Source organism: Micromys minutus (assembly GCF_963924665.1).
Source record: "Micromys minutus genome assembly, chromosome: 3".
NCBI classification, from domain to species: domain Eukaryota; kingdom Metazoa; phylum Chordata; class Mammalia; order Rodentia; family Muridae; genus Micromys; species Micromys minutus.
The window spans coordinates 53,865,153-54,008,242 of record NC_137972.1 but is presented as its reverse complement, the minus strand read 5'-3'; the positions used below and the strand labels follow the sequence as shown (position 1 = coordinate 54,008,242).

Sequence of the window (143,090 nt, the reverse complement as noted above, 5' to 3'; positions counted from 1 at the left end):
CACATGCTGCCCCAACTCCCAAGTGCTGAGTCTGTGCTGCAGGAAAATTGCAGAATGGATTGAGATTACCCAAAGATCATTATAGGACTTCTCTGAGAGCCAACCTTGGAAAAGATGGGGCAGGGCCACATGCATATCTGAACATAAGGTGGGAGGGAATGTTCTTACTTGCTAAAGAGTGTGCCCATCCTGTGGAGGAGAGGGAAGGGATAAGAGGCTAAGGGAGAAGTGCAAAGTCACATGACCAGCAAAAGCAGAGGCCTGGACTCTTTCCAACATCTGCTTCTTCTATTACATTGAGGAACTCCCTCAATGTAATAGAGTTTAGGTGCAATCTAGACCATCTGTGTATTTATTCGTTTAGCCAGAGAAACCATTCTAAATTATTAGTTCTAATAATAATTTGCTACCCAGGTATACTGGCCCAAGCCTGTAATCTTAGCACTTAGAGGTAGAGACAGGGAGATCCAGAGTTCAAGGCCATCCTTGACTACACAGGAAGTCTGATGCCAGCTGGCTACTTGAACGCTGTCTAAAGACAAAGTAAGCAAGCCGACAACCAAGGTCTTGCTGCTGAGAGTGCAGTTTTTCTGTAGCTTCACACTGTCCTTCACCTCTGGCCTTAGTGTTTTCACAAAAAACACCGCTTACTAAAGATTCTGTATTTCCTAAGAGTTTATAAATGCTGAGGTTAACCCTTTGTGATCTGAAATGCTATGGATCTAGACAAATACATAGTTAGGGGCCCATATCCCAGTCAAGTACATAACAGTCCTTCACCTTGGAAGCCCCCAGATGCATAGCCTTACTTCATTCACACTCCCCTCTTGAATCAGACACCTGATTTCTTTGTTGCCTGACTGCCAACATTCCTTTAAGTACAGTCTTAGGAAATGAAGCAGTAAACACTGCCTTTGAGTGTTTTTACTTTCACTTAATATGATGCATTTACAGTTCCTCTGTGTTGATTTATCTCTAGCCCACTTTCCCCTCTTGCTGCACAGGAATCCATAATATGGAAGTCCGTCTGTCCATCCATGCCTTTGTTGGGACATCCTCGTTCTTCTTGCTTTATGGCAACCGTGAAGAATGCTGCTGGAAACACTGGCATGTTTTCATGTGATTTATGTGGAACCAGACCTGTGATCACTGGTTTGTATGGTATGTGTGTGATGGAGCAGAATTTTCCTCAAGAGTGACTGGGTTTGTCCTCTCCTCTGAGGGTCAGTGACTGATGCTGAGCTGATTGCAGACAAGTATCTCCTGGGGCTCTAATGTGACAAAGCACCTAATGTGCAGTAAGCACCTCACCCAGCTAAATCTCACTTTCTGCTTGGATATCTTATTTTTGAAGGGCCTGCTCATGTCTTCTCTTTCCGAATGGTGGAATAGATTGTATTATGTAGTCAAGGTTGGCCTTGAACTTGTGACCCTTGGACTTCAGCCTCCTAAATGCTAGGACAATAGACATGCACACACAGGTCTCACTCTTCTTGAATTTCCTACACATATAAGATGTAACATTTTCTTCATTTCCTCCCATATTCCTGGCCTCTTAATAGTCCTTTTATGTCAACTGGGAATTTAAATTTTCATTTTGTTAACATTTGGCTCAAAATGTAGAAAGTCTACATAACTTAATAGTTTTCCAAATTGTCTACTTCCACCACCCAGTTTTAATTTTATTTTTATTTGTTTGTTTGTTTTGAGACGAGGTCTCACCATATAGCTCTGGCTGTCCTGGAACTCACTTTATAGACCAGACTGGCCTTGAACTGAAAAAGATCCACCTGCCTCTGCCTCTCAAATGTTGGAATTTATGGCATGTGCCACTATACCCACCTCATCACCCAGGCTGAAAGGAATTTCTTTTAAAATTTTTTGAAATCAAAATTATGAAAGTGAAGAGTGACTGTGGCTGTCACTAGGTCAGAGAGATTAAGTGACAGTTAGTTTGTCACATGCCCTTGAGGTGTTCTTCTGAAATATTGAGTGACACATACATAAGATACACCCATGGCAGCGCTTATGTTTTATTTGGTTCTGTAATTAAACACACGTGACATGTGCACCGCTTCCATGGCATTGATTGCTGCCACTGCTGGGTGACTTTCCTGTCTGGTTTATGCCAAATTTCAGAATTTAGTTTCATAAGAAACTCTTGATCTAGAAAGTCAGAGCCCTGGAGCTAAGAGGAGGCTGAGAGCTTTTGAAAATGAAGTGTTCTTGATTTTGAAACAGATTATCATATAGCCCAGGCTGGCCTAACCTCCATGTAGCCAAGGCTGGCAGGCCTGAAGATCTCTCAAAGGCTATGCACAGGCAGTGTTGGCCCCTGGGTCTCTAGGGACAACTTCTGTGCTTGCTCTGAGAAACCGAGACTAAGACTATTAGGAAAAGACCAAGACTAGTAATATCGGAAAATGCTCGTTGTTTGAGAAAAAAATCTGTTATGTTTTAAAACTTGAAAAATTACATTTGGGCACTTTGAGTCTTTTTCACATTTAAATTTTTTATTTTATTTTAATAATTTTATTTATTTTTATTTTGTATGCATGAATGCACATCTGGTACCTGCAGAAACCAAAAACTGTCAGATCCCCTTGAATTGGAGTTACAAACAGCTGTCAGCCTTCTGTGGGTGCTGGGAATCAAACCTGGGTCCTCTGCAAGGGCAGCCAGTTCTCTTTACCCCTAAGCCATCTCTCCAGCCCCCTTTCTACTTTCTTATTTCATGGAGAATATTCTTCACTGCTGGGTTGCAGTTACGGAACACATTTTTATTACGATAAAACACATGATACAAGCATTTCTCATCTTGAGCTGCTTAGGGGCATTTACATGTTTACCACCCCTTCTTCCTTCTCCTGCACAGCATTGGGCTCCTCCCAGCATGCCACCATGGCCTTCCAGCCTGAGCTGAGCACTGCAGTCTGGTTTGTTTCTTCCCATGCGAGCCTCTAAGCTCTTCATCCCCCGAGTTGTCCACACAGACCTGCTCTACTTTGCTGTCAGTCAGCATGGCAGACTCATGGTCGTCCGTATGGCGCCATGTGCAGAATCCCCTTCTGGCCTTAAAAACAAATAACTGTCCAATGTAGGGGCTGCACTTTGTTCATTTGTCCTTAGGACGGCTTTATCCATAAACTCTATTTCGTCTGTCTGTCTGTGTGTCGGTGTTCTGGTTGTGTGGTGATTATAGCAATAAATGTTTACATACCTAGTTTGGCAAAACAGAGACAGCTGAAGAAATTGAACAATCAAAGCCTGTCGATAGCTGTAAGTATGATGGGTAATGCAGGCCATGAGACACACTTACCATGTCTTCTTTGAAGACAAACAGGAGAGCATAAAACACTTACCTATCTAGTGTGTGGCTTTTCATTTATGTCCCACCCAATATATCACAATAAATAGGCATAACACTAAGAAAAAGGAATAAGGGGGTTTTTTTCATTGAAACTGAATCCTGTATGAGCTACTCCCATATGTGTAGCTCTGATGCCAGTGCACCAGCTCATATTAGGAACTTATCCAACCCTGAGCAATCACATGTTCACTGCCCTCCCATACATAGATTTTGTGATGTCAATTATATGTTTTTTTCAGTACTGCTGGCCAAAAAAAAAAAAAAAAAAAAAAAAAGACTTTGGTGGCATAGCCATGGCCTATGGGAATCAATGTTTAGCAAAGTATAGGGTCATCACTTGGTCTTCTTAAGTAGGAGATGATGCTGTCCAAGATGTATGTCATCACAAAGAAACTTATGGGGAACAGAACGGTCCATGGGGCTCTTTGTTCTGCAGATTGTTTGAAAAAAAAAAAAGTCTGGAGCTATGGAGAAACTAGAGCTGTTTGTTATGTCTGCCTAGGAAAGTTACCATGCACCAACTGCAGAGGGACATGAGACCTACAATAATGACATCCCTGGAGGTCAATAGTATATATAAAATAAAAGTGTGCTGGACAGAGTAATTCATGGATGCCAAAGAACAAGATGTTGTGATATGTGTAACGTAGGTGGGGTCAAATTAGGGTTCTCACTTCTGCATGCTGCAAGAGGACTGCTAATAGACATATAGAAGACACTCAAGAAAGAAGGCAACCAACATGTGGTATGGAGATTTACACTTGAACGTTGCTAGGCAGGAGTTTCTGGGACTGAGGGTGAAGCCTGCAGGATGCCGAGCAAGCTGGTGGCACAAAGAAAGAAGCTCCTAAAAACCCCATACAAGGACATAACAAACTTGCAAGTGGTGTCACCCCATCTCCTCCATGGCATAAACATGTCTGTAGCTACTAAATTCATGACCAGCAGCATCATAAGTGGGTTGGGGACAAGACACCAATGGGCAGGTCAGTGGGTCTGGACCTCTGCCCATAAATAAACTTGAGGATGTGGAAGAGGAGAAGAAAGCTGTTGCCTGAGATCCCAACACCAACTCCAGAATAAATAGTGTTTCTTATCTTGGTGTTATGGGACCGTCTATTGATTTTATTCATTTTAAGGCTGCAAGAAGCAGATGGGAACTGTGCAGGGAGAACAGCAGGAAGAGTCTTTACCCCTAAACCTCGCCCCGATCAACAACAGACAGCGCCAGCTCCACTGCTCATAGGAAGTCACACCGGTGCTTTGCAGCTCAGCCTTACTCCACAATATGGCCTTCACCTCAAGGTGTCCAGAAGCCACGCCCATTCGGCTGTTCCAACAGCTGTGTGGAACATAGTACACAAGCTGTCAGTACACAAGCTTTCTTACATATTACAACTGCCATGTGTCATGGAGCTAGCTCTTCTATTGACTCACATTTGAGGTTTCCTGAGGCAAAAGCAAGGTCTTAGTTGTCTTCCATCTGTATGATTGATTGTCAGACACATGGCAGCTCTACAGCTCTTGGTGAAGCTCAGTAAAGATTTCAAGAAAGTAAAAAATGAGACCCATACCACAGTGTCCCTGGCTTAAAGAGGTCCAGAATCATTTTATTCCAGTCTGTCTTTGTTTTGCTTACTCACTGCAGACCTAGTGCCTTGAGTGTGGCTCTGCAGGGAGCATTGATAAGTGGGAACTCTGAATCCAGACTGCTTCACACCCACCCACAATCTGCCATTTCTTCTGTGTTTGACCCTGAGCAGTCAGGCTGAGCGGCAGCCATTTCCTCTAGAACACAGTCATGGCCTGTGTCAGGGATACTCCGTGCCAAAGAAGGTGAAGTCCACATACCAAGCCAAAGGTGTTTCCTACACAGGGTGAGCTCTGTGGAAGTGTCAGCTGCTGGCTTTATTCTGTGAGGTTCCTGTTGTTTGTGACTTGGGAGAGCTAATGCAGTTTTAACAACTGATCAGCTCTGTCCAGGACTGAAACAGAAGATTAAATAGGAAAGCAGTAGAATCCCAAAGCAATCCCTTTCCAGAGCATTCTGGGGTCATTTCAGGCCTTTTCTGTGAATCCCACCTTGTAACTGCATCTGAGATGTGTGCTGACATACAGTAGAACAAAGGCCTCTGTGAGAAGCAGCCAGTTATCAGGGACTGGTGGGAACAGGTGAAAATAAATAAATAGAAATAGAAATATAATTGCAATCGATTCAGGATTATCCCCATTGTAAGGTTTTGGTGAAAGAAAAATTATCCAACCCTTCCTGAAAAATGGACCGCACAGCCATCTAGGATTCCATACCTCCTTGAGGAAGCATTGATGTTTCTCAGACTCGGGCAGCCTAAGCCTCAGACGTACACCAGAATATTTGGTGAAGCATCTTCTGGAAGATTCTTTCCCATGCAATGAAAGCATTTACTTTAATTCAAGTATCATATTCCTGAATTATGTGATAATATAAAAAATTCTAGTCGTGTAGTCAAAAATAATTATGATCTGAAATTTAAGGTTGTATGTTGTTTAGACCATAGAACTTGTGAGATATGAGGGGAAAGCAGAAACCATGTTCCAGACCCTGCAGCACCAGCTAAATTCAGAGTAGGAGGCCTACAGGTGTGCTCAGTGCACAGGAACTGGCTGCCAGTCCTGATGATGTGAGTTTGATTCCTGGGATATACATTCTGGAAGGGAAGAACCAATTCTGAGGACCCCAGGAAGTGTGCTGTGGTGTGCATACCTCTGCACCCCCAGGCACACAAAATAAATGAAAATAAATGAAAGGAAAGGAATCAGAGCTAAGGTAGATGGTCAGTTTAAATAATGAGAAATAGTGTCCGGAGAGATGGCTCCTGTAAAAGCTCTTGCACTCTGTGGAGGACCCAGGCTCCTTTACAGTGCCCACAGCATCCCCAAACCACCTGTAGCATCAGTTCCAGGGGATCCAAAATCCTCTTCTGCGGTCCACAGGCACGTATGTGGTGAAAATGCATATATGTGTGTAAAACACTCAGACACGTAAAACAAATGTTTTAAAATGGAGATTTTCTAAGTAAATTCTATAGCATTGTTTAAAAAGTTAAACTTTTATAAGATTAATAGCAGTAATAATGTAAAAATAATAGTAATAATAGTTTTAAATAAGTTTTACTGAACAATTTCCCTTTATCATTTTCTTTTTCATTAATTTGTTTATCATTTTCTTTATATAACACATGGGTTTGATTGCCACATCTCACTCTCAGTAAGAAGAGGTCAGAAACAAAATCCACAGGAGAGAGAGGGGGGTTGGGAGGGAGAGACAGACAGACAGAGACAGAGATAGAAACAGGGACAGAAAGAGAGCTTCAAACCAGCCACTTGCTCATTACAAAACTCTGCGAATGGTCCATTTCAGCATCTGTAACCAGGATAAGGAACTCTGTCGCCCTCCTTGTAGTTTACAAGCTACAGTTCCAAACTCTGATTTAGGAACATGGGAACAATCCCATAGACCCATGACTTTAAGGAATGAGGCATTTACAGCACTGGAAATGTTGCTCTTCCTCCTTGATCCAGAACACTGACTGAGAAGGAACATGCCATCTTGCCATCACTAGTAAAGTTAAATTAACTAGTGAAAATGAAATAAAAGATTTAATTTTAATGAAAATATGAAATGAAAAACTTACCAACTTTTATACTATCAATAAGTAAGTTTAAATCAGTAAATTATGCTACATATAAAGAACATTGGGCATAGTGCCTCATTGTGGACCATTTAATTCAGACAAATGTAAATATAAAACATTGATCTTTTCAACTTTAAAAAACAACTAACTTTAGGAGTTTCAGGAAATATCCTAAGCAGACACCCTTGCTGCCATGCTTCCTGGCAGTCTTCCCTGCTGAGGGGCCATCAGAGTTCAGCATCTTCTCTGCAGATGCTGAAAACTCCCTGCAGCCTCCAGATCCTCCTTCCACAGCCTGCCTGGGTCCCAACCACCTTCTGATTTTGTGCTTGGGTAGAGGGGACTTCCCAGATAGACATGGGGGGGAGTGGGAGTGACTATGCCTGAGGAGATCCTACACAGGCTCAGGTGAAGGTGGTCTTTAACACATTCCTGCAGCATGCAACTTTGGTGTCTGTTGAGGATGGCAAGTTCCTTCTGCAGAGCACGAAAGCATGGCACCCCAGCGGAGCATCTTACCTTCCTATTGATCTCACTCACTTTGCCCTGGATGACAGCCATTTGTGGAGGGCTAAGGACAAACTTTGAATTGCTTTGCCAAATTGTGGGAGGGATCAGAAAGTCTATGTCATATAGACAACCCTAAGTTTTCTCACTTTATTACTTAGAAGGTAGCTGTTAGTACTTGTTAATGATCAGAGCTCTGGAATCTGTCAGCATGGATACAAAGTCTCCTCTATTATGTAATGATGGAGCCAGGAACAGACCTGCAGCCTGTCAGAGACCTCATTACTAATCTGTTAAATGGGGGTGGAATGCCTACTTCCCAGGGTGTTGTGGGATTAAGTAAATAGTAGATAGTAGGTGCTTCCTGCCCAGTGAATGCTCCCTAAGTAATCCTGGGAAGGTATGACTTGTGTAGCCTCACCAGAGGACACCATCTGTGTGACTGGCCAATGGTAGACACTGCAAACGTTATCTCTGAGTAGCTGTGACTGTTATCACTGTAGACAAAGCTGTGATGAGAAATATCAACTACTGTGATTAGAGAGCTACTGAGCATAAAAACTACACTTCCCAATACCCTTTGCAGGTCAGAGGTGGCTTGAGTGATCTGGGATGAAGCCACTAGGCCTTTGGTTCTCTTCATTTTCCTGTCCTAGACTCACTCTTGACATTTTATTATTTGTAGTGGTTAAATCCCAATCCATCTGGCTGACATATGACCCTTTGTCAGGCATCATGACTTATTTAAAATGAAGACTGTAGATTTATGTTAAGCAAGTACATGATTGGGCAGGGAGAGGAGGTGGGAAAAAGGAGAGGAAACAGAAGGGGAGGAGTCAGAGAGTAAAACGGAAGAGGAGGAGTCAGAGAAAAGGAAAGAAAAAAAGAACCTAGAGCTGGAGGACTGTTAATGGCAAGTGATAAGGGAACTCCTAGGAGGGGAATAGAGAGTGGTAAATATGCCCAAAATAGACTTCCAGCTGTTCTTCCTAATTACTGAGTTGTGTCTTCGTTGGATGGGTTTATTTGGGTTGAAGAGAATATTGCAACAAATTGGCGATTTGGTTGAAAAGATGCAACAGAAGGCAATACAGTACAAGTACCCTATTCTTTTGCCAGTTTGCCTCCTCCCATCACCCAAAGTCTGAGTTATTTCCTTCTGTAAAAAACCCTAAAAGCTGGTGATATTCAAGTATAAATAGTGACTTTGCCCGGTGGGAAATGTGTATTAAGCATTGACACATCTCAGTGAACTGGTCATTCAAAACATTGACTGACACATGATACTGTCACCTATGTGAGACACACACAACAGGATTTGATATTTCATTTCTAATGTAAAAGTATATTCCAAGCTCATATCTTTATATCATTGGCTAATATCAAAGATTCACACGTCTTAGCTGTTAATTTACATTCAGACTTTTGCATTCACAGGAAACTCATCCAGGAGACACAACACTGGAGCTGCCTTTGCAGCTGAGTGCCAGGAGTGAGCACGGCACTGGCAGGATCTCCAGCAAGAGCTTCACTTTCCCAGGAGAGACTGAGAACAAGATTCAGACCAACAGAGAGCAGTCTAAAATCCATGTTTGGGACACGTGTGTTACAAGCTTTTTACTACTAAAAATTACATTCTGGTGTTTTAGATTTTTGTTCCTTTTTAACTTTAGGGAAATGTTTAATCTCTCTCTCTCTCTCTCTCTCTCTCTCTCTCTCTCTCTCTCTCTCTCTCTCTCTGTGTGTGTGTGTGTGTGTGTGTGTGTGTGTGTGTGTGTGTGAGTGAGGCTGTATGCATACTGAGAAGTACCTGGGGAGAGTAGAGGACAACTTTAGAAGTCAGCCTTCATCTTGCACCTTATTTAGGACAGGATCACTTGTTGCTCCCCATTTTGTGTACCAGGGTAACTGGCCAAGCTGGAGGTTCTCCTGTCTCCACCTTCTGTCTCGCGGTCTGACTGATGACGTGATAGATGTGTGCTGATGTTTGCATGGGTCTTGGGAATCTGCACTCAGATTCTCATGTAAGCACAGCAGATGCTTTACCCACAGAGTCACACACCAGCCCTAGGGTGAATGTTTTGACAGCTGAGTCAAGGTAGCAACATTCTTTTATTATAACAAAGAACACAAACCATGCATGATTGCCATTCTGAACATTCTAACTGCAGTAGGGCAGCAAGACACAGTCCTGTTTTGTGAAACCATAACAACTATCCCTCCTCATCTTATTTGTGAACCAAACCTTTGTCCATCAAGCAAAAGAACATCCAATGCCCTTTCTCTCTCTCAAGCCTCCAGAAGATGTTAGATTTTGCCTCAATGAATCTAACTACAGTATGTTTGGCTTTTTATAAACTGATTCATATACTACTTGTCTGTCACTGACTTATTGTACAGTTTCCAGGTTTGTCCAAGTTTCATAAATTGTACCGTGTGCTGGAAATGCTTTCCTTTCTGTTTATGTTCTCTAAAAGTTCCAGGCAGTAGATTGTTTCCACGCCTGAATTTACTTGGTTGGTTGGCTTGTTGGTTGGTTTTTCAAGACAGGGTTTCTCTGATCTGGTTGTCCTGACACTTGCTCTAGAGATCAGAGGACCTCAAATTCACAGAGATATGCCTTCCTCTGCCTCTCAAGTGCTAGGATTAAAGGCATGGACCACCACCTGTGTGTGTGTGTGTGTGTGTGTGTGTGTGTGTGTGTAACACTGTAGCCCAATAGCCAGATCACAGGAAACAGCATGAAAGAGCGGGTGGAGAGAACTGAGAAGACGAGATGGGAAATGCTGATCTCTGGGCTCGGCGTGGCTGCTGTACTCATTAATGCACAGCATGCATGGTTACCTGTTCCAGATCAAGCTAGCCAAAATCCTATCATGGATCGGGGAGGAACCCCTAAACCATCACTCCTACCAAAGGAGATATCATCAGTAACGTCTGCTAAAGGAGGATCACTCTGTTTTGGGGACCTGGCCACTGGTAGGCTGCTCACGCCTCAATACATGGACACATACATGCCCTGATGGGTAGCACTAACTGGACTTGTCTAGTTTACTTTTCTGTTATAGGAAAGTGTTTTATTACAACCAAAAACAACTTGGAGAGGGAAAGGATTTCATCTTACTGGTCACAATCCATTACTGAAGTAGGTCAGGATGTGAACTCAGCAAGAACAGAAGCAGAAGCTATGGAGCAACACTACTTACTGACTTGGTCTCAGGCTCATGTTTGCCTTGCTTCAGTACACGGCCCAGGTCCATATACCTAGGGATGATGCCACCCATGGTGAGCTGAGTTGGACCACATCAACCATCGGTCAAGAGAATCTCTCAAAGACTTGACCAGTCTGATCAAGAGAGCTCTTAAACTGAGGTCCCCATGCCCAGGAGACTCTAAGGTTGTGTAAAGTTGACAACAAAACTGACCAATACCAATTTTTTAAAAAGAAAGGAGACATGAATTTGGGGGGAAGATGGGAGACACTAGGGGAAGCTAAAGGAGACAGCAGTGGGAGAACATGATCAATATAGATTTTTATAAATGTATACATTTATAAACTTTCAAACATAAAAATATTATTTAAAAAGAAATAAAAGTGTGTAAAGCTGCAAGAAATTTAAAAGTGGTATGGGTTAACATGCTGTGAGTGTGACCTTACATGGCTTCCTTGAAGGCACATTGAGAAATATAACATTTGCAGTATCTCAAAAGGTATGTGGTTTAATTTGCTCTTTCATATCTGTCATGCACATGTATCAAACTAAATAGTTTTAACAGAAGACACACAGCTTCATATTTTCACTTAAACAAAAGAACATATACACTATCCATTATTAATGGCTGTCACATCGGTACATGGATTTATCTTTTAAAGATTTATGTTCACTAATTAGATATCTACTGTCCTCCCACACACAAACCCTGAAAGTTGATTGTATGTATTTCAATACTGAGAAACACTAGAGGACTGAATGCACTATAACTGTGAGCCACAAGAATTTGGATACAGTAAAATATAGGATGATCATTCAGTGTGGTTCTTGCATAGGAAATGATACTGTCCAAGATAGACATAGCCACAAAGAAGCTCATGAGCAGCAGGATGGTCCTGGTGGCCCTTTGCTCTGGGGATGCTTTTGGAGCAAGGCTGGTGCTGTGAAGATGCTGGACCTGCTTCTTATGTCTATATAAAATAACCACCATGTACCCGCTTGAGAGAATCATGAGACTGATAAGAACGGCTTCCCTGAAGGTTAACAGTACAGAAAATATGTGTCGCATCAAGTAATTCATGGGTAAGAGAGAGCAAGTATTTGTGACATACATGAAGTTTTCTGAGGACACATTAGTAGTAGCAGCAATCGTTATCAAGAGGTGACTGCTAATGGACATGTAGAAGATACTCATACAAAGGAAGAAACACAGATTGTGATGTACAAATTTAAGTTTGAATTTTGCTAAATATCTTCTGGGGCTGAGGGTGATGGCCTGAAGAACACTTAGCAGGCAGGTCATACACAGAGAGAGACCCCTAAAAATTCTGTACAGGTACACAAGGAGTTTACATATGATGTCATCCCATCCCCTCCAAGAAATAAAAATGTCTGTGGCTATGAATGCCATCAGCATTAGCATCAGCAGGTGGATTAGGGACAAGAGACCAATGGGCAGGTCAGTGAGTCTGGGCCTGTGTCCACGAATAAACTTGAGAATGTAGAGAAGCAGAAGGAGGCTGTTGGCTGAGATCCCAATGCCAATTTCAGAGAAAAAGGCGTTCCTTATATTGGAATCAGTGTGGAGTCTGTTGTTCTTATTCATCATGTGTGAGAGCAGTGGCTGAGGTTAAAAGCACAGAATCTCACTCATCACTGCTTGGCAACTCTGTTCCCATCATTTTATTCCCCTGAGGTGCTCAGCTCCACTTCACACCTACACTCATGGTCTCGCTTGTCCAAAGCTGAGCCATGGCTGGATCCTGTGTCCCATGGAGGCTGCATCAGTGTGTGAGCTTCTTCATCATTAAATACTGCACACCTTATAGAGCACATCGTTTCTTATTTAGCGTGTTGGGTTTTCCTGGAGCAGGAACAGCATCTCACTTGGTTTTAGTCCACAACATCTTGATTGCCAAGAGTATTACAGACAGAGTTTTACTATTTTGGGTGAGTTTGAATGAGGAGGATTGTGTGAAAGAAACTAGTCCTTCCCAATGAAAAAGTTCTCATTGATTGTATATGCACTTATTCTATTTGGGGTTATCTTTATTTATTGTAAAACCAAATTTCTTAATATATTTATATAGAAAATATGGGGAGTTGTGATCTATGAATCTAGACATTTCTCTTTCCACCCACAACCTGTCATTATCTCCAAGTGTGACACGGAGCACTCTTAGACTGAGCTCCAGCCCCCTTCTGGTGAACACATAGACAGCAGTGGGCCAACGTCAGGGAAACACTAGGTGTGCAAGAGCATGCTGTTTATACAGCAAACATGGCCGTGTTCTAGCATATGGTGGTCTTTGTGGATGTTTCAGCTGCCGGTTCTCTCATGCAGGGTCTTATGTTTGTGCTCTGGGGGCGTTAAGGCAGATCACTGTGACTGGTCCACTCTGTACCTGCCTGAAACAGAAGATAGAGATAAGTAAATTACAAAACAGCAGAACACTGGAGTGGGGCCCTTTCCAGAGAACTCTGATGGACAGTTCAGTCTTTGCGTGATGCTCTGTAACGTGGGTAAATGTCAGCAGGTGTGCACTTCATGTCTTCCTTCAGCATATGAAGTTGGGGAGACTAGAACTACAATTATAATAGACTTGGGGCTATCCAGTATTAGGGAATTAATTAAAGAAAAATGGTCCAACTCAGTATTGAAAGATGAGCTCCATAGGAGTCTAATTTCCTTCTCTGTCATTGAGCTGTGGTCCTTCAGACTCTGATAAACCAGCCCCAAATTTATTAAGAAACGTGGCAGTTTGAATGAGAATGGTTCCCCTAGGCTCATAGATTTGAATTCTTGGTTCTCAGTTGGAAAGATTAGGAGGTGTGGCCTTGTTGGTGAAAATGTGTTACTGGGGGTGGGCTTTGAATTTCAAAAGGCCTACTCCAAGTGCTCTCTTGAGCTGGCTTGGAGCTCTCTCTCTCTCTCTCTCTCTCTCTCTCTCTCTCTCTCTCTCTCTCTCTCTCTCTCTCTCTCTCTCCCTCCCTCCCTCCCTCCCTCCCTCCCCCTCCCTCCCTCTCTCTCTCTCTCCCTCTCCCTCTCCCTCTCCCTCACCATCCCTCCCTCCCTCTCCCTCTCCCTCTCTCCCTCTCCCTCTCCCTACTCCCTTCTCTCTGCCTCCTGTTTCTGGTTCAGTTATAAGCTCTCAAGTACTGCTCCAGCTCCACACCTGCATGTCTCCACTCTTCTTGCCATGGTGGTTATGGGCTCACCCACTGAAACGGCAAGTTGCCAATTAAATCAGTGATTCTGAACCAGTGGGCCATGACCCCTTTGGGGGTGGAACAACTCTTTCACAAGGGTCACATATCAGATATTTATATTTCAATTCCTAACAGTAGCAAAATCTATAGAATGAGTTATGAGTGAGTTATAAAGTAGCAATAGAATAATTTGTGGTTGGGGGTAACCATAACATGAGAAACTGTACTAAAGGGTTACAGCATTAGGAAGGTTGAAAACCACTGAATTAATGCTTTCCTTTATAAGTTGCCTTGGCCACAGTATCTCTTTACATCAATAGGACAGTAACTAGGACAGGAAATGTGCTATATATGTTGTTGAATGTTTATAATTTTTAGTTAGACACCTCATATATGGGGCATGTAAAATTATAAAGAAATTCATTACATAGTAAAAAAATTATCACTAAAAGTCAAGGATGTGGGGTGAAATTGTTTTATACTTCTTTAGACCATATGACATCATAATGAAAGATGTTAAGAAGAGGTAAAGGAGGCAGCTGTGGTACATTCCTTTAATCCCAGCACTTGGGAAGCAGAGGCAGGTGGATCTCTGAGTTTGAGGACAGTCTGGTCTACAGAGTCAATGCCAGAATAGCCGAAGCTACACAGAGAAACCCTGTATCAAAAAAAAAAAAATTAGATCAAGCTCAGAAAGTCTTATGGAGGAGTTGGGGGAAAGAGTGAGGAATGAGGGTGAGTGGGCAGGTAGGGACAAAAAGACCATCAGAATCAGAAAAGAAAAGAAGAAATAAAAGAAACAAAAAAAGAGGGAAAAAGGAGGATAGAAATAAAAAGGAACTTGATCTTTATGAACAAACACCTCACGTTGTCAGCCCACCCAGGCAGCGTGCTGTCAGCTCTGCAGAGCAGGTGCAGCTGTGCCTGAGTTGGGGTCAATTCAGCAACTCAGCCCTGCAAACATGAAGCTCCCAGAAAGTCAGGCAGGCAGAGAGGCTGTGACTCCTAGTGATATTCCAAACATCATGGCTTCGGGAATTCTAGCTTAGAAAGCACTGGGAATGCCCAAGAGATGCTCCAACATATAACAGAGACACATGCCCTACCATGTTCATAGCAGCTGTATTTATAATAGCTAGAAGCTGGAAAGAACCCAGACGTCCATCAACAGAGGAATGGATACAGAAAATGTGGTACATTTACACAATGAAGTTCTACTCAGCTATTAAAAACAATGACTTCATAAACTTCTTAGGCAAATGGATGAAACTAGAAAATATTGTCCTGAGTCACAAAATAACACACATGGTATGCACTCACTGATATGTGAATAGTAGCCCAATAGCTTGGAATACCCAAGAAACAATTCATAGACCATTTGAAGCTCAAGAAAAAGGAAGACCAAAATGTGGATGCATCAGTCCTTCTCAGAAGGGAGAACAAAATACTCAGGGGAGAAAATACAGGGACAAAGAGTGGAACAGGGACTGAAGAAAAGGCCATATAGAGACTGCCTCACCTAGGGATTCTTCCCATATGCAGCTACTAAACCCAGTCACTATTGCTGATGCCAAGAAGTGCTTGCTGACAGGAACCTGATATGTATGTCTCCTGAGAGGCTTTGCCAGAACCTTACTGACACAGACACTTGAAGTTAATCATCATACTGAGCATGGGGACCCCAATGGAGGAGCTAGAGAAAGGACTGATGGATCTGAAGGGGTTTGGAACCCTGTAGGAAGAACAACATTATCAAGCAACCAACCCCATCTCCCTGCCCCAACGCCCAGAGCTTCCAGGGACTAAAACACCAAGCAGTGAGTACACACAGAGGGACCTGTGGTTCCCACTACATATGTAACCCAGGACGGTATTGTCTGGCATCAATGGGAGGAGAAGCCCTTGGTCCAGTGAAGGCTCGTTTCCCCAATGTAGGAGAATGCCAAGGCACTGAGGTGGGAGTTGGTGGGTGGGATTGGGAGCATCTTCATGGAAACAAGGGGAGGGGGGAAGGGAGGAGGGAAAGGGGATAATGCTTGAAATGTAAATACATAAAATATCTAATGACATAAAGAAAAAAGAAAGAAAGAAAAAAGAAAGGAAGAAAACAAGCATTGGGAAACCTTCTCTTTCTGGAGCTGGAATTCTACAGTAGCAAAGGGAAAAGTTACAGTGATGTGATTACTTGCCATCTCAAACACCAGCCTACCAGGAAAGACATAGACAACATTCCTCTAGTCCTCCTGTTACCTCCAAATTTCCCAGACCATACAAATCTACACAATTTTATAACATAAGAATCAGTTCTGGGCAGTAGTGGTACATGCCTTTAATCCCAGCAGTAACAGAGGCAACTGGATCTCTGAGTTCAAGGTCAGCCTGGTCTACGGAGTGAATTCCAGGATAGCCAGTGCTACACAGAAAAGGTCTGTCTTAAAAACCAAAACCCAAAAAGAATCAAAAAGGCATGCAGATTCTAGACACATGTATAATTTCTTATAGAAAGTGTTCTGGTGTGCATGATCCTCTCCTCTGATACAAGCCACAGAAATTCTCTAGCCTGCCCCCTCCCAGCTGAGCCTCAGCAGCTCACACCAGCTGGGCTGGCTGAGCGTGGAGACCAGGAGAGAGGACCCACACTCAGGGATCTTCAGAACTATTTAAGGAACACTTGTCTACGAGGGAGGTCAGGAGAGAGTCAGCTGTGACAGGCCTGGGATAATCTATTTACTATGCACTCTGATTGCACTTTGCACAATGTAACAAAACAGGCTACTTTCAAGAGACATGAAATTTTGTAGGTAATGTACATAGCACCAGGAAAGGTCACTAGTTTCTGAAACAGGTCCCATTAGAAGAGGCTACACTGGCGGAAAGGAAAGAAAGGTTTTAGGGCAAATTAGGAAAAGAATCATGTATGGAACAAGAAATGACGAGGGGCAACCTGTGCAGACCGATTAAGTTGATTGTGATTGCACTCCCTGTGCAGCCTGAATCAAGGAAGCCATAGCTCCCTAGCTTGTGTCATTTCATAGATATCAAATCATGAACAGCCATGACTCATGGGATCATCAGCTAGAGGCACTTGGTAGGTGACACTGGTCAGCAGCTTGAGGATGAGGTTACTCAGTCGGGACTCTAACTTTCGCACAATTCTAACCTTAAACCTAGATACTGGAGAAAAAATGGCTGCTACACTGGGACAGAAAATGTTACCCAGAAGTTGCCAGCGCTGTTTCCAGAGAAGCCAGAAATGAATGAACTGGGTGAACATGATGGCAAACCGTGAGGAGCCCTTGGGCTGAGGAAGCGCAGATGTTTCTGAGAGACTGTGCAAGAAATGCACTTTTAAATCTTAAAGGCTTTGTATCTGTGTCTTCAGGCTCAGACTGGCAGTGAGACTCTTACCTTGTGTTTCTAAATAAGCCTGCAGAAACAGCAGGAATGGATGTACCAGAGGAGCATCATGGCACAGACTGCAGCCACCAACGCGGACCCTGAAAACGCCCCTGCAGTTCCCAACCTCCTTTACCTTCAGCCTGCCTGGGACCTGACCTCCTTCTAATTCTGCAGAGCACTTACCCAGATGAACATGGTAGGGGAGGACTCAGCCTGAGGAGATCCTACACAGGCTTCGGTGAAGGGAGTCTTTAATGCGTCTCTGTAGTTTGTAATTTTTGTGTCTATCAAAGGTGACATGTTCCCACTGTGGAGCATGGAGACCTGGCATCCCAGTGGAGCATCTTCCCCACCTTTGATCTTACTCCCTGTGTCCTGGGTAACAGCCATCTGGGGAGGGCTGACACAAACTTTATCTGCCACACCTGTGAGAGGGATCAGTTGGCCTCATTGTATAAACAACGTGACTTTGCTCATTTTGTACCTTAGATGTAATCAGTCCCAATCCATTTCATACTTTTTGATGTGTCTGCTCTGAGGTGAGAGACTCCTGGGGCTCCCGTGACTTCCTATGGCTCTGAGGTTCTCTCCCTACAGAGTTAACGGGCATGTGGAACACCTGGTTTCTATGTAGTGTTAGTTCTCTGTGCCTCAAGAGCATTTCACTCTCGGCTTCGGATTTTTAGCCGGGAATGAAGTTTACAAGTAAACTTAAATGGAAGGAAAGTGGAGGAGAGGGAGGTAGACCTGGGAGCTGGTGGTGATGCCATCACAAGCAGGTGAAAGTGGCTGAGCTGAGGCCAAAGCCAAACCCAGGCTGGACCCCAGTCCCAGAGGACTCTGAGTGACCAACCTTGTCCTCACTGATGCAGTAGAAAACCACACTCCTGAGGTGACAGAAACTCCCTGCAAGTGCTCTTCAGTGTTCACGACATTATATGGAGTTAGACAAAGCACTAGGTATCTGGTAACAAAATCGAGCCCAGTGGCCTCTACTTACAATCAAGGTGGCAACGCCTACAATTCTGGCATTTGGGAGGTTGAGACAGGAAGATATGTGTTCAAGACTGAAAGGCCAAACCTACTTCCTCTTGGAAATGGCTTCCATCTTAAGAGATAGAAAAAAAAAAAAAAAAAAGCCCGAGAACTTGACCTGCAGATAAACCCAGTATCAGTAAGGACCCCACCGCTTGTCCTTGGGCACAGTTGCTCCCTGGATACTTCTTAGCAACAGTTAAATCAAAGATTAATCTGATTCTTTCAGATGTACTTTCAGACTGTGATTGGTCATGGTCTTGCATCAGAGCACCCATCAGCCTACACTAGATACTCAGTTAGATGCTTTCCAGGATAGACACCTGCCCCCCCATCACTTTCATTTCCTATAAAACTTTGTCCTGATGAGCGTTTGGGACTACTTCACCAAACTGTCCTTGGTGGTCTTTTAGGATTCATGAACACTTCCTGGCATATAACAAGACTGCATAGAAATAAACAGTTGTTTGGTGGACTCAGAAATAGTTCAGGTATTATAATTCAGAAACATACTTTTAAACAACCAGCGCCAGTGTTGAAATTCATATATATAAAGATGAAAAGGTTAGTAACCTGGAATGAACTAAGGAGAAATAGAGGAGCTGTAAGGTATAGATTTCCAGCCTCAAATTCCAGAGACTGTGAAGAGCTACAGTGACCTTCAAAGTAAGTTGACAGATGTCAATCACCATGCACAGTTTACCTCATCCCAGACCAGCCTCTGCCCTCTGCCCATGTCTGGCATGACATGGCCCATTGATCACCTGTTTAAAGCTATGTATAGTGGCTCCTCCCCAGCAGCCCCTGCAAAGCACTGGGGTTGGTATGGCAGAGGTGGGGCTGCATTTTTTAGAAAGCCAAGAATGTTCCTTTGGAGAAACCAGTGAGGTCTGAACACAAATCCCAGTTCTACTGTAGATGTGTGTGGCTTTAGAAAAAAAGAGAGAGAGAGAGAGAGACACCTTGCTGGGTCTTGGTTTCATGATTTTAAATAAAAAGGAACTGAAATTGCATTTTAGTAGTGATGATTAAATAACACAAACACAGTGATGTCTGGACCCTTCCTCCATTGAGTGAAATCTGATATTCAACGTGGGTCTCAGATGGACAATAATAATACCCCCAACCCTCCCCAAAGGAAAAGGAAACAAGAACCAAAAAGAGCAAAACCAGAAAGTCTGCAGGAGGGCTAAGCAAGTTCAAGGACCCAAGTCCTGTCCCTGGAATCCATGTAAAGGTGGAAGGAGAGAAATAAATCCACGATGTTGTCCTCTGACCTCTATATGCCTTGTATGTACACCCTGTTGAATGGCAAATTTTTACTAGAGAGATGTAACACATGCTACATAGGGAGCCCACAACAGACCAAAGTACAAATATTATCAAAGTCCAATTTGGCGAATCAATGCGTTTTATTAGAGTCGCTAACAAGAATATGGATGAGGGGTTATTTGAAAGAGCAGAAATTATTCAGACAGTTGTATTACCCAAAACCACCACAGCATGGGTGATGGCTCACAAATCTGAGAACCTGGAGCACACTACACAGCCTGCAGGCAGCTCAACATGTTAGAGAGTGGCCTTTACAGGTGACTCAGCTAGTCTGAACCTCTCCCAGGTGGCTCAGCTATGCATCTGAAAGTGACTTTCAACAGTCTTAACTGTTTACTCTTGGGGAGGGAGGAGCTTAGTCTGCTTAGCTTCAGGGACTTCCTAAAGCTATTTTAAGTTGTTTTCTTTCTAGCTTAAGGACCTTCCCTATAGGAGGGAATGTTTTAAATCTCCCAGGAAGCTGCTACACAACTCCTTCCACAAACCATATAAATAATTGTCCTGGCTAGTTTTATGTCAAATTGATACAAAATAGAATCATCTAAAAAGGAGAGAATCTCAACTGAGAAAAATTCCTCCATAACAACCATGTGTAAGGCATTTTCTTAATTAGTGATTTATAGGGGAGGGCCCAGGCTATATTGAGTGAAGCCATCCCTGGGCTGGTATTCCTGGGTCTATAAGAATGCAGGCTAAGCAAAGTCATGGAAGCAAGCCAGTATGCAGTACCCCTCCATGGCTTCTGCATCAGCTCCTGCCTCCAGGTTCCTGCCCTGTTTAGGTTCCTGTCCTGAGCGTGTTCAGTGATTAACAGTGATATGGAAGTGTAAGCCAAATAAACCCTTTCCTCCCAAAGTTTATTTGGCCAATATTCTAATAGTAGCCCTAACTAAGACAATAACAATCTCATCCTCCTTCTCCTCCTCCTCCTCCTTTTCAATTATTGCTTTAAAAAAATAACAGCAATAACAACAAACAAAAACAAAAACAAAAAACCCAACAACAAAGATCTCACAACTTGCAAAATGCAGAGGCTTTAACCTGGGAAAACAGAATGTCTTCATTTAAGCACAAACGTGGAACTCCTAGATTGATATCCAATCGCTCAAGAAATAATGGGAGAAAGGAGTTATGGGTGCATGTTAAACTGAAAATCTTCTGCACAGCAAAAGAACAAGAAAGCACAGTGAGGAGAGGTCTTTTAGAATATAAAACAAATCTACCAGCTGTTAATCAAGGGTTAAAATGTAGTTGTTAGCCAGAGAGGGGAGGGGAAGTGAGGACACCATTCCTGTTCTGGTGTCCTCTTTCCTTCCTTCCTGGAGAGGGGAGAGAACAGTGGCCACTATAGTGATGGTGAGCGGGTGTCTGGTTATAGGACTGTGAAGAGGAAACATAGAATGGGATTCTCAGTCTGCTGCACTCTGGCTTTGACTGTGACTGTGTCCATCTTATGCTGCTCTAACCAAATGCCCGAGGCTGATACTTTATAAGTGAGAGATTTATTTATCCCACAGTTTGGAGCTCTAAGAGCATGGTGGTGGCTTCTGTTTGACTTTGGTGGTGCCCACTTAGATGTGTCTCACCATAGAGAATAGCATCATGGGAGTGCATGTGAGTATGAGGGATGGCAAGGGAGCCAGAGGGGTTCAAGACCAGACTTGTTCTTTTACATTAGCCCATCATGGGAGAGCAGCATTTATTCCTTCCAAGAATGGTGGCCCTCTCTCCATAATCACCTTACACTAAGTTGCCACCTTGTTAAGTATGTAACATCTCTTATTACCACTATATGCAGGACAAAGCTTCTAACCCATGGACTTGGGGACCACCGTCAAAACAACACAAACCATGGTGGAGCATGTGTGAGCTCTCATGGTAATTTACTCATGTATATCTTTCTTCCCTTCCTTGTAGAGGTGAGTTTTGGCTACACAGCTTTGTGCTCCTGGCAGGTCGTGTACTTAAACACACACACACACACACACACACACACACACACACACACACACACCACTTAATTTTAAATGCTTTGGCTACCTCAAAGATGGGGCACTCTTAAACCTTTCTCTGCTACCCCAGGTCAATTGGGGAAGTGGCCAGTGGCCACTCACCCAAATTCTCACAGGCTGATTGGCTTTCTCTCCTGCAGCTCCAGCCATCTAGTCTCCTCTGTTCCTCTCTTTGTCCTAGCCCTTGAAACTGTACAGGTCCTGCCTTGTGCTCACCAATGGCCATTGGCATCTTTATTGGTCTATTAAAAAAAGTTGGGGACAAGGACCTCTAGCATTTAGACATGCATATTCCCTATTGAATCAAAGTATTAGATCCAATCTCCAGCACTTTCTCATCTCTATCTATCTATCTATCTATCTATCTATCTATCTATCTGTCTATCTATCTAATCAATGTATGTTCCTGGGATTATACTCAGGGCCTTGAACATGCTAAAGTTCACTTTATCACTGAGCCTCCCCATGATGTGTATTCCACCACTGTGGAATAGAAGTGTTCATGCTGTCTGCCTATCAATGAGGAAGACATTTCAACAACACTATTTATTTGAAGGTACCTTCTATCTCTGATTGAGTGTGTACTTATCCTATTAAAGGACTTGGAAGTCACACAAGGTCAGAACAAGGGAGGACAGTCAGACAAGGGAGTTTCTGCAATTACTGGCACAGTTAAAACCTGGTGGGAAACTGCTGACTGGGACCTTTCTTGGGATTCCTAGAGGACAGACAAAATCTGTGAGACTTGTGTTAGTGACAGATGCAGAAGCCAGGATCTCATGATGTTCAGAAATGATCAGACATGGTGGAGTTCAGCAATCTTAAGCAATTGGCATTTCAGTTAGAGCCTTTTATCAAAGACAAAGTGCAACACTTTATGTCAGTCCCCCCAAGAAGTTACCTGCCTGTGGAAATTCATAGAGTTCCATCTTCTTCCACAAACAAGAGTATTAAAAATGTGAAGTGCAGAGAAAATTAACCAAAAACAAAGAGCCATAGTGGCAATATGCACCAAGTGTTGGGGTTGGAGGAGGCCATATTGGGTTCTAATATTTCTGACCTTCACTTCCCTGCTCATTCTTTCCTGGTGGATGTATCTACATAGAACTCTCAGTCCTTTCAAAGGGTATCAGCAATAGCTTCAGGGCAACATCCCAGGTGACCCAGAGCAACCAGCAACAGTGGGAGTCACTGTGATCATACATGCTTAGCATTTTCTATGTGCTGTGAGCCTTCTGGCAATTTCTTTGGCTAAGGGTGTATTCAGATTTTTTCATCTGCCTGCTGTTTCTCTTGTTTTCTTCTTGTTGAGTGCTAAGGGTTCTTTGTATTTTGGCTAGAAACACATTGTTTGCAAAGAGTCTCTGCTGTCTGCTGTGATTCACAATAGCATTCATGGAATTTCAATTTTTTTAAAAGATTTGTTTATTTTATAAATATGAATACACTATTACTGTCTTCAGACACAGAAGAAGAGGGCACCAGAACCCATTACAGATGGTTGGGAGCTGCCATGTGGTTTCTGGGAATTGAACTCAGGAAGAGCAGTCAGTGCTCTTAACTGCTAAGCCATCTCTCCAGCCAGATTTTTTTAATTTTAATGCAGTGTAGTGTAAGAGGTTTGTTGTTTTGTTTTGCTTTTCCCTTGAAAGATTGGTTTTGTGGCTAGATCTATGGCTCCCTTGTAAAGCCAAGACCACCTAGATTTTCCCTCACATCATTGTTTTAGAAACCCTGTAGTTTTTGGCACTCAGGCCTGAAAATGTTAAAAGTTATAATTAGTTTTTGTGAAAGTTTGCAGTCGGCACGTCTACATTCATTTTCTTAGGTAAGAATGCTAATTCTTCCAGCTCTGAAATCTGAAAAACTTCTCCTTTGCTTGTCTCTGTTCCCTTAGCAAGACCAGCCCCCCGGGTACGGGTCACTTTCTGGGCTCTCTGTTCTGTCCCACTGGTTTGCTCTCTTTCAAAACATGGTGTCACAAGTTACTGTGGACTACAGTGAGACTGGAGCCCAGGATGACAGCCTGGGCCCCTTCCCTGCACTGAGCCTAACCGAAGGGGTTCTTTTGCATTTTCTGGGTGAACTTTGGAGTGACCAAGTCGGAGAAGTGAGGTCAGAGGGACTTGAACTTCGTCCCATTTCTTCCCATTAGCATGTTGCCTGTGTCTTCAGTCTGATTCTGTGTTTGTTTCTCAGAGCGGGACATAAGTGTGTCTTTGTGCTAATAAAGATGTTTTTCAGTTTGCATCTCTAATCCCAGTGTGCTGCTGAAGTGTAAAGAAGCAGCTGGCTTTTCTCCGTCAGCCTCAGTGCAATTCCCCTGTTCCAATTGGCTGTAAATGGGAGATGCATTAATCATCTGGAGTTCTCTTTATGAAAAAGTCACTTGCACATGGGCAGTTCTCTCTCTTACTTTTCCACGAACATTCCTTTCATCTTGTTTTAGTATTTCTCTTATTTAATGTATTATAGGACTAATGAGATGGCCCAGCAGGCAACACCTGATGACCTGGGTTTGAGCCCAAAGAGTAGAAAGAAAGATCTGATTCTTACAACTTGTCCTCTGACTTCCATGTTGCTGTTGTGGCATGTGTTTAGAAAAAAAAATAATGAAAGAAGAAAAGGGGAAAAGAAAGGAGGGAGGGAGGGAAGGAAGACAGACAATAAGGAAGGAAGGAAAAACGAAAGAAAATTAGTTACTGCCCTAGACAAGATTCTAGCTTGGCACTGAATAGGGCCTATAAGGAGGGACAACCTACCACATTCATTACTTTCAGCGAAGGCACTTGGCTTCCAGCTGTTGGCCATGACATTGGCTCTCCATAGTTTCTTAAGTGTTTTTTAGCAGGTTGGGGTAATTTTCCTCTATTGCTTGTTTCATCATAAACGGGTCCTGGATTTTGCCAAATGCTTTTCTATGTCCGGTGATACAATTAGATGTCTTTTTCCTGGAGCTGCTGAGATGGGATTCTATTAAGTTTCACCTTCCAGCCAACTTAAGCAGTGGGAGTGACTCACGCTTGCTCAGATTCAGATAATGCACTGCTAATTCACCTGCTGATATTCACTGAAGCCCGATGGACCCATCCTGTTCCACAGCCTTTGCTTCTTGTAATGTCTTCTCTGGTTTCACTGTCAGGGTGGTTGTCCCCAAAACGAGCAGGGTTTCTCTCTGTCTTTATTTTCTGAAAACGTTGGTAACAAATTGACAGTCCTGCTTCTTTAAATGTTTGGTATAATTCATCAGAGAAACCATTTAGAGACACTTTTTTTTATATTATTCATTCATTTAATTTTTCCAGTGATATGATTCTGCTATGCTCTCTATTTCTCCTCTGGTAGTTTTTGTGTCTGAAGAAATTAATCAGTGTTACCTAAGCCTTTGATTAACAGTTCCCCCCTTTTACTAACAAATTAACATTGAATTAAAAGCTTACAGAGAGCAAAAACACCAGGCAGTCAATTTATAAATGTTTTCTCTAACTATTCTAAAATAAAAATCAATCTAGTCTCATCAAAAGTCTTCCAGAGAATAATATTTCCCACTGTCACTTTTTGTTAAAACATTATGTCAAACACATATATAACTCTTATGTTCCACATTGCCCAACAGAATCCTCTGATATTACTTGATTAAGTATTGTTTAGTAGGTACTAATTAAACATTTATTTGCATTTTCCATTTAATCATTATGTAGAAAACACTTTACAATATAGAAATAAACAGCTAAGACAATTTCTCCCAAAACTTTTTAAAGGAAAGCACTTTTTTTCCAGTTTAAATGTTAAGAGTTTGTACACTCAGTGTTTTAAGGAATTGTCCTAGTCTATTTTTTAAAAGACAATAAATTGAAAGAAATGCTATTTTGAAGGAATACATATATTTTTATTGTTTACATATAAAATACTGTAAGGGCCAGCCAGTGCTGGCACACAACTGCCAGTCCTCGAAGCGTCCCTGTGCCCCTTTCTATATTCTTAGAAAGTCCTGTTATCAACAGTGGCAATTCCTCTTGCAACATTCTGACGTGTTGTCCTCTTAGAAAACTAGAATTCAGTCTCACTTTTCCCCTGCTGATATTCTGTTTCCAGTTTACAAATGATTTTCCTCTGTTTCTTTCTATTATTTCACTGTTTGCTTTCTAATATGCTCAGGAAGGAGGTTAACTTACTGACACCAGATCTTTCTTCTTTCCCAGTGTCACAAATCTACACCTGGACCTGGTTTTTTCTGCAGACCACAAAGTTGGTGACTTGGTTCCTATTCTTTCTCCCTGCTTCCTTCTCTGTCCCTTTTATTTCATTAATAGAATCCAGAGCCTCATTATGCACTAAACAAACACTCCACCCCTGAACTCCATGCCTAGCCCCATTTTTCCAAATTTATTTTTACTTCTTTTAAGCTCACATTTAGATCTAACTTGCAGCTTGAAAGCTGCACAATTCACAACTTGGGAACCATGGGAAACACAACGAATAACACCTATAAACCAAATCTGCACGTAAGAATGGACTAAAATGGGGGGGATGGACACGGGGGTCCTGTCATGCATAGGAAGAGGACCTTTGAGCCTACTGCAAACTCACACGAGTCTCACCAAACAGGAGAGGCATCACTCACTGTGAATCATATTTCAGTTGACCTAAACTAAGAATAAGTCTTAGAGAATAAATGTGGGAGATAGGAAACTAGGATCAGACTGAGAGAATGGTTGGGTGTGTGTCACAGGGAGTTAGGGTCTGAGTGTTTGTGCTGTTTTTCCATTCATCAAATGATGAACACCCACACTGAAACCATGACTAGGCAAGTTTCTGTTCCTTCAGGAGTGGCACAGTCCTGGGCAAGTTATGAAAGGAGACAAATTAAACCTCTAGGTGAGGTTTTCAGGAAAGGCTACCAGCCCTAGCAGCCTCCCTATCCCTCCATGTATTCGCCTCCAAGATGATGGGCTCTGTGCAGTCCAATGAGAAAACTGTCTTCTTAGGGTACTTTTAAAAAAGTTTTAAGACCTATATAATTAGTCCATCCGTGTCATGAGAAATACTAATTTTAGCTGTTTGTTTTTAATAAGATGACTTTCCTTAACTGGCAAGAGCGGTACTCAACTTTACTACTGATCTGAAATAGTACAAGTTCATAGAGAGACATATATATAAAACTTCAACTGGAGCGCAAAGCTAGAAGCACCGGACCTTCCTGCTAGGCTGGAGCATGCGCAGTGGAGAAGGCTACAGGTCTGACTGGGCGGAGCCTCCGGTGCTGTAGCGGCGACGCTCAGTTACATGGCGTCATCAGGAGGCACTAGCCAGTGGCGTCATCAGTTTGCGTCCCTTCCTTGGTCCCTGAGGACTGTCTTCCGACCCTTCCTCTTTCGGCGCAAAGGACTCTAGCAGTTCTTCACACTGCGATGCTTCACTGTCTTCTGCCTGCGATCTGGAGAAGGAAACCGGCCTAATAAATGAATATGTGTGAAAAATAACTTCCAAGGAACTTTGGAATCATGGTAATAAGTATCAAATCGAAAGGGAAAGCACGCAAGCATATTTCTACCATGGCAGAAACAGTCATCATAAGCCTCAGAATTAGGCTCCTCCCTGCCCCTGCCCGCAAGCTCCCCACCCCCATTCATCTTCCTCCTGGTGCAGGAGGCTTGGCTCCAGGTGTTCTTCCGGTTCCTTATTAGTAGCATTTGCAATGCCAGGTCTATTGCTTGCTGCTTGTTACTAATCCCGAGGCTATTCTCAGATCCATCTTCTCTTCCGTTTTCACACAGTGCGCAGGGACTGTGCTAAACAAAACTGCCAGTCACGGTGTGAGTGCAGATAACCGCTCCCTGATCGCCACAACCGCCCCCTGAAGCAGCTGTTTCTCCTGTCACACACATAGGCTCCCTGCCTTGTATGGGAGGGAGCAGACCCGGGGACATCAGACCAATCTACAGAATCTACTTTCTGCTCTCTTTGGTATCCCATGAAGTGTGCTGTGTCTCCTCTGCCCTGTGATCCTGTTCATCTGATGAAGCAGCTGAAAGGGTCAGGGAAGTCCTAGAACATGAAGCTTCTGTTTGGATGATGCTTGTCTACACTCATGGCCTGGATAATGACGTGGCTTCCAGTCTGTCCCACATATTGGTGGTCGTCTGTCAGGAGTCACGTGTGTCCTGAGTCCCCAAGGCCTGATGGGCTCCAGATACCCCTTCAATTCCTGGCATAGAAATGTGCTCATGACCGCTGATCAGCGACAGCTCACAATCTGTCAGATTCAAGAGCCCTCTCTTCTGCTTGACCCCCGCATCACATAGGTGGCATCTCTGTACCACAATCCCTTTTCCCAAAGTCCCCACAATCACACCCGAACTCATGCTTCAGGTTTCTGTTCAGGGGCCCAGCTCCCTTATGACTGGGCCGTGGTGGTGGTGGGTACAGTGAGCAGAGGGCCTCATCTTAAGGTGGCCAGAAAGCAGAGAGAAGGAAGGGACCAGGATCAAAACATATCCATACAAGTCACACCCTATTAGCTTACTTTAGCAAGTAGATCTGCTATTAATAGTTCTACCATTTGACAATAAACATTTGCAATATCACCCTAAACAGGTGTATATAGCAAGTAACTTGGGCCCCACGAGCATAACAGGAGCTATGAGTATAATCCAACACATCTGTACATGCTGCCAATCACAATGTCAAAATGTGGATGGACACCCCTGCAAAGTACATGTTATACTGGACTTGTGTGTGTTATACAGGTGTGTGTGTGTGTGTGTGTGTGTGTGTGTGTGTGTGTGTGTGTGTTTCTGAAGTTCCTAGGAAGCTCCCAACCACTCACAGCCTGGGGCAGTGATGCAGACCCTCTGGAGGCTCCGAGAGCTGACTCACAGAGAAAGGTCACACACTCTCATGTAGCCTGAGCCAGAGTGAGACACTGTCTCAAAAAAGCAAACAAACAAAACCCCTCAAGAGCCAGTGATGCAGCCCAGGGGTCTAGCTTTGCTTCCCGTAGGCCAGGCCCTGGAGTCACACATACCACCCCACTTCTCCCCCAACACAAGTGTTGGCCAGTGTGAGTGTAAACATTACAGAGACTTTTAGTGGGAGTCTCTACATTTCGTGTGTGCCTCCGTTTCTATGCCTCAGCCTGGGTGGAGTCCCCCTTACTCTGCTGAGGAGATGTGTGTTCACAAGTTCATTTGCCCAGTTTGTGCTCATATATTCATTCCTTGCTCAGCACCAGGCCCTGGAAGGTAAACCATGGACCCCATAGATTAAGCTCATCAGAGATCACCACCTGCACGAAGCCATTCTCTGCCTCACTGCACTCCCCAGCCCTTTCCAGCCTTGCCTGGCACTTGTAATGTATCCATGACCTCCACACTTTGTGTGGGAAGACAATTGGGCCAGGGCTGAAAAAGGCTCAGAACACGTGACAAAAAAGGGATGGAAGAAAGGAATCTCATTTGGAGCAGGTCACCTGAGTGTTAACTCTCCCAACCACCACCCTCTCTCCATTCCTACATTCCTCCAGACTCTGCCCAGGAGCCTGTGAGCAGATACCTGTGGTCATGCCTGATATTTACTCCGTCTTTGCTTTTCCAGAACCTTAGCAGATGTTCTGGAACTGGAACTGCTGGTGTGACTATAACATCAAGGACAGGAATCCACCTGTGACCTCTGAGCAACGACAGGAGCACAGGATGAGAAGAGAGGAACCAGGCTTTAGGATTCAAAGACACAGATGGAGGCAGAGCTGCCTGGGGAAGTTGAGGAAGGAGCTAGAGGAGACTCCACACCAGGATGAAGCCATCCGTCTTCCTCCTGCTGCCCTGTGTTGCTGCTCTGCCCCCAGAGCAGATTCCTAAGCACAGCTGGGCCTCTACCTGGAACACTCTCTTCTCTGCATTTTCTGGCCACACCCCAAAGCCCTCTACCAGACCCTGCTTGTTCAGTGTCTTCACTCTGATCCTGCTTGTCCACAACCCATGTCCCACCTCAAACAGTCAGCTCCTCTACCTCAACTGACCAGCGTCCTCAGGACAACCTGTTCACATGGAGGTGCCCTGAATTTTGGGTCTAGCTCCAAGTTTAAGATCTCAGCAGGGCCTTGTAAAGGCTACTTTCTGTAAATTGATCTGGTCACAGTCCCCTCACAGCCAGGGTGATCTAGAACAGCCACCATAGATGGGGCATCAGCTTCAAACACCTATCTATTGATCACTGTGAGATGCTGCAGCTTTAGGTTCTAGCCATGGAGCTGGGCTCTCAATGTGACCAGGTTGATGAAAGGATCCAAATGGAGCAAAAACAGAGACACTGGAGGATAGATGGTCAGCGGGGCAGCATTGGGAGAGGGAACACAAGTATTCCAGTGTCCTGATGAGTCTTTCCCAAGCTGTGTGCTACATTGGTTCCCCAGATTGGTTAATAAAAAGCTAGACCTTATGACTGGGAAGAGAGAATAGGAAGGAGGAATTTAGGATGAAATGAGGTAGGAGAAGCCACTAGAGAGAAGGAGGAGGAAGACAGAAAAAGAAGGATGTCACCATTAGACAAGATAGACCAGGAGAAACTCATTGTAAGGACAGACAACTCTAGCAGTAACTGCCAGGCAGGATTAATTGGCACATGACAGAGCATTTGTTTGGGTTTTAACAGCTTAGGAGGATTAGAATATCTTAGAGCATGTCCAACATACAGAAAACAGATTATTAATAAGTTATAATGTCTCTGTCATTTTTCTGAGATCTAATGGGTAGAAACCCTCAATAGATATTAAGAAACAGAAGGGGGTATAGTAATGCCCCCCCCAAATATTACAACACGTTTGTGTCTCAAAGAATTGAGCAAGACACAGGATAGTAACAGTGAACGTACAGATGTATTAAATGGAAGTAAAGGCTGAGGAGGTGCCTCAGTTGCTAAAGTGCTTCTCACACTAGCATGAGAACCAGAAATCATGTAAAAAGCACTGCCATGTTCACTGTTTGTAACTGAAGGCTGGGGGAATAAAGGCATCTAGATAGGCTTAGAGGCTGTTGAAAATAGACAACAATCCCAGTCTCCATTTTGGATTCAACCCTGAGTTTCCTTGGTAACACTAGACAAGGAAGCATCACAGTGCCCCTCCCAAGGCCTTAAAATGGCTTGTGTAAACATGGAAGTATAAGGGCTTTGTTGAGGTCTATCAAGAGAAGGCGACCTTCTTCAGGTTGAAAAATACATTTTTGAGTTCTACCTCTGGCCAAGGAGAGAGAAGACATTCTTTGTTTCAAAAAACATTGTATACTTTTGTGTCTCCCTTCAGAGTTAATTTAAATAGGACTGTGAATTGTTCCAGCAGGGCCACCCCTAAAGAATGTTGATTCATACTCAGCCTGAGGAGTAATTCTTACCTTATGAGAAAATAGATTTATACAATCCCTGAAGGCCGCTCCCATGCAGTTGCTCACAGATCTTCATTGCTAAGCCTGCCTGCAAGCATAACTCTTCCTTCTCATCCTATCTCTTTCAGATACAAGCCAAAAGCCTAAGCATGTTTTCCCTGTCATCCTGGGATTTCTGCATTTCTCTGCATTCTGCTAATCTCCACGCCTTTCCCTTGTAAAACCCAAATTGAGTCTTATCTATTTGAGGCTCCCCTGAATGAGACTAGAGATCAATGATTGATGCAAAAGCAAGAAGTTTATTTGTCCAGTGCACTGGCATGACCTATATCCAGAGGAGAAGTGACCCTGAAAGGTTGTTACAAGCAGTTTTTATACTCTTTAGGAGTATAGGTTACATAAGCAAGGTTATAATTTAAATTCATTGGCTAAGTGTATTAGCCTTTGAATCTATTGGCTAGCAAGCATGTGGCAGGGTCATGAGATCAGAGGGTCAGGTGACTATCAGTCAGCACATTCTGCAGTTTTTCAAGAATGTTCCTGCTCCTCCTAGCCTTGACTTGAGACAGTGGGATTAAGTCTGCCGAAAACCCCTAGGGTCCTTCACTCTTCTCAATCTCCTTCTTCCTAGAGACTCCTTTTTCCAGCTTACTTGCCCTGTTGTTCTTCTCTCAAGATTTAATAAAATGGTCCTAAAGCTTTCTTCTGAGCATTTTAAAATTCTCTCATCAAAGAGCAAAAAGAAAAAAAAATTGCAAAAGGAAACCTGATGACTTCATAATAAGGATGTGGAGATAGATCTCTGGCCTTGCTGGGTAGCCAGGGTAAGCCTAATGTGCCAGGACCGGTAGCCAGCGAGCCCTAAGGTGCAACCCCAAGGCCAATGAGAGCTAATGTTTCAAAAACCAGAGTGTAGGCACCCGAGGAAAAATGATACCTGAGGTTGTCCATTAGCCTCCACTCACATACAGAAAGGTTAGGGAAAGAGCATAGAAAATAAAATATTCTGGTGGGAGTGCAGCAATCATGCATCTCACAGGGTTGTTCTAGGCCAGAGTATTATTATAAAAGGGAAGAGGACATTCTGGAGGGTACACCTTTCTTGAATTATCTGTTGTGACTTGTTTACTTTGGTAAGTGGAGGTGGAGGCTGTACAATCTTTGGGTTGGTCCTGGGCAGCTCTCAGTACAGATTAATTAATTAATTAATTAATTTGCTGTGTCCCATAGTTAGCCTTATGATGCACTGTTCTAGAAAAGCTGACCACTCCTTCCTGCTTCTCAGTGGTCTTATCTGTCTGCTTACTGTGTGTTTTCAGTAGACTGTTGGCGTGGTAAGAAGGCTCTGTCCTTGTGAATAGGAACTAGAGGCTGAAGCATCAAGGTTAACCTATAAGAAGCCACTTTGCAGAAGAAAAGCAGAGGCCCTTCTTTACTTGGTAGTGATCTATTGAACAGCATGTGTGAGGAAAGGCCAGGTAAACAAGTGTGGTTTTGTAAATGTGCTGTAAAGAGGGCCATGCCCCTGGAGGCCCAGCACTTTTTGGGCTTCCCCACTTAGTTTACTATCTATCCCACCATTCTAGAAACAATAAACTTATTTTTAAATAAACTGTCTCTATTTGTTTCTAGCCCTGTGTTCCAGGGGCTATCTTTTATTCTTCACCATGATTCATGAGCCTGGGATGGGTTACCTCTAAAGTCAACTTGCAGACCTACACAGAACATGTTCTCCATTTTCCTTTGTCTTTTTCAGGTACAGCTAAGAGCCTGTGCACACCTCTCCTGGCATTCTAGGCTTCCTTGCTGATTCTCTGACCCCACATCTAATGTAAAAGGCATGATGTTTTCTGTATCTCTACTTTCTGGTAGTTGCTGGGATTTTTCACTTGCTTCTATTGTTGTTTTCTCTCAAACTTTAATAGCATTTTCTAGGGGATCCCTTCCAATTCCATTTAAAATTTTTCTATCACTGAGCAGTGTAAACATATTGTTTTTGTGCACTGTGTAAAGGTTAACCTTGTGTTATTCAAATACTGATTTCTCTGTCCTCATATCTGGTTTCAATCCAGACATCACACTGTAATGCTCCTGTCTCAAGTTTATGTAAACATGCTTACCTTGTATTCTCTGCCTTGTCAATACCAGCTGATCACCACTGGCTGTGCAGAAGAGAGAACAGGGCTAGAGGAAGGAGGCAGCGGGTAGGGAGAAGGAGGGAGGGGAGGATGAAGGAGGAGGAGAGAGGAGAGTGAACATGAAGAGGAAAGAGGAAGGTGTTCTTGAGTTCATCTGGAGAACAGAAGGCTCTAAATCAAGTATTATGGAGATTTTGACTAGGAGGTAGCCAGATGAGTTTAGGGGGTTAAGATAGACTGCCCAGGTATTGAGGTGAAGCTTGAAAATAAGTGTGTCATTATTGGGAACTAGCTAGGATAAAGAAATACAGCCACTGTATCAATTTGCTACACACATTTATATTAAAATTATCATGTGCAGATAGTTTACAGAATTAAAATTAAAGTTCTCATTTACATAGATGTCCACTTCCCTTGCAACACTGTCACTATGTTTTCTGAAAACTCCCTTTAAACCACACTTACTGGGGCAAGCCTTCCAGGCTTTACTCTCTCCTACTTGCTGGACACCAGCTATAAATAACACCACAAAGTGTTTTCACACAGGAGTCTCCCTGCTTTGATATGATTTCCTGCCATCAAAGTACAGGATTGATTATGAAGAGTACCTAAGTGTATCCCACACCATATCCCTACAGTGTGAATCAGACCTGAGCAGCCCAGCAGCACAACCTCCAGAGGTGGGTCTGTGCCTTGACATCACCTGGAGGTCTAATTCCAGTGAACACTCTCACCCATGGGTGTAAAGGTATCTTTGATTTGATTGATGTAATTGTCGCCTTGGAGGCTCACTGCCTTGTCTGCTAGCTTAGGCCTAGTCCTGGAAGCTTCTAGCCTCCATACAATCTAATCTAGGCCTGGAATACTTTTAGGCTCTGACACTTACTGCTGAATAATCTCATCCATTCTAGTTTTTTGGTTTTTTTTTTTGTTGTTTTTGTTTTTTTTTTTTAAACTCTGGGTGGCTGGTTCAACTTAGCTGTTCTGGATCAAAACTCTTCTCCATGATGACTGATTCAAACTGGCTTCTTTTAGCTTCTGACTGAATTGCTCCGCTTGGTCTCATACTAACTTTCGTAATATGTTCTAATCTTTTGTCACCTGTGTCTAGCTTGTTTTGTCCCTGCAACCTGTCTCTGTACAACTGTCTCGGTAAAACGGTTGGGGTTCAGGAGTTACCCCACAAACCGATCTCAGTTGACAGAGATAGTTTATTGAACATACACTTAAAGACTGATTGACCAGGGCAAGAGCTGAAAGCTGCACACTGGACATTTTCCAGGGCCAGCTTATAAGGGCTAAAACCACAAAAACCACAATGAGCTTGTACGTAGGTGCTGGAAGTGTTGCCTGGTGGTCAGCCCTGACTTAAGCCACTTTAGACATAACAGTTCATATTGACCTAACCCTAACCCTGGGTCTAACCCTAACCCTATCCTATGTAAAGCTTTTAGTTGTAAAATTTCTTAAGATTAAAAAACTCTCATAACACATAAAAATATAACAGGGTATATGGTCAGCATGACCCTGCTCTGAGACAAGGTTTTTTTGTATGTAAATGGCTGGCAGGTATTACAGCAACTATATAAAATAGCTAATGGGAATGGAACAAAATGACTTCAACTATGTTAGGGAGGGGCAGGCCTCAACAAAAGCTGCTCTCTTTCCTTTCCTCTCTCTGTACTACTCTATCTTTTTTTCTCTGTTCTCCTGAGAGTTGGACATATCCTATTTTGTCAAATCTTTCTGATTTGTCACTTTGTCTGCCTCTCAACTAGACATCACTTTCAAACACAGGTGCTTTCTCTACAAACTAACTTTACCTTCATTTTGGGGGGATTAAAAGTGTGTACTAAGGATATGTCTGTGGTCCAGCCAGAGTAGCCATGTGCCTAGATTAAAATCTGCCTACATGTGGGCCAGTGAGATGGCTCAGTAGGAAAAAGTGTCTGCTTCAAAGTCTGACTACGTAGTTCTGGAACCAGTTCCCAGAAGGTTATCATGTGACCTCCATAGGCACCCCTGACTCCCTCTCCCCATGTAGCATAACTCATTTATTTTTAAATTTATTTTAGTTAAAGTGTATGCCACATATGTGCAGAGGTATTAGATCCCATGGAGCTGGAGTTATAGGCAGTTGTGAACCCCTGGACATAGCATGAAAACCAAACCTGGGTCCTGTGCAAGAGCAATGGCTTCAGTTCCTATGCCATCCCTCTGGCTCCTATAAATAGGTTTTTAGTTCACAAATTTATTATGTTTAAAAGCAAAATTAAAAAAAATCTAACTGAGAGATTGGGGAGATAGCTCAGAAGTTAAGAACTCTGTTCTTCCAAAGGACCAGGGTTCAATTCTCAGTTAGGCTCAAATGGAACTACACTTTGACCACCCACCACTTCTTTCCTTGTTGCCCTGACTTTGCTAAGAACCATATAAAACTTTACCTGCTTTTTGGGGACATCCAAAACTGCCTCCTCTGAGGCTTATTTTTCTGGTCATGTTTTCTCTGCTTCATTTCCCACTTTCCAACCAATTCTCTTTAATCCTGGACACCTTCCCCCTTCAAGACTCTTTGATAGTCAACAAACAAACAAACAAACAAACAAAAATGTCACCAGGATGAATAGCCAGAGTTTTGGCTCCATGTACAAGGACTTAAGGACTTCAAGTCATTGGTCACAGAAGCAAAGCTAATGCCTGGAGCGGCCTGAAGCTGTCCCTACAGTCTGGAGACAGTTGGCAGACTCCTCGATTTGGGTACCAGGTTTCTTTGGGATGAAGTGGAGGCCAACTTTCCTAGTCAAGGCCAGGTGGTTTCTCTTAAGATGTCACACCCTACAGCTTCAGCATCTGAAGCTTCAGGGAAAGGCAGCTCATATCTAAGAATTACAACCACAAAACTGGAAAGATCTAGAAAGCATGGCCTATACTTTCGTAGATGAATAATATAGGAAGAATACAGGATCAAGTAAAAATTGCAAGTAAATAATAACACTTGAAAGCTAGGGCTGGAGCAATGGCTCAACAGCTAAGAGCACTGGCTGCTCTTCCAGAGGTCCTGAGTTCAATTCCCAGCAACCACATGGTGGCTCACAACCATCTGTTATGAGATCAAATGCCTTCTTCTGGTGTGTCTGAAGTCAGCTACAGTGTACTCATAGAAATAAAATAAATCTTGAAAAAACCTTGAAAGCTAGAACCTTCATGCACTATAGTTTTCTTCTCTCTCCACTTCCCCAGATTTATTTGTAAAATAAGTAGAATTTTGAGTTTATTAAGAATGGTCACTGGCTCTACATTTTTTTTTTTTTTTTTGAAGATCTGCGCCCATCAGAGAGATCTGTAATCTTTAATGTATTGTAATATTTAACAGCTTTAACTATCTAATATTTATGCCAATAAAGACATGGGAGATTAAAAACTGAGGTAAAAGCCTGCTAGTTCAGAGAGGTAATTTTATTAACTATATACAAAACACCTATTTATAAGGCTGTTTCTACAACTAAACTGTTAGCTCTTTAGAAATCTCTTTCTATCTGTGTCATTCCACCAAGCTAGACGGCCTTTCTCTTGAGCGTCTCCAAACCCAAGAGGGCTTCTTGAGAGAAGGGAGGGGTAGATGAGGAGAGAGGAGAGAAGAGAGAAGGGAGGAGAGAGAAGAGAGGGGAGGGAGACTGGAGAGAGAGAAAGAGAGAGAGAGAGAGAGAGAGAGAGAGAGAGAGAGAGAAAGAGACAGAGACAGACAGAGAGAGACAGACACAGAGAGAGAACCCTCAAAGGTCCAATTGCTATAAAAGAAATCTAGCTCCTCTCCTACACCGTTGGGAAGTTGAACCATATTGGAGGGGTCACTCAAAGCCAAGTCAGTAGGGACTGAACCATTTCACCTTTGCAGTGGTGCATCTTAAGGCCATCTAGCTGTTTTTGCCTCCAGTCATAGAACAAAACCTGTAAGACTTCTCCCAAACAAATTGCCTTAAAACAGGCAAAAACTTCCCATTCTTCACAGTCCTATCTATGGAGGCTTTTAGAGGAACACCCAAACATCTCTAAAGGACATACTTAACTGCACCTGACATCTATCTAAGCTTTTATATTTTGCTAACAATTAGGTTTTCTATGTACAACAATCAAACATCCTGCAACAAGTTTGGGGAGAGACAACTGAATTGAGGTAGAGGGTGGGGAAATCTATGGAACAAGCTATAAATCTAGGACAGTGGGAACTCCCAGGAATCTATGACGGTGACCCTAGCTAAGACACCTAGCAACGGGGGATATGGAGCCTTAATCAGCTATCTCCTATAACTAGGTAAAACTTTCCAATGGAGGGATTGGGACATCAACCTAGCCACAAAGCCTAAGACCCACAATTTGTCCTGCCTACAAGATGTGCAGGAGTAGGGAAAGGCCAACCAATGATTGTCCCACTTGAGACCCATGCCGTGAGAGGAGGTCCACCCATGATACTATTAATGCTATTTTGCTATATTTGCAGCAGGAGCCTAACATAACTATCATCAGAGAAGCTTCACCCAGCAACTAATGGACAAAGATACAGAAATCCACAGCCAGACATTAAGTGGAACTTGGGGAATCTTGTGGAAGAGATGGAGAAAGGATTGAAGGAGTCAGAGGGGTCAAGGACTCAACAAGGAAACCTACAGTCAACTAAGCTGGGCCCATAGGGGCTCACAGAGACTGAACTGCTTATCAGAGAGCATGGGATGAGGCCCTTTACACATATGTAACTGTGTGCAGCTGCGTCTTCATGTGGGACTCCTACCGTGGGAGCAGGGGCTGCCTTGTCTAGCCTCAACATATGTGCTAGTCTCTTACTGCAACTTAATATACCAAGGCTGGTTGATATTCATGGGAGATGAATCTCCCCTTTTCTGAGTAGAAGGGAAGGAGTGGATATGGGGGAGGAGAGGGGAGAGGAAGCTTCACTCAGGATGTAAATAAATAACTTAAAAGTTGCTCTCACACTGCCATGAGGCAGAGGCAGTTCTCTGTAAGTTCCAAGTCTACATACAGAGTTTAAGGACAGACTAATGAGACCTGATCTCAAAAATAAATGTGTTAAAAATTTAAAAATGAATTATGATTTATTTTAAATTACAAAAGGGCTGCACCTTCCATTATTTTTGCTTGCTCTAAGGTAAGGTCCTTATGACAAGGAACTGAGAACCAAGAATGAACTGATGCCAAAAGTGGCTCTAGAGTTTATGAGGAGCTGGCCAAACCTGGAGATGACTCTGTTCAAGGGAGGACCTGGGAAAGCAATGCCTGGGGGCCCAGGGCAGCACACCTTGCAAGGACATCCTTATTGCTTCAAGGTAACCTTTACATAACAGCAACTAATGCACTCAGAGGCTTCAGCACAGCACAGCCTAAGAACTAAGCCAGTTACTTCAAGTCAAGAGACCCATAGACCCCCCCCCCCTTAAAGAGAACGATTGTTCATATCAATTACCTTCTCTGTAGAAGTGTTCAGAGGAGGAGCTTGCTCTGCACTCAACACTTTGAAAGACATAACCTGGCTTGGCTTTCTTGAGAACTGGTATCACTATGAGGCCTTGGCTGTCTTGAAGCTCACTATAGACAGATCGAGCTGAGATTGTAGTCTCAGTCATCTACCTAACTGACTCCTCTGAGACTGAGGCACTGGCCACATCAAACTGGTTTTATTGATTATCTCTGAGGAGGGCTTTCAATAGGATTACATTTTTCTATTGTTTTTTAATTTATATAAAAATATTCAGGGCTGGAGAGATCGCTCAGGGTTAAGAGCAATATCTGTTCAATTCCTAGCAACCACATGGTGGCTCACATCCACCTGTAATGGGACCTGATGCCCTCTCCTGGCACGTCTGAAGACAGTACTGTACTCACATACATAAAAAATAAATAATTTTAAAAATTAAAAAAAAATACTCGTAGCTTAGCATGTTATTTGAGAAGCTAATGCAGGAAGATCAAAGCCAACCTTGTCTCACAATTACAAAAGGCTGGGATGTGGCTTCATGGCCAACTTCCTGCCTGGCACAAGTCCTCATACATGTTCAATCTTCACAACTGATCATAAAAAAGGTAACAACTTTCTAACTAGTTAAAGGGCAGAAAAAAAGCCATTCAAAATCAGATAGAAATTGTTTCTTTTTAATTGAGTACTTCATTCAGACATTCCTTTGCTGGCTTCTGATTTGGAAGAAGCTAGGTCCCCATCTCAATATCACAACTGAGTGAACATGGGCCCCCAAACCAGGGCTCCCAGAACAGTGAAACCATAAACAGCAAACCCAGCCTCTCCTTTTACCTAGGAGGGACTGGGAGTCTCAGGGTCCAATCCCATCCTGCGACTGTAAGCACTGGAGCCTGGACTGCAAACACAGAAACTGCCCCACGCACTCCAGCTCCTGCTCCCGACCACCACCTCTTCCAGTAGGAATGGACCCACTCTTAAAGGAGTTTTGGCATCTGTTTACTTAATTTCCCCAAGAGGTATAAAATCTACCAAAAGGGATAGCATGGATCAGAACAGATCAGCTTTCTCACAATAAGCTTTCCTGAGTAACAACTTTTGGTTGCTTTGAAGCCTCAGCACATTATTTCAAAGTGGCAAAATCCAGGGCAATCACAGAGTAGTACTTCCAGGAGTGGCCTGGATGTATAAGAACAGGTTTATGGAGGACACGGGTGCACACACGCCCCTTTTCTTCAGTGTATACGGCAATAGCCAAGACCCCTGATCATTAAAATAAGTTATTTTGTATATTACAGTGCACAGAGGGAAAGAATTTTCACAGACGCGACCAAAAGGCATTATATAGAAAGTCCCACGGTGAGTGGCAGCCAGGGCCTGTGGCCCTCAGGAACTTGGCCCCTGCTCTTTGGCTGCAGAGGCCTTAGTGTCAGCTGTTTCTTCCACCTGCTCCACTGGCTTTGGCTCCTCTTCCTCCTCCTCATCTTGGGGATAGAGGTCTGGGTACTTCTGCATGCACTCTTGCATGGCCCGGAACTGGTCTATACAGTCTGATCCCTTGATATCTTCTGTGCTGTAGTGGAAGCAGGAAAAGGCAGACTTGAACTGCTCCCCACAGGGGCCACTGGCCATTCCCCCAAGACACGGGCAATTCCAGTTAATATCTCCGTTAGGCAGTATCAACCCTGGAACAGAAAGATGGACAGAAGATGATCTCAAACATGCAAAACGTGTTTTGTCCTTACTGTGTGGAGGCATCCCCTGTGATCTCTATGTGTATTCTGGTCTATTTTCTAAGCCAAATCCCAGACCTAGACTCTGAACTCTGAGACTTAAATACCAGGAATCCCCTAAGCCAAGTACTAATCTAATCCTCCAGGTCCTGTTCCATCCCTCACCATAGTTCTGTTAGAACAGCCTAGAGCAAACATATAGATGTGAAAAGATCTTAAAAGCTGCTGTACAACACAAAGCAAGTGCTTAGACTAGTGGGCCTAAGATTCTTCCTATAAGAATATCAGACATTAGGGCTGGGATACAGCACAAAGGTAGAGAGCAGAGCCTGGCATTCACGAGACCCTTGGTTCCATTCCCAACCTGTAAAAAATTAGTCAAAATTTTAAGCTAAGTGATTTATTATGAATGAGCTGGGAAGTCAAGCTATACATAGGTTTTGAGTAAACACTACACTGACTTCTGTTGAGCACCTGCCTCCAGTGTTGAGTCTTAACACTACCAAAGAGAAAAAAGGTCTATACAAAGCCACTGAAATACCACATGATCCTTTACTCCAGTAGTAAATATGGGAGATGTTGCAGAGCTAGTGTCCAAAGTCCTATGCTTAATCCTGCCTCTCAACTCCAGCTCTGAAAGCTGCACTGATCAGCAAGTCTGTCCCAACTGTTCCTTATTTACAAATGTAATGTGGCTGGTACCTCTGAGCAGGAAGCTTATTACCAACACCACATCTCCAGAGTAAATAAATTCCTGTTCACAAAGCTGTGTGACAACTGAAGTAGTCCTTCTGACATTGTCTGCAGGTTTCTGGTTGAGAGGCCAAGTCAGGACAGCAGCAGGACCTATCAGACCCCCAGAGCCCCAACATTACCTAGCTACTTGCAACTTCTCAGAGACTCAGTAAAATGTAGGTTCCAGCATGCTAACCCACAGAACAGCTTTCAAGAGAAGTAAGATTAACATTTAAAAAGCCCAGATGCTAGCTGTGGTAGAACACACTGTGACCCCAGCCTGAGCTACTGTTTTGAGACAGGATCCTGGCTGTACTGAAACCTGATTCTGCACCCAGGTCCCATTTCTAGTACTGATATGGTGGCTCACCATATCATCTGTAACTTCAGTCCCAGAGGAGTCTTAACACCCTTTTCTGACTCTGGCAGGCACTTCATGCATGTGCAATCAAAACATTCATACACATAAAATAACAACCACCACCACCACCACCACCACAAAAGACAACTCAGGTCTGCAGAAGTCCTGTTTTCATTTCTCTCAGAGCCTGGCAGAGGACAGGGTATACAACATGAATTGGGACATACAACACGCATCCAGAAGATGACAGCTTCTTTAGCAGTTATGGTGCAGAATTGTACCTAAACACAATCAGACATACCCTATCTGTTCACACCTACAGATCATATGTAACGTATGTGTAGCTAATGCAGACTCAAGGTAAACAAAGGACTAGAGTTCTTCTTCGTTAAGAACCTGACTTGAGGTCAGCTACAGCTGTCACTTTCAGAACACTCACACTTTGTGACATCTGACATATTCTCAACAAGATGTATTCACCCTTAGCTTTGCAGTAGTCAAACAGATTTTCCACCTAGGAACATGCATCCGCTTTAGATCAGATCTGAGAAGCTCCAACCACAAACCGTCCTCCAGGGCTGCCTGCCTTAAGCTCCTCAATTTCACTCACCAGCAATTTTCACCCAAGGCACTTGTTCCAGTCCTGAATTGAGTCTTGATACTGTGGACTGGGAATGTCGCCTACACTTACCCCACACAGACTGGAGTAAGTATCAATAAGCCATCCCAAAGTTTATAGAGTGAATCCTGTGTCCAAGAGGCTACTGTTACATTTGGAGGTGAGTCTAGAAGTTATGAGCAGCTTTACTGATCCTGCTCCTGGCAACTGGATCTTAAGACGCCTCACTACACCAAGTGCTCATGAGAGCAGATCAGCAGCCTGGCTGCTGCTCTCTTGCATGCAATTCAGCTGGTACACCTGGCAGGGTTCACCCCAATAACCTGACAGTGCAGAGATCCCTGCCAGTCCTCACTTCAGGAATCTAGACATCCTCCCAGTCACTCTTAGCCACCTCAGTACAAACACACAGAAGAAACAAACAATATTTTAGTAAGAACAAACTGTTGCCTGCTAGCTGGACACAATCCCAACTCGTAAGAGGGAGAGAAAGCAACCACAGAGCTGGACAGTTGTCCATGGCCAAGGGAGACAAAGTGGGAAAGCAGTGTTCAATACCAAGCCTCCCTAGGGTATGTCTGTGGGTCCCTCATCTCTCACCGTGCTCCTCATAGGGATCATTGGGGTCATCAGCCACCAGCTCGGCACTGCTAGGAGTTTCATGGTCTTCTTTGGTCACAAATATGATCCGATCCTTCCCTAGGGTTTGGAGCAGAGGAAAACATATTCAATGAGGGAAAGTGAAACACGGAACAGTCAATTTGAAGATGGTTCCCTGTGTCTGTCCCTCATCACTGACTCAAAGACCCAGCAGCCACTGAGAGAGGCAGCTAGAATGAGAACCGCACTCAGGTGGTGAGTGTTGGGGTAACCGGTTTTATTTTTGCTCCACTGGCATAATATTGGTATTATTTTTTCTATGGCCCACCACTGGCCTTTGAATACTTGTCCTTCCACACCTGCTCTGACACTTGGAAGGTCAGACAGCCCTCTCTGCCTAGAGGCAATCTAGAATTGTATTAGAGGTTGTCTTGCTGGTGATTGGTTGTAATGAGCTGAGGGCCAACAGCTGGGCAAGAAGTAGGGAGTGGAACTTCTGAGAAAGAGAGGGATGCTGGGAGAAGAAAGCAGAGGAGGAAGATCCATAGCGGATGCAGACGGAGCAGAGAAAGGTATAGTAGTGGGCAAGCTAGTTGGGTTAAGTTAGATGAGCTAGCATGGGGACTGCCTATGCTTTAAACTATTTTAGAAGTCTTCATGCTATTATTTATACAGCCATATTTGGTGCCAAACCTTTCCTCAGCACCCATAATGCACAGGGGCTCATCTGTTTCCATAGTGGTCACTTGGGGGAGACTGATTCAATTCTAGATCCCTATGGCAGCCGCTGCCCCTACCCATCACTCCTGAGAGGAACAGCAGTGCCCTGTGCCTGGTGGTGACTCACAGGGGCTGGAACCTCCAAAGTCCCTCAGTACTCACAGTCCTCCCCAGCACAGAACATGACTGACATCTGACCTGAGCACTGAGCATAACAATAAGGAAAGAGAGACCCACCAATCCCAGCCCAAGCTGAGGAAGAAGAAGAAGGAAAAGTCAATGTCTTTCTAATCCTCCCAGGAAAAGCACAAGGACAATCCTGAGCTTTCTGACCACTCGCCCTGACCCCAGGGCACCTGGGATCACTTGACCTTCATCCAGAGAGCACATTGGAAGGCCTTTTCAGGTATGAGTAAACCTGTCTTTCATGAGCAGGCCTGAGTGAGGTTGTACTGTGAAAGCTGAGGTCAGGCTGTAGACCGGTAACTCTTGGAAAGCTGCAAGATTTCTCCCCCTACATTTAGGAAACTTTCAGTTCCAGGCATGTGACAAAAATAAGGCAAAGTGTTGGGCCCATGATTAGACTGGAATACCCAAGGAAGTGGCCTGGAAAAGGCAAGTGAGGGGATATATCTAAGAGGCTACCTCAGTGAAAAAAACAGTTTAGGTGACACTGGTGGACAGTAGCAATGGGTAGGTCTCAGCACCCAACAGTATGTAAGAGGAATCTCTCACAACTGAAGAAAGCATCTAGACAAGGCCGCTGGGTCATGTTAGAGTACCTAGTGACCATGGAGACTATGGCCAGTTTCCAGAACCCTCAAAAGCAATGTGCATAACTGTTGAGTGCTAAGTAAAACCTGCAGACATGAAGCCCTCAGCTCAACTCTGACAGTTGTGACCTGGGCTGAGCATAGACCCAAAGGGAAGGGGACAAACCTGGACAAATTTCTGAAATACCTGGGGCAGTATGTGATATATGCAGAGGCCAGACCTCACCCACCAATGTGTAAACCCGACGATATACCCTTGACTCCTGACACCCAGTCAGGTTGGGATGAAGTAGTTTAGGATTCCTTTGCATCTGTGAGTTGTTAGCCTTCATACCCACGCATGGGGCAGTTTTCCTCTAATCTGTCTTAAAAGGGAAGCAGAAGCCCACAGGTGCTAAGAAATAAACCTAAGTACATGGTAAGGCCAGAGCAAGGGTATAACCTGTGCTTTAAAGGATCCTAAGTGTGTTCCTTTAAAAATACTGTGTACTGTTAGCCCGGCCCCACCAGGCCTGTGCTTTCTGAAATGTTTAAAAGCAGATGCCAGGGGCTGTGACTCTGGGCTAGTATGTGCCCTAGGTTCCATCTCCAGCAGGGTAAAATGAAAAATAAGAGCAGATGCAAGAAGGGACACAAAAATCAATGCTGCTTCACTTGCTCCATTCGTTGAGATATGATTTCTTATGTAAACCCAGGCTGGCCTAAAACTATGATCTTGCCTTGGCCTCTTGAGTTGATAGGATTATAGGTGTGAACCATAACAACAGGCTTGAATAAGGATTTTTGTTTTTAAAAGATTTTTATTTATATGATTTATGTGTATGCTATGTGTGAGGGTTCGGCTCCTGACATGGGTGCTAGGACCCAAATTCAGGTGACAAAGATTAAGAGTTTGATATCTGAAAACTGGGTAAGTGGGTCTTTGTGAATTCAAGGACAGCCTGGTCTACAATGATGAGTTTTAGCCTAGACAAGACTACATAGTAAGAACCCGACTCCAAATAGAAACAAACTTGGGATCGGGCTAGAGAGATGGCACAGTGACTGAGAGCAGGTCTATGAGATCCCATATGACCTATGATCCCCTCTTATGACCACCTCAGGCATCAGGCACACAATCGATGCACTTATTTACAGTCAGGCAAACATTTATATGCAAAAAATAAACTTTGAAAAGGAAAAGAACTATTTTCTCTGTATACTTTCAATACTGCTTGCTAGTATCAGGACTTGAGGGAAAGCAGGTCAGAGCTGACTATAATACTAAGTGGAGAAGAACTGATCGGGATAGGGATTGTCTATAGAAAGTTGTGGAGGAAGGGGAATCCCAGGGTTGGGATTTCGTCTGGGGCCAGGATAGTTTAAAAATGCTGACAAAAGCCCAAGTTTGATCCCTGCACTAAATAAAGGATGCACAGTAGCAGCACCTGCAGCCCCGACAGAGGTGGAGGCAGGATCAGGAACTCAGGGCCAAGTGAAGCCTGAGGTAAAAGGTGGCTCTAAAAACTCCGTGTTGATTCTCTCCTGGTCTGAAGACTGGGATGGTTTTGAGGAAACAGCATCTGAAATGGTCTTTAATGCCCTGGCCACCCCTGCAGAGCCTCAATGTTTCAGTACAGTGCCTATTTTCTGTTTGTAATTATCTGTCCACCTGGGAGTGCTTTAATGCCAACCTCTTCTTGTTCTATAAAGATCCAAAGTGACACCTCGCTCACTTTGCTGCATTCCCAATTGCTAGCATATCACACTGTAATAAAAAAAAAGTTTGCTTAATGAACAGCAAAGGGCAGGCTGTGTATTACTAGGATTAAAGTAAGGAATTGTGTGGCCCTGACACCAATAGCACCAGGCCAGACTGAGGCTTCATCCACAGGGTGGGACTCACTGAATGTCAACCTGAGGTCTTTAACTTGGAGACTGACTAGATGTATGGACTGTTGACATACTGTGTCCAGGCAGCTGTTTGCCTAATAGAACAGAGGATAGGCATGAGCCTGGGGTCATTCTATTAAATCCTGAGCACTGGGCTGGAGAGATGGCTCAGCGGTTAAGAGCACTGACTGCTCTTCCAGAGGTCCTGAGTTCAATTCCCAGCAACCACATGGTGCTCACGACCATTTGTAATAAGATCTGATGCCCTCTTCTGGTGTGTCTGAAAATAGCAACAGTGTACTCACATATATTAAAAAAAAATAAATAAATAAATCTTAAAAAAAAAAAAAAAGTCCTGAGCACCTACTGTATACTAGGCCTTCTGCCATCTCTCAGTTTGGTAGGAGACAATCATTTCAGTGTGTTTATGGAAACATAAAGTATCAGGGAAGATGTGGTGGCATTTGGGCTGGAATTTTGTTTTTCTGAGACAAAATTTCCCCCGTAAAACAAAGTTCTGGCTGTCCTGGAACTCATAGGCTGGTCTTGAACTCACAGGGCTCCATGTGCCTCAGCCTTCCAAGTGCTGAAATTAAAGATATGTATCACATGCCCACTTGGACTGGTTCTTAAAGGATAAGTTAGCAATTCAAAGAGCTGCAAGAAGAAAGCACTGACAAACAGCACAGCCGAGGCACTGAGTAGAAACCGTGAGACTAGAAGAGTAACACAATATGATCACCTAAGTCCTTACACAGTATTCTTGGTTTGTTTTTGAGACTGGATCTCGATATGTAGCCCTGGCTGGCCTGGAACATGCTGTTTATTTTACACTGGCCTGAACTCACAGAGATTTTAGGTAGGGGTATGTGCCTTTAATCCCAGGACTTGGGAGGAAGAGAAGAATTTGAGTTTGGGGCACATAGTGAGACTGCCTCAAAACCCAAAAACCACTAAACACACACACACACACGTGCACACACACACACACACACACACACACACACACACACACACACACACACCATCTTTTGAACCAGGAAGACAGGCTCTGTGCTACATTAGCAGTTGATGGGTCCACCCTCCTTCCTGGAAACCTGAGGTTTGTAAACCCATGAAGGGGTAGTAATGTTTACCTGCATAACTTCCTTACCCCAAAGATTCAACATCAAACTGCCAACTAGACTCAGAGGAAACAAAAATCATAATAAGAATCTTCTGCCTAACAGTGCTGGGTCAGGGGACTTTTGTATGAGGAACACCAAGTGCTAACCAACAGAAATAATCCTCAGGAGAGGTAGCAGTCAATTATGCTGGGAAGGAGGGGGTTCTATAGCGGACTAGGTACAGGTAAAAGGCTGTGCAGTGTAGACTGGGGCCTTCTAACTTGATGTATGAGCCTTGGATGGATTATTTCCTCCTTTATACTTCAGGTTCCCTAGACTTAAGAGTAAAAGACCTTAGAATTCTGGGTGAACCAAGTCTCTCTGTAGCTTTGTATTCTCAAGAGTCCTCCTGCCTTGGGCATGTGCTTTGTGAATACCAAAGTGATGCCTGATCTCTCAATTTACAAGAGTGGAAACAAGGGGGCCTGAAGGGTTTGGCAGCTCACACAGAAAGAGTCAGTTAGTTCTGGGAGGAGGCCTTAGAACAGATTGGTCTGGATTCTTCTGGGCTCCTGCCTACAGGTAACAACAGTAGTAAGTGGTCCTCAACGTGGCTAGAAATGATGGAAGAAAGGAAGTCCTTTCATAGAAAGAGGGCTCCAGTTTCCTGACCTGATGTGGGCTCTTGGATCGAGTAACCTGTCTTAATAACCGTTTGATAAAACGTGGACAGTAACAGAACACGATAAAGATCACTACGTGAAGTTTAAAAGAGTGCCTAGTAAACAGGAGGAGCTCAATAAGTGCTCCTGCTAGTAGCACTTCAGCACGTCAGCACACCCACTCAAGCCCAAGTGGTAATTTTCCGGGATAGCTAAAAAGCCTGAGCGAGACAGAAACACGTGGGGCGTGCTAGGAGCGATGGTGGCTAATTTCTAACAGTTCCCGATTTACAGCCAGATACAACGTGCTCCACATTGGCAAGGCCCACGTGAGGCCTTCCGAGGCCCGGGTTCGGGCTTCACCTTGACCTTGGACCAGCCTCATTCCTCACCGAGCCTCTGCCTTTCTCATCTGGAAACCGCCACGTGAGGCCCACTAAAGGGCCCACAGCCGCTCTGTGGAAACCACTAGACCGAGTATCTCTCGCAGGCTCGCGCCCGCCGGTCTCCATGGCAGCACCCGACTCACCTTCCTGCCGGCAGTAGGACATGGTTGTTCCAGAAGCAGGCAGCTCGCAGAGGCAGCGGGCGCGGCTGTAGCAGATACACCTTCACTCTGTGACCTCCCTCGCCTCTCCTCAAGCCTGGCGGGTGGCACTGAGGCCTGCACAGACCCGCCCCCTCCAGGCCTGCCCGCCGCGCGCCTGCCTCCGTGCGTCCTAAGCACCAGCGTTGCTTCTCAGCTGAAAACTACACTGACCAGCAGCCCTTGCGCCTCTCCAACTAGGCCAGTACTACATTTCCCAGAAATCTTGTAACGCGCACGCGCCCTAGTGTAATATTATATTTTGTAATTTTTGTGGCGAAAGTGGCCGACATTGGACTACATTTCCCAGCAGACCTTGAGACGCGCACGCGCAAACAACTTGAGGCTTAGGTGGGGCGGTAACTCTTGTTCTGAGTCCCGCCAGGCCCTGGATTCCACGCGGTATCTTGCAGCTCTGTAGCAGACAGGTCACCGCATTCTGCATTCCAGTCGTCAGCCCAATTCCTAGTGGATCAGAGCGAGACCGCGGCAGCGAACCAGGCTCACCATGGCAGCGAACGTGAGTGCTTCCTGATCCTCGGGCTACACCATTATCCGGGCCGCTTTCTCCCTGGGTCCGCGCTGGGTCCTTCTGTGGTGTGACCCCAGTGGGTGCGGTTGCCCTCAGCTCCCTGAGTTCTTTCATCTCGGGCTGTGCGTTTGTGGGACACAGCTCTTAGTCGAGTACGCTCGTGCACGGCTGCTTTTTCCATTACTAGTTAGTTTCTTTCTGGTCCCCTGGGAATATGAAACTTGTGGAACTTGGGGAACTGAAGGACCATGGGGAAAGTGTCTGTCGTTGAGCAGATTAGTGAGGTGATCCTGCCCAGGTGGAGCTGTCCAGCAAATGCTGCTTTGGTCTCTGCTCCCTTGGGGGTGTGTACTCCTAGACTGTGGTGCTTATGTAGCAGGATGAGTCTTTCTGGATGACCTGGAGAGGGAGTCTTCTCTGCTGCCCAGTTCCTGGTGCACTGATTGGGTTAGAGACCCTGGCTACCTCTTCCTAAGTTAACTAGTCCTTAACCTTCCTAGTGAATCCTAACATTCATTCAACAAACAGAGCAGCACCATCTATTAGGGGACTGGGTGTGGGAGAAGCTGGTGACTCACCAATGCCTCTGGTGAAAGCGCCTCTGAGGCCAGCTCAGGAGCACTGCCAGCCCCAGGCACACCCTCTTTCCCTCCTTGGACGAGTGTCATTGCAGCCCTCCTTGGGCCTGTTACACCCTCTTCCCAGGCCCCTCCTCTGTTCTGCAAACTTCTTGGCCTCCTACACCTCCTGAGAGACCAGAGCTTGTTTCACCCACTGTGCAAGCGATATCTGTTTAGCACATTGTCTGGCCCTGGTAGGGGAGGAGAACCAGACGTTAGGAATGTGGCACTGGAGCAGAGGGAAGGCAGTCAGCAGGCCAACCCTGCAAGAGCATCCGCCCCCTTCTGATCCATATCATTAATGTCCCATTTTACAGTTTCCCAGTAGAAGACACCTACTTGGGGGCTCTTAACCAGCTTGGCATGCTACTTCATCAGCCTGGGAAGGTGCTGATGAGGGCAGGCTTTGAAGGCAAATCCAGATTCTTCCAGTCTAGCTCCTCTGGGTTTACTCTCATGGGATCAGTTACTTTGAAATTTAAGGAAGTTGCTAGGCACAGAGCCTGGTACATGGAGTTACTTAATTCTTGAAAAATTCTCATAGGCTAGTACACACAGTCCTGGTTGTTGGGATTCTGTAAACCCCACCCCTCAGTTACCTAGCAACAGCCAGGTATACCCCACCCCTCAATTACCCAGCAGTGGCCAGGTATGCTCCGCCCCAGTGACCTGACACTATAAAAGGAGCTGCTTGACCCCTCCTCTCTCTCTTGGCCTGTCTTGCCCTTGTGCTCTTGCAGCCTTGCTCTCCCCTTTCCCTTCCCCCTCTGTCCCACGTGCTCATGGCCGGCCTCTACTCCTCTACTTCTCTCTCTCTGTCTCTACCACCCTCTTAACTCTCCCATGACCTGAATAAACTCTATTCCGTACTATATTGTTGTGTGGCTGGTCCCTCAGGGAAGGGATTCCCAACATGGGCCCCTCAGAGGCATCTCCCTCTCCCCCAGGCCTCGCCGTACCTCCATGGGCCATATGCCCCCCACTCTCTTCATCCTTCCCCTAACATTGGTGCCGTGACTCGGATTGTTATCCTCTCACAACATTGGTGCTCTGTGACTTTTCCTTTCATTGGTGCCCCGTCATCTTTTCCTTACACTGGTAGCAGAGACCATCTTGGGTCTGACTGTCACACCAACAAACATACACACAGTGGGTTATCTTCAGTTAGCATGCCTTGGACCACCCATTGTTACATTACTGTCCTGTGAAGACATGGAAATTCATTTATATCAGACAAGATAATCGTAGACCAAAGGAGCAATTCCACCAATTCCATCTTGGTGGACCAAGGAGGCTATTAGGCTTATTTGCAGGAGCATGGGTATCACCAAAGTCCCACGCCAGCATGGGTGACTGCCTCTGGAAGGCTGCCTAGGTGGAGGTATGTGCCCTCCCTTCCATTAGCCCTCTGCCTCCTGTATCCTCTAGCAGTACTGTGCACTGCTGGTGCTGGAACATAGGAGGAGGCGACAAGCTAGAGTCTCAGGTGAGGGTACAAAGATCCTCTTCCAGGGAACATGCCTGGAAGTGTGAGGGGTTCATTTGGGCAATCTAAGCTAGCCCCTTTTCGCTATGATGATGGCCTTGTCATGCCAGAGCATCCATGCTGTAATTGTATCACCAGGCAGCGTAAGCAAGAAAAAAAAAAAACCTGAATTCAGTATAAAAACATTCCTGTCAGGTAGGTATTGTCACCAGCAAATGAGGGACCAGCACCAGAGAGGAGGAACACATGTTACCCGGCTCATACAGCAACAGAGCTGGGATTCCAACCCTGGTGTGCCAATTTCCAGGCCCAGTGTGTTCCCATCCATTGTTTCATCGCTTGTTGTTTCTGAGCCCAGTATGCCGGAAGTGGGGTGTGTTACTGTGGATACATAAGTGTACACACACACACACATATAGGTGCCCTTTCCCGCCTTGCCTCTCCCCCAGCTGAAGGAACATCTTCCTGGCCTTGGGGAGCCAGCAGGAACACAGGTCTCCTTTCCATTGCTCAGCTAATCCATGAAGAAGGCTGTCTAGGTCAGAGGGGCCTCCCTGGGCTGAACACCCACTCACTACTTGCAAGTTGTTGAACCAGGCAGATAACCTAAACAGTGAGTCTTGATTTCTTCATTTGTGAAATGGGTAGTGGCAGCCTCTTTACCCTTGAGCCAGCCCATGGTTGGCCTGTAACAAATGAGTGTGCCATTGTGGGCATCCTGCTGGCTTATGGTCACCTTCGTGTCTGCAGTGATCGTCTCCACTGAGTTTTATATGGTATTGTTCTGGATACAGTGGATATCCTCAGCCTGAGCCAACAGTGGGGAGCAGCCAGAAGAAGTAGCATTAGCTATGCTCAAGGGTTCTGTCTCAAATCCATCCTCTGGTCCTGGGCAGGAAGTGGCCTGGCTCTCTGAGGTGCCTGCCGAGTGACCACTTTGTATCTCTGTGACTTTCATCCACACCCACAGTCTGGGTGGCAGCTCCAGTTTCAGTTATGGAGAAATTTGATAATGTTTCTATTAGCCATAACTCCCACAGGTTATGAGGCCGCAGCATGGAGACACTACCCCAAGCATTGGATTTTCACCCCTACTTTACCCATGAGGAAATGGAGGCCCACAACTAGCGGGTAGCAGAGCCAAGATTCAGGCTTAGTCCCTGTTCTTGGTGATGAGCACTAGACATACTTCAGGCAATAAGTTGGGTGAAGCCTGCTCTACTGACCCGTGGCTTGTGGCCTATGGAAAGCTGTCCCGGTATGCACGTCTGCTCTGTCTCTCCTGGCCCGGGCATGCACATCTGCTGTGTCTCTCCTTGCCTGGGCATGCATGTCTGCTCTGTCTCTCCCGGCCCAGGCATGCACATCTCTGTCTCTCCTGGCCCGGGCATGCACATCTGCTCTGTCTCTCCCGGCCCAGGCATGCACATCTCTGTCTCTCCCAGCTCTCCAGACAGGGTACTTCTCCACACCATTGCTCCACAGTCCTCTGATGAGGTTACCCTTTCTCTGAGGTCTGCCTCTATGCCCCCTCCTCCGAGTAGCCTGTCTCGATGTCCTAGCACCCAGCACTGAGCCCACCGTTCACTGGACACTCAGCACAGCCTCCTGGTGGGTCTTAGCCCCCAAAGGCCACCTGCCACTGTCACAACACAGCACAGCCCTCAGGAAACCCAGCCATTACTTCTCAAAAGTACTTAAGAATACATTTCTAGCTGCTTTGTAAACTATCTTGGTGTTTTAACATCTGCTAACTTATGGTCCAGAAATTCTGTGTCAAAGGATAGTTGTCTGCCGATGTCTGTGGGAAGAGAGTCTCTGGGCATCTCTGTGGGCACCAAAATCATTTCTCAAAACTCATCAAACTGTCAATTCCCCCTCAGTATTCCACCACCGGTAGCAGGAAAGAGCACGTCAAAGTGACATCTGACCCCCAGCCAGGCTTCCTGGAGCGGCTAAGTGAGACTTCCGGTGGGATGTTCGTGGGGCTGGTGACCTTCTTACTCTCCTTCTACTTAATTTTCACCAATGAGGTAAGATGCAGGGTCGAGGTCCAATGACTGAGCTCTGAAACAAAGGGCCTAGGCTTTATGGGAGGGAGAGGGGGTGCTGAGGTCATTGGAAACACCTCACTGTGAGCCAGAAGGGCAGTGAGTCAGTTCACACCCCTGAAAACCTGCCGTGGGCATGGCTGCATTCAGTTACTCACTCTGGGTGACTGGGAATGTCTTTATTGTGACACTTTTTTTGGGCAGCCCCTTCCCTTGTGGGAGCAGAATTTTACATCCAAGCAGTTTAAGCTTAGAGAAAAAGGGAACCATGAATTTATAAATCTGTTTAACAGCCGTCTCTCAGGTTCTTGGCTTAGGTCTCAGTCTTTAGAACCAGGACAGGACTCAGACCTGTGGGGGGGGGGGGATAATTACGAGATGCTGGAGAAGGTCTCCTGCTACCCCAGGTTCTCCAGGGGTTGAAGCTAAGGCTAGGCACCCGGGCATCTTAGAGTGAGCAAGCCGAAGTATGTCAGCTAAGCTAAGAACATTTCTGGTTGGTTAGGTCTAGATCACATGATTTGGATAATAGTTCTGATTGACCTTTGTAAGCCACATAGATTGGGAGCCAGGGGAATGAACAGCAGAGGGAAGTGGAGGCATGGGACTAGTACAGGGTAGGGGGATGCAGAGCTTTTCCCCAGCTTCATTCAGTCTGAAATTAGTGGGGTCTTCCTGGGAAAGCAGGGATCCTGGGTTCTAGTCTGCTGTTGCTAGACCTCAACATCTCACTGTACCCACAGCAAGGAGCCAAACAGCACCTGAGCTGTTGAAATCTCTTCTGCTTCTGCAGGGCCGAGCACTGAAGACAGCCACCTCGCTTGCAGAGGGACTATCTCTGGTGGTGACCCCTGACAGCATCCACAGTGTAGCTCCGGAGAATGAAGGGAGACTGGTACACATAATTGGGGCTCTGCGGACCTCCAAGGTAGGCTGGGTGACTGGTGGCAGTTGCTAACTGCTGTGGCTTAGCACTGGGCCTCAGACACAGACATCCTACCCACACCAACCCCCACCCAACCCTACCCCCACAAGTCACTTCTTAGTTCATTAATGACAACAGTCTCACAGCCGTGAGGTTGAGAGCATCCTAAACTACAGTTAGCACAGACAGTCCGATGAGAGCACCTTGGCTGTTGTCTGAGCTCAGGGCCATAGGCATTGTGTTGAGAGCTGAGGTTGGCAGCCTTCTGCTGGTCTCCCTCACCCTCACTTCCAGTCTTGCCAACTTTGTCTCTCTTGCAGTTAGGTAGCTCTGGACTGGGAACTCTGGGCTGCCGTGACCCTGGTCTTTACTTTTGTTTGATTCTTTCTGAAGCTCTTGTCTGACCCAAATTATGGAGTCCACCTACCAGCTGTGAAGCTGCGACGGCATGTGGAGATGTACCAGTGGGTGGAGACAGAAGAGTCCAGGTGAGGAGCCGGGCACCGTGGGCTAGGAGGGCATGAAGAGCTCAGGTGTTAAACTAATGGGCAGTGGCTTTCATGCAGATGGCATTTAACTAAATTCAAAGTGTAGGTTCTGCCTACCAGAAAAGAGTCAAACCCCAGCATTAGTGTGTGGTGACCTTTTATTTGGAGGTAGCAATAATCGAGGGCAGAGTGGGCCAGAGTAGAAAGAGCTCCTCAGTTTCCTCGCCTGGACCTTCCACAGTGCTCTGCCCAAGGCTCAGATGGTGTCACTGGGACCAATGTGGCCCTCCCACTACCAGTCCCTTCTCAGCTTTTCCTGTATTGGTTCGTCTTCTCACAGACGGCACAGGTTGCTTCCCAGTTAACTCACAGCCTATCAGAAGGCCCAGGTCACCTAGAACGAGGACCAGACTCAGCCCCACTTGAACTGCATGGCCTGTCAAGGGATGCTGGAGAAGGTCTGCCACCCTAGGTTCTCCAGAGGCTGTAGCTGGATATCTTTTTGAGTTCAAGGCCAGGTGCCTTTGGGTAAGCCAGCTGAAGTATGTCAGCCTAGCTGAGAAGGCATACCTCTTTAGGCAGGCCTTCTAGAGACAGTCCCTCTCCACGGAGGCTGGGACTGTCTGTTCCTGAGCCCACCAGGCTTTCACTCCCTGAGGGGAGCTAGGCCTTGAGGCCACTTCTGTCCTGAGCTACTTAGAGAGCAGATGACCTGGGGCACTTGAGCTGATTCCTGCTAACTGTGCTTTTTCTGCAGTGAGTACACGGAGGACGGACAGGTGAAGAAGGAGACAAAGTATTCCTACAGTGAGTCCTGGACCTCCTGGCCTCTGTGCATCCCAGGACACTCGGCCTCCATCCTAGTCCAGGCTGGACCTCCATCCTAATCTAGGCTGGCAGTGGTGGGCAGTACAGTGGGGCTGTGGGCAAGTGTGGAAGGCCACAGCACCCTAGTCTTTAGAGTCTTGCATGCCCAGCATCTAAGGAGGCCTAAGCAGCTACCCTGATCCTCAAGAGCTATGGGTGCTAATAAGAGGACGCTGAGGCCACTCTTAACTGTTCTGAATTGTCCCTTCTTTCTCTTCATGCAGACACAGAGTGGAGGTCAGAAATTGTCAACAGTAAAAACTTTGACCGAGAGATTGGCCACAAAAACCCCAGGTGAGAACTTGGCCTAGGTCCGAGTCCAGCCTCGCTCACCCTTGCAGGCTCCAACCTCAGTTAATCTGAGTGATGAACACAGGTTGGCAAACACAGGAGATGTAAGTTTAACAGAAGCCCTGTGTTGACTCCACGTTGATCAAGGCCTGGTCTTTGCTGACCTTCAAGTAAACACGGGCCTGGTGACAGACTGAGAGGTCTCTCTGTGCACTGAAGTGCCTGTTACTCTTAGCTCAGGTTGGGGTCTATAGGGAGTTGTAGCATTTGTTAAGATTCCTCAGGGAGAACTCACTTTATGGCATGGGGTGAGGACAGTGATGTAGCTCTTGGGCTTGGCTAGATCATATGCAGCTGTCCAGATGGAAGCTGTCCAGGCTGGAAGTGGTGTGTGGTCATGGCTAATAGGCAGGTCAGGCTGATAGGTCTGGGTAAGAGAGTATGAGTCTCTCCATGATGAGGCAGAGCAGATGCTCAGCCCAGAGAGGGAAATGGAGCCCTGGGGACCATACTGTGACTTGCTGGATCCCCTTCCTGGGTACATTACAACTCAAAGGTAAGCAGGCAGATCCCATCCTGGTGCCCCATTACTGATTGTCCCTTCTCCTACAGTGCCATGGCAGTGGAGTCTTTCACAGCGACTGCCCCCTTTGTCCAGATTGGCAGGTTTTTCCTCTCAGCAGGTGAGTCTCAGGCCTCCCATGGAGGTACCCACCCAAAGGCCTTTCCATCTCCTTGGCTTCTCTGAGGGCTAGGGCCCTAGCACAGAGCAGGCTCATAGCCTATGGTGGTTGATATTAGGGTTCAGCTGGCCCCCATCTTAGAATCATACTCTGGGCTGGGGCCAGAGGGAGGTGAGTCCTCGGGATCTATCCCAACTCTAGCCAGTTCTTCTGAAGCCTAGAATGTTCTAGAAATTACTCCAGATAATTACATTCTTGTCACATTTCTGTGCATGTCTATTCTGAGCAGATATTGCACCAGAGACCTGCCTTAGGCAGTTCTCAGCCAGGAGTTCATACAAGGCCCTCCTCCCTCCAACCACTGGCTCTACCTGTGAGCCCTGCCTGGCATCTAGATTTGCCACAAGGAGGTGCATCACAGCTTCTGTTATGACTGTAAGGAGAAACCACCAGGTTTAAGGTGGCAGCATGAGTCACAGTAACGAGGAGGTTGCATCTTTGGGCCCCACCTGGGAGGGTGACAGAGAGACCCTTGAGACCCAGAGAAGCTTGGCCTGGCTGCCCCAACAGCTCTGCCACTCAGCTGGTGCCTTGGGTGAAGGAAACTCCAGCCTAGTTGTGGATGTTCTGAGGAGGGGGTAGCAGAAACCAAACCACTCTCAGAACTATAGCCAAGCTGGCTGAGCAGGAGAGGGCATGAGAAAGCCTGGAGGAGTTAGCAATTAAGCCAACTCCAACACAGGGAAGTTCTAGAAGAGGAGGAATTGGAGAAAGGGGCATTGCAGCTGGTGTGGCACATGCCTGTCATCCAGCACTCAGGGAGCTGGGGCAGGAGGATAACAAGTTTGAAGCTAACTTGGGCTACATAGTAAAAGCCTGTTATAAAACAAAACAAAAACCAAACAAACAAGAGTCCGTGCATGGCGATGTAGGTTCGTCATCCCAGCCCTTGAGGAGTAAAGGCAGTAAGGTCAAGAGTTTGAAGCCACTATGGGCTACATGAGACCCATTACCTAAAAATTGTTCACTCCGTCTGGGAAAGACAACTAAGCAAAAGCTAGAGGGTGTAAGCCCTGCTGTCTGAGGGCACGAAAGATAGAGTATCGGGCTACAGGGCTAGCAGATCAGGGCTCTGAGTGGAGTCCATGGTTTCTGAGCATGCTGCTTCCCCCAGGCCTCATTGACAAGATTGACAACTTTAAGCCACTGAGCCTGGCCAAGTTGGAGGACCCCCATGTGGACATCATTCGCCGAGGAGACTTTTTCTACCACAGTGAAAACCCTAAGTACCCAGAGGTACGTGGGATGTGGGCTGCTCAGACAGCAGAGGCCATGGCTTTTGAGTAGCAATGTGTGCAGTGGCCGGACCCAGACTATGCTTGCCCAGTGAGACTGGAGACCAGGGGACAGGACAGTCAGGACCAAAGAGTGAGCCTCAGCCAGGCACTGAGAGTTGATGGGATCACCGTTCACTAACTCTTCTTTCTCACTTCTCTTCCACCCTCAGGTTGGTGATGTTCGAGTCTCCTTTTCTTATGCAGGACTGAGCAGTGATGACCCTGACCTGGGCCCGGCTCATGTGGTAAGTACTTCCCAAGGGCTGACCCCAGTCACCTTGGCATGTGTCCTGACCACTCTGTGCCTCACTCATTTTCACAGGCATCAAGCCTGCTCTTGGGCACTTTCAGAGGTCTGTGTTCCCCACAACACCTCCTGGACCCCAGGCTGAGAGCCACAGTTTTACAGGAGCTAGTCCAATCATGGCTCCTTCACACAGCCATAGTACTTGGTCTGGGTTCTTCACAGTGAGAACTCTATACCAGGACCTGACTTAGGAGGCAGACAGAGACTTGTGGGGCTCAGGCAGCCATGGGGGAACAGATCTAGTCTGGTTGCTTAATGTGCATTTACCTTGTTATTCATCTAGTGCCCGCTGTGACCACCAGTCCTGTCTATATGAATTCTCAGTCCAGAAGGCAGTCAGGGCCTTTCCCTATGTAGATCTGCCCCAACATGGGCGTCGTCCTAAGTGCCATCCCGTAGAAGCAAGGAGAGACAAGCCCCAAGTCTCCTCACCTCCTGGCTGGTGGGCTGTAGGTCCCTCAGGTCACCCCACTGAGCTCTAATGTTGACTTCTCTGATCAGGTTACTGTGATTGCCCGGCAGCGAGGTGACCAACTCATTCCATATTCCACCAAGTCTGGGGACACCTTGCTGCTCCTTCACCATGGAGACTTCTCAGCTGAGGTTTGTCACGATTGCCTGTGTGGGGACAGGCACACCCTGCCCCTCTTTCTAGTGCTGTTTAAGAAGCCCCACCTAGAGGTCATGGCCAGTGCCTTATAGTGAGGAGGGGAACCAGACAGCAGCCTCCTGTGTGAGCAGGACCCTGAGGATGGGTACTGCCCTCTCAGGCTGTCGGTCTGTGTGTATGGGGTAGGGGAAAAACAGAAAGTGAGGATAGAAGTGTGGGCAGCCACACTCCAGCATGATGGAAACAAATACACAGTTAGTTTCTATGGCCAGGACCTCTGTGACAAGCCATTTTTGTGGCAGCCTTAAAATGGACAGGTCCGCCCTAGAATAATCAAGTCAGGCAGAAAAGGGTTCACTTTGTCAGTGGGCACCAGGAGGAGAAGAGGCCACCTCTGGAGTACCTCTTCTTCCTTCAGGGTCACCAATGCAGGGACTGGAGCCGCAGTATCAGGGCCGTGTGAGTGAGGTGATCACCTGCACACAGGTCCCGCAGTCCACTGGGTGTGCCTTTTCCAGCTGTATTTGGGAAGGGTCATGTCTTACCCAGTGCTGAGATGGAGGGAGACAGTGTTGATTCTCACTCTTGCTGATACAGCCAGAGGACCATTGCTAGGCTCTCCCTGTGTATATTAAGCAAACGTGGGGGGTTTCAATCGAGACAGACAGAAGAGGCCAAGGGTGCAGCTAGCTTTAGAGCACAGTTGTGGCCCTTCTGTGGCTATTACTGGGTGCTCAGCTGCTCTCTGTCCTTTCAGCTACAGCCAGTGTGCCATTGTGTCTGGGCACAACCTTCTCCTTTTACCTGGCCAAGATAGGGTGTGGTTGCTCTGTTGTTGGGGAGCCTGGTTACTAGGCTTAGGGTGGGGTTACTACCTCCCAGCCTGGGCTGAGTCACCCTAGGGACCGTTCTAAAATTAGAAAGTCCTTGTCTCTCTCCCAGAACTTTCTTTGCCCAGCCCCTGGTTTCCAGCCTTCTCAGGCAGAGTTCCAGGTCTCAGAGCTGTCCTCCAGAAAGTGGTGGGTAGGATGTGTGGCTGAGGAGACCCGAGAGGGAAGCTTTGGCAGTAGACAAGCTGGGCCCCAAAGTCAGAATGCTGGAACTCAGGGTCTGGACCATAGCACTGATCACAGGCCCCTGTCGAGCCCCCACCTAGTCCCAGCACTGCTTCCCCTCAGCTACAAACCATGAACCAGAGTCTTATCCTCATCTGTGAAATAAAACATTTTTAAAACACCACCACCATCATCTGCATCTCATGTAGGTAGTAGCACAGGCATATCCGGATAATTTTCAAGGTAACTGCTTAAGGTGAGGCTATGGGGTTTTGTGACAACCTCACAAAGCCTCAGCTTCCTAAATGGGAAAGAAGATTCCAGTTGGGTTAAGAGTTGGGTCAGTGTGCTTGTTAACCACAGGGCAGTGGCAGTTAAATGCTGAAACAGGTATTGTCTACTCTGTGTTGTGTTAGAGTTGGACACTCAGAGTACTGTTCAGTCCATGGCTGGGAAAGACTCACATCTAAGCCAAGACTGGAGGGAAGGACAGAGCTGCTGAGCAGCTGTGGGCACAGTCTGCACAGGACAGAACGCTTGACCTGGACACACCATAGGTGGCCCAGGCCCTGGTGGAGGGTCAGAGGGGTTGGAGCTATGACAGTAGCTGTATGCGAATGAGGTGAGGAGAGGAAACATGGAGGCCAGGGAGGCTAATGTAAGAGCACAGTGAAGAACAGTGATGATGTGGATCATGGTAGACAGACAGTAGGGAAACTGACAGAGCTTCTATGGTTTGTGGGACCATGTCACACCTGACCCCAGGTTGTACCTCTGGATAGATGGTAGGATTATGTGCTGCCATGGAGAAGACAGTCAGGTAGGTTGGGGTGGGGCTCTGAGTCAGTGCTCAGCATGCCAGGAGGGTGTGTCAGTGTCTAGGAGGCAGTAGGAACCAGGCAGTGTGGCCCAAAAGCAGTGCTGAGTGTATGTTTTGTTTCAGTTACAGGCTCATGGGGTGCATGTCAGGTCCTAGGCAGAGTTGATAAAGCAGCCGAAGGACATCAGCATTTACAGGCCAGGAAGAGAACCAGGGACAGCAGTGGGAGCAGAAGGCACAGCCTACAGAGGAGGGAGTCAGTTGGGGTCAGTGTTCTGAGGCAGCAAGCACTATCCTGGGGTTGAGGGCTAATGCACTCCCAGACTGTCCAGTCCACCTGTGGGATAGATGCAGTGGGGAGGATAGTGACCTTTACCAGGTGAGACCAGGAGCCAAAGCCACGGAGATGTTATTCCACATTCTTGAGCCAGACAGGCACTAGGTGAGAGGGTTGTCTCCCAGTGCTCTTTGTGGAAATTTCCAGCTCCAGCAGCACCTTCAGCACCACCAGGACCACACTGCTGCTTGGTGACTCTCTGAGTCCTCACACCATGCCACCTTGTCCTATAGGAGGTGTTTCGTAGAGAACAGAAGAGCAATTCCATGAAGACATGGGGCCTACGGGCAGCTGGATGGATGGCCATGTTTATGGGCCTCAACCTCATGACACGGATCCTCTACACCCTAGGTAGGTATGGAAGGTGCAGGAGCTAGCCTTCCCTCCTGGAGCTCTGTGCCAGTCAGAGTGCCATCAGTCAACCTTTCACCCTCCTGGGATCCTTGAGGAAGGCAGCAGACATCTGGCCTTTCTGTGCCCCTTAGGCTGGTCCAGTTTGCATGATCTGGCCTGCTCTGCTCATCTTTTACTCAACAACTGAGTAGCTATGGGAGGGGCTTAGCAGCCTATGGTATGAACTGGATTATACCTGAAATCCCTCAAGTCAGAGTCATGGTTATCCCTGCCTAGGCTTCCTTTTCTTGCCCCTATTTGGGAATTTTATGTATGGAAACACTTTCCAAAGCCAGACCAGACTTGCAGCAGCCAGCACATCTGGAGCCTGGGGAAGAGATGCTCACTTCTCCTGAGTTTGGCATCAGAACCCACGTTTAAACCAACTTGGTTTAAGTCCCGTGGAGTGTGCCAGGCTGACATTGTCCATACAGGAGGAGATCCTGCTCAGGGAGACTCGGTACCAAGGTCTCTACCTCAGTATGTCCCCATCCAGCCTTCTTGTGTGCTAGCAGAAACCCTTCCCCCACTAATGTTTATGGGCTGAGAGAGGTGTATGGCTGGTGCACATCTCAGATTGGCAGTAACTGTTGGGGGTTGAGTGGGATTTCCTCATTTACAGATGGGAAACTGAAGTCGTCCATCCCTCAGACTTCCTCTGGACATCTGAGGTGTGCTCATAAATACCAGCATTTAAACTGAACTATCTTGGCCATGTGAATGAGCACAGGCTAATCTAAGTCTCAGTATCCACCATGCTTGAGATGCCCTGACTTGTGATTCTGGTTCTTCCATTGGGGGCCTGCTGGCACTTGGGGCAGATGTAGTGTGGAGGGATAATGCAGTCTGTGGCAGGACCCCTGTAGCATCAGTAAATCTGACCCGCTGAACACCGGGTACTTCCTGTACAAGGCATGGAGCAGTGAGGACACACAAGCCTGTTGTCTGTAGGCTTGGCACAGTGGCTCAGAGTTCAGTGTAGAATAGTGTAGATTGTCAGTCAGTATTGACTCTAGGAGAGGGTTTTATGAGTGTCTTTTCACTGACCTCAGCATGGACTTTGAAGGTCCAAAGCACTCATACTTGAGTCTGGGCTGCACAGGAATAATATTGGGGTAGCTTGCTGAGCGGCCCCCCTCACCCCCGGTATCTTAGGTATGTGTGGCTGTTTGGATCTACTTACTGTTTCCTCCCTCAAATGGCAGAGAGGAGCAGTCTAGGGCAGGGAGCACAATCTGTTTAGAGACTCACGGTCTTTCCTTTCCCCACAGTGGACTGGTTTCCTGTCTTCCGAGATCTAGTCAACATTGGCCTGAAAGCCTTTGCCTTCTGTGTGGCCACCTCACTGACACTGTTGACTGTGGCTGCTGGCTGGCTCTTCTACCGACCACTGTGGGCTGCTCTAATCGGCTGCCTGGCTCTGGTGCCCATTATCATTGCACGGACCCGGGTGCCAGCCAAAAAGCTGGAGTGAAACCTGAAAGGCCAGATGGAGCAGGCATCTACACACCCCACTCTTCGAGGGGCCAGTGTCCACACCTGCATGTAGGGTGCGCTGTTCACCAGCTCATGTCTTCTCCACTCCACTTGTGCCAAAATGAAGCTTTTGGTGGGCAGGCCTGAGGATGGCAACCCAGCAAGTACTGTCCTGCTTCATGCCTTCCCCCTCTTGGGCTTCATTCCACCCAGTTGTCAGCTGGCCTGCTGGTGAAGGGCTCAGCCTTCTTACTGCCCAGCCCTCATCGCTGGAACCAAGTGCCAGGACTGCCACAACTACCAGCTACAACTACAACCCCAGAAAACCACCATCACCCACTGCTGCTGGCCACACCTCATCAGTAGAACACTCAGGCTTGGAGGAGTGCACCCCACACCAAGTCTCTGAGTAGAACCTGATATGGAACCTGATGTGGCCTGAAGATCTTATCCCAAAGGTCACTGTTGCTGTTGGGGGACAGAGTGCTTCTGTATAAGCCCTCAGACCTCTGGTTCTAGGTTCTGTTACTTCACTTCTGTTCTTTCCATCCCAAAAAGGATAGGGTGAATGGTTCACACTTGACAGTTGCTGTTACTGAAAATAACAGAAATGGTGTTTCAGTGGGTGTGGCCTGACTGGTTTTATAGTTTCTGAGGCCACGGGGAAGGTTTATCTTTGCTATGCTTCTGAAGCAGTGTTAGGGGACTGTCATGCTGGGTTGGGACGGTGGAGGAACACACCCCCTCTCTCTGCTGCTATCAGACAATCTGTTCACTTGAAGGTCATTTTTATTTTGCAGTCAGTGTTACAAGTAAAGGCTGAAAGCTTTTCTTAAGTGGGCTCATTCACAGTGACCTCCAGCCAACTGAAGCCAAGAATCGGGACTCAGGCTTGCTGCAGGAGGCCCATGTCTGGCCCTTTTCTGTGGGAATGCTTTTGACCTTGACACTCCAGCTTCACATAGTTGTTGCAGAGTGGTTCTTTTTGCACTCAATGCCCATCATTGTCCTTATCCCAGATAAAATTCATCCATACTAATGGGCATAAGTTTTAAGTTTCCTCGCTACTTTTACACCCTTTGAAAGGATGCTTAGCCCCATCACAGAGCCTTGGTTTATCCTGCTCTCATTTAAGTGTGCAAACTGGTTGCTGTGGCAACAAGAGTGTTTGGTAGCTGACCAAGGTGTCGGAACCCCTGACCCTAGTGATATTTCCTTTCACGTCCTATGGTTTCTGTGCTTTCAGCTGGGTAAAATACTGCTGGCGATGGCTTACTGGGTTTGGGATGGAAAACTGCCATTCAGTGCATGCTGGAATGTCATCGAAATTCCGAAGATGGTTTGGGAAAATACAGTACAATTAGTGATGGCTAAACACGCAATGCTGGGGATTCGGTCTGTGTAACTTTTTCTTCTATGGATTTTACCTGCCAGCTCAAAAGTGAAGAGAAAATTATGAAAGAATAATTTGATGTCTTTGAGAAACCATGAGCTTTGTATTCTTTGTATTAAAATCTGAAATAAATGTCTACTTATCTTTTGGTATAGGTAGGATCTTGCCAGTAGTCTTTTGTTGTTCATTCTTTTAAGGACTCAGACTCATTCCAACCCACTCAAGCTCCTCGTCACTGTTAAGTGGTTTCAGTTCTTTCTGAAAGGGCAGTTCAATATTCGCTCTAAGTCTACTTTGTCTTGGCTTTGCTTAAAGTAAATGACTCATGCTTCACGAACTTTGAGAATGTGCTAGGAGCATGAGCTGAAAGCACTGGTTTTGTGTGGCACACAGATCATGTCTGTCTTACTGACTCATGGTGTTGGGCTAACCTGTGGCATTTGTGAAATGGGGTCAGAGCCTGTCACCATACATGGGTGTGAGTAAATAAACTGAAGCCCAAGTACCTGGGGCATGGCACCTCTTCCCATCTGAGGCACTGCCACACTGGTCTAGAGCAGGCACACTTTCCAAGCCTAAGATGTCATTCCCATCATGCCTCACCACTGCCAGCTGCCAGAATAGTTACATCTCAAGAGATGGTCATGCCTAACCAAAACCCCAGAAAGCTTGTTTAGGAAGCTTGTCGGGCTGTGGTGCAGAAAGTATGAGTGCAGTTTCCATGGTGACCCATAGTCTGTTTCTCTTTCAGTGTCCAACATGAGTCATACTCCAAATGTTTTGTTTGTTTGCCTTGGTAAGAGTGACTCAACATTTTAAAGATTCTAAGATGAAGCAATATCAAATATGGTCACACACAAAAAGCTTCCTTGGTGTGTGAGGAGGTCCAATCCTCCATGAAAACACACCTAAGCTTTCTCCAAGTCTCACCATACACAGAAATCTGTTACCCGGACCCTCTTAGCTGATTTAAGACCTGAAAGAAAATGTGCAGCCAAAGGCTTTTAGGTAAATGCTTTATTTCCTGTAGGTTCTATAAAAGGACTCTTTCCTGAGTAATACATACAGCAGCTTAGAAAATGTATCAGTACAGAGTAAATGTATCCAGAATTGAATACAATGTAGCCAAAAACTAATCTTATGAACATTTTCTTAATTCTCTATTTTTTAATTCTTATTTTTAGCTCTTTGTTCTAGTCTTCTGTCAGTGCAAAATCCCAAAAGTGCCTTGACAAGAGATGACCTGTATCCTCTGACAAAAGAGGGGCAGGCAGTACTGGAAACCTCACCCAGGAAGGCAGGTCTGAAAAGCAAATGCCCTGGGTCTGAAGGAGAGGAGAGCAAGCATTCCATGTGTAAACTGCACTAAAGAGGCTTAGGCTAGTGCGCCAATACCCATAATTTCCCCAGGGTCTTCTATTTAAAAAAACAAGAAATAAAGGACAAATAAGGCATGGTGGTATATGTCTGTAATCTCAGCCCGCAGTATAAGACAAGATTTTTGAATTTGAAGCCAGCCAGGGCAACAAATAAGACCCTCTAAAACAAACTCACATTTCCAAAGAGAGGAATACCAAGGTCCAGGAGTTAGAAGGCATCTTCCGGGAAAGTGTTCTAAACACCAAGTGGACTCTGGGCAGCTTACCAGCACCACCCTATATGGGGACCTGGCTGGGCTGCTGCACAACTTCCAACTGGCCTGTAGGCTCCAGGCCCAGCAGCTCTCTGCCTTCTCTGGCTTTACAGCTTCTCAAACGGGAAGAGATGGGAAGCCTCTGCCACCCGCCTCCTCCGAGTCATCTTCGTGTACTCAGGCTTCTGTTCTTCTTTAGCCTCTCGGTTCTGTGGCCAGGAAGCAGCCAGGACCCTGGCTGCTTCTGCTTGTGAACTGGTTCCTTCTTCTTCATCAGAAGAGAGTCCGCCTCCTGCATTTGCATGGGGAGCTGCTGGCTCACTCTGGAGTAAAGACAGCAGAAGGGCCACACTTAATGGTTAGCTGCATATAACTGACTTTAAAAGGGCCAGTAGAACCCAATCTTGAGCCTGCCGGAGCCTCTCGGAAGGCAAGAGGTGTGGGTGGTACTTTGGGAGCCCAGGCTGACTTGCTGGCCATCCCCAGCCTAGGAGCTCATCCAAGCAGGTACTTAAGTGAAAACTGCTGGTGGAAAGAAGATACCCAGGCAGGCAGCTCAAGCAAGTACAAGAGCAAACAGCTGCTGCTGTGCATGTCCCCTTACTCTGACACAGTGCATGGTATTTTCATCTGCTCAGTGCTTATTACCAACCTTCAGCACTAAGGGGCCTGAAGCGGTACACCTGGAGGCTGGCTGGGTTAGCTAGGGAGGGGTCCTGGATCGACAGACAGTAAGTCAGTAGTACATTTGTAGCCAAGAGCAAGGGAGAACAAGCCAGATGAAGAGGTTCCTAACCAGATTCAAGGGAACACATGACTAAAATGTCTTTGGCAGGCAAACAGGCAACAGGAAGGGAGATCATAAAGGGAAAGAACATTCAGAGCAAGGTCTCCTGGGTAGTACCCATCACTCGGCTGTTCTAAGTTCTGCCTGTACAGGGATAAAAGCCCTCCCCCTACCAGTACTGAGGACAGGTGCTGCAGGTGTGAAGAGTGTGCAGGCTGGAAGCTGGTCACAGTACCGAGTCCTGGAAGCCAAGGGGGGCAGACACAAAAGGCCCAACATACTTGAACTACCTATATGGAACTCTGCAGTAAACTAGTCCCAGTGTAAGTGTCTAGCTTAGGGTAACAGGACATAAGAGCAGGGCAGGGCAGGAGCAGCTAGCTGAGGTCAACAGGCAGGCTTCTTAATATAAAGTCACAGAATCTGGGCCACCGACTGAGTGGTAACCTTAGGAATCTGACCCCAGGCCCATAGCAAAATTTGTCTACAAAGGTCCCATGCTGACCTTGGCCCCGTAGCGGAGTTTCAGCCTCTCTCTGATGAGCAGTCCTCTGACCAGCAGCTTCCAGTTCCCCAGTGCCCGCTTTTCCTTCTTCTGCAGACAGAATGGAGGGAAGGTGAAGTAATGGCATCATCAGAAAAATATTAAGGTGCAGCCTGACAGTCTGACACCCACATCTGTGCAATTCAGGTTAGAAGGGTCTCTCTATCTGGGGAGACAGTGGTTAAAGCATTTGCTGCACAAGGGGGGGAATTCAGTACCTAGAACTCACATAATGCTGGGTGTGCATGGTAACCTGCCCATAATTCCAGCCTCAGAGAATGGAGACAGGATCCCCGAGCAAGCTGGCTAGCCATCAGTGAGAGAAACCCTGCTTCCGTCAATAAGGTAGGGGAATGACTGAGGATTCCAGATTAATATTCCTTGGGCCTCCACATGTGTGAGTGCCTCCCTTGTGCCCCATAAACATGCATATACATACATGCACACACACACCACATAAGAAAAAAGATAGGGAAATCCACCAGCAACAAGGTCTTTTGTGATCATCCCTGAATCTGGTCAGATTCAGTCAGGTCTAGAATCTGAGCCTTCCAAAACAGGGCCACAGTCCCGGGAACAGTGCAGGCAGGTAGGGGACAGGACAATGGACATGAAATGTGGGTGAGAGCTGTTTTACCCAGCACTCACCCCTAAGAGCTAACATATGGACCCTCCCACCTTCTTCCATGACACAGAGGGCTCCCAGCTGGAACATGCTACACTCCTCCAAGGCCCCGTTCACACGACTCACCTCTCTCTCCTTCTTTTCAATGATGGCCTGTTCATTCTCCCAAGCAGCCAGCAGCACATCTCTGAATTCCTCACAGACAATGTAGCCATCAGTTCTGTGGGAGCGTTAATACAGATGAGCTCCCTGAACTGGACACCTACCCAGTCCCTCCTCCTCCCTTATTCAGAAGCCAGTGGCCCTTTCTGAGTAGGTGAGGTCCCATTGGAAATATCTGGCCAGCCAGAGACAGATGCCAGCCATGCAGGAGTCAGGCTTATGGGAACCTGTACCTCTTCCTCCACAGACCTGTCTGAGTGCTAGAGAGTTCCCAACCCTAGTCCCCACTTCACCCAGGAGGACTCAGGAACCAAGGACACTGCTCATGACATGGTCCCCAGCCAGTGAGTAGCACTAGGGGGCTGTGCTTCTGTTTAGCAGTACCCGGACACTCACTGCACTGGGTCCACTGCTTCTATTTAGAAGCTGGGACTCATCAGGGAATAAAACTGACATTAATCTGGAAAGTGCGCGCCATCAGCCTCAGCCTCCCCAACTACCACCAAAGGCCCCTCACGCACACTGGATGGCAGTAGCCTCCATGGAAATCAAAGCCAGTGACGGCCTGCACACAGTCGATGCCCAGCTTGCGGGCCACACGGTGCAGGTTGGGTAGGTTCATCTGGACACAGCCGACAGGCATCATGCTGGGCAGGAAGAGATACACATTTCCAAACTCATTCCGAGGCACCTGCAGAGATGGACATGCCAGAGAGTAGCTGGATGGAAAACAGGGTAGCCTACACTGACCCCCACCCCCACCCCAGAGCTGCCCTTACCTTCCCATCTACAGCTACAGGAGGTTGATACTCTTCTGTCTGCCAGTGACCATAGAGGCCCAAGTCACTGTGGTCATGCAGCTGGGGCTCCGAAAGCCGGGCTCTCCGGGCACGGTTGGAGAAGCCTTTCACCATCTACTCCAGAGCAAACAGCCTGGTTAAGAAATGCTTCCTGCTCTAGGACTCAGCCCACACCAGGCACTGAGAGCTGTGAATCTGACACAGATGGGCCTTCACTAGCCAGCTCACACAGGGTACTACATGGTCCTCTCTTTTAGTGGGGGAGGTGAAACAGAATTTTGCTCTGTAGCCCAGGCTGGTCTCTAACTCCTGATCTTGCCTCAGCCTGAGTCTGAGATCACAAGGGTACCCTCATGCCTGACCTCCATGCTTTAGATAACCACTAATCTCAATGAGCCCAAGCGCTGCAGCCCACACGCCGTTCTGTGCCCAAAGCCACAGCTCATGAAGGCTTTTAAGTTCTGTCCTAAGTTCTGCCTCCCATTACAATGAGAAAGAGGCTTTGGAGATGATGTGACTTACTTAAGGTACCATGGATAGGTGAGGAGAGAGCCAGGACTTATTCCTGGTAACTCTCCAACTCTCTGTAGAGTGGATCAATCACTTCCCACCAGATTCACCCGTGGAAAGCAGGGCCTGGTCTGCACCACAAGAGCACAGATGCATAGCAGCCAAGACCTAGATTTTTCCTGAGTAGCCAAGGGGTGGAGAGGGAGGAGTGGCAAACAGAGATTGCTAACACTGACAGGACCACACAGGCGACAGGCTGATTGGCGCCTGGGCACATGGGCTGCTCTGGTGCAGGGGTCAGGTCAGCAAAGGCTGCTGGTAAAGAGCTACATGTGACCTCTCTTACCCTTGTCACTCTTCCTTTTAAAGACTTTTGGAACATCACTCTTAAGATGAAGAACCCACCTAAGGGATTGAGGCTTGGTATGGTCCAAACTAATGTGTAATCCTCTAGGCATAGACCTCTCAGCTACCCCTGTGGAACTTGGCTGACTTCTGCTTTCTCTGGTTAGGTTTTTATTGTAACTTGACACAACCTAGAGTCACCTGGGAAGAGGGAGCCTCAACCGTATTTTTTATTTTTATTTTTTTCTGTGCACCAGATCTCATTACAGATGGTTGTGGACCACCATGTGGTTGCTGGGAATTGAACTCAGGGCCTCGGGAAGAGCAACCAGTGCTCTTAACTGTTCAGCCATCTCTCCAGCCCAAGCCTTAACTTTAGAATTACCCTGATCAGTTAACCTTGCCTTCGGCCATCTGAAAGAGACTATCGTGAGAGGGCCCAGCCTACTGTTGGTGACACCACACCTGGGCAGGTTCATAAGAAAACTAGCTGAACAAGCAAGCAAGCCAGCATTGTTCCTCCTTGGTTCCGGCCTTGAATTCCCTTGATGAAGGACCATGACATGGAAGTGTAGGCCAAAGAAGCCCTTTCCTCCTCCAACTTGGTCACGGTGGTTACCACAAAAAACACACTAGGCCACTGTCCATCCAGCAGATAGTCAAGTTGCTGAGCATCTCTTACATATCATGACAGTGTTCACGAGCACTCGGGGAAGAGGCAGTACTGCTGACAGAGCTCAGGTGGAGGGAGATGTAAGGAATACAGGGTAGAATGGGAGCAGCCACAGAGAAGCCAAGACATAAGTGGGACAGGGAAATGCTGACGGGAACACAGCTGGAGAGAAGGGCATTCATGGCCCCAGGACAAAGAGAAGAGCTGCATCTGGGGTGCCAAATGTGGTCTGGAAAGGAGACAGGTACTACAGCATTAGTCATGGTCATGTGAGGTCACTGGCTGAAGTGATGGGCAGCTAGGGCCAGTTCCCCACACAGGGCACCGTGATCTGGAAAGAGCCACAGAACTAATACAGAGAATGCACCTGACCTAGAAAGGAGGCTGTGATGGAGATCAGAACAAAGGAGAAATCTGGAGTCATTCAGGAAGTGTTACATGACCAATCACAGATCTAAACTGAGATACTGAAAGCCAAACACGGAATTACAAATAGGGACTAAATAAAATTTATTTTATTGACTTAATTTTATTATAGTTTAAATAATTTAATAAATCATTTTACATAATAAACTATAAATTTACTAATAATTTATTAATTTATGAAATGGCTACTAAAAATTATAAAGGTGTGACTCAACTATACTCCCGGGACAGCATTAGTCTAAGATGGAGAAGGTCTAGGGCAGATCCCAGCGGCCTCTGGGTCCAGCAGGCAACTACAGGAACTCAAGCCACCTCTGGCAGCAGCCACTATTGAAACCTGCCACCCCTTCCCACCAGCTGAGGGCCCCATCACCAGCTCCACAGTTACAGCCGCACTAGGGCTCTGCCTCCATCTGAACAGTAAGTGGGTGTGTAAGGACCACTGTGCTCTGCTAGTGTGACTGAGCCAATGCCCAGAGAAACATCTCTAACACCTTGCTGAGTTCACAGCTCTCACAGGCAACTGACCTAAAGATGTCAGAGTCAGAGGCAAGAGCTGAGACCAGGGCCTGTGAGTCCTGCTGAGCCTAGCATGTTACTAACTGCAAAGCCTACTGGGAAACTCTAACCTTCTCATCTGTAAAACTTACATTAGAGTATTGATTCCCAGGGTCACTGAAACGCAACAGCAAATGCTTGGTGAACTGTTGTGCAGGGCAGCCAGGCTAATAGGTTTCTCTATAAAGCAGAGCTTGAACCTCAGAATAACCCGGCAACCCAGCTCTAACCTGCTGGCCTTTGAGCTTATAGCATGAGTCTCCAAGCTACTTCTGGCCTACATTTCTTATTTGGAAAATGTATTTTCTATATATGCCTTATTAATAAACAATTTAAATGTTTATCTGCTCAAACCCTGCTGGAGGCAAAGGACAGGCTATTTCGTTCATCTGGACATGCGCCAGCAGCACTTCCTCACTGCCTCTCTTCCCAGTTCTGTGCCAGCAAAATCTCTATGCAGAGATTTCACTGTTACCTTATAGGGCACTTCTCCAAGCCGCACCACTCTTGCTTGCTTCAGCCATGTGTCCCTGGAGTGCAAGGTATGCACGCAATCCCTAAGGAAGACAGACAAAGGGAGGACTCAGTGCACACTAGGGATGCAGGACCTCTGGGTCTCACCTGAGCCTGTATGTAGCAGATGTTAATTCTTCTCCCAGACTTTACCCCACAACTGGAGTAGGCCCTGCTCCTTGCCCTTCCTGCACCACAGTGCAGAAGGTCTCACCTTTGGACTGCCCGTGCCCATGTGACCCTAACACAGCTGGAACTTTCTTTCCAAAGCTTTGTATCGAGCTCTGGCCGCCCCTTTCCCAGGACTGCCATCCAGGGCCTATGGTCTAAACTGTCTCTGACCTGTGGGGTGAGGTGAAATCCGCATAAGCAAGTGTCAGCACTCAAAATACAGCCCCTGTTGAGGGTCTGACCATGCCTCAACAACATGGGGACATGTGACTGTTCACAAGTTGTGGTAAACTCAGTAGAAAACTATGGGAAACTGAAGAAGTGGAGGAAGACATATATACCAAATGATTCAGGCCTGTAATGACAGGCAAAGTTGCTCTTGTTTCACTGTTTCTGAACTCAGAGCTATACCACAGGTCTACAATTCTTTCAGTAAAGCTTGACACTCCCAGGCCAGGCCCTCTTCAATAGACATGCCTCTTCATCTCGAACCTCTTCAGCTCACACCCCTAACCTGTTTGAGGATGGGGCAAGCAGGGGCATCAGGTTTCCAGACATCAGGAACCTGTTCCATAGCCTGTACTTTGTTCATTTGCTTTCTACTGCTACTTACCAAACCTGCACACAGTAGAGCTTACACAGCACAGCATTGGGTTCAACAGAATGTCAGTAGGCCCACATCAGTGCCCTTACACGTTCCTGAGCCCCAGCAGCTCATCCATCCGCCAGGATAACCAGCTCATCCCCTCTACCTCAAAGGTTCTCTGTGAGGACAGAGACTCCACCCTGCACTCCCACTGGAGCCAGATCATCTTTGACTACCCAAAGGACTTCAAACAGGAGCAGACAAGGCAGCAGTCAGAGAGGATGATGGGTAGGCACCTCTCAGAAACTCTTAAGAAATAGCCAAGAAGTGCACAGCACTCAGAATGAATGCCAACTTCCAACCATTTCACTCTCTTTGGAATGGCTGCCAGCTACTTCTGGTGAGGACGTGAGTGACTGGCACCACTGTGCACTGCTGAGGGAAAGGTGAATAGTGTGGCCACTGAGGGAACAGTTCAGGCCCCCCTCCCCCATTTCTGTAGTACGCCAAGCATGGACTCAACTAACACACAAAGCAACATCACTCCCAACAGCCAAAGGAGAGGCTGGAGCATCCACTGACACAAGTAAACAAACCGTGGCCTCTCAGGCAGGAAATACAGTTTTAAGGAAGGAGGGGCTGGCATGACTCAAAGGTAAAAGTAAAGGTCTGGTGTGACTCCCCAACACGGCTTGAAGCAGGACCTGCTGTTCCCCATCAGAGGCCTCACCCTCCTGCTAGGCCCCTACACTTCTCTTGTGTGTTTTCATTTACAGCAGCCCCCATGCTTTGGCCCTTACACGTCAATAACTTAAAAATCCCTTCTTTCACTTGCTTTCTACTGCTACTGCTCAAAACCTCTGCTTCTATTTTTTCTCCTCAGTTCTAAATATTGTATATTTGGTTTTTATTTACGGTACTTTTTGGTGCCTTCTTTTGCCTGAAATACACAGGCACACTTATTGTGGTCTGGCCACCGCCAGTATCCACTTCCCAACTTGTTTCCTAGGGACGGGCGGGGCACACCTGTGTGTTGGTCACTTGACTCCCGTTCTCTACTTTGGTGTGCATTAGATTCAAGGAGCAATTTTATAGTCTTGTATTTTAACTGTCCTGCATTTTCATCATTTTTCCCACAGCTCTTTGCCCTTAGTCTTTGAATACATGTATGATTGTGAGCTCTCTTCTCTTCACAGTACACACATACAACGGTTCGCCCCTGAGGATGCTGTTAACAGCCAAAGCTATGGTGATTTGCACCAGCATCAGAAAGACACCTGTCTCCAATCCTTCAACATCCTAAGCCTTAGCAGACTCAGCCCACATTATTAAAGATCTTCATGGCAGAGAGTACCAATTTTTCTATTGTAAGGTACTCGGCCAACAGGAAGAAAAAAGGATGTTTCATGCACCTGGAATAGACAGCTTCTCCACGACAATATCCAAGGACGGCAGCTGTCTCTGGGTAGATAGCCTGGAATTTTAAGAGGTGGCGCTTCAGGGCATACAGAGGGTGGTTCTTGTATGTGGTGATGGAGGTGGGCAAAGGCTGGTCCAGGTGCTTTGCCTGAAACTGCAAAGGACAAACAGACAATGGTGAGCATGCACCTAGACCAGGGAGGGGTTATGAGTGGGCTGCTATACATGGACCTGTTCTGACAACAGACTGTGGAGCCCAGACCAATCAGCAACTGCGTGACAGTGCCAGTCACTGTGGCCATGAGGTGTGCTGAGGAAAACCAGGAAGTACTAGTAACTGTGATAAGCACCTACATCAGAAAGGCATCTGTCTCCAATCTTCAATATCCTAAGCCTTAACAGGCCAGGCCCACATTACTAAAGATCTTCATGGGAGACAACACTGACTTTTCTACTACTGTAAGGCCTGACCTCAATTACACTGCCATCTTATAACAAAAGCAGGCTTGACAGGCTTAAGCCACCACACTACAGCTTTTCTGAGATCCACACGTCTTGTTCTTCAGTGAGAATTCTGAGTTATCAGTAGAAATCCCACTGCTATGAAGCAAATCCTGTTTCCTAAAGCTGACTTAACCTTCTCTTGGCATCCCTTCAAAACACCAAGAGGCTCCTACACACTGTTGGTTTTGTTATTGTTTTATGTTTTTTTACCAATTTGACACAAACCTAGACATATCTGGGAAGAGAGATCTCAACTGGGGACCTGCCATCAAACTGGCCTATGGACATATTTGTGGGACATTTTCTTGATTGCTGATTGATGTAGGAGGCCCAGCCCACTGTGGGCAGTGCCATCCCGTAGCAGGTGATCTTGAGGGTATAAAGGTAGCTGAATGTGAGCGTGGAGACCAAGTCAGTAAGCATCTTTCCTCATGTTCTTCTCTGCTTCTGCTTGAGTTCCTGCCCTCAAGGATGAACTGTGATGGGAATGTGTAAATAGCAAAGTATGCATTTCTATGGCTTATATAAATATATTCAGAAATACAAAATGAAAACCACACTAAAATATACATACTCCTGGGCATAGCCATGTGCAGAAAAAGATAAAGTTTGATCCCTGCCCAGCATTGAGTCTGTGCAGCCAGTGTCTTACCTCTTGGTCTTCCTTCTTCTCCCTCTCTGTAACTGGGCTCCGATAGGGTCTCAAGGTCTCAGACCACCATTCGGCGTCAACCCGGCATTTGCGGGTTGCCGTCATCCAGGCTGGGTCATATCTCTGAGTCACATCTCTGACCCAGTTATCACTGTCAATGCCTACAACATAGGTCATGGGTTTGGTGGCATATTTGTAACAGGCCACAGGCTGGCCCACCACACCATGCACACAGTCCACACACACCCACTTTGCCTGCTGCTCACAGAACACTTCCAGCCACTGGTCTACACCAGCAACTTTCCTATCTTCTGTCTCTTCACCACCATGGGAAACCTTTCCTCTTTTACAGCCTGAAGAGCTTGAAGATGCCACTGGAAAGCCTGGCTCACACTGGCTTCCACTCTGGGTCTTGGAGGCATTCTTAGACACAGCCTTTGTCCTCCGCGGGGCTGAGGCCCTCTTCTGCTTGCGAGGGCCAGGCTCAGGATCCTCATCCGAGGAGTGCTGGCCCTCCCCACTGGACAGTTCAAAGTCAGAGCCGCTGCCTGCCATATCGCTCTCACTCTCCTCTTTGTAAGACACCTTGGCAGCCACACGCCGCTTCCGGCCATGCGGACGGCTCTGGATTTCCTGCTCGGCCTCCTCTCCCTCGCTGCGGAAGGGCTTCTTCTGCTGCCTGCTGCCCGCAGTGGCTGTGCCTCTCTTTCCTCTGGCATTTGTCTTGCCACTGCTCTCAGACAAGGTTTCTTCCTCTTTGATTCTTTTGCTGGTTGTGGGTTTGTTGTGGCTTTTTGGAATGTTACTAGAAGGTTCTGAGGAGCTTCCAGCACCTTCCAAAGATGTCTTCTTGGAAGATTTCTTCCCCTGAAACAGTAAGAAATGTTGGCACACCTGAGAATGGTGCTATGTGCCTGTAATTCTAGCACTTCTGAGGGAGAGGCACGACGGTCAGGAGTCCAAGGTCACCGCCAGCTACAATGAGTCCGAGGCAAAAACCTGGGCTCCATGAGACTTTCTCTAACAGAGTGGAGAAGAGGGGGGAGGGGAAGGATATATTAATTTTGCTGTTCTCTGTCTTATTTGTTCCATGAGTACAGCTATGGCTAAATTATGATAATCAATCTCCATTATTGCCAGGCGTGAGATGACATGCGGCCCCAGTGAGGCAGCACTGACCTCCTTCCTCACGTATTTAAACATGTCGAGTCCTTTATCCATCACACCTCCACGATGCTCATGAGGATAGGTGACTTCCTACCTGGTTCACGGGCTAGAAACAATAGCTCGGAAGCAGCCTCTCTCACATGACTGCATCCTGAGCTCAGGGTGTCCATCTCTTCTAGTGCAGAGGATGTGCAAAGCAGGCTCAAGGAGCTCAGGCTGTGTGAACACTAACTACTCTTAAAAATACGACACTGTTGGGCTGAAAGAGAGTTCAGTGGGTAAAGGCACCTGCTGCCAAGCCTGACAACCTGAGTTCAAGCCTGGGACTCACACCATGGAAGAGTCCTCTGATCTCCACAAGTGCCATGATAAGCACACTCAAATGTAAGATAAATAAATAAAACATGGCCGATTTCTTCACTCTTCTCCAGTGGCAACTCTGTCTCTCCAGATGCCCCAAGGACCTCACCTTTGTCAACGCTGACTTCAGTGGAATGGGCTGCAGAGACAAGACCAGCCGGGTGAGCAGCCGCAGAGCCCGAAGAATCAGAAGGAATATCTACAATACGACGGATGATAAGAGAAACATGTTAACTGAACAGTGTGAGGAAGCTAATCCAATGTGCTCTGCTGCTCAGTCGGGAGAGCATAAAAACCACCCCAGGCCAGGACGCCAGCCCTCAGGACACTGATGTAGTTGACACTGCAGAGACTCAGCTCACAGGGAAGGATCCTAAGAAGAATTACATATAACATAATATAATATAATGTAATATAATATAATATAATATAATTAATATATCACTTGCATACTTGTTAACACTAATCACTGACTATGGGTTGTCATGGTCTCTTCCTGCCTATCCACTTTTTGATTGCCCTGTAGACAAGTGTTATATGTGCAATAAAAAAGGTAATGACCAATGACTCACTGTAATTAAAATTTGCAAGAAGTGTGGATAAAAGAGTATACTGTGGGACACACTGGACACACTACAGCTTGATAACATGATTTTTTTTCTTTTTCCTTTTGCAGGGGAGGTTGCAAGGGTGGAGGGCAAGTAGGAAGGGATGGAAGATGAGTGGGACTGGGGGGCAGGACGTGAAATTCACAAAGAATCAATAAAAAGTTAAAACAAACAAAAGCAATGTGTTACACAGCCGTCATGTGGTACAGGTGCACACCCCCAATCCCAGCACCCAGGAGGCTGAGGCAGAAGTCATGATTCTGGCCCATCTTCAGTTACATAAGGGGGGGGGGGGCTGAAGGAAGCAGCTCAATGGTAGCATGCCTACCACTCTCAAGTCCCTGGCTCTAATCCCTGGCAGCTCCCTACAAAACTGTGAAGATCACCAAAGACAAAAATAACAGGAAACCATCACAGTCTGGAGGAAACAAAGGGACTCAACAATTGAGTGCAGCGTGGTGTCTTAGACAGACAGAGGCAGGGCAGAACTGTCTGAGGAAGGACTTTACAACTCTGTGCAGGTAAAGCCATGAATGTTTTGTGGGCTTGGAACATGACAATATTGAAGGTAATACAAAGGACAGAGGTCTGGCTGGTGATGTTTCAGAGGGAAGTTTAAAGAATATCAGGGCTGTTATTTTGAATTAAGATCCTGTGGTTCTGGTCAGCTGGGGCTGAAGAATCAGCTGTGATTACAAGAGACCAGAACTACTAACGTGAAACCTTTACTTTGCTGGCACAAGTGATGCTGGTTATCTGGAGCTAAGAAATTGGCAACGATTGAGAAGAAACCAGCATCTGGGGCACAATCTGCAAGTGTGTCCTCAGGGTGAGCACATACAAGCTGTGCTTCACAAATGGTCAAGGTTGTACTCTTTTGGCAACCAAACCTGGTCATGAAAAGCCACTCAACTGGTACTGGTTTTGAAGGCAGGCAGGGGTCACAGAGAGCAGCTGAGGCTTGGCTCTGTGAGAGGCCAGGAGAGGCATTGGTGGAGGTGTAACCTCAGTCACATTGAAGGGCTAGGACTGAAGAGGTCATGCAAAGAGCTTCAGGCTGGGCTGTGAGAGGCCATTGGTGAAAGTGTAGCCCAGCCACAGCAGAGACCCTGCATTGTAGAGATGCCAGTACCATGGGACAGCCATCCAGTCCCAAAGATAAACTGTGTGTGCAGAGGGCAGAACTGGAGAAAGGACTCAAGCCTGTTGAAGGAGCCCAGAAGATCAAGGGTGATTCCAGATAACTGGACACCAAGTTACTTATACTGTTGGAGTTAGGTTCTGCTTGGTTCAGACTGTGTTAGGAACCCATAGCCAAAAGACTTTAAACTTCTAAAAGAGATTTTGGACTTTTGGAGATGTTGGCTATTTTAAAGAGACTGAAATTTTAATGTACTTGAATTTGTAAAAGAATGTTGGACTTCAAAGTTATTTATGTTTTTAATGAGATCTTAAGGGTGAATTAAAAAGGTTTGGCTCAATAATGTGTTTGTGTATCAAGGTGACAAGGGGTCAGTTGTGTGGCTAGTCTTAAGTCAATTTGACACAAACTAGAGTCATCTGAATGGAAGGAACCTCAACTGAGAAAATACCTCCATAAGCCACACATTAGGCAGTGCTCAGGAATCCCTCGAAAGAGCAGAGGAAAGATTGTAGAAGCCAGAGTGATCAAAGATACCACAAGAGTACGCCCCACAGAATACACTAACCAGGGCTCATAGGGGCTCAGAGAGACTGAACATGGACAGTCAGGGTCTGACCTAGGCCCTCTGCACGTTACAGTTGTGTAGCTCAGTGTTCTTCTGGAACTCCTAACAGTGGGAGTGGGGCTGCCTCTGACTCTTGCCTGCTTTTAGGACCCTTTTCGACCTACTGGGTTGCCTTATCCACCCTTAATTGTGCCTAGTCTCACTGTAACTTATTAAGCCATGTTTGGCTGATATCCCTAGGAGGTCTGCCCTTTTCTCAAGAGTAACATAGAAAGAGGAAGGAGAAACTATGTTGGGGATGTAATATATGAGAGTTAAAAAAAAAAAAAAGTTATCTTAAAAAAAGAAAGATATTGCTGTAAAGCGTTTTCTTAATTAGCGATCAATGTAGGAAGATCCAGCCCATTGTAGGTGGTACTATCCCTGGACTAATAGTCTCAGGTTCTATAAGAAAGCAGGCTGAGCAAGTCATGAGGCGCAAACCAGTAAGCAGCATCCCTCCATGGCCTCGGCATCAGTTCCTGCCCATTTTGAGTTCCTATTCTAACTTCATATCCTGATCAACAGCAATATGGAAGTGTAAGCCAAGTGACTGTTTCCTCACCAAGTTGCGTTTAGTCACGGTGTTTTGTCGCAGCAAAACTAAGCCCTGACTAAGACAGCAGGCACCTTCCAAGATGACATGGTATTTCATTCCCATTAATGAGCAGTGTCACCAGAGCAACCACTTACATGGACCAACTCTTCATTGTCCCTCGCAGAGTAAATGGCAATCCTCCTTTCCAAGGTCGTCTGCAGGCTATCCTGCTCACTGACTGAAAGGTCAGCATTGACAGTGAAGGTTCCAATGAACCTGGAGAGAGAGCAGGTCCTCCTCTACACAACAGTCAGGATGAAGGAGAAGTTCTAGTCTTTTACAGCCAAGAAAGCCAACAGGAAGTAACTCTTAAGACCTGCCTGCCTACATTGGCTTTTCTCAGCCCAGCTAGCTAATGCTGACCCAACTCAGCTGGCACTCTTTGGGCACCCTTTCCACTGCCCACCCCAGGGAAGCACCCTGTTTCCTGCACTTCTCTGACCCAGAACTTCTCTTACCAGCCTGAGTATGTGGTGCATATAGGACTCGAGCCAACCAAGGCTCTCTTTTAGGCCTAGGACCATCCTGGTGTGTCTCGCCTCAATGTCATGGCCCTTCCTGATGCCAACTGATCACTTCAGGAGAGGTCTATAGAACTGCCCTGAGCCAGCCCAAGAGAAACCCAGTCCTATAAGTCAGTGCTGGAGGACAGTGGGCGGCCTTACCACTTTACAAGGTTGGAAAGGTAGTAGACATCCCTGTCTTCGAGTGGCACCTTGGTAAAGCGAATTGGGATGATGGAGAGGCCAATGGCCAGCAGATCTGGCTGCTGGCATATGCTATTGCGATAGAAGCCACTGGCCAGCAGGCACAGCAGGTGAACCTACAGAGCAGGGAGGAAGAAGCCAGAATTGAGGGAAAGCAGAGGATGGCACAGACAGTGCTGCCAAGTTCAGATGGACAGGAAGCATCGCTGTGCCTCCACACACAGCCAAGTACAAAGTACAAAGGGGCATCAGCCATATTCCAAGACTTTGTCTCACTCTCCTCTCCACATACTCACTCCCTCAAGGGATCCGTTAGTTCCAATAAGAACACCTCCTCTCTGCACCTCCCTTTCAAACTGCAGGATTTCCAAAGGAGGTGTCACTTCGCCTGGGTCTGCTGGAGTGAGGCCAGCAGGGAAAGGGAGTGGGAGACACAGGCTGCTCAGGGCACCAGCTGGAGGCCAAGCACAAACTCCCTGACAGTTCTCCCATCCTGCTCATCTGAGCCCACCCTGCTCTGCTGGCCACCCGGCCACCCCACAGAACTCCTGTCCCCACCCTCAACGCCACCCTTCACCGACCTACTCCAACAATAGTAAGGCTGTGCACTCTCTCTCATCTCCAGAGAGCTTTCTACCTCATTCCCTCGGCACATCTGCCTTCTCCACACCCCAGAGAAAGGAGCTCCGTTTAGGCACCGCCTGTAAGGCCGGCCATGAGGACGGGACCTAACTTCATGCAGGCTGCCTGTCCCATCTGGCTGTCTCTTCATGGCCCTACCAGCCTTCACCTTGTGCATGTTCTCCTGCACTTCTTTATTGAAACGCTTCATCATTCTCCGCAGGTATGTCTCAAACTCCATCTTTATCTTCTCACTGAAACAAGAGATTGAAGCAGGAAACCACAACTCCTCACCATGACGTGAACGTCACTCCCCCGGGTTCCTACACAAGACTGTGCTACTCAGCCAAGTCAACAAGCTCCTTCTCTGTAGTGAGAGTGACATCTAAGTGTGTTGTTGACATAGGCATGGCCATACCAAGGGTCCCACAGCCTCAGACTCATGGAAAATGGCAGAACCTCCCCTTCTCCATGAGACTAAAAGAAATGGGAAAGGCTTCACTTTCCTCAGGGGTTCAAGTATGGATGCTAATAGTGTAAGCAGAAAATGTCCAGCATAGCACTGCACCACACCTACAGCCTCCTTGCTCTACACCATGATTACAGCCTGGAGACTTCCCTTGATCCAGGTGTACACCATAAACCCTCCCCCCTTATTTATCTCTTGTAATAGCCCTGCCTCCCTAATCTCCTCTATACAGTAAACACACTGAGCTTCTGGAGGGTTGAGGTTTCTCTGTCCAAGATCACCTGGCAGCCTTTTGTCCACATGGCTGTCTTTTCCTCATCCCCTCTTGCCCCAGTCTGGTCCGTCCCTGAAGCCATGGTGGATGCAGCACTTCTCATCAGCAAACCTGCGAGCAGGTCTCTGTGCAGCCCCCAGATGCAGCAGTTCCCATCTATAAACCTGCTTTTGGGGGCTGGAGAAATGGCTTAGCGGTTAAGAGCACTGACTGCTCTTCCAAAGATCCCGAGTTCAATTCCCAGCAACCACATGGTGGCTCACAGCCATCTGTAATGGGATCGGATGCCCTCTTCTGGTATGTCTGAAGACGGCAATAGCGTACTCATAAAAGAACAAATAAATCTTTAAGAAAAAAGAAAAGAAAACCTGCTCTTGGACACTGTGCAATACATCTACCAACCCCTCCCAGCATGCCATGCCTCACCCACAGGCCTCAAATTCCCCTCCTTCAGAATCTTATCTACTGACTTCCTCCTCAAACCTTTAATAATGCTAAATTAAAGAAGACATTTACATGGCTATTCTGCAAAATCTTTCAAAAACCCAAGGCCCATCAACCTACAGGAAAACCTCACATTTCCTCCCGGCCCATGGAAGTGAACCTCATTAGCAAGCTTGTTTGCTGTAGGAAGGCTACAGTGGAACTAGGCACCCTGGGAAGACTGGGTGCTCTTGCCACAGTGGGCACCATCTCAAGTCTTGCATGCATAGTAGGCAAAGCGTGAGTGCCAGGTCAGCCAATGGGAATTCAGGTCTTGGATCCTCCACTCACTGGCTAAGTGGCTCCTGGACTGTCACATGTGCTCTTTGAGCCTCTCATTTATAATCCTGCTCCAAGAGTCAGGGAATAAAAGATGACCAAGCTGCTCAGTCCTGGTCATGCACCTCCATCTCCCACCCAGCCAGGACACCCAGGTGTTTCAGTCCTACTGCAAATCCAGGCCGTCCCCTGTGGCTCCAGACCACTGCGACATGCAACGGCTTTCCTGATATATCTGCTGCCTATTTTCAGGACAGGAGGCAGAAGCAGGGCCAGCCTACCTTCTTTTCCGTGCCTTCACCTGCTCTGGTGTTTCAATTTCTATCTCTACGGTCTTCACAGGCAGGTCAGACCGTGAGGTGGCAGAATTTTCTCCCAGGCTCAGCACAGGCTCAGTAAGTTCTAGCAACAGTAATTTTAAAGGTTAATAATAATAATTGGGGCTGGAGAGATGGCTCAGTGGTTGAGCCCTGAAATAGAGGACCTGGGTTCAGTTTCTTGCATTCACATGGTGAATCACAGCCATCTATCTGTAACTCCAGTCCCAGAGGATTCAACACCCTCTTCTGGCCTCCAGGGGTATCAGGCACACGATACTGACATACATGTAGGCAAAACACTTATACACATGTTAAAGTCAACAATAATGATAGTTAATATATGGAACAAAATCAGGGTTCTGCTAGGGAGACAAAATCAGGAAATAATTAATACCAACCCCTAATATACTATGTAATATTATATATTAATAAAAAATAGGCAAGGAAGCCCGAGACTCCTGATTGTTTATCTGACAAAACGACATATTCTAAAAAGCAAGAGGCCACGACTTTTCAAAGCAGGCATTGCTGTTTAAAGCCAAAGAGGAAAAAGACAGTGCCTAGTACAGTGGCACACATCTGTAATCCCAGCACTCAGCAGTGAGAACAGAGGTCTTACGTCCAGGGCAGCCTGAGCTACATATCAAGTTCAATAAGAGAGCTTACCTAAAAACACCACCCAAGGCCTGGAGGCTGGCAAGACTGTACACAACCTGAGGACCTGACTTTGGGGCTGGATCCCACAAGGTGACAGAAAACAATTCTTGAGAGTTGTCCTTTGATCAAACACACATCATACACATAGACATACACATAAAACACATACATTTACACATATATACAAACATATAGTAGACACACACACACACACACACACACACACACACACACACACACACACTTTTTAGTCGTAGTTCTGTGGCAGAGCACCCTCCCAGTATTCTTAAGGCTATAGTCCTCTGTACAAGTAATTAATAAAGGTAGTACATGGTGGGGCTTTAGATTAAGGGGGGGGGCATAAAGACTTTTTTTTTAAAAAAACAACTGAGGGTTATTTTTCATGTTTGGGGTGTGATAAGGCTGCTTTTTCAGATAAGACATTGCTACCTCCTTAGTAAAGGCTTCAAAAGTCAAGCTTTGGTGATACAGAGAAACAAACATTCAATATAAAGGACCAGGTATCCAGACTACTCTCATTTCTTGGTAGATTTGAACCTTGTCAAAATAAAAGGCTGGGGAAGCATGCCCCACAGAAGGAACCAGGTAAATATCATGCCCATGTGACTGAGGCTCAGGCCTACAACACTTGCAGACTCCCTCCCCAAATCCTCAGCCTGACTAGGTACAACTCTGTTATATTTGATTTGCAGAATGCTGGCAGTGAAGAAACCTGCCTCAGGCAAGCAAAGACTCACTCTACAGCTATGTGGGATGGCACTGGGCCAGAGTTAGGGCTACAGCTCTTCCAGGTGTGCTCTTCCTCCGCTGCTTCTGTCCAGTCCCTACTATAACTCTATCTCAAGATAGTCTCTGTCACAAAGAAATACAAGACTGCAACATGGGAGTTGGCTCTAAACAGCAAACAGAGAAGGAAAGTTGAGAAAAGGACACGGGCACTTCACCTTCTACTTCCTCCCAGTCATCCTCGCTGTCATCTTCATCATCATCTTCACCAGTGCCTTGGTCCACCACCTCTCTTGTTGGATGTTTCTTTGGCTTCTTGCAGTCACCCGGTGAGTCCCTGTATAGGGATCCAAGACACAGCAGGCCCACTCACATATCTTAGTGTCACACTGTGGCTAAACAGGACCTACAGGACCTTCTCCTGTTGACTACTGCAATCACATCCATGAAAATGATGGACAGCTGCCTCTCAAAGTCCCAGGATGTGAGGTAGAAAGAGCTCCAGTGTAAGGTTGCCCTGGATACTAAGCAAGACAAACCCAGAACCTATTTATTCATAATCCTTGAGGAAAACAAATAAAACAAAACAAAAAATAAAACAAAGCAAAACAAAGCACTTGCTGTGCCTTGAAAAGGTGACAGCAAAATTAAAGCAGTCGCCTGGTCCCAGGAAGTCTTGGAGAGCTGAGGTAGCTGGGCACACTAGCCTGGAGCTGGAGGCCAAGGAGAAGAAAGGCTCACACCAGCAGAGCCAGAGCTGCCTGCCTGTGAACCAACTCAGAGAATGTAGCCCAAGGGCACTGAAGTTGGCACACCTCAAATGGGGCAAGTAAGGTGAATGACACAAGAACCTGTACCCAGGTTCAGGCTGGGTGGCTGCTGGTAGAGGAAACCCAGCAGATAGACAGCTGGGTGCTGTGAGATGTAAGGTAAGCCGCTGCCAGCATGTCCCCACATTTCTACAGCTTCATATATAAACCCTAAATCCTGTCTACAGTTCTGGGTTACTTTGGGCCTCAAACATTATCAAGAAAAAACAGCCAAGATTTTAGCACAAACATTTAGGACTATCTCAATCTTGGGCTCTAATAAAGCTCCAAAAACTCCTGCTTTTGTTTTTGTTTGCTACTTACAACCAGGAAGCAAAGGAACCATGGTGGAGAAAGAGGCTGCTTCCCCTGGCCCACTACTGCCCTCTGCTGGGCTGCCCTCCCATTTCTCTATTCACTTACCCTCCAGCTTGCTTAGGCTAGGTGATGAACTAGTCATCTTCACTGTCCCTCATACTGAAATAAGAATATTCACCTGCTACAAAGGCAAATTACAGGCCCAACCCTACACGATCATGAATGAAGGTCCTGTGAACATGAATGAAGCTCACAGTTGTAGTTGAGACCCAAGAGGTGTGATCACCCTAGAGGGTGGCAAAACCTGAGTACATTGTATTGTCATATATAACTATCATTCAGGTGGACATATCACACTTAGCAGCAGCAGGAAACAGGAGCAAAAAGACCTAGAATTTGTTAAAACAAACAACTAGAGCTGATGGCTTCAGACATGAATCAGAAAGTACTCCAGATGGAGGGAGAACAGGGAAGGGGGAGGCACTGAAGGTGGAGTTTGGCTCAGAGAACAGTGCTCACTTACAACATAGGAGGCCTTTGGTTTGATCTGCTAAACTATTAGAAAACAAAAACATAAAACTAAGAAGGGCAGCAGGGGACAAGAATGTGCCCAGCGAACGTTCAAAGTCCAGCTGGGCATGAGTTACCAGTGCCAAATTTCCAGTTGGCAGGAAGCTTCCTGCCTCTCTTGAGTATCTGTGAAGTTGAAAGAACACCAGACCAAGAGTCAGGAATCCTGAATTCTGCTCCTGAGGGTGTTTCTAACTGTGTAACCATGAATAAATCACTATTTGTGAGCTGCCACTGAACTCATCAGAAGACAGGCCTACAGCTCCTGCTGGCCTGGCTTTGTCTAGAAATGTTTAAAGGCCCTCCTTCCCACATCCCCTTAGAGAGCAAGGAGTCACTTCCATTATCCCCGCTCCTCTGAGCAACCCACTGGGCTGCATGCCTGGGCATCTCACCGGAAATCATCTCTGTTGCTGAATGCTTCCTCCTTCAGAGGCTTGAGATTCTTAGATTTAGCAGTGGCTTTGGCCACTTTCTTTTTTGCTGCACCATTTGTGGGGTCCCCTGGATCACTGCAGTCTCTTTTCCTCTTTCCTTGGGAAACTTTCGGGAGGAAGCACTTCCTTGGGGGTTTCTGTTTCTCATCTTCAAAGTCATCTAGGTAAGAACACAGGGCAAGATGTGAGGGGCAGCTGGGAAGGTGGAGGCAGTGTGACTGTGGGCAAGTGTCGGGAAAAGGCTCATAATCTCACAACCATGGCTGTCACCCATCACCTGTTCACCAGCCTGTGTCTAGGCAGCACCCAAAACTCAGCCTTCCACATGACGCCTTCTCTATGTTTACAGTGAAAATTACAGACCAAACGCAAAGCCTTGATCTGTATGGTAGGGAAACACTATCATCCAGCTACACCACCAGATCACTCCCTTTTCTTACTGTACTTCTAAAACTGAAACCACCCTCTGACTAAAACTCAAAATTCCAACCTTAAAGGAAAATGCTTGAATCCACACATCAACACCGTATCCATCACCTGCCAGTCAAGGCCTATGAAAATCTCAGGTGAGATGCTTCTGGTTCACAAACCTCTTTGCACCTTACTCTTACTATTGTGTTTCTGCCATATTTTAGAACAAACTCTGCTCAAAGGACACTGCCAATCTAACCTAGATGGTGTTTGTAAGCCAACAGTCTCGGCAGGCTCCAGAGTCGGAAGAGAGCTGTGAATGTTTCTCAGCTACTTGGCATCAATTCCAGTGCTCAGATGCCAAAGGGTTTTCAATTTTTTGAAACATCTGCATCAATTTTACAGGGGCAAATTATCAATAAACCCAAAGGAGAAACTCTGCTTCAGCTGACTTTGGGAAGATAGATTAGCTTTAAGACTCCACAAAGGGCAGGGTGATGGTGGAATACTGCCTTTAATCCCAGGGAAGCAGAGGCAGGTAGATCACTGTGAGTTCGAGGCCAGCCTGGTCTACAGAGTGAGTTCCAGACAGCCAGGGCTACACAGAGAAACTCTTGTCTCGAAAATGGGGTTGAGGTGTGTTGCAGTAAAAATATAAAGAGGTAACCTTTTATCCAGCGCTAGTGCCAGCACCAGCAGGGCCACATGGCACTGTGGGGTATCTTAGCAGCTTCACACAGCCCCCAAGCATCTCAGATCCCAGCTTCCTTTGACCCAGGTGGTCTGTACCGTCCACCCTGGCTGCTTTTGATCCGGTGGTCCAAGACCGCCCCAGTGTGTTGTTTTCACTCACTTTCCTTTGGCAGGTTGTTGTCAAGCCTTGCACACACACATCCCAACTCTGGGGTGGGCTTTGTGTGTCCCAGCACTACACCCTCTTTTGAACTCCATTAAGTCGCCACATCAAAGAACACACCAAAATACTCTGATCCAATTGGTATGATATAATTTGCACACCCAGATAAGTCAAATCATCCTGTGCAACTCCATCCCTTATGAACTATTCATAACAACCTTTATCCACATAGAGAACCATCTACATCTGCTTCCTGGTTGTTCCTCCTTCAACCCCCGGCTTTCTCCTTCTTTCCTGCCTTACCAAAACTTTATCCCCACCACACTCTCTACTGTCTAATCATATATCACCTTTACATCAACCTACAGGAGTGGGGGTAGACTCCAAAAGGGAGTGCTGAATTATCAATCAACCCATTCCTGTCATTCACTGTTTGTCCTGCTGACTCTTTGGTATGTATTTATATTCTCAAGAAATATATTTTTATTTGTGGGGGAGGCAAAGAATCTTCGGCTAGATCTAAATGAAACAGTAATTTAATTAAACTAAAGTTCACATTAGACAAACATTTGTTTTTAGGCTAGGTAAATCACTAATTCTTGTCTTTTTTTTCCCTTAAATTTCAAAGACAGGGTCTAGAACTTGTGATTCTCCTGCTTCAGCAATTTTCATGTTTTAAACACTTAGATACAACAGCAACTAAAACACTGAGAAAATAGTTACTAGGCACTAGCAAACTTGTCATTTGGAAGGCACAGAGTTTGGTTCTGTGTTTGAAAAGGTAGAGGATGTAATAGAAAAGCATTATATTATGCTTATTATCCTTAGGGTTTCTATTGCTGCGACAAAGCACTATGACCAGAACACCATGGGGAGAAAGGGGTTGATTTGCCCTACACTTCCACAGCACTGTCCATCACTGAAGGAAGCTAGGACAAGAGTCTGGAGGCAGGAGCTAAGGCAAAAGCCGTGGAGGGATACTGTTCACTGGATTGCTCCCCAGGTTTTGCTCGGTCCTGTAGAAGTCAGAACCGCTGCCCCAGGGATAACCACACCCATAATGGGCTGGGCCCTCCCACATCAATCACTAATTAAGAAAATGCCTTACAGGTCTGCCCACAACTGGATCATATGGAGACACTTGATTGAGGTTCCCTCCTCTCCCATGATCTTAGCTTGTGTCAATTTGATATAAAGCTATCCAGCACACTTATAGTATCAATTTTCTCCCAAACTCTGAATATCCAGAGGAGCATGGTGGTATCTACCTGTGAGTCAAGCACTAGGAGAAAGAGATCCTGTCTCAAAAAATAAACTATTCCAAGCCAAACCAAACAACCCTGAACAGCTTGCCAAAAAATGATTAAATCACTCTATAAAATATAACCTTTTGTTGTTATTAAGGTAGAGTCTCACTATGTAGCCCCAACAGGCCTGGAACTCACTATAGAGACCAGCCTAGCCTTGAATTCACAGAGATCCACCTGCCTCTGCCTTCTCAGTGCTGGGATTAAGGTGCACCACCATGCCTGACTTAATTAAATCATTATTAAAATAAAGAAAAATTAAATGATATGATGTTCAACATGAAGTGTTGTTTTTGCTGAGTTTGGAAGACACATAGCAAGGAGCTTGACCGTCACTCCGCAGCGGTAATCTCTAGATGAGAGAAACAGGTGGCTTTTCAGTATCCTTTGCTGTTTATTTTTTGCAGGACACGAAGGGATAAGGAAGCCTCTCAAACAATCTCCAGATTAGTTTCCAAACTTGAGAGCTACCTCACATACCTAACCAGTCTCCTTGAGCTCAGTGTCATCTCAATAGTTCAAGAATTACCGCTGTGGCTTGCTCATCCAGCTACTGAGACTTGAGGGCAAGTACAAGTACCTCTTCCCAAGACACTTAGGATGAATCCAAATTCCTTGGCATGATCTCCAGGCTGAGGTGCCTGCCCTTCGGTCATCTCAATTCCCACTACTCACCTCTTCATACTGAGACTAGCCACGAGTCTTTAAGCATTCGGTTTTCTTTGCATAGAAATACTTACCCACCCTGCCCCCATGCCGCTGACCTTTTTAATAAAGAGCTCAAAATTACACATAGTAACTGGTTACAGAACCTGGGCACTGAGAGCCTCTTCCCCATACCAGTGGCAGTCTGATTAGAGCAACCAGATTTACTCATCACCACGTGAATTTGCTTTTCTTTCTCTCCTTTTAAAGGCTTGTCATGTTCACCTGACTTGCCTCTCCAAAGAGTATCAGCATCCTAATAGCAGGAACTTTGCCTGCTTCATTTACTAGTACATTCCCAGTACTTTAGACAGTGGCTGGAAATCACCAAATAACTAACGAATTTCCCAATGAAGACAACAGAGGAAAAAAACGTATGAAGAGGATCAGCCCGCTCAGCAACAAGGTGAGTGATGATGCTCTTTGCTGCCAACTACCAAAAGGTGCCAAGCCTCATCTTCATTTGCCTGCACAAGGGTCTCTTCCAATCTGCTGTGTAGACGCTGCCTAACTGGTGGACACCTCATAGCAGATACTCAAGAAACCAATGAGTAAATGAGTAAGTGAAAGTGTCTTCAGTGTGGAGGAAGCCAACTTCTCTCAAATTTAGCAAATCTTAGCATCTCTTAGTGGATGATGAATTTATGATCTATATGTGATCAGATTCCAGTGTAGTAGGAGCCACAGGGTGGGTGGGGTGAGGGTCACTAAACTAGTCAAGTTTTCTATCATCTAGTTACTAACTATCTTTTCTCTAGCAGCACTATACACATTTAAAAATGCTTTTGCAGGGCAAAAGAGATGGCTCAGCAGTTAAGAGCACTTGCTACCTTTTCAAGAGAACCCAGGTTCAATTCCCAGCACACATACTCCCAAATCCAGTTCCGGGGGATCCAACACCCTCATCCAGCCACTGCAGACGTGGCTCACACACACATGGTGCACAGACATGCACGCAGGCAAACACCCATACCCACAAAATAAAAAATAATAAAGTGGAATGTTTTTACAGGGATGGAAACAAGAGGAAGAACAAAACAGGATATTGAAGAAAATGAGACTTGTGTTTATGAAGGGTCCATTTTCCTCAGGCAACCGGATAAGAAGATCACTGAAGGATGAGAGTTTGGCAGGGTAGTAACCGGGATTCTGTGGTAGTGGGTTCCCAGGAACGACTACCTTAAAATGATCATGGAATGTCTTAGACCTGAAGCAGAGAAGAAATTAGCCCCAGCAAGAACCATGAAGAAACCAAAGAAGCACCAAAAGCCACGCCTCCAGATAAATAAACAGCAAATTTAAAGATGCTCACTAAGAACCAGGCATGGTGGCATCTGAAATCCCTGTGATCAGGAGGGTTAGACAGGAAGATCGGCTTCTAGGCCAGCCTGCTGTTTAAATAAACAAAACAAAACAAAATCAAAATAAGAATATCTGAAGTGGAAAGATCCAGATTTCTAGGCCAGCCTGCTGTTTAAAATAAACAGGAAGAAATCAAAATAAGGATATCTGGAAAGGAGACAGAGTAGAATTGTAACAGCCTCTAAATCCTGTGGGAAACAAGTTAAGTGAGGTAGATGCTATACTTGGAGAGCATACATCTAAGGAGGTTTTAAGACAGAGGCATGAGGTTCTGTTGTTTTACATCCATTTGGCTGCTAGATATGAGGCAGATAGATGGGAGGAAGCCAAAAGAGAAGCAACGTGAAGTTCACTTTCCTAACTAAAACACGATATGGACAAGATCTCCAGCTATAAAATTAAGAGAAGTAGATACAGATTTCAGTGGTTCAGAAGCTGAATTGGACTTGCTGCTGAACTGTCACTTGAGAAAAGGTGTGTTTTAAAAATAGTGATTAATGAAATGGAACAACTGAGGGGTGGATTTGTTTAAGGGGAAATATGGAACTTTTGCTTTGTTCAAGATCTAGGTAAGAAGCTCATTCCAGACAGGGTGTAGTGGCGTATACCAGTTAATCCCAATACTTGGGAGGCACAGACAGGTGGATCTGAGTTTGGGGACATCCTGGTCTACAAAGCAAGTTCCAGGATAGCGAGGGCTACACAGAGAAACACTGTTTAGTAAAACAAAGCAACAGCAACAACAACAAAAGGCGCATCCTAAACCCGGAGCTGGAGTGACACTGGATGGCAGTCAGGAACTTGGAGAGAGATACCTCACTACAGGGTCTCCCTCAGTCCCGGTTTTGATGTATCCTGAGACACCAGGCAACTGCGAAGCTTTCTGCTACTCGGCCTTTAACACTTGCCAAGAGAATGAACTTGGCTCTAAGGTTAAAGGAGGGGTTAAGATTTCAGAGGCGCTCAGGGGCAGGAGGGAGGGAGCATCCGGCCCTAAAGACTTTGCCGCAGACTCAGATCCGCTCCGCCGCCCACCCCAGCCTCTGCCACCGTCGCCGGTGATGCCGCAGACTCGGCTTCTCACCCGCATCGCTCTCCACAGGCTGGGCTGATTTGTTGTCCTCGGCTTCCTGGCCGCGCTTACGCCGCTTTCCGCCTACAGTGCGCTTTCGGGCCATGCTAGCCAGAGGCTTTTCCCGGGAAAACAGCTCTGGACCGCCGCAGGTCTCCGCGTGCCCGCTCCGCCCCGAGGCGGGTCATGCCTGGCCGCGCCCCCAGTCCCTGGGTAGGACCACGCCCTCTAAAGAAGCCCCGCCCCCACGCGAACTACAAGGGCGCGAAGGGACAAAAATAATGTAGTTCGCCTTCCAGTGCGTGGTGGCTTAACGTTTCCTAGTGCCTGCTCTCGCGAGAGGTGGAAAGGGCGCAGCGTTTGAAACATGGCGGACGACGTAGATCAGGTAAGTTTGTCCGGAGGCGTTCGAAAAGGAAGTGCTTCGCTTCCCGGCCCCGCTTGCTTTTTCCACACTTTCCGTGGAATGGCCCTTATCTTTTTTCCGAGTTACCGCGGCCTTCCGTAACCGGGCCAACTCCTAAAACTTCCGTAGGCCCAGAGTTTCTCAAATCTGCCCATCATGCTCGTCGCCCTTTCTCTGTAGAATGCAGACGGCTGTGGATGCCCATCTCTGGGAGATAGCTGTCGGGATTCCGACAGAAAGCATAATGTAGTAGTAGGACACCAGCTTAGTAATACATGTAACCTCCTGGAACATAGGCAGGGGCTCACTTGGAGTGTAATAGGAGGGGAGGTCAGATAAAAGGTGCAGTTATATGAGATAGAGAAACTGCTAGAGATACAGTATATAGAAAACAAGCAAAGATCTGGTACACAGGATAACAGAAGATCCTACAGGCCTCTTCACCTACTCTTTTCTATTAGGTAGCTGGCGTACCCTGGCCACCGAAATGACCTGCACTCCCTCACATGCACACACACACACACAAACATATTACCCCATTGTGTTTCTCTTCAGAGCATATTGTTTTAAATATGTATTTCCTTATTTATCGTGTTCCACAACTAGAATATAAGTTCCTTAATAGGGATTTATTGGGGCTAGAGAGGTGGCTTAGTGGTTAAGAGCACTTGTTGTTCTTGTAGACAATCCTGGTTGTGTATCAGCACCCACATGTTGCTTTCACTGCCTAACAGTGAATAAAACCCCACATTACCCCTGTATACCATTACTAAGCCTTCTTCTTTCATCAGCAACAGACCACCAATACTGTAGAGGAGCCCCTGGATCTTATCAGGCTCAGCTTGGATGAACGAATCTATGTGAAAATGAGAAATGACCGAGAGCTTCGAGGCAGATTACATGTAAGTCTGTTAAATTTTCTCAGAACCAGATGCTCCCGTCATCCCTTTCTGCCTCCGTACAGATAGGAACTGCAACATAAACTTACTTTTTTGAATTCTACAATTACTTTGGGGAGTTGGAAAATCCTTTATTTACTTTAAAAATATTTTTTCCTTAACTTGAATGTTTTTTAGAGAGGGATGGGACTCCTATGAGACCAGGACAAGGCATCTGATTCCCTAGAGCTGAAGTTGCAGACAGTTGAGCTGCCTGATATGGTTGCTGGGAGCCAAACTCAGGTCCTCTGCAGGAATACCCAGTGCTCTTTAATTTGAGCATCTCTACAACTCTATAGAACACGTTTGTTTCCTGTAATTTTGTCTTGTTTATTTATTTGTTCTCTTTGTTTTAGAGAAGGTCATACTATGCAACCCAGCTAGCTTTAAACTCAAGATCCTCCTGCCTCTCTTTTTCGAGCTGGGATTATAGACATGCACTCCCATTTTTGGCATTGTCTTGTATTTTTAAAAGTTATTGGATGGGGTGTCCTAATTTTTGACATAATAAAACTCTGCTTTGTTATGAAAAAATTAAATATCAGGCCAGAGATAGCTTGCCTAGCATGTAGCAAAGCCCCTAGCACTACCCCCCCCCCCCAAGATTAAACACCATAGAAATCTATAGAATTAAAGGTGAAGTTCTATTTTGTCTATGTATGACCACTGTTCAAAGTTGGCTACATACTCGTCCACATGTTTCCTGCATGTACATATACTGTTTTTATTTGAAGGGGAATCCTAGTGAGGTATAGTGACATGTGCCCATAATGCCAGTACTTAGATGACTGAGGCAGGAAGATTATATAAGATGACTGAGGCAGGAAGTGAGGCTAGTCTGGACTACACAGTGAAACCTTGTCTGATATGTACACACATGGTTTCTGTGTGGAATGATTACATAGCTGACACAAGTACACTGGACTCTGGGCAAGGCTTGAGTCACTTGTTTGTTTGTTTGCCCAGCTATAAAACTGCATTGGCACTTTTTTACATATTGCTTGTGCACACTTATTATGCCTGTGGAATTGGTTCCTTGAAGTAGCGTCATTGTATACTTAGGGTTTTGTCTCTTCTTGTTACTTTCCTTGGAGCTATTCACACAGGAATTGAAATATGTCTTTTTAGTTCAGACTTAGAAACAGCCCTGTACTGCCAGTGACAGAGCCAGTGTGGGTGACCAGGCCATTGCACTTCTAAGTCTCAGACTTAGAAACTCATAGTTCTTTCCTGAAACCTGAGGATGAAGAACCTCTGGGGCTGGGAAGGGACTTAGCTATTGGTCTACAGCTAACCTTATGGAAACAGCAGTGCCATTTTGGTGAGAAACATGGGATAGAGCTAAATTGCATGGCTCTTTGGCACATGGAATGACACCCAGGCCAGACCGTCGCCTTTAACTTGGAGGTCTCTGTGCTCTTAGCTCTGTAGTAAGTGCCCAGCTTTCTGTTTCCTCCCTGCTTTCCAGCTGAACATTTTGCTCATTTGTGTAGCTGCCAAGCAGTTCCTTCCTAACGAGGCTGTTAGGCTATTTTTAATCTTGATGTGAGCAGGCAAAGCACTTAGAACTTTGTTAGAAGAACATGTAAGTGGGCTCTGAACAAGCCCCAGGAGGTTTGCCATTTAGTAAAAGGAATGAACTTTGGAGGTTGCACTGAACACTGGTTGCAATCCTTCCTTTCTGAGCACACAGATTGCCAGAGCACATTAAGCTCTGGACAAGTTATAAATGGGCAAAGTGGAGGTGGGACAGATGATTGGTGGGTAAAGTGTGAGTACTGGAGTTTAGATCCCTAACACCTGTGGAGACACCAGAGCAAGCTGGCTAGCTAGACAGTCAACAAGCTCTTGTGTTCAACTGAGAGACACTACCTCAATATGTAAGGTGGGGAGCAACTGAAGAAGGCATTCAGTTTCAGCCTCTGGCATCCACACACATGTAAACATGCAATACACATGTTCACTACACACACATACCTATGTACACAAAAATAGGCCACATTTTGGTACACCTGTTTCATTTTTGTGAGCATCAAATGGCAGTGTCCTTGCTTGAGAACCACAGTGCTATCGAACAGCAAGTGAGCGGACTTTATACTGCTTAGTATTTCTCAGAGAAGTCTGACAGAGAATTTGCTGTTTTTTCATAATAAACTTGTGAATTGTGGAACCACTTTGAGTAACAAGTAAAGGAGGTCTTAAGTATTCTCAGGTTACTTTGAGTGAACTTACTTTTTATCTTAAGCAGTATCGTCACTGGGAATAGCATGTAAAGACATAGACTATCGCAGAGGAGTGTGTTATTTGCATGTGAAAGTTTTGTGTGTAAGTATTGAATCTGCTACTTAAAATTCACTTGTATCTTTTGAGCACTGTTCCTTGTTTCTCAAATCTCACCCTCCCACTTCAGGCTTATGATCAACATTTAAATATGATCCTGGGAGATGTAGAAGAAACTGTGACGACGATAGAGATTGATGAGGAGACATATGAAGAGATATATAAAGTGAGTCCTGCAAGCCTTCTCTGTTAGCAGTGTCAGTTCTCAACTGTTTAACACATATTTGTGAAAAGCCCATTTTGTCCTGGCACCTACTTAGCAACTATTGATAGAGTATATAATTAAATGCAAGAGTTTGGGAGTCCCACAACCTGTTATAACACTGAACTTAAAGACAGCTGTATTGCTAAAGCCTGCCCCAACATGGGTGACAGCTCACAAAGCTGGGAACATGGGGCACACTGCACAGCCTAGAGTTAGAGAGTGCCCTTTCCAGTCAACCGAGTTGGTCTGAGCCTTTGCCTCAGGAGTACTGGGTTTAAAAGCTTGTGCCATTACACAAAGCACACAAATACAATAGTTTCTTTTCTCTTTTAAATTAAAATTTAAAATTTATTTTGTATGTATGGATGCCTGTATATGTCTATGTACTACATGCATGCCTGGTGTCCAAGGAGGCCAGAAGAGAGCATCAAATTCCTTGGAATTGGGGTTACAGATAGTCATGAGCCACCCTGTAAATGCTGGGAATTGAACCTAGGTTCCCGGGAAGAGTGGCCAATACTCTTAACTGCTAAGCACTTTCTCATCATGTCTACGAATGTATCGTGTTTTTACTACAGACAAAGGCAGGACAGACTGGTGGTGTGGGTATTGCCTACAGTCCTTTCCAGGCAGCACTGTGAAGAACAGAAGAACAGTGCATTGCTGTCTTGTATCTTTTGTTACCTCTGAGATGGGAAACCAAACAGCAGCTTCCCCTTGGCCCACTCTCAGCTGATATAACTAATGAATAGCAACATTCCCAAAGCAGAAAGGGACCACAGACCCGTGGGATTCCCAGTTTTTCCCCACGGTGTTTATATTAACACCTGAGTGACTAGATTGCTACCAACTGGCTAATAGGAAGATAGAAAATGGTAGGCCCTGTTCTTTTGGTTCTCGGTCTACCACAGAATATTGCTCTTGTTGATTGCTAAAGTGTTAATGGCTCTAGCCCACTTTTCTGCTGTCCTTCATGTTTACCAACTTCCTTCAACATACAGCCCACAATGCGGTTAACTGCCGGGTTGCCCTTAGTGATACTGTGCTCTTTGTAGCAGAACCATCTTGACCCTCATCCTAAAGCACCAGTCCTCACATAATTGCAGACCTTTTGGAAACGGAGGAGACAGTATTGCCATCTCTATCAGACTACCCTGATTACCCATACTGTGTGGATTTCTGCATGGTCTTTGCCTGAGGACAAAGTGTTTTTAACTGAAAATCTTGCTCCACAGTTTTGTTTTGTACTTATCTAGTTGGGCTTAAAAGCATCTGGTGTTGTTTCTTTTTGTCTTCTGATAACTAGTTAGTTCTTGCCAGATCTCATTCTTTTACTTCCCTGCTGAATATATCTTACACCAGAGCACTTATTAACATTTGACTTTTTCCAGCCTTTGTACCCACAGTCTGTGGTTTTGGGAGGTCTTTGGGCTGCTCCCAGGTTCTGCCTCACACTTTGAAAAGGCTTAGTGATGACTCCAAATGCACCATATTTGCTGACCTGCCCAAAACCTGACCACTAAGCTAAAACCTTGAAAATTGTGTTCCCCGTTTGTGCTCCCAGGAGTACATAGAAGCAGGTGTGATGATGGCGCTGACTTGAGGCTGAGGCCCCACCTACAGTCTGCACAGTGGTTTTCTTTCAGGTGCTAAGTTGGGGACATTATACTTCTCTACCTTCCTGTTCCTTGAGATTTTAGTGTACAGGGTCTATCCATTGGTAAGACTGACACTCAGAAGACATCACTCTTGAAATCCATAGCTAAAATTCAGTCATAGTTGAGGATATAATTCAGTAGTTAAGCGTAAAAGAGTTTAATCTCCAGCACCCTCTCCCCCAGTCAGTCCAAAACTGGACATGTAGCACCTAGGCTGTAGATGCAGCTCAGGGGCCAAGAGCACTTGCTTCTTCTTTTCCCCTTTTAATATGTATTTTTGGCACAGTCTTTGCTTACAACACAGGCAATTTTGGAACATGTCATGTAGCTGAGTTTTACTTGACTCTATTATAGTCATGAGCCACAATGTCTGACTTGGGTTTTTTTTTTTTTTTTTTTTTTTTTTTTTTTTTTTTTTTGGAAAATGTTAGCATTTAATTAACCTCTGAAGTAGCTTTAAGCCACAAGAACACAAGCACCTCCGACACCCTTTATCTTCTCTTCAGCTCTTCTGCTGAAGAATTTGGCCTTCACGATGACAGGTTGCTTAGGGAGCTTTCCCTTCACAGGAACTTTGTAGTAGTTCTGATGGAACAGCATCAATGACGGGAGCAGCTCCAGTCTTGCTTTTGCTGCATTGACCCGTGTCTGCTCGCTGACCAACGTCCATAAGTTATCCAGGTTGACAGTTGGGCAGGAGCTCTGGTTCCTCTTCAGGTGGTAATGCCTCATACCCACTTTCCCGAAGTAACCTGGTGATGTTTGTCAAAGTTGATCCTGTGGTGATGCATGCCTCCAGCATTGCCTCGGCCTCCTGGGTGCTTGCGGTGTTTACCGATGCGACTGTGGCCGTGGCTCACGTGGCCCCGGAGTTTCCAGGTCTTCCTCAGTCTGGATGGCGGTGGCAGAAAAGAAAGAGCGACTTGTTTTATTTTACGTTTATTTATCTAATTTTTATGTGTATGTGTGCATCTGTGTGAGTTCATGTGTCTCAGAAAAGAATTCCAGAAAAGAAAGGACACCTCATACATACATACATACACACACACACACACACACACACACACACACACACACGCACGCATGCACATACACAGAGAAAATAAATCTTAAAAAAATAATAATCGCAGCACTCACGGTTGAGGTGTGGGAGGTATGGGGATTAGAAATTTTAGACTAATGTGGGCTACACCACAAGACAGACCCCATCTCAAAGAAATAACACAAAACTCCTCTACCTGTGTCCAGGTGTGTCACAATGCACTCGAGCAGTTCACAGGAAGAGGAGAGTGGCTCTGGGAATGCAGCAGTGATCCCTGCTGCAGTCACCCAGGAAACAGGGCTTGGACTGTTTAACCTGATCCTGCTTTTCCTTCTGTTCTCTTCTAGTCCACAAAACGAAACATCCCCATGCTCTTCGTCCGGGGAGATGGTGTTGTTCTAGTTGCCCCTCCGTTGAGAGTTGGCTGAGACAGAAAACGGAGCCTGTGTAGGAAAGTGGAGGTTTTGCCTCTTGAGATGTACAGGACACTCCCAGAGAGAGAAGCTCACACACATTCTGATAGGAATGACCCGAGGATCCCTCTACCCTCAAAGAAGTTCATTTGCAAGAAACCCACAAGCTCTCCAGCTAAATGACCTGCCCTTTCTCCAGCCAGTGTGAGCGCCGTGCTCTTTTCAGGAGTTGGTTTGCCCATTGTTCTTGCAGTTACTTTCAGGTTGTTTTTCTTTAAATTAAATTTGGTGTTTCCTTTTTTATTACTATGCTTTTAATGTGTTTTGTGGGTTTTGGAGTTTTTACCTGGTGTGTACAGTATGTCTCCCATGTCTAGGGTGTGAAGAGTGGCCAGTCTGCCCTGCCCTTATATGAGGTAGTGCTGTTGCAGCAGTTCTGGGGTAGAGAGGCCATTGTTGATAACCTTTCCTGTCTTAGGAGCCCCAAGAGTTCAGGTAGCACCCAGTGAGAACTAGACAAGAGGGGAGGCAAGTGACCCCAACTGTCAACCTACTAGGAAAATACAAAGCATGACTTCTGTCACCAAAGAAACTGTCTTCAATCCTGGCTCACAGGCCGCCAGTGACAAGGACCTGGAGAGTCTGAGGGAAGCAGCTGAAGGCAAAGCTACTTCCATTCTGGCTTCATTCAGCCTCTGCTTCACATAGAATCACAAGAACACTTGGGGCCAACACCTTCCACTTAGTTACCCTGTTGTGAAATACAGAAAATAGAGCTAGGGCTCCGGCTCTCAGCCTGTAAGCGTTAGGGCCATAGTCCCCAGCACTACAAAAAGAAGAAAAATGTAGACAGCCCACACTGGGAAATGTGCCTTTAAATGTGCTCAGTGAGTTTGCTAATCCACTGTCAAGTACAGTTTGCTCTTGTTCTGAGCCAACATCATGTTGAAGAGGCTTTGTTTTCATTATTTATTGTACCTGTTCCTACAAGTTAGAGAAAAGAAAAACAAGTGTGGCTGAGCTGATAGAAGTTTGGTCTTCAGTGAGTAAGCGGAGCAGCACCTCCCTTTGCCTTGACCACCCCCACACTGTCCTTAGGCTTTAGCTGTGGCTGGGTCATGTCCTGTTCGCTATGAGAAGCATAGGACTTGGGATTTTGGCTGTGTCGAGTTCTCCTTGATTCCTTGAGATCCCCTTCCTGAGTAGACAGCATAACCAAATTCTAGCAGCAATGGCCGTAAGTAACTGGCTGACTAGTATGCCTTGAGCAAAGCCTTTCTGTCATAGTCCTCACAAGCCCTGCAGTCTTAAAAGGAGCAAACTGGGGTTTGTAAGGTTGGCAGCTCCTTCATTTTTGGGACTCGGTACTCTAACTTAACAATTCAAGCAGATCCCCTGCTGCTGACTCCCATACCAGAGCTACCTTTATTGGTCTGAAGTGGTCTACACTGTCTAGACTGTGGCAAAGGGTTCCTATCAACTATGCCTTAGACTTAGGGCCAGAGAGCACTCAGCTGGATATCCACGCTTGCTGGAACTAGTTAGAGTGGTTTCTGTAACAGTGTCTGTGATAGTTACAATATGGACTGTCCTCCATAGCCTTGGGTATTTTAATACTTGATCCCTAGCTGGTGCTGCTGTTTGGGAAAGCTATGAAACCTTTATGGGGTAATTGATCAAGGAGTGACCTTAAGGTTTTATAGTCCAGCCCTGTATCCTGTCCTGCCGGCTTCCTGAACCCCCCAGATGTAAAGAAGCAGCACCACGCTCCTGCCATCACAGCCTCTCCCACCACAATGACTTCCCTACTTGGGTAATATACCCTCAAAGTGTAAGCCAATAAACCCTCCTGTAAGTTATTTCTTGTCAAATATGTGGGTATAGCAGATGCCACACTTCCATGAAAGAGACAGGAATGGTGGTTTCTTCTCACAAAGACAGAAAATATCGGGCTGTCTTTGCAGTGTGCTTTATTTGAAATCCAAGTAACTTGACTAAAGTTAATCTATCATTATTAGCTACAAGTGACAGTTTTAAGTAGCAAATTTCAAAGATCTATCTCAACATGAGTTATTATCCATCTGAACAGACGAAATGCTTCCAGTGACCTTTAATTTACTCTTCAGGGGTGATATTCCACCATTGCTGTCCCATCCTGTGAAGCAACTGCCAGTGATGAGCAAAGCTCACTTATGATAAAAACAAAACACTGGCTTGCACAAGATTTCTGTTGTTTAAGGAAAGAAAGCACAGTGGGTGTCCCTGTCACTTGCTCTCTATTGAGCTCAGGACAAGCACTTCTCTATGGCAGATTCAGACATCTTATGCTCAACCATAGGCTCTTCATCCAGCTGTGAGAATGGAGGCTTTGATGAGCCAGGCCTGAGCAGAATGCTCCCCACCTCTGTCATTGGCAACCAAAACAAGGAGACACTGCCAGAGGCTTTGTAGATAAGTCAGTTGTAAGTTGCTGAAAAATAATTGAGCGTTTTATTAGTAGTGACAGATTTCCTTGACACACCTCGGGCTATTGCTGTGGAATCTCATCAGAAGCTCTGGAGCCTCTCAAGAAATCAAGGTGGGCAAAGCTTAGGCTTGTTCAGTAACAGACTGGGCAGCATGGTGGCAGCAGGACCCTGGGGGTAAGGGTACCTGCAGAGTCCTGCTGATGCTGCACTGGGTGGGGTTCCTAAGCTGGGGGTAGGCATTGGCTCCTCTGCTTCTGGGAACTTAGAGTTGAACACAGTCCCATCAGACAAGTGACTGCTTGTATTCACAACCCCAGGCGGAAGCCTGGCCAGCAGCTTGTCCTCCATCAATGCTGAATGGATAAAGATTAAAGGACACCAGGCGTCCGTGCAGTAATGAACTTCAGGCAGAAGGGGCCAGTGATACTTTGGAGAAACAAGCTGTGCACATCATTCCCCAATACTGGGGTCCCCACAGCTAGCTCATCAAGGCTTACCCTCTCACCCCTCAGCTTTCTGCTACCATGTGCCTGGGACTACCAGCAGGTGCCAGCTGCAGGCACCTAGCCAGGCATCAGTTTACGTGGAAAACACCAAGAAATGAGGACGACAAGGCCCAGTGTTTTCAACTCCTGCAGGCCTGTTGCTCCACTCTCAGAGCATGTCGATTCTTATTTTCTTGGCTGATGCTTAAGTTTCATGGGTGTGGATACAGCATGCCCCACTGTGGTTTCTGATATTGATTACCCCTGGGGGATCTTTTTTTTTTCTTGGTATTCTTCCCATCACTTCCTATGCCATGGCGATCCAAGATGAGATATTGACAGGAGTCCTCACCCCCACCCCCAGTTGTCCTTTGTGGGTTGGGAAAGTTCCCACACTGCAAGAAGATCTTACAATGTCATGGAGCCAGATAATTAAGCTTCAAAGCATGGCTGTGCCATGTGCCAGCTAAGCAGATGGTGTTACCTTAAGGTCAGTTGTAAGGACTAAAGGGTATCTACATGAGCAGCCCAGGACAGCCCTGGAATTGTCCCCAGGTTGGAAGCAGCACAGAAAGGTCATGCACAGTGGGCCAAAGTTATTCCTTTAAGCTGTCTTAGTCTAGCTGCTCTCCACTCTCCCTGGGTCGTTTTCAGGAGAGCCTGGCTTTGAAATATTTTGATTCATTTGAAATGTACTTTGCAAGGGCTGAGAAAATGGCTCAGTGTTTGCCAGGGGTACATAAGGATCTAAGGTCAGATCCTAGAATCCATGTGAAAAGGCCAGTGTGGTAGATCACCAGAGCTTTCTGGCTAGCTAGTTTTGATGAATCAGTAAGCCCCAGGTTCAGTGAGAGATCATGTCTCAAAAAGTAAGGCAGAAAATGGTAAAACATAAACCTCAGGCCTCTCCAGGTACACACACACACACACACACACACACACACAGGTGAACACATACTCCATACCAGAAAGGAAGAAAGATGGTTACCATGTCCCAGACATACAACAGGATCAACTAAGGGCCTGAAGCAAGTACTATGAAGGGAGGGGGAAGACAGAACTTCCTCAGGGAGTCTGCCTCTTGGGATGGTAGGCTCTGTGAGGATTTAGCAAAGCAGTGAGAATCCACTAGCACTGCCCTGGCTGAAGGTCAGCAAAGAGACTAGTGCTAGAGAATTCTGAGTCAAGTTAGGATTCAAATGAAGTGAGAGCGCCTGGTGTCATTCAGTACTTTGATCTCATAGGGGATACAGAGACCTAAGAAGTAGAGGAGACCTGCCTAGTCCACAGCACCCAACAAATGGAACTCTAAAATGGAATGAGGCGCTGGCCTCAGCTCCAGCAGCACTGTTCACACAGCCCAGGAGTTCACACAGACCAGCAGTACTTGAATACAGATCACATGCTACCCACCTCACCTGCTGTTTCCCTTTGATAGGATTCTTCCTTTTGAGGGAGCAGCTGCTGTTGGCTCAGTGAGACCTGATCTTCTATCCATGCTTGATATGGAATAAATGCCTCCTGGAGAAAGCAGAGGTGGGTAACAAATCTGCCTGTATTTGCTCTCCCCAACATGCTTGTGGATTTTGGCAAGCTTCTTTCCGTTACTCACCTATGAGGAATCAAAGAGAATTCACCTAAACTTGCATGTCTTTTTTTTCCCCCTTGATTAAATGTATTTTTCGCTGGTATATAAAAGCTAAACATTGGAGCTTGACATTGTGGTGCGTACTTGTAATCTCAGCAATCAAGGGACTAAGGCAGGAGGATTACAAATTCTAGGTCAGCCAGGGGCTATGAATCAAGATCCTGTCTTAATAGACAAGAACATAAAATATGTACACATAAGTAAATAGATACAATGTGGTCCCAAAATGTGTTTGCATTGGATGGGATCTTAATGAATATAAATATTCATCTCCAAACATGTATTTAAAAATAATTAATCTAGGTTTATTTGTAGTGAAAACTCAAAATTTATTCTTGTCACATAGCCATAACCACAGCCCACTTTGTAGCACCCCAGATCTGTTACTTTTGTTCAACTTTGTTTCCAGGATCAGCCAGGAGCATGTTTTGACACTAGAGGGTGCTATACTCTTCCCTATTCCTTTTCAACTTGTCTTGGTTCACTGTCAACATATTAGATGGCAAACTTTGCCATTTAATTTCTTAAATCCAAACCATGTGAAAATCCAACCGCACTCCCAGAAGCACGGGATAGACAACATCACATGTACCACAGCCCCAGGAGATAATTTTTAGGCAAAATATCCTTCTAACAGTGGCAGCTCCTATGATGCTGAGTTGAAACCATCCACTATCCACAAGAGCACACGCAGTCTAGGCAAGATGGATTTCACCAGAACTCTGGTCCTGGGTTCATCTGGGTGGTTGAGCTGAGTTTTGGAGAAGGGAGATGCTCAAGGCCAGACTCTGCCACCTCACTGAGCAGATTCTTGTCCTTGCTCCCAGCCTTAAAGTCCTCATTAGTGCTGTCCTCCCAGCCTAAGAGCACCCTGTTATAGATTGGAGAGGTTTAGAGAGATCGAAGGGTACTTGAGAGCCATCATTTGTGTGTTACAAGGTAAGGATACAGATGAGGAGACAAGAAACCTTGCATTTAGCTGAACAGTAGACTCAGTTACTATAATCCAGTTTCTTTATAAGGTGGGAGCTAGCCAAGGGCTCTGCCACTGACCTGCACCCCAGCCCTCACTGATGTCTTCTCTTTTTCCTTTACAGCCTTTCCAGGCTAACTGCTAGAAACTAGGTTGGATCCAAGGCAGTTGTGCTGAGGGTTTGGGGATTGGCTGAGTGGGTGGGCACAGTTCTCCTTTACAGGGCCCTCTGTCCTTCCCTCTTTGGTTCATAGCAATGCCTTTCTCATCTCAGTTTTCAGGTGTGAGAGAAACGAGCAGAACCAGCCTCATGAACAAGGTCATCCAACAACATCACAAGACGGTGACATCACCATCAGCTCTGGCCCAGCAAAAACCCAGAGCTCGAATAACCGAGGGAAAGGGCAGGTCATCCTCACGGCAGGGTGGCAGAGATGGTGCCAGGCCTCTGCCAACTATCAGGGCCTGGGAGTGTTGCTGAAGTTACTCAGGAGCAGCTCAGACCTGCCTCTGCTCAGCCAGTGTTCTTATGAGCTCCTAACAGTAGAGTCTCACCAACAGAGATCCCCACCCCCACCTTTTCCTAGAAGAAAGGTTAGCAACTGCCAGAATCAAAATAGATATGAATAGAATCGTGTGGCAAGACTCATGTTTAATTCAAGCACACTCAATTGCACGATGTCCTGTGGAGGGCAGAGCTGTTGGAACTGCCATCACAGGAGGCATCAATCCAGACAGACAACTTTGCTCTCTGGGCTGATATTTCTGCCATGCTGCATGTCAAACATGTCTTTAGAGCCCAGGTGCCCAGCTTTGTAGGCAAGCCATGTGTAGAACTCCATGTAAGGAATCATTCTGTTAAAGTAAATGGTTGTCCCAAACGATTTATTTCATGTGTTCCAGTGCCCTGCACCTGTATTCTCACAAGTGTGTAACACGGACAGACAGACAGACAGACACACACACACACACATCACATAAGATAAAATTGTACCATCTTAACAATGTATAAGTAGTGTTTGGTCACAGTAAGCACTCACACTGTTGTGAATGACTGAAGATATCCCCTACCTGCCAAGTTCCTGTTCCATAACACAGTAGTTTATTACTCTGTCTAGACTCTTTTTCAAAGGTTTCAAATCCATAGGCAGGACTCAAAATATGAGAGGAAAGCTGTGGAATATAAAAGAAACTTTTATTTGCCAGTACTAATTGTTGTCTCAGAGGCTTACTGCCTCAGTCTGCTAACCTGGGCCCAGTTCTGGAAGCATCTATCCTCCATACAATCTTATCTAGACCTAGAATGTTTTAGCTTCTGAAACTTACTGCTGAGTAAACTCACTCTTTTTATTTCTTTTTGCGCTCTAGCTGGCTGGTTCAACTCACCTGTTCTACCCAGACTTCTCTCTAAGCTGACTGATTCAGTCTGGCTTCTTTTTTGGCCTCTGACTGAATTGCCCTGCTTGGCCTCAAACTAACACTAGCAGTCTGTCCTAATCTTCTGGCTCCTTCTCATTCTCTGGCTCGTTCTGTCTTTACCTGTCTCTGTAAAACTGTATGATAAAACTATCCCCTTTTCTCCCCTCTCCCTCTGCTGTCTTAAATAACCTCTCTTTCCTGTCTGTTCTTGTGAGAGTTGGGCACACCCTATTCTGTCTAATTTCTTTCTTTGTCTGCCACTCAATTAGACATCACAAACATGGGTGCTTCATTTTACAAACTAACTTCACCTTCATTGTTCAGAATTAAAGGTGCATACTAAAGTTGAGCCACACTACAACTACAAACAGGTTTTTTCAGTGATCAAAACAATCTTGGGGTTCACAGTGTGATCAGATATCCTGCAACATCGGGGCACCTTCATCCTTCGTCACAGCCTCAAACTGCTAGGGAGAACTCAAGATTGGTATGTAAAAGGAAGGCTGGCCTCTGATTGACAGAAGATACTCCAGACAGAAAGTCCAGCTCACAGGTACCCCCAGGCTCCCCAGCCCACTGGAGCAGCATCTTACCCACCTGCCTAGCTCACTCTCCTCTCCTTCAAACCAAATGCACTGGTGCTTTGCTCTTCCTCCTAAGTCCCTTTCCACTGGACCCTACCTCCTCTCAGAATCCTCTCCAATTGTGCTGAGCAACAGCCCCACTTGCCAAGCTCATAAAATTCTTATGATCAAAATATCCTACACCAACTAAATCATAGTTTCTAGAGCCTTCTGGGTTGATATTTAAACATAAACCAGGGGAAAAAAAGTAAAACATCTCTAAGAAGTCTAGTACATAGCCACTTTCAGAGCCAATGTCTGGATGAGTGTTTTTCAAAATGCAATTCCAGGTCAGCAGCAGCACCTGGAGATACGTTTAAAATGTAATGTATTAGAAAGGTCCTTAGAACACTAGCAAAGCAAGTTCTCGTTCCCTATTCCAAAGGTACCAAATGGGCAACTTTGGGTATAGAGTCAGGAGTACACATTTAAACAAGCCCTGAGGTGACATGCCCACCAGGCTCTGAGAAGGGCTAGATTTCTATCCTTCGTGTTCAGCCTGTCTTGGGGGTCAGGGGCATCAGAATTCCCTGAAGCTATCAGAGCCATCCCAGCTAGCAAACAAGACCTGTTGGACCAAACCGTTCTTATTAGGAATTGAGATGGCTCTCAGCCCTGTCTTGAGGGACTCAGAAACCATGTAACACTGGGAGCAGAGCCTGGCCTACCTGGGTCTCACATTTTAATTATCTTTGCACACTGAAAGGCTCAGGCTTGCTAGAGAAAAGGCTCAGGCCAGGGCTGAGGCAAAAACCAGTCAATCTTGAAACATCTTACTTTGTCAGATAGCAGGGGAAAGCCTGCAGATGTAGCTCAGTCAGCAAAGTGCATGCCCCTGTAAGCACTAGGACTTAAATCTGATCCCCTGTACTCACTCTAAAAAGCTGGGCATGGTGTGTGCTTGTGATCCTAGTGATGAGTAAACAGAGACATGTGGATCCCTAGGGCTCACTAGTGAACCAGGATAACCAACTTAGGGAGTTCCTGGCTTGTGAGGGAATGTCTCAAAAATAAGTGGGCAGGCTGTACCTGAGGATATCCGTTGAAGTTGTCCTCTGGCACATGTATGCATACATACAAACACACAAAGCAAGGAAACACTTCAAACATGAGGGTGATGTTAGAGACACAGAAGGCAGTTAAAATCTTTGTTTTATTTTTAGTTATGTGTGTATCATGTATACATATGTATGTACTGTGTGCACAGAGGCAGAAGAGAACATCAGGCACCTTGGAACTAGAGTTACATATGTTTGTGAGCTGCCTGTAGATACTGGGAACTAAACTCTGGTCATCCAGAAAAGTAGCCAGTGTTCTTAACTGCTGAGCCTTCTCTCCAGCCCCAGAAGCCAGTTTAAAGAATTCTCATTGGTCTGATTTGAGATGGATCTGATTGTAGTACTATAAACTATTAATGCAGTATAAATCTATGATTTTGTAGTTATAGGATGATTATAGAAATAAGTGTGAATAAAGGGAAGACTCCTCACAGTAAAACACCAACTTCTAGAGTGTAGATTTGATCTAGTGAGCCTTAGAACACCCAAAACCATGTAGGTAAGTGGCTTGGTCTTCAGATTATAGTGCCATTGGGTGGCAGTGGGACCTCTAGAAAGCAAGACCCAGTGGAAAGAGCCTAGTAAATTGAGGGCATGATGTTGGGACTTCGCCATCCCTCTGCTTTCCTTCCACCATGGGGCATGCAAACAGGTTTGTCTGTGCCACATGCTTTCTCCATGAGCTCATATCTTACAATGGGTCCAAAGCAATAGGGGCCAAGCAATCATGTACTTTCACTTCTGAAGCCATGAACTAAAATTATCCTTTCTTCTCAGTTTGTCAGGTGACAGAAAACAGGCTAACCCACAATTAGCAAGGAGAAGCAAATATAAAGATAATTGCCCATGAATGGTAAAATGAATTAGGGCCCAAATAGATGAATGGTAAAAACACCACCTCTTCTTCCAACAAACAACATAGTCATTACCGAGAGGAAGCTGACGGCATAGTGGATCAGCCAGGGGGAGTCTTCCCTAATCACACGAAGCTAGCAGCACAAAGCAGCACCGTGTGCCTCCTGCCACTGCACACTGAAGACTCCATGTCATTCTGATGGACCTCCTTCCAAAACAGGTATAATCACAACTGAATCCTCCAGAGCAGTCAATCAAACCAAGTGGGATGGGTGTGCTGTGTGATCAAGGACCTGGAAAATGGCATAACTTCAAAAGGCCATTGTTGAGGCAGTTGACAAGATATGGACTACGGCCATGAGGAGGGAGGTTGTACTTCCTAGGAGACACACACTGAAGTATGGGGGCGGGCAGTATGTTTGCATTTTGTTTAAAGGGTATTCTGAGAAAAGGGGTGTGCATATACCAGGCATAATATACATGATGGAGGAACAATGGCAGGACAAACCCCTGGCGAATCTAGAAGAGGCTGGCTTACCTTCCCTGGTGCTGTGACTGACTCTCATTCACACTATCAGCACCTAGTCAGTCACTGGGGGAGTCAGAGCATCAGGAACAGCTGGGCACATCACATCCAGTCAGGAAACAGAACTTCCTGTGTGCTCAGCTCACTTTGTCCATTTTATACAGCCTAGAATCTCAGCCCAGGGAGTGGGGCCGTCCATCGTGAGCAGGTCTTCCCACTTTAATGAACCTAGTCAAGATAACCGGCAGCATGCCCAGAGACCTGACTTCCAGGGGATTTTAGATTGCAAACTGACAATTGAGAAGAACCATCACCTTCTATAATTTTGTAATTATATCAAAATGTATTCTCTTTTTTCTAAAACATGGCAGCTCACAACTGTCTGTAACTCCAGTTCCAGAGAGTCTGACCTGAAATGACATATATGTAGGCAAAAAACCTGCATACCTATCGATCGATAGATGAGACAGACCTCTGAGAAGCAGAGGCTAAGAGTGCTAGCTTTCAACTTCTGGGTAGCTCTATTTTCAACCACTTGGGTCTCTACCCTGTGTCACCTTCACAGAGAGGTCCTACCTGGTCACTCCTCCAACCTGTCACCCTACTCCCAGATCCCATTCCATGTTTTCTTTTTATATGTATTTAATTCTCTGTTTCTCTCTCCCTCCACCTCCTCTGTAGGGGGTTGAGGGGGGAACAACTTGTAGGAGTCAGTCTTTTTTTCCGCCATGTGTGTTCTAGGGATCAAGCCCAGATCGTTAGGTTTAGTGGCAGTCACCTTTATTGCTGAGCCATGTTGCCAGCCCATATCACCTGTTTTCACCTCTCCCAGCACTCCATGCTATAAACCATTTCTGTTTATATATATCTGTCTCCTTGTTTAGGGTCCACTCCCGCCAGAATGTAAACTTCCTAATCGTGGGGAATGTTTCCATCTGATACATCCTTCAGACCGCAGGCGCCTCATGGATACGTGTGGAACGATGAATGAAGAACCCGTTTCCTCGTCTGCAAGACAAACAGCTCCTTCCTGGGTCTGACGAGGAAATGAAGAATCTGAGGGTGTGAGTGTTTCAGTGGAGTCACAGCGACCTCTCTGTGCTGTCTGGGCAAAGGTCAAGTTCCGAACTCAGTAGATGTCCAGCCTCAGCCTCCAAGCATATATAGGCACATGCCACCATAGGCCTTGGCTTTAAATCTTCCTCTCTCATATAATTTCCTCCCTGATCCTACAACCATGCTGACAACACTGAATTCAGTTCACCTGATGAGCTGATAGGTCATGAGACCTGTGGGCACTGAGAAGCCAGGGTCTGGCCCCTGAGGAACTTGGCATGTTAGCTTGACTGAGAAAAACTAGGACAGAATAGTTGCCTAACTGGCCAGTGTCACACAGCAAATACACAGCTGAGCGGGGAAGCTCCTCAGCTCTATATTGCAGGTAATATGGTACCCCACAGACTAGACGTTGTGAAGCAGAGTGCTGCTCCAACCCCACGAGGCTCCTTCAGAGCTCACACGCCCACCAGTGTCCCATGACCTGACGCCTTCTTCCTCCACTGGACCCTTCTGGCAGAGGGAGTGTGCGGCTCTCGGCTCTTTCCGGTTGTGTTTCTCATTATCCCATTTTCTTTAGATAAACCAGAGACTGCTCTGCTTCAGTGGGCAAAGGTCAACTCAAGAAGTAATCTAAATTGGAGATGCAATCAAATAACCTTGGCAGGGGGGAAAAACCCAACAACAACAAAAAGGAAAAACAAAGTAACAAAACAAAAACCCACTTCAAAAAAAAAAATGTCTCCTGAAGAAACTGAGAGAGAAGATTTGAAACAGTATAATAGAACAGGACATTTCTTAAAAAGATGTTTTATTTCTCTTCAGCTCATTGATCGTCTCTCCCTGGAAGCTTGAAAGCTCTTTCTGACAATTAATCTCTGCACTCATTACTGGCCCCCACCCCCTCTATAATCTTCAGCCTCCAAAGCACGGACTGCAGTTAGCAAGACAAATGTTTGTCTTGGAAGATCAATTACCGCACTGGGAGGTCTGAGATTCCTGGGGTTTAGTTCGTGCCTTGCCTTGGACTTGCTGGGTGACCTTCGGCTCTCTGTGCAAGGGTGTCTAAGACTGCACAAGGAGCCATGTCCTGAGATTGCCCTGAGTTCCCGAAGAGGGTACTTGGCCAAGGATATGATTTATCTATGCCCATAAATGCTTCTCTCCCTCCTCCTGGAAGCCAGCTAATTATGTTATGAATTGAAAATGCATTCTCTGTGGGCATCTGAAGGCCAGTCTTTATAGGAATATGTGGCGGAGTGTGTAAATAAAAGAGACACTTTAACAAAGGTTTGTTATTTTAGAGAAAAATGTGACAGCTCCATTATTTTTAATGGCTACAAAGTTTAGAGCTCAGGAGGGAAAGAAAAGAACACAGCATTATTGTTGGAAGTACAGCTCACGGATGGCTTTCCAGAGGAGCAACTTTTCTGGTGATGTCACATGCCAGTGTTTTCCAAGTGAACCAGGATAGGGCTTACAGGAAGATTCCCCTTCCACGTAGTCTCCTACTTTGGCTCAAAGATCTTAATCTCTTGATGCCACACACTGATCTGTAGGACACCATGCCTTCCTGCTGTAGGTCATGAAGACAAAGGATTTGGGGGGAAAATCACAATCTCTCTCTCTCTCTCTCTCTCTCTCTCTCTCTCTCTCTCTCTCTCTCTCTCTCTCTCTCTCACACACACACACACACACACACACACACACTCTGGAATGAGGACCACAAAGATGTTTCAGGCCAGTTTCTGCTGCTATTACATAATGCCACAGACTGGGTAACTTATAAACTAAAAGTTTGTCTCCAGATTCCAAACTGGAAAATTCCAATTCATAGAGGCACCATCTGGCAAGGGCACAAGGTGTACTGACAGCAAGCACACCTGAAATGGAAGAGCAAGAGAACACCTTTGACAGGCTCATTCTGGGAGAATTAACCTACTCACATGACTTCATCATAATCCCTGGCACCTTTTAAAGGTCCTGGTTCTCAAGTCTCTTACGGTGGCTAGTAAATGTTAACACAAGCGAGTTTTCAATAGGCACTCAGACCGTAGCAGAAGGTTAGGTGTCCTCTATGCATTTGAGCAAATACCTCTCATCAGACAGGGCTGTGTGTATCAATGACTCTGAAACCTGAAAGGAGTTCAGGTGACCTATGAGATCATTCTGGCAATAGCTTTCAGCCTTAGGAGGTCTCAGGGCAGATGTGTGGTGGATGAACTCAATATAAGAAACCTAGAGACGGTGAGCGCAGTGATAGACTCTGAGGATGTTGATCTGGGTGTGGTCTGCTGAAGCAGGAGGCTGCCATGGGTTTGAGGCTAGCCTGGGCTACAGAGTAAGACAGTCTCCAAAAAACAAAACAAAACAGAAATGAGAGGGGGTGGGAGAAAGAGGGAGAGAGAGGGGAGGGTGGATCGTGGATCTATTAGTTCTTTTTTATGGGCATTTTTAATATTCTACCAGGATAAGATGTTACAGAAGATGTGCAGGTGTCAATCACATTTTTTATGATTGTCATAAGGGTTGCTGAGGAATGAGTTTTCACCCTGGCATGTGCAAGGGGATGACAGTTCATTTTGCTTTTCCAGGGACGATATGGGATTAGTTTTCTACAGTCTCTGAGAAACTTTTTTGTAGGCTATCTGCACTTTGGTGCTACCAGACCAGAAACCTTAAGAGTTTCAAAAAGGAAAGATGAGTCAGTCAGTCATCAGTCAGTCGTCAGTGAGTTGTCAGTCAGTCGTCAGCCTGTCAAGTCAGTCACTCATTAGACAGTCATCAGTCAGTCGTCAGTAATCAGTCAATCATTAGCCCATCAGTCACTCATCAGTCAGTCAGTACTCATCAGAGTCATCAGCCGTTAGTCAGTCAGTCTTCAATCAGTCTAGGACAGCACAGTCACACTGCAGCATTGTCCAGCACAACTAGGCAAAGGCAGACCCATTACAGCTCAGAAACTGCCCATTCTGGCTCTGGTTCCTTGACTGGCTGTTGACAAAAGCTCTGCTTTCTTGTCCACATGGGGACTCTCTTTTCTAGCAAGTTGCCTTCTGTAAATTGCAACCAGACTTCATCTAAACTTTACTGACCATGAAACTCTGTGGCTCAGAATCCTGAATGGACTTTTTAAATTTCACAGTCTTAAGTCAAAGCAATACCCCCCTTAGAATCAGAGAACTGGCTTGATGGTTAAAAGCACTTGCTGTTCTTGCAGAAGGCCCAGGTTCAGTTCACAGCACCTGCATAGAAGCTCACAAGTGTCTGTAATTTCAATGGGGGGAGGTGGAGACTGAGACTTTCTTCTGTCTTTGTTAGGCATCGTATGCATGTGACACACAGACACACATGCAAACAAATACTCAAATACATAAACTAAAAGAAAATAAATATGAACAAACAAACAATAACAATATACTGTGAATGATAATTTCTTATGGGCTGGAGAGACAGCTCTGAGGATAAGAACACTTATTACACTTGAGTCTAAAGAACTCAATTTTAGTTACCAAAACCCACATCAGGTAGCTCATAATGACCTGTAATTCTGGCTCCAGAGGATCCAATGCACTTTGGCCTCTGAGCACACCCCCCAACACATACACAGCATACAGCTTGCATACATATATGCAGAAAGAAAGAACACCTTCAAGTTGATAATTGCCCTACAGATCCTGAACTTAATATTTCCCAAAGCCTATTTTATAAACACTTTCCAAGACACAGTACTGGACATGCTTCCTCTGTTAGGGAAATGTGGGAATGGCAGGGTGCTGTGACTTTCAACCTGGTATTACCCACAGAAACTAAGGATTCAAGGTCCATAATGAGAAACCACGTTCACTTGACCAGTGGGTTTGAGAGGGAGTCACTTTTGCCTTTTTTTTTTTAATTTCTAAAAAAGTATATGCCTAGTGGAAAATAACTTGAGAAATATCACTCTACTCAGATCTATCACTGTGTCCACGATGTGGTGAATGGCACTTAGAGATGGGAAATGGAGACCTGCAGTTGTCCATAGTTAATGGCCAACCTGGCCCTGGAACTCTGTTTCCAAGCTCTGGGTTCAGTGCTCTTATCAGCAGCCCCTCCCAGCGAAGGTTGACAAAGAGTTATTGGAGAGATAGAGAGGCAATAAAGCGCCCAATGGCCCAGAGTTTTACTGTACTAGACAAACTGATTCTAAAGCTTATTGTACTGAAAAGATAACCGTGAAACAGGCAACTCTGGCTCCTCCCAGGAGAACTTCCGTCTCCAATGGGGAAGAAAAGGCACAGCTGTGACTTCTTTCCCACAAGGGAACTTCGGGAAACAGGAGAGGAGAGCTGAGTGTGTGGGCCTTGAGTTTGAATCCAGGTGCAGCCTCAAGCTGTGTGCTCTTGACATACAGATCAACAGACTTGTTCTCAAAGGATGCCAGTGTATGAAAGGGGAATAATAAATGTAATATCCCTGACATCGCATACTTCAAGGGTTTTATGTCATCCCTTTGTGGGGAACATGGGGACCAAACACCTTCTGAGTTAGAGTGAAGCTTTTACGTGATGCTGTGAGGCTTGTTCTCACAACCCTGGGCGGGTTTAATGGGGAAGCCCAGTACAGATTGATCAGGGCACAGAGAGGACAGAAGAGGTAAAACCCAGTCAAAGATGCTAGAGGCTTCATTGAGGAGGCTGTGCATGTGTGTGTGTGTGTGTGTGTGTGTGTGTGTGTGTGTGTGTGTGTGTGTGTGTGTGTGCATGTATGTATGTGTTCCTCTTACCTCAGCCTTGTGAGCACTGAGGAAAACATAACTTTAATGAGAACGAAGGCCAAGAACAGTTATGAAGATTCCAGACTTTATCTACCTATCTATCCATCCATCCATCCACCAATACATCCATCCATCTATCCATCCACTCACCCACCCATCCATCCATCCACCCACCCATCCATCCATTCATCTATCCACCCATCCAACAATCTACCTATCTAAGACAGATCTCACTGGGTACCTAGGCTGTCCTGGAACTCACAGAGATCCACCTTCCTCTAGAGTGCTGGAATTAAAGGCATCCACCACTATCCACTCCCAAAACCCCTTGGATAGACTTAGGGCCAAAAAAAAAATTTTTTTTCAGGTTCTCACTTCAGGTGTGCCTGTATCCAGGTGCCCGGGGAACTTGTTCCTCCCTGACTTTGCTCACCAGACTGCTAACTCCCCTGAGACAGGCTCTCTACCCCAAGTGGAATAATTGCTGCAACAGCAATGACTGGACATCCTGTAGCTTAGCTAGCGAGCTTTCCCAAAGGTCTATAGTTCTAGGATTAACTGAGCCTTGGCTGGCTGTAGATTGATTGGCCACTAGAGATGAAGGTACAAGCAGTTGTGAACCACCCACAAAGGGTGCTGGGAACAGATCTCAGACCCTCTGTAAGAGCACTGAACACTCACCTGCTGAGCCATCTCTCCTACCCCCCCCCCCACCTTTTTTTGTTTTTTAGACAAAAGTCTTATGTAGGTCTGGTCTCAAACATACTCTGCAGCCGAGAATAAATTCTGATTCTCCTGCCTCCACCTCCAAAGAGCTGGGCTTACAGGCATGTGCCAGCACTCTGCTGTTTTGAGACAGTTTCTCAAATACTGAAGGCTGGCTCTGGACTCATTTGTAGGCTGAAAGGGTCCTCCGCCTCCGCCTCCAGCTTATTCTTAGCTCATTTGTTTAGAGTTGGTTTGTTCTTTTGTTTTCGTTCTTTACATATTCCAGATATGAATCCCTTATATGGAATGTAAGTTGCCCATGATTTCTCCTAGATATAGGTTACCTTTTCATAAAAGTTTTAACGATGAAGTCCAGCTTGCCTGCATTTCTTTCACTGTCTGCACTTGGTTATAATATCAGAAACTATGGCTAAACCCAGGATGGCACCTGTGTTTAATTGTGTGGGCATTTCAGTTGTAGCCCTTATGCTGGGGTATCTGGTGCATATTGAGTGCAGTCCCTAATACTGCATAATGCATGGATCCAACTTCATTCTTCCACATGGACCTTCCCACTGCCTAGAACAAACTATTCCTTTTCAGTTAAAAAGTCACAATGAGGGTTGGAGAGTGGGTGTAGTAGTTAGGAGTAGAGGACCTGGGTTCTCTTCCCAGTACACACAATGGCTCACAGCATCTGTAACTCCAGTTCCAGGAGATCTGATATCCTCTTCCACCTCTGCAGGCTCCAGACATACATGTGATCCACACAGGAAAACATTCATACACATAAATGAAAATTAACACAATTTTAAGAGAAACCAGAAGTCTCATTGCCCTTGCTGAAAACTAGTTAAACACAGATGCAATCTGGAATTGTTCCTCGTCTCTAGGTTCTGTCCCCTTGCTTTACATATCCAGTCTTACAGCCTTCACATTCTCTTGTGATTACTGGACCATACATTCAGTTTTGACATTTGGAAATGCAAGCCCTCCGACTTTTATATTCTTTTTAGCATTACCTTTGCTACTCAAGGTATCTCACGATTCCACAGGAATTGTAGGATCTATTCACCTGCTTCTGCAAAAACAGGTCTTTGGCAGGGATGGCAGTTGATCTGTTGATCACCTTGGGAAGTACTTTTTTATTTCCTCTTGTCTAACTGCCCAGGGTAGAATTTGTGATACAATACTGAATAGAAGCCGTGAAGGGAGACATCTCTGGGCCATGACCTCAGGGGATGGGTCAGCTTTTCACTACTGTACATCCTGCAAACTCTTAATCATTCCTGGGCACCACTTATCCAGTTGAAGAACTTTCCTTTTACTACTAGTCTCTCAGGTCTCCCCCCCCCCCCCTCTCTCTCTCTCTTTCTCACACACACACACACACACACAAAGGGAATAGTTTATCAAGTCCTTTTTCTCAAAAATTAAGATGATCACAGTATTTTTAATTTAAATTTAAACATCTATCTTCAAATGGTAATAAAATAAAATGAATCCAGATGGTTCAAAGTATAGGGAAGAGGAAATTGCAGAGTCCAGGGGGGACATTGTGAATGAGCAGGCATGTAAAGATGCTGTGACAGGCATGCTACAAAATATAAGATAACCAGGGTTTACATCACTGCTTGCATGACCTGTCTCATTGACTAACTTGTGTATTAAAACATCCTTGCATCCCTGAAGGAAATCCTCCCTGTATGAGTAATTTGTGAAAGGTATTGTTACATTTTTACCCATGAGGATACTAGTCTGCAGTTTCCTTGTGTTGTCTGAACCTGGCTTTGCTATCACATAAATCCCTGTCTTAGAGAAGTACCACCCTCTCTGGTACTTTGAATGTAAGCTGACCTACATACAGTCTTGCTTACTAAGTCCAGATTTTTTGCTTTCCTCACAACTTAAAAAGAAAAGACTTGTTTTAGCCAGCATGCCTTTGATCCTAGCACTCATGGGGCAGAGGCAGGTGTGGGTTCAGGACTAGCCTGGTCTACAGAGTAAGTTCTGGGACTGCTGGGTTACAAAGAGAAACCCCGTTTCCAGAAACAAAAAACAAACAAAGCAAATATATAAGACTTATTTTATATTTAATTATGTACATGTGTGTGCATGTCTGTGGGTGGGTATGTGCAGGAGTGCAGATGTCCCATGTACATGTGTGTGCATGTCTGTGGGTGGGTATGTGTAGGAGTGCAGATGTCCCATGTACATGTGTGTGCATGTCTGTGGGTGGGTATGTGCAGGAGTGCAGATGTCCCATGTACATGTGTGTGCATGTCTGTGGGTGGGTATGTGCAGGAGTGCAGATGTCCCATGTACATGTGTGTGCATGTCTGTGGGTGGGTATGTGCAGGAGTGCAGATGTCCCATGTACATGTGTGTGCATGTCTGTGCAGATGTCCCATGTACATGTGTGTGCATGTCTGTGGGTGAGTATGTGCAGGAGTGCAGATGTCCTATGTACATGTGTGTGCATGTCTGTGGGTGGGTATGTGCAGGAGTGCAGATGTGCATAGAGCCCGGAAGAGGACATTGGATCTCTAGAGCTGGAGTTACAGGTGATTGTGAGCTGTCAAAAATGGGTGCTGGGAAAGACTCCAATACTCCACCAGACCAGTCTTAACTGAGCCATCTCTCCAGCTCCCAACATGCATTTTTAAAAGATGGATCATGCTGAGTAGATCAGTCTGGCCATTTTCAAATCTCAAACCCTTGATCCTCCAGTCTTACCTCCCCAAATCCTGAGCTGATAGGCCTGCACCACTTCACCTGGCTCCACATGGACAGTTTCTACTAACGTCTCCGGGCAGATTCATATGTGTTGTTGGTAAAAATACCCCCCCTCTGTGTGTGTGTGCCTGCTTGCATGCATGCACACTTGAGTGCGGAGGGTCTTTCTGTGTAGACCAGGCTAGCCTAGAACTCACAGAGATACACCGACCTCTGTCTCCCAAATGCTGGAGTCAAAGGTCTGTGCCACCATGCCTGGCTGGATATTTTTAATATTCATATATTACAACTCTGAAAAGCATATTATTTAATGCTCGCCAGTGCTGCTCAGTGCTGCGTGTTGTGACCATTCTGTTGCTCTTGTTGGTCTCCTTTTCTGAATTAAACCTGTGCACATATGTTCCTTGGTTCATGTAGTCTTTGGGGAGCTCATTCTGTCAGCCTGACAGGCAGCCAGGGATTGGGTTTTTATTATTTTTTTAATGTAATTGGGGCAGGGGCTTGCGTTCATGTATGTCTGTGCACCACATGCATGCAGTCTCCACAGAAGTCAGGAGGATAAATCCCCTAGAACTGGAGTTACATACAGATGGCTTACAGATGGTTATGAGCTGCCATCAAACCCAGGTCTTCTGCAAAAGCAGCCAGTGTCCTTAACCACTGAGCCATCTCTCCAGCCCATAGCCAGTGATTTTAACCCACACTTATACACTTAGGGACTAAAAAAAAAAAAAAAATTCCCCAGTGTTTACAAGTGAACCATATGCATGCTGGTACATGTCTTTATTATTTTATAATGTTACCTGTCTTCATTTCCTGTTTGTGGAGGACCACAAGGTCAGCCAGAAGCGAGAACACCCTTTGAACCTTCTGAAGCTCTGAGAACTCATATTCCCAGGACAAGCCTTCATCCTTCAGCTTGTGCCAATCTCCCACCCTTCTTCCTAAAATGTTTGCTTTGTCTGCAGCTTGCTCCAGACATTTTCTGCCGGTTCTATAGAGGCGATGCATTTGCCTTTCACTGTGCTTAACAAATGGCACCTGGGAAGCTGACTTGGCCTCTTCCTGGGGAAAGGTCCCTTGAGGGAATCCATAGCAGGCCAGAGCAGAATGCCAGGGTTCTCTGACAGCCATGTTTCCTCCCCGTGCACTGGGCTCCTGCACTGGGCATGGGAGTGGTTGCTGAGGAGGAGGTTCAAATACCACAACGTTCTAATGTTACAAGTCTACAGGTTTACATTTCTCAGTTCTGCTTGGTTAAGAGTCCTCATGATTCTTGTGACCTTTTAGTTTTCCAGTTCCAATCAAGTTGATTCTGAAAGCTTCTACCAGTTCACTGGCCCCTTTTGTAGATCATGGGCTTCTGTAGTTTCCTTCTCTGTGGTGCTTCCTCTGGGCCTCTGTCCTTTCAGATGTGTTATGCACTTCACAGCTGCTGCTGGGACTATGAAGAGGCAAGGACGGGAAGGAGAGGTGGGCCTGTCATCGGTCACTGCAGGTGTCCTGGACCCTTAGGCTCTGAACCAAGTAGTCTTTGTGTCCCTGCATGGCCCGTGGTGTGTGTGTGTGTGTGTGTGTGTGTGTGTGTGTTCGTGCTGGGGGGGGGTCTGTGTGTGTGCACATGGGTGGAAGCATGAGAATCGGGATATATGAATTTAAGCCTGACCTTATTAGGTTAGGCCCATTGTGCCAGCATAGCAGTGGGGACAAAGGAGTCATGTCATCATGAGGAAATCAGCTGGTGTGGATGACGTGCTCTGAATTCAAGGGGCCCAGTGGGGTTCTTCTGGCTGTTTCTCTGACCAGTGATGACAACTATAACTGTCATCTAACAAATGAGTGGTGACCAGTAGTTCAGGCCCGCAAAGACAAAGACTCGTTATCCCCCACCCTCCCACCCCCATGGTGTACAGCATGGGGGTCAGGAGCTAAACAATGAAGACCAGGAATTGCAAGAACACTCAGAGCCAATGCGGCACTGGTGCAGCTGGTCTCTGAACACTCTTCTTTTGTCATTTTGAGGGCTGAGTCTCATCTCCTGGGTCTCTCCATTCCCATGTAGCCAGCCCACCCTGGCTGCCAGAGAGCCTCCTCTGGCTGCTGGGACCTGCTCTCCAAACAGGTACAGCAGTCTAGGATTGCCAAGTGAACACCTACCACACCGGCAGCCCTCACTGCCTGCCTCAGGAGGAATACCAGGGTGTTCCACATTGGCTCCTGCAGCTCACTGAGGTAACGTGTGTTCACACATGCTTTCTCCGTTCCATCTCTTCTTTATCTCAGCCCCATTCCTCTACAAGTTTGTCTTGGCATGAAGTAAGCTATGTAATGAAATCCCTGGCTGGAAGTTTGCCTCCTGGGGAGCCCGGGCTGAAGACACTATGCCTTGCCTCCCTTCCTCTAGGATTCTCCATCCATTTCAACCCCAGGGGCTAGGCATTGGAGGGCTGCTCTCCATGAGAACAACTAAAGCCTCAGTCCTGTAGGCTGCTGTTCTCTGCAGTTCCTGACCTCAGTTTCCCCCTCCACACTCTGCTAGTTTGTTTTCTGAGGTAAATTCCTGGTGTGTGTACTGATTCTCTTCCTGCCAGTCGGGCTACATAGAAATGTTGAAACAGGTCCTGAAGGTATCTGAGGCCAATGGGTGGAGGTGTTAAGGCAGGGGGTGTTGAAAGGCAGGAGGTATGGACCCTGCCAAGCTCATAAAGAGCTCAGGCCTGCTCTTCAGAGTCTGATGTAATGGGTGGGGGAGGGGCCTTTCCAGAGACAAGGAGCCTGCCTTCTTTTTGTAATCCTAGCTTGTTCCTCATTTTTTTTCCTCCTTCTTGATGGCAACCGTTTAAAAGAATGACTGTGAGTCCCCATCTCTGACTGCTCTCTCCCTGGTTTCACAGGCACTCCCACCTGCCATACCACTTTTCCCTAACGGGCAGCAATAATCCTGTGATTAAATCCATGCACGAGTCGTTCTCTACTATTTCGTCTTTCATTTTCCTCCCCCTTTAAGTTAAACTGCACTGTAGGTTCAGCTAGGGCCTTGTATATGCTGAGCTGGGGGACAGATACATTCCCCAGGACGCCAGCCATTTCTTGGTCTGTCAGCTTCCGGCTCCCTCCTTTCTGAAGCACTGTCAGCCCTCTAAAGATGACCTCCCTGGGCTTGTCACCAGAGCACGCCTCTCCCTTTCACACAAGCCTCCTCACAACCTTGATCTCTGAATGTTGAGGGCCTCCAGACTCAGTCCCAGTCGCTCCTCTGACATCTGACACACTCATTGCCCCTCTTGGGGCTCTGGTGTAGAAAGTTTAGATGTCTCCTATTGGCTGACCACTCCCAGACCACATCCCTCCCAGACCCAAGCCTTTTGCCTTGGGGCATCATAGTCCGGCTCCACCTGTGCCAGGGCTGCTGTGGCTGCACACCTGAGACAATTTATGAGGAAGGGCAGGCTCTGAGGTTTGAACTGTGGTCCGCTGGCAGTGCTACTCTAGGGCTTATGATGAGTCAGAAAAGCACAGCAAGAGATGCATGATGGGATGGAGCAAGGCTGCTCACAGCATGGCTTCTGGAAACTAAAAGAGATAGGAAGGGGCCCAGGGCCCAGGAGCTCCTTCAAGGACACTTCCTGAATGACTGACCTTCCTTCTCCCAGGCCCTGTATCCTAAAGTTTCCCTGCCATACCCAGTGGCACCATAGGCTGGGGACCAAATCTTTTATATATGGTCTATTCCATAAATATTTTATATATGATCATTCCATAGTCCAGCTATCACTTAAACCAAAGTTCTGATTCTCCCTCACCCCACGTTCTCCTCCTGTCATTTTTCCTGGCTCAGCTAATGAGATCTCTGTCTACAAACTCGGGCAAAACTCTTGATGTCCTTTTGACAGGCAGTGGTCTGTTTCTGCCTGCCCCTCCTCATCTCAACCTTGCAGCCCATGTGACCTTTCAAAGGGCCCCTCAACTCTCCACAGGTTACCTCATCCCTCCCTGCCCCATCTACGGGCAAATAGTTGAACTCACTCTCTGGAGTGCCTTTATCCTCAGAACACTCTGGAAACTATCCCTCATCTAATACTTTCTCTATTAACTTACTCATTCTCCACCTCCCCATTTAGAACAAGAGTTCTGTTAAAGTTAAACTAGCTGTAGGCCCTCCATGGTCCCTAAGGGTGAAACAAGCCCACTGAAGGAACGAATGAGGGTATGCTTACTGAAAACTGATGAATGAAGTCTATGTTCACATCTATATGGACCTCAGGGATATGGTCAAGACACCGCCCAACAGTTGGAGGTTTGAACTGGGGTTCTGAAACAAGCTCCCCACCATGTCCTTCCTGACCACTTCATATGCTTTTGTACATACAGTGAAGACCCCTGTCCTGGACTCATTCTGTTGCTGTGATGAAACACTCTGACCAAAACTGACTTTGAGGAGGAAAGGGTTCATATTTAGTTCCAGATTGCAGCCCATCATTTTGGGAAGTCAGGGCAGGAACTCAAAGGAAACACTTGGAGAAACCACAGAAGGGTGCTGCTTATCAGCTTTCTCTCAGGCTTATGCTCAGCTAACTTTCTTATACAGCCCAGGACCATCTGCTTAGGAATGGTGCCGCCCACAGTGGGCCAGGCCCTTGTACATTAACTAAAAATCAAGACAACCCCCACAAACATACCATATGTCAACCTGGTTCAAGCAATCCCTCAATTATGACTCCCTTCTCATGTGATGCTAAGTTTTGTCAAGCTAACAGGACAAACCTCAAACACACTTTCTTTCCACATAAAGTTCAGTACAGTTTGCCAAGGGTCTTAATCTTGCTTTATGGAAATTAGAGCTTCCATCATGGTCTCCCTACATGACCTTGGTCCAATCTGACCCTGTCATGGGTCTCATTTTCTCCATTTGTAAATCCTCCACCATTGTCCAGGCTAGGCATTCCATAGCGTGTCTCTACCTGGGATGACCACACATTGACGTTTGACAAAGGTGTCAGATAAGCACTTGGTGTTATCTCCATTCACGGGAAACTCAGCACCAGTGCTCCTGGGCCCATATCCCTCATTGATAAAGTGTCCAGCAACTTCTCAATGAGCCCATGCACTGTAGCTGTGGTGCTAATGAGCTATATCTGGCCTCCCTGGAAACATGCCCATGTCCCAGTTGTGGCTATGGCCATCACTTATCTGTTGAGCATGAATGACCAGAGGCTGAACAAGCATAAGGAGCTGCTCTCAGCAAGTGACAGGGAGAGGGTGTGGTGACAGCTGCCTTGGAGTTCATGCACACATCAGCACTCTGCAGGAAATAGATAGTGCAGGGCTCTCAGGCTTGTTGACAGCTTGTGCTTTCTGACAAAGGTGCCAGGAAAAAGAAAGACAAAAACAGAAAGGACAGTCCTGAGAATCGGGGAGTTTCCTGTCTTTGGAAGTACTCTGGGAAAGGAAGTGAGTGGAAGGTAAGAAGGAATTGAAGAGGCTGCATATACCCAGAGAAGAGATCGTGTTGTTCCTAACCTCTCCAGTGTCATCGTAACCCTCACAAAAGCATTTGCTCCCTACTCAAAGGTCAAGGGTCAAATATCACAGTTGCTCTCTGCTTGAATATCAATTAGGTCACAGGAAATATGGAAAGACTGAAAGGTGGTTCAAGCAAGAAGACTAAATCCTTAGGGCAGTGGTTCTCAGCTGTGGGTTGCAACCCCTCTGAGGGTCAAGCAACACTTTCTCAGGGTCTCAGATAACCTAAGACCATGGGAAGACATAGGTATTTACATTACAGCTCACAGCAGTAGCAAAATTACAGTTATGAAGTAGAAATGAACATAATGTTATAGCCAGGGGTCACCACAACCATTAGGAACTCTATTAAGGCTCACAGCATTAGGAAGGTTGAGAACCATTGCCTTAGAGGGAGAGCAGAGATGTGAGTGTCAGGAAGTACTCAAATTTAAAGATAATCAGAAAGATGGAGAAAACCAGAGATTCAAGAGTTAGCAGCAGAAAAAGGAGCTAAAGCCAAACTAAGACTAGCACCAGAGGACACTGGTACCAAAATGTCCTCTTTTAGAAGCCTGAAAGGGCGTGATACCTTGCTCCTTGGCTTGGCTTTAAAAATAGCCAAATGTCTGGGTCATGTTTCTTTAATCCCAGAACTTGGGAGATAGAGATAGGAGCTCCCTGAATTCAAGGCTAACCTGGGATATACTGAAAAACTCTGTCTCAAAGGAAAAAAATGACTAGAAGTGGGGTGCATGTGCTGAGCTTGCTGTTAACACTGCCCTGCAAACCAGCAATTAGCTTGTTGTTGTTGCTGGTGGTAGTTTGAAGTTTTGTTTTGCTTTGTTTTTTTTTTTGTTGTTGTTTTGTTTTTCTTTTCTTTTTTCCTTTTCTTTTTTTTTTTTTTTTTTTTTTTTTTTTTTGAGTCACTGTGTAGTCCTGGCTGCCCTGACACCTACTATGTAGACCAGTCTAGCCTCAATCTCAGAGCTCTAACTGTTTCTGCTTCCCAAGTGCTGGGATTAAAGGTAGGTACCACCCCACCTAGCTCAACAGTTAACATTTTATAATAAGCTAGTTCAAGAAGAAAAAAAATAAAAAAGAAATTCTAATGGACCACAATTCTGCCCACCTAGAATTAAAATATTTTTGTTAGTGCCCATGGGGGAAGATGGATTCTCTTGCAATCTCAAACATAGTGTCATGCCATTTAGAACTGTGGTATCTTCTTTAGCAACTTGGATGTCAATTCCTGGGCCTTCTTTGAGAGGAAAACAAAAGATACTCACATATTATATTTTCTCCTTTGTATAACTCAACCAGTATGCATCTTAAGACTCATTTGAGTTGTCCATACTGCCTAGTTCTGTTGTGGGATGGTAAGTAGCTTTTCAGTTTTGGAGAAAGCAATACAAGATAAACATATACAAGGAGTTCATGACTCAAAGGACTCAAACTGCTGACAAGCCCTGTGTCACCTCTTCTCCTTTGTAGCAGTTTCAGTGAGGTCAGAAAGCACAGTTGGTGCTCCCAGTCCTGTAATTCTCACAATCTGTGTAGCTCCAGCCTGGTTGGCCTTTGACATCAATGTGTAATAATCAAAGTTTCCATTTCTACCCTGACTATGCCACAGGAGAGAGCCTGACCTGGAATAGGTGAGATGAAGAAACTGGACACCTTCCCAGCCAGTCATGAGTCAGGTATCTATGGTCTCATGCTTTTGTTTAAAGATAATTCCTGGAACATCACCCATTTTCTGTTATCAATGCAAAAACACATCCATTGCCAAATGGCATCCTTTGGGCTCCCATCAGCAGACCTACAGGAAACCTTCTCTTCAGGATGGAAGAGATTGTCTCGGGGAAAGAGACAAGGGGTCCTCTTTGCAGCATCTCGAGAGAATGGTGGGAGTCTGAATGTTATTCTAAGTGTACTCTGTAGAAATGGGCCATGATCTGGTCCTCGTTTTTAAAAGACACCTCTAATCAGCAACATGGCTGAGGGAATAGAGGGACTGAGACCAAGGGAGACGGGCTGGTCACTCTCACATACTTCCTGTACTCCAACTCTATGGGCCAGGGGCACGAGAGATAGGGTCTGCTGCCCTCCTGTTGCTGATGGGGGTGAAGAATACACACAAAACCACAGAAGACCTTTTCCAACAGTGGTAAGCACCATGCAGAAAATAAAACTGCAACTCCTGACCAGAGAGAGAGGGCATGGTCATGCGGTCTCAGATATTACAGAAATGGTCTTTCTGCAGACATGGCATTAGTGCTGAGCCTCAGAGAGGAGGAACGTGTGACTTGTATGAAAGCAGTGGGGATAAGAAGCCTGATGCACTCAAGAAAGAAACCTGATCACAGGGCTGGGGGAAGGAATGCCCTGGGCCTGCCTTAAACAAGGGTAGAGGGGCAAGCAAGGTCAGCCTTGCAGGTCAACCTGTCCACACTCAGGGCTTTCACTTCGCACTGAGAGAGTGAGAAACCACATGGGGTTTGAGCAGAGAGGCCAGAAGCCAACCAAATACATGTTGTGTACCTGATCCAGCCCACATGGTCCCGAAAACAGATGTGCAGTCATTTACACGTTATCACGCTTTTCTCCCTTCTTGCTCCCATAGGAAAGTCTTTTAGTTCCTCACCTAAATGATGTCTTCTGAACTTGGCTGTGCCTGCTGTTTGGGGTCATGTCATGCCATCACAGCATCATGGAGAAGGGTGATTGGGTCACTGCAGGACAAAAGCTTTCCACAGCATCGCTGCTTGCTGGTTCTCCCAGCACCAGAGGAGGATGGACCTGAGGTCTGTACTCACTGCTTCGACTGCCCGAGGCTGCCCATCTGGGTAGCCTGTGCTTCCCTCCCTCCCTCAGCTTAGTGCGAAGAGTTTAACTGCTCACAGAACCCCCACCTAAATCCTCACTGCCTGCCCTTTGTCTGCAGCACCTCATCACCAATGTGGGGCTTGGGAGACGACATGGGCCAAGCAGCTGTTTCCCATTACCTGTCTGTCCCACTTGCCCACACCACTCCCAGCAGGGAGCGGGAGGCTCCAAGAGAATTGGATCCTGTTTCCAAATCCCAGGGCAGACCGGTTTGGTTTTGCCTCTTAAGAAAAACATTAACTAAGTAAAATAGTTGAACGCTGTGTTAGAAAACTAACCCCAAACATCTGGGGGTTGGTGCTATGGAGGCTTATTTTCATTCCATTGGCTCTAACTGGTAAATACAGAATAATTGAATTAGTCTATTTTTGTAGGCAGGAAACCACTGGTGTTATGTAAAGAAATGGAGAGGGCAAGGGGTGCAAAGAGTTGGGGGGAACAGCAATCTGAGCAGCTCGGCAGAGTGAGGAGGTCAGCATGTCCTTCAAATTTACTTTCGTAAGCATTAATGTAATGATGACCACTGTGTGCAGTTAGACACGGGCCTTGCCTTCCCGGAGCTTACGATCTGCTACTAGCAAATAGTGATATAGGACAAGACAATAAAAGCCAGGGCTGCAGTGGTCCTTCATGCTCACACTATATCCTCTGACACGGATACCGTCTCCCCAGGTTTAAACTGGGACATGAAGAAAAAACACAAAACTGAGGCTGAAAGCCGTATGCATCTGTCTTCAGATGACAAAGCCATTGATCTCGTCCCTGTGAGCTCCAGGCAGGCAGGTTTTAGCCCCAGAACAAACCTGATCTCTCTCTGTTCTCTGGTTGTCTGTCTCACCATGGGAGCTCTCAGTTTTACAACAAAATGCCACCACCGTGACACCAGAGGTGTAGCTGTTGGCTCTCAGAGTTTTCAACCTTCAGAACGTGAGCTTATAAAACAGCCAGCATTAGGCATGGTGGCACACAAACTGTCTCCTGAGTTTCCCTCCTGTGACTACTCTCAAAAATACAAAAAAAAAAAAAAAAAAAAAAAAAAAAAAAAAAAAGGGTGGGAGCTAGAGACATAGCTTAGTGGTTAAGAAGACTGCTCTTAAGGACCCAGGTGTGGTATTGTGAACATGCTTGGCCAGGGGACTGGCTATTAGGAAGTGTGGCCTTGTTGGAGGAAGTGTGTCACTGTGGGCATGGGCCTCATCCTAGCTGCCTGGAAGTCAGTCTTCTCCTAGTGGCCTTTAGATGAATATGTAGAACTCACAGCTCCTTCTGCACCATGCCTGCCTGGACATCGGCATATCCCCACCTTGATAGTGGACAGAACCTCTGAACCTGTAAGCCAGCCCTAATTAAGTGTTGTACTTACAGAGTTGTCTTGGTCATGGTGTCTGTTCACAGGAGTAAAAAAAAACCCTAACTAAGACATTAACTTAATTCCCAGCACCCATAAGGCTGCTCACAGCTATCTGTAACTCCAGCCTCAGGGAACTGATTGCCCTCCTCTGGCCTTCCTGGTCACTAGGTATGCAGATGACACACATACATACACGCCAGCAAAACACTGTTACATTTTAAAAATGAAAGTCAGTAGTGATAAACCAAGTTTGAAATCCTCATACCTGGGAGGCTGAGGAAGATTGCTGTGGGTTCAAGGCCAGCCTGGGTTACATTGTAATCCAGCACCCCAGAACTGCAGAGTGAGAAGAGGTATGTGGAGGGAGGTATGGAGGGGGAAACATAAAAAAAGAGATAAGAAACAAAACCCAAAGGAACTAGGTTCTCTGGGGTCTCTGGGGGGGAGTCCATTGGGTCTAGTGTGATGGAAAGGGGGGGGCTCCAGACCTCTACTGTCACTTACTGTATGAGCTTTAGTAAATACCCTCCTCTGTGACCCATCAGCAGACTGGACCTCATAGCATCTTCCTCACTGGCTGCAGGGAGATCACCATGAACACCGTAAGTTGCTGGTCCATGACTGGTCCAGGATATGATGCTCAGTGGGTAGGGCAGGACTTGAGAAAGAAGGGCTGTGAGATCATCTAGAGATAGCTGATGCCAGAAGCAGGAATCAGTGGTGGGTAAGATGTTGTGGGTGGCAAGTGATTCAACCAGGATGACAGCCATGAGGCAGGCCAGGGCTGGCTGTGCATAGATGCTGAGTTTCTGAACTATGCTCCTGGGATGAAGCCCACTTGGACAAGGTGCTGTTTGGAAAGACCTGGCCAGCACTGCTGCCTTCTCCAGCTTCTCCTGCTCCAGCCAGCTCCCCAGCTTCCTGGCTCCCCTGCTCCTCAGAAGCAATGTTTCCAGAACAAACTGCCTTCTGTCCTTATGGAAAGACTGCCAGAAGAGAATAGTTACAGACCAACCCTTGGCTTTCTGGAGATCTCTATTAGACAGAGCTGAGAGGGAGGAATGGTGTCCTTAGGGCCCTGGTGGAAGAATGGCAGGGCCATGTGGAGACAAGCTCAAGTCCCAGATGCTGGTCATGGGTGTTTGAATCCTAGCTCTTAGGATCAGCAGTGCAACTTTGGCTGCCTGTTGTTCTTCTCATCTGCTGAACAGAATGGAGGCTGGCAATATAAACTGTGTTTATACCAAACATTTAATGAGAAGACAAGACAGGCCTGGATTAGTGGCACATGCTGCAACCCCAATACTTAGGGGATGGAGGCAGGAATATCAGCAGGATTCAAAAAAGATGAAGATTCAACATTGTGTCCAACTACAGAGTGAAATCAAAGCCAGTCTGGGTTATGTGAGATCCTACCTCAAAACAATAACAGACCCAGTTCCTTGTAGTTTGCTATGTCCTCCTTTGCACTAAAAAGAGAATGAATAGGCAGGCACACATGTTGGAGCCAAGAAAAACAAGGAAGGGTACTACACTGCAGGACTCACCAATGCCTGACCTTCAGTCTTCCTTCTTCAACTAGGGATTCGGGACACTCAAGCTTACAATTCTGTAAAGTCTTGAGAGGAAAATATGAATACCCTTTTGTGGAAATGCACCTGTATCATGAAATCTGTAGGGTATTTTTACTTTTTATGTTTTAATTCGTGTGTGTGTGTGTGTGTGTGTGTGTGTGTGTGTGTGTGTGAGTGCATGGGGGGACTTTGTACATGAGCGCAGTGCCAGGGAAGACCAGAAGAGGATATCTGATGTCCTGGAACTGCAGTGTCAGCTTTCTGACCTTAGGTCCTCTGCAAGTACAAGACATACTCTGTCTCTCAAGTCACAACACAAGGTCTTACTATGTAGCCCTGGCTGGCCAAGAACTCACCTTGTAGATTGGGCTGGTCTCTAAAGATCTGCCTGCCTCTGCTTCCCAAAAGCTGGGATCAAAGGTTCATACCACCATGCTCAGTAGAGAAAAGCTGCTTTATAAAACACTGCAAGATGACTTTGGAAGGCTGGATAGATGGCCTAGCAGTTAAGAGGAGCTTGCTGCTCTACCATGAGGACTAGAGTTTAAATCCTAGCACCTGAGTTGCGTGTGGTTCACAGATGTCTGTAACTTCAGCCCCAAAGGATTGAACAACTGGTCTCTGAGGACATACATGAACTTGCATACATACAAATAAAGGTAGTTTCATTTTAAAAGATGACTTTGAAAGTTCAGCACCAACATGCATCAATGGCTAGCCTTGCCTGGTCCCAGTCTAAATATACCTTGAGAAAACTGGGGAATAGTTCTTTCTGTCTCAGGTCATGTTATAGCAGTTGTGGATGATCGCCCAGAAAATGATATTAAGGAATTGTGGTGACTGGGAGAAAGGGTTCTGGGTCTCAGAGTCCCATGTGTTTATGGGATGGGAATTCTGGCAGGAAAGCTCTGCTTGTAAAGGAGTCCACCTTGAGCAGTGTGTGTCTGTGTGTCTGCTGTTCACAACTTCATGGTGATCTCACTCCTGGGTTTATTATGAGAGCTAGCACTGACAAGGATGGCTTCCCACATAGTCTGAAGACTTAGTAAACCACCACACAGGCTCTTGAGAAAATGGTGTATGTTCGATGATGATATTTTATTAAAGATCTGTTTTATCACTATTATTTTTAATTCTATATGTGTGTATGGATGTGTGCAAGTGAGGGCAAGTGCCTGTGAGGCCAGAAGAGGGTGTAGGATCCCCTGGAGCTGACTTAACAGGCAGTTTTGAGCTATTTGACAAGAGTGTTGAGAACTGGACTTGGGTCCTGTGCAGGAGCAGCCGGTGCTCTTGAGCCCTGAACGTTCGTCTCTATAGCTCTCGATGGTGATCATTAAGGAGCATTACTGCACTGGGTCTTCTATGAGCCAAAGAGGACCCAGGAACTGCAAATCTTATAGTTGTCTGTACCATGGAAAACAGCCTCCCCAGAGAAGTGCAGAAGGACATCTGAATGTCTACAAAAATGGCGTATTAGTTAAAAGGCAGAGTGCTAAAATAGTTACTAGCAATCATTTGTTTGCTTTCTTTCCATTCCTTCTGGTCTTATGGCCACCATCAATTAAAGGCCTGTGATACTGCACAGGTGTGGGGCAGCCTGGGAAAACAGAAGCAGAAAGAGACAGTGTGCATCAGCCAACGACACTCAGAGACAGGCTAACCAAGTCAAGGAATGCTGTGCAAGTATTTCTAGGTGTGGCTTTAGCTATTTCTGATGGCTGCTGGTAATTATCAGCTTGACTGAATCTAGAATCACTTGGGTGATGGGCCTCTTGGCATGCCTATAGGGGACCATTTGATTGTGCTGTGCTGGGAAGACCCACCCAATGAGGATGACACCATTACCTGGCTGGGATCCGGGACTGTGAGAGTGAAGAAGTGAACTGAGCTGCTGGGTGCATCCATGGCTCTCTGCTTCCCTGCTATGGTTACAATGTGGTCAGCTGCTTCAAGCTCCCAACACCTTGACTCCCCTGCCATGGTGGACAGTAAGCTAGAATAAGCCATTTGTACTTAAGTTGGCTATGTCAGCATATTTTATCACAACCACTGTTACTCTGTCACACCAAGTCTATCACTGGCGGTATTTTTCTAGAAGCTCCAAAGACACTGACAAGTAACAAACAGTCGAAGGTGAGGCCCATGAGAAATGCTGCTTGCTTGCTAATACTCTGCAAGTTTCCTTTAGCACTGCTGCTATTGGACCTTCAGAATGCCCATCCACTGAAACAATGGCTTTCCCATATCCAGAGCCAAAGGCAAAGCCAAATGTATTAAAGCAAGAATGTGGGGGAGTGAATGACACCCCAGCTGCCAGCTGCGCACACCGCCCAGAGAAGACACTAGAAGCTCGCCCACCAGTACTCTCCATGTTTCAGGGGAAGCTGTTTCTACCCCACCTGTTCTGTGTGTGTCTGTGTGTCAATGGGTATTCACATGTCCCTGTATGTGGGTGCATGTGTGATAGGTGCATGCATGTGTTTGTGTTCAGAAGATGTTCCGCCTACAGCTTACTGTTCACACATAGAAAAAGGAAACAACTCACAGCAAATGAACCTAACAACCCAACATTCTGGCTCTAAGTGGTGCCACTGTGTCTAGAGGCAGAATTCACTTTCAGACAGTGGGTTGAGGTGGTGTGAGGTGGGCTTCACAGTACACAGTAAGCCACCTCACCCACTGATTGGGGGAAGAACAGAGCGAGTGTCTGTAGCAGATGCTCCCTGAGAATGATGGGGCTAACCGGTCTCAAACGTGCTTAGTCAGGGTAGCATACCCGCAATGCTCACCAAGGTCAGAGCTAGGTCAGTAGCAGGAGATCTTGGTGGGAGATGTAGTCACTGAAAAGGTTCCCTTGTTGCTAAAGTAGGCAAACCCTGTGCACTAAGATGCATTGAGATATGCTGGCCTTACCTTGTCCTTACAGATTTTTCTTTTTTGAGACAGGGTTTCTCTGTGTAGCCCTGGCTATCTTGGAACTCACTCTGTAGATCAAGCTTGCCTTGAACTCAGAGATCTGCCTGTCACTGCCTCCTGAGTGCTGGGATTAAAGGCATGTGCCACCACCACCTGGATTCCTTGTAGACATTTTGGCCATTGCTCCTGATTAGTACAGGCTGCTTACTCCCAGGGCACTGCTGGTTACTCCCAGGTAATCATTTCTGCCTTCAGCATGTCCCGATGTTGAGCAGGAGCCACCATCTTGTGAACCACTCCATTTATGTCTGTTCTAAGTGGTTGCTACCACTACATTCTCAATTCCCTCCTATGCCCTACAATCTTCTATCCAGATTCAGAGCCTGTGTTGCACCCAAGACGGGTGCAACACATCTTAAAATGTGTCTGTGGGTCTCTGTACAGCCTCAATTACCTTCAAAAAAAGCAGAGCCTTATGTAGCCCAGGCTGGCTTCAAACTTACTACATAGTCAAGAACTAAGCTAAGTCCACTGCCCAGTGTTGGGACACCAGGCACATGCCTCCTCCCCCAGCTTCAATGTGTTAAACAAGATGTTGCTCAGGCTCACCAGCCTGATTGTTATTAACAGTTATGAGCAGTTTTCACCTCTCACTGACATCTTATAGGGCTACAAAAATGGAAAGGAACATCTGAGGATGCGAGTGCAGAAATTTGAAAGCCACATTTTAACTAAATTTCTAAGAAACTGACCTGTATTCAAAACTGTTTCTAGAGCTGCTTCATTTAACCTCAGTGAAATTTCTTACAGTCGATGGACCGAAGGGGGGACATCACCCTTATTGATTTTGTAGAATGAAAGAGGTTTAGGTATAAATCATGAAAAGGCAATAGGAATACGTGCTTAGACAAAATGGTCATTCTACAATGCACAAAGGTTCTCTTGTATAATACAAGAATATGTAAATATAAAAGGGTGGAGAGCAGGCATGGCTTAGTGGTACACATCTTTAATCTGAACCTGGTCTACACAGAGAATCTCAGGCCACCCAGGGCTACACAGTGAGACCCTGTCTCAAACAATAACGACGGTAATTTTTTAAGAGAAAAGAACTACCTACATTTCCTTCTCTTTTTCTTCTCATATGTATATGTGGTATGTAGTACATGTATTCACATGTGTGCAGGAGCATGTACATATACATGCATGTGGAAGTCTAAACTCGATGTTGTGCATTTTCCTCAACCACTCTTCACCTTTTTCTTTGAGGTAGAGTCTTTCAATTAAATTAGAGTTTGCTGATAAGACTAGTCTCACTAGCAGCTTGCTCCAGGGAGCCCATCTCCAGTGCTGGAATTGTGGAGGACCACCAGGTATTTACATGGGTCCTCTCACATACATAGCAAATATTTCAACTGCTGAGCCGTTTCCCCAGTTCACTCCCTGCACTGCCCCCCCAATGGGCTAGGGATCTAACCCAGTATGTCAAGTAGGCTAGGCAGCTGCTCTACCAATGAACTTCCCTTTGTTGTTTGTTGGAATTTTTAAGGCGGGGGTCTTACTATGTAGCCCAGGCTGACCTTGAAATCAATTTTGTCAGTCTCTCTTTAATGCAGGGGAGGGGTACAACGGTGAGTCCAGGTCAGCTACTGCCTGCTGACTTAGTAACAACCCCGAGGGTGATACATATAAAATGCAACATTTCAGCCAGGCTTTTTGGTGCCTGAGTTATGCTGGTTTCATGAAAGAAATCTGGAAGTTTCCTTTCCTCTCTGTGCTGAGATGTTTTAAATAGGGTTGAACATGTGTTTCCCTACAAATCACTTGGCCTCAGTCACCAGCCCATGAATCTCCCCCTTGGAGACATATTTTATTAAGATACTGCCACTAACGTTAACAGATATGTCCATTACCCTTAGCAAATTCCTCATGCTCTGTTCTGGTCTCCCCACTCCACCCCCAGCACCCCCAAGCACCATCCTTCATTAGTTTGCATGGTTTAAAATTTCATGTAAATAGAACCAAACAGTATGCAGTTTCTTCTACTGGCATATTCCAAGTACCATACAGGGTTTGAACGAAACCATTGTCATAAATGTGGTTAGTCATTGACCAAAATGTCAAATTGGACAAGTGTCTAATCACCGTGAGGTTTACTCCTGCTGCGTGTAGTGGGCCCATTCATTTCTCTTGCTGACATGATTTATGGCATCCATGCCATGTGTGAAGCCATTTGTCTCCCTTCCACCAGCCGAGAGACACTTGAGTTGGCCTGGAACTTGCCATCTAGCTAAGGATAACACTGAACTCCTAATTCCAGCCTCCGACGTCTGATGGGCTGGGATGGCGGGTATGTATTACTACTCACAGGCTTTTTTTCTCTTGAATAAACACTAAAGAAGCAGAAAGGCCAGGCCATACAAGGGGGGCGTTTACCCTCTTAAGAAACTGTCCATGCTCTTCAAAAATAACCAATCTAATTTATGCCCACCAATTCCCTACAAGTGGTCCTGAGTTTGCTTTGTTCCTTTGACAGCCTGCAGTTTGGCAGCGTTCCTAATCTCTTCTTATCCTGAGCTAGGTTGTCTAGCCAACAGACTCACAGACAAAGCTTAGACACCTATGTGCCCTTGCAAGGATAGGTTTGGGAAGTACAGAGGGAAGGGTCAGGGTCCTCTGAACACAGGGCACAGCCAGTGGAGCCGGTGAGCTTAGCAGAGGAATATTTCCCAAGTTTCTAATGAATCTTACCCTGATACAGGCCAGGGACATGACTGGGCATTCACCACCTAGTATTTAGATGAAGAAAGCAGGACCTGAGCCCTTGGCTCTTGCCTAGGGTTCTTTTCACTGTGCTGAGTGATCACAAAGTACTCTGAGTAGGTTGGGTGGTGGCACCTGAGGAAATGTGTGTACCACCAATCATTCATGTATTCCTTTATTAGCCTCCATAATGAGGTTGTCTCAGGCCTTATGGGCAAGGAGGGGGTACCTGAGTTTAGTTTCACTTTTCGTGACTTTGACCTCTGTCTGCTCAGTTACTTTAGAGATATTTGAAAAGAGAGAGTGAACGTGACATCAGATGTTATCCTTACTGTGGAGGAAGCCAAAATGGAAACAATGGTCCCCACCATCATGGATTTTTTTCTTTCTGTTGTCACAGTGCAGGGGATCAAGCCTGGGGCCTCGTGCATGCCAGACAAGTAGTTGACCACTGAAATTCACCCCTAGATTCCTGAAGAGATTTCAAATTCTCACTCACACCATGGGGGAGACTGTTCTCTATACACCTAGCCCTCCCTGTTTAGGCCTACAACCACTGACTCCTCCTTGCTGGTTCTAAGTGACTGAGCTATAGGCTGCTGTGGTCCATAACAACGACAAACTGATGCATGTGAAAATCACTGGGCTCTGTATCCCTAGCTTAAGTAAGAGGACCGATGATGGAGGGGTAGTGGGGGCGACACCATTAATCCTTCGGGAGGCAGAGACAAGGAATCTCTGAGTCTGAGGCCAGCCTGGTCTACAGAAGGAGTTCCAGGATAGCCAGGGTTACACAGACAAACCCTGTCTCAAAAAGGGGGAGGGGCAGAAGGAGAGAGAGAGACAAAAGGGACAGAGAGAGACAGAAACAGAGAGAGGCAGAGACAGAGACAGAAAGAGACAAAGACAGTGACAGAGGCAGAGACATACAGACAAGACAGAACCGATGATGATGATGACGACGACGACGATGATGATGATGATGATGATGACGACAACCACCCTGAGTTCCTTGCTCACGCCTCTGCTGCAAGTGTCTTAAACAGTTGCTTCATAAATTAGCTTATGCTCTGGCAATGAAGAGACAGAGTTAGAGTTCATACATTCCTCACCCATTTACTTGTCCATCCTTCCATGTCTTGATCAATTACAAACATTTCATACCCTGCAAGGGATTTTGATTTTGTGTTTGAAATGAAAGACACTAGTGGGGTCTATGGCTGGAGAGGAATGGTAAGAGGTGAGCCCTGCTATGGGCAGGGTCAGAGGAGGAGTAAGCTGAGAGTAGACTGGTGCAGGGACCCGGGGAGGAGGTGATGCTAGCCTCCTGCTCACTCTCCCATAGCTCCCACGGCTTGTAGAATAAACACCATATATCGAGAACCACACAGGACTTAGCATGCCTTGGCTTGTATCCTGCTTCATTCATACCTGCTTCTCTTGGTTGCTCAAAGGTCCCCAACTCATGGCCTTTGCATGTAGTGTCCACTCCCACCCACCTTCCTTTCCTTCTGTGTTATTATGTCTGTCCTTTAAATTTCTCCAGCACTGATGTCACTGTATCCTTTATCTAAGCCAGGCCACCCAGACATTCTCCCTAAACCCCATGCTTTGCTTTCATGGCAAACACCATGAATCATATCATAGATATGGTATAATCCTCTGCTCATGGGATGAACCAATCTTGAGATCCATCAAAAATACAGCCAAGTCTGTTATGCTTGGAGCTGTGCCCCAGAGCCTGGCCCAATTCCTGGCATGCACCAGGCATGAGGACATCATCGCAGAGTGGCAGAAAATCACACCTACCTAGAACCTCTCGTCCTGAGTTCATATAGGAGTACACGGGCTTCAGAGCTCTTTCCACAGAGACGACCCTGTCTTGCCCAAGATACTGGTACCAGTTTTATAGCCAAATAACACATTTAATCTGGTCAATAAATAATGCATCTCACTAGCCCTGGTGGCTGAGCAGAAAGTCCTTAAGGAGGGAATAACATTGGTATGGAACACCGAGTTCTTAACCTCAAGAACGTGGAATTCTCCTACAAGATTTGAATGTCTATTTGAATAAGGAATGCTTACCCAAGCCATGTTTCATAAACAAGGCCCTGATTAGAAGCAAACAAACAGCCTCATAGACATCGTCGGCTGTCTGGAGGACTTCATCTGGCTGTAAAAAACAGACTCTGAAGAAACAAGAATGAAACTTGGGAGCCTACAGGATAGTCACGGCATGGGTTCCATTTACCCTGCAGAATCCCTCACTGTGTGCAAAATCCAGGTCTTCGGACAGTTATATGTATGTCCATTTGTTCCTGGGTCCCTGTGGTACCATGAATTTCAGAAGAGCAGGAACCAAGCTTGACCACTCATGGCTCCTTCTTCCAGAGCTCAGGGGCTTGGTGCAGAGCAATCTCTATGTTTGCTCTTGAGAGAAGCAGAAAAGCTAAACTACATGAAGAGGCAGCGTCTGGGAATGAGCTCATATGAACAGCAAGATCAAGGTCACCAACAGTAGAAAAATGGTGTGGAGGGTGATGAGACTCAAATCCTCCAGATCAAGCTATTCCTGAAGGCCACTGGAACTTTCTGTCAGTGCACTGGGGTATTCTGTGCTGGTTAACCCAAATACTAGTGCATACAAGTTTGTGGTGTGTTTGTTCATAGTAGCCCATTGGGAAACAACCTAAATGTCTATCAGCAAATCAAGTAAGCACCAGGTAAGCACATCTATACACAAGCCTGGAAAACTATTTACTCCTGTGGTGGTTTGAATAAAAGCCTCCCCACATAGGACCATAGGGAGTGGCACTATTAGGGGTGTGGCCTTGTTGGAGGAAGTGTGTCACTGGGGGTAGGTTTTGAGACCTCAGATGCTCAAGCCAGGCCCAGTGTGGCACCCTCTTTCTGCTGCCTGCTGATCCAGTTGTAGAACTCTCAGCTCCTTCTTCAGCAGCATGTCTGCCTTTGTGCTGCCATGCTTCTTGTTGTGAACATAATGGACTGAACTTCTGAGTCTGTAAGTCAGCCTCAATTAAATGGTTTTGTTTATAAGAGCTTCAGTGGTCGTGGTATCTCTACACAGCAACAGAAACCCCAAGTAAGACCCTGCAACAAAGAGCACAAACAATCTGTTCTGGGCTGAATGTTCAAGTCTTTCCTAGAAGTCATGTGCTTAAATTGTAATGTCACTGAGTTTTCAGTTTGGAGATGAGGACTCTATACAGGTGTGATGGCTGTTCCTGGTTGTCAACTTGACTACATCTGGAATGAACTACAACCCATAAATGGAGGACACACCTGTGATCTAGATCTTGAGGCTGAAAGACAGTTTTGTTTTGTTTTTTTAACCTGGATCATGATATGGAGATCTTGAGGCATATTAGTCATGAAAATCTTAGGCCTGGACAAAGTAGTGCATGCCTTTAACTCCAAGAGACTGAGGCAAACAGATCTCTGAGTTCAAGGTCAGCCTGGGACAAAGCAAGCTTTAGATTCAGGCGTGGTGGTACATATCTTTAATCTGGGCCACACCTTTTGCTAGAGGCCTACAGAAGGAGATTGGAAGAAGGAATATTCACTTTTCTTTGACTGCTTGCATATACTTGCCAGCTCATCTGTTGGGACCTGCTTTTACAGAAGACCAGCTTAAACAACCAGCCTTGTGGAACTGAGCAACTACTAGATTCTTGGATTTCCCACCCACAGATGCCCATTGTTGGGCTAGTTGAACTATAGACTGTAAGTCATTACAATAAAGTTCCTTAATATATAGAGAAATCCCATACGTTCTGTGGCTCTAGAGAACCCTGGCTAATACAGGAAGTAATTAAGGTTATATGGGGTCATGAAGATGAGGTGTTAATCTGATAGGATTTGTGTTCTTACAAAATTCCAGAAAATGGGTGCACTCATGCTCTCTCCCTCTCCCACCCTGGTCCTCTAACAGTGGAAAGAGTGTGTGAGAGCGTAGTAAGAAGTTTTCTGGAGCAGACCAAGACACTGCCGACAAAAGCAAATACAGTGATGTGGATGAGCCTCCCAGACAATGTGCTGAGCATTGTGGACCATAATCAAAGGACAACACCACTCCCATAAAGTCTGTAATGGCTACAGACCACTGTGGCAACAGACTCCAATGGATGGCTACCTCTAGGGAGGTAGGGACTGACAGGTCAGGGAAGAGAGGGACTTTCTGGTGGTGTAGAAGACACTTGTATGACTAGTAGCTAAGGTCACAGACTCTAGTATCAAAGCGGTTAAGCTATACCTTGAGATGCTCAAGTTGTATGGAGTGTAAATCATTCCTAAATTTTTACTCTGGATCAAATTCTCATTGCGGTCATTTCTAATTCTTTCAAGTTCAGAGTTCTAAGATGTGTCCCATCTCCTCATTTCTGGGGTTTCTTTAGAGGGAGAGAGGTGATAACCCAAAGCCCCATGTTGCTGGATGCTTGACAGGGCAGCCAAACTGAATAAAAACTAAATAAAAACTAAAGCCGATGTGTGATAAAGATGCAAAGGTAGAAAGAGGAGCGAAGAAAGAAGACAGCAGGGAACTTAGGGCAGAGACTCTCCTCAGGGTGCTGGCATGCTGACTTGAAGGAGAACTTATTCCTTAAGCCTTAAGTGTCTCCATGCCCATGCTCAGGTCTTGTCTCACCCTCTAGTTATTCATGCCTGTCTCTGCAGGGCAAGGGTCAGATGGCCAAGCTAAACCATGGACCAGGACACGCTCAAGGACATAGCAAAGTATTTGATGTTCATTGGTTGTTGGGGATAATGACTCCTGATATTCTCTGTTAGGTCTGGGTTGAGAGGCTTTGAAAACCCAAGAGGACCCTGGCAACTCCTATTGCTACACAGGACAGGCCAGAATGGATGGGGGAAGGTGGATATGAGATGTGTACTTGGGAAAGTGGGGTAGGCCCTTAAACATGATCAGTGAAGATCATCAGTCACACGGAGGCTCAGATCTGTCTGTGGATTTGTGCTCCAGAAAGCAAGAGATGTGGGGCTGAGCCTGCAGAGAGAGACAAAGGGCTGTGGAAGGACCCTTGGGCAGGTGGGTGACAGTTATCCATGGTCACAGGACTTGAGTTTAGGGGTCTGGTGACAGACCTTACTTCTCTAGCCTGAGACCCGGGACCTAAATAAGGTCGCTAGCCACCAAACATTACAGAAGCCTTATTTAAGACTGAACCATGGTGCCATGTTAATTTTGTCTGAAGACAGGCCCAATCATATACTGACTTTGCCTGGGATGTGTGCAGGAAGGCAAGGCATTCTGGACCCTATAGGGTGGCCTGCCTTGTGGAACCAGCAATGGTGATCAGCCATGCTGAACCATCATGGCCTCTTCTGGGGATGATATTTGCCTGAAAACCCAGCCTGGAGATCTGTGACTTTTCTATCTTTTTGTTTCCATGGGGACTGGTCTGGGCCCCAGACCTTTAAGAATTGTCTTGTTACCCTGTGCCTCGAAGGTCTCACTACGAAGGCCTGAGTCAACTTCGAGTCCCTCCAGCTGAGTTGTTTCTCAGATGGCTGAAAGCCATCTTCATTTGGTGATGGCTATGTCTTTGGGAGGGTTGGGGGTCCCTAGGGCTAGGTCTCTGTCCCCATGGAAACTGCATCCAGAATTTCAATACATAGGGAGATTGATCTTTAAAGCACTTGGAAAGAAGCCAGACAGGTCTGGACTTCTCCCTCCCCACCTCCCTTCCCCATTGCTGTACCAACAGTGTGTGAAGATAAAATGTCAAGTCTGAGAAGCTTCTAGTCCTCTCATGGAATCACTGTGTGACCTAGGGCCACTCACTTGCCTTCTCTGTGCCCAGATTCCTCACCCAGCTGTTTCTTCTTCCAGCTGGATGATCCAAAGTTTCTCCTGAAAGAGACCTCAACTTCCCTTGTTTTTTTTGTTTTTTTGTTTTTTTGTTTTTTAACACTGTCTTTGATGTTCAATGGTCCTCAGCAGCGGAGCCTTGCTTCATCCGTAGAGGATGCAGCAGCCCTTGATGTTCAATGGTCCTCAGCAGCGGAGCCTTGCTTCATCCGTGGAGGATGCAGCATGTCTGGCCACCTCCGCTTCCTGGCTGCAGAAGGGAATAAATGCCATCGCTGGCTCGAAAGGAATTTGCAAACTGCAATGAATGGTGTAAATATTTACACCGGCATCTGCCCCGTCCTCACCCTGTCCCACGCTCTGGGTCGTGTCATTTATTTGCCTGTGTCCTCCATGTCCTGGGTGCTAGTCTATCCTCAGTGTGTCTTTTAGCTGTTATGGTTGGTCACTAAGATCAGAGCATCCAGGTGCACCTGGCCCTGTGCTCATTGCCTTGATTGGTCACTTCTCTGTGAGGTGGGGCAGTATCACTCTTGTCTTAAATGATATTGTCCTAGTTTGCTTCTCTTTATTGCTGTGGTAAAACACCATGACCTAAGCAATGTGACAAGGAATGGGTTTATTTCATCAGCTCCTTACCTAGTCACAAAAGTCAAGGAGGAGCCTAGGAACCAGAGTGGTGACATACACTCCCAATACCAAGAAGGCACAGGCAGTTAGAGATTGAGGCCAGCTTGGACTACAGGGCAAGTTCTAGGATAGCCAGGGCTACACAAAAGAATCCTGTCTTAAAAAGGAGGGGAAGGGGGAGAAGAGGAGGAGGAGGAAGAAGAGGAGGAGGAACCTGGAGGCAGAAACTGAAGCAAGGACCATGGAGAAACACTACCTACTGGCTTGTTCTTAGGCTCATATCCAACTGGTTTTCTTATATGCATCTCAATCACATCTGCCCAGGTGTGCTCTGTGTACTGGCACCACACAGAGCAGCCGCTTCTCAAATCAATCAGCAATCAAGAAAACATGCCCACAGGCCAGTCTAACATATCTTAATAGAGATATGTCTATGTTTGTGTTGAGCTGACATAAAGTATGACGTTCTACCACATGGCAACTCTGACACAGAAACACCTACCCCTTTAATACATACCCTTCTTAGTTCTTGTTCTCATGATCTTATGTTTATATCACAATATAAAACACAGTCCAAGTTGTGCACGGTGATGCATTCCTCTAATCCCGGTACTTGGGAGGCAGAAACAGGTAGATCTTTGTGAATAACAGACCAATGTTTTCTATTGCAAGTTCCAGGACAGCCAGAGGTCGATAGTAAAACCCTGTCTTAAACAAACAAACAAGCAAACAAATCTAACTTTTAAAAGTTCCAGTCTTTAAAAGGACATCTTGGACTTTAAAGTGTTGATTCTCTTACCTGTGGGTTCCTATAAAATAAAAAGGTAAATTACTTAGTTTCTTATTTCACAAATGAAGTTACAATCAAGTCAAGTCCTGTAGCTCACTTATAATCTTCTGGGATCCAAGGTTTTGAGCAACTCTTCTCCAGCTCTGCTGTCTACAGCACACACAGCTTCTCTAACAGGCTCAGGCCGTCTACTCCAAGCTGTCTTTGAGACTCGTCCCATTATTCCAGCCTCTCTAATGTCCTAGAATCTCCACTGCAACTGAGGTTGCACGTTCACCAATGGCCTCCTGACCTCTCTCTGGGGACTCTTACCACACAGTGCCATGTCTTAGCTGTTCTCCATAACCTTCAAAACCAGCACCATGTGGGAGATTCTTACACATTATTTGCCAAATTCTGCTGTCAGCTTGATGTACAGTCTTGGCTCCCTAGACCACAGTTTCTGTTTGCTGACCCAAGGATCAGTCTAGATACTGGATACTTCTAGCCCCCAAACCTCAGTCACTCCATCCTGACTTCTACTATC

At 46.0% G+C, this 143,090-nt stretch overlaps 4 protein-coding genes and 3 pseudogenes across 7 annotated transcripts; 2 read left to right on the top strand and 5 right to left on the bottom strand.

Annotated features, from left to right (window-relative positions):
* Window positions 1–3,764: 3,764 nt before the first annotated feature.
* LOC308418911 (vomeronasal type-1 receptor 54-like) lies at window positions 3,765–4,503 on the bottom strand (annotated as a pseudogene). The gene has a single exon. The product of its transcript is annotated as a vomeronasal type-1 receptor 54-like (transcript).
* Window positions 4,504–8,993: 4,490 nt separating this feature from the next.
* On the bottom strand, window positions 8,994–12,417 carry LOC308418909 (vomeronasal type-1 receptor 45-like; annotated as a pseudogene). Its single transcript has 2 exons — window positions 11,559–12,417; window positions 8,994–9,097 (listed from the first exon to the last, which is right to left on the bottom strand). The product of its transcript is annotated as a vomeronasal type-1 receptor 45-like (transcript).
* A 27,018-nt stretch (window positions 12,418–39,435) lies between these two features.
* On the bottom strand, window positions 39,436–48,653 carry CHCHD4 (coiled-coil-helix-coiled-coil-helix domain containing 4). Its single transcript, XM_080914595.1, has 3 exons — window positions 48,465–48,653; window positions 42,803–42,901; window positions 39,436–40,439 (listed from the first exon to the last, which is right to left on the bottom strand). Exons 1-3 carry the CDS (start codon window positions 48,484–48,486, stop codon window positions 40,141–40,143), a joined length of 420 nt encoding a protein of 139 aa, XP_080770721.1. The 5' UTR covers window positions 48,487–48,653; the 3' UTR covers window positions 39,436–40,140.
* A 229-nt stretch (window positions 48,654–48,882) lies between these two features.
* Window positions 48,883–64,344, top strand: TMEM43 (transmembrane protein 43). Its single transcript, XM_080913864.1, has 12 exons — window positions 48,883–49,041; window positions 53,043–53,192; window positions 54,004–54,138; window positions 54,529–54,623; window positions 55,381–55,430; window positions 55,715–55,784; window positions 56,394–56,464; window positions 57,639–57,760; window positions 57,972–58,046; window positions 58,610–58,711; window positions 61,164–61,281; window positions 62,595–64,344. The coding sequence occupies exons 1-12, from the start codon at window positions 49,030–49,032 to the stop codon at window positions 62,795–62,797; spliced, it is 1,203 nt and encodes a 400-aa protein (XP_080769990.1). The 5' UTR covers window positions 48,883–49,029; the 3' UTR covers window positions 62,798–64,344.
* An 888-nt stretch (window positions 64,345–65,232) lies between these two features.
* XPC (XPC complex subunit, DNA damage recognition and repair factor) lies at window positions 65,233–92,128 on the bottom strand. Its single transcript, XM_080914571.1, has 16 exons — window positions 91,998–92,128; window positions 86,231–86,432; window positions 84,357–84,475; window positions 82,696–82,816; window positions 81,079–81,163; window positions 80,247–80,404; window positions 79,677–79,797; window positions 76,737–76,826; window positions 75,101–75,967; window positions 73,938–74,098; window positions 71,731–71,812; window positions 68,723–68,857; window positions 68,465–68,634; window positions 67,908–68,001; window positions 67,118–67,207; window positions 65,233–66,148 (listed from the first exon to the last, which is right to left on the bottom strand). The coding sequence occupies exons 1-16, from the start codon at window positions 92,089–92,091 to the stop codon at window positions 65,933–65,935; spliced, it is 2,805 nt and encodes a 934-aa protein (XP_080770697.1). The 5' UTR covers window positions 92,092–92,128; the 3' UTR covers window positions 65,233–65,932.
* Window positions 92,129–92,330: 202 nt separating this feature from the next.
* LSM3 (LSM3 homolog, U6 small nuclear RNA and mRNA degradation associated) lies at window positions 92,331–99,296 on the top strand. The gene is made up of 4 exons (XM_080914041.1): window positions 92,331–92,373; window positions 93,183–93,293; window positions 95,740–95,835; window positions 98,922–99,296. Exons 1-4 carry the CDS (start codon window positions 92,353–92,355, stop codon window positions 99,000–99,002), a joined length of 309 nt encoding a protein of 102 aa, XP_080770167.1. The 5' UTR covers window positions 92,331–92,352; the 3' UTR covers window positions 99,003–99,296.
* LOC308418319 (large ribosomal subunit protein uL15-like) lies at window positions 97,989–98,437 on the bottom strand (annotated as a pseudogene). Its single transcript has one exon. The product of its transcript is annotated as a large ribosomal subunit protein uL15-like (transcript).
* Window positions 99,297–143,090: the final 43,794 nt, after the last annotated feature.

Coding starts and splice junctions, on each gene's coding strand:
- CHCHD4 (XM_080914595.1), bottom strand. CDS start 48,486: ATGTCCTACTGCCGGCAGGAAG. Junction 42,902..48,464: donor GTCCTACTGCCGGCAGGAAG/GTGAGTCGGGTG, acceptor TCCAAACCCTAG/GGAAGGATCGGATCATATTT. Junction 40,440..42,802: donor TGATCCCTATGAGGAGCACG/GTGAGAGATGAG, acceptor TTTCTGTTCCAG/GGTTGATACTGCCTAACGGA.
- TMEM43 (XM_080913864.1), top strand. Junction 54,139..54,528: donor GGGCTCTGCGGACCTCCAAG/GTAGGCTGGGTG, acceptor TTCTTTCTGAAG/CTCTTGTCTGACCCAAATTA. Junction 58,047..58,609: donor ACCTGGGCCCGGCTCATGTG/GTAAGTACTTCC, acceptor TTCTCTGATCAG/GTTACTGTGATTGCCCGGCA.
- XPC (XM_080914571.1), bottom strand. CDS start 92,091: ATGGCCCGAAAGCGCACTGTAGGCGGAAAGCGGCGTAAGCGCGGCCAG. Junction 84,476..86,230: donor AGCAACAGAGATGATTTCCG/GTGAGATGCCCA, acceptor ATCCCTATACAG/GGACTCACCGGGTGACTGCA. Junction 80,405..81,078: donor TGCAGGAGAACATGCACAAG/GTGAAGGCTGGT, acceptor CCTGCTCTGTAG/GTTCACCTGCTGTGCCTGCT.
- LSM3 (XM_080914041.1), top strand. CDS start 92,353: ATGGCGGACGACGTAGATCAG. Junction 92,374..93,182: donor TGGCGGACGACGTAGATCAG/GTAAGTTTGTCC, acceptor TTCTTTCATCAG/CAACAGACCACCAATACTGT. Junction 93,294..95,739: donor AGCTTCGAGGCAGATTACAT/GTAAGTCTGTTA, acceptor CTCCCACTTCAG/GCTTATGATCAACATTTAAA.